The 113,106-nt window shown below is 42.0% G+C and overlaps 2 protein-coding genes across 2 annotated transcripts; one reads left to right on the top strand and one right to left on the bottom strand.

Annotated features, from left to right (window-relative positions):
- Positions 1-6,606: 6,606 nt before the first annotated feature.
- On the bottom strand, positions 6,607-7,611 carry TAS2R38 (taste 2 receptor member 38). The gene has a single exon (XM_025930000.2). It carries the CDS (start codon positions 7,609-7,611, stop codon positions 6,607-6,609), a length of 1,005 nt encoding a protein of 334 aa, XP_025785785.1.
- Positions 7,612-22,355: 14,744 nt separating this feature from the next.
- Positions 22,356-112,228, top strand: MGAM (maltase-glucoamylase). The gene is made up of 49 exons (XM_086688354.1): positions 22,356-22,509; positions 36,134-36,260; positions 36,960-36,976; positions 38,108-38,212; positions 45,617-45,737; positions 46,974-47,083; positions 47,631-47,782; positions 48,374-48,545; positions 50,767-50,866; positions 52,992-53,104; positions 53,634-53,759; positions 55,051-55,182; positions 55,346-55,462; positions 57,143-57,256; positions 58,356-58,440; positions 60,154-60,271; positions 61,393-61,564; positions 62,867-62,983; positions 63,536-63,690; positions 64,996-65,080; positions 65,821-65,877; positions 66,381-66,505; positions 69,773-69,861; positions 70,520-70,569; positions 71,816-71,983; positions 75,189-75,341; positions 75,680-75,880; positions 77,865-78,019; positions 79,000-79,168; positions 79,424-79,520; positions 81,130-81,242; positions 82,195-82,320; positions 83,283-83,411; positions 83,672-83,782; positions 84,100-84,162; positions 89,620-89,754; positions 90,184-90,271; positions 91,358-91,496; positions 92,336-92,469; positions 92,602-92,636; positions 92,731-92,847; positions 96,605-96,753; positions 97,366-97,450; positions 98,080-98,136; positions 105,741-105,865; positions 106,757-106,845; positions 108,564-108,613; positions 109,408-109,578; positions 111,311-112,228. Exons 2-49 carry the CDS (start codon positions 36,134-36,136, stop codon positions 111,392-111,394), a joined length of 5,502 nt encoding a protein of 1,833 aa, XP_086544480.1. The 5' UTR covers positions 22,356-22,509; the 3' UTR covers positions 111,395-112,228.
- The last annotated feature ends 878 nt before the right edge of the window (positions 112,229-113,106 follow it).

Genomic DNA, 113,106 nt, shown 5'->3' with positions numbered 1-113,106 from the left:
CACTTTTGAGTATGCATCTAAAAGAAATGAAAATAGGATATTGAAGAGATACCTATGCTTCCATTTTTATTGTAGCATTATTCACAATGACCAAGATATGGAAATCACCTAAGTATCTATTGGTGGAAGAATGGACAAAGAAAATGTAATATATATTACTCAGCCATAAAAAAAAGAAGGAAGCCTTGTGATTTGTGACAATATGGATGGATCTTGAGGATATTATACTAAGTGCAATAAGTCAAAGACAAATACTGTATGATCTCACTTACTTTTAAGATCTAAAATCATTGGACTTATAGAAACAGAGAAGAATGGTGGTTGCCAGGGCTTGGGGGTAAGGGAAATAGGGAAGGTATTGGTCAAAGGCTACAGACTCTCAATTATAAGATGAATAGGTTCTGGGGATCTAACATGAAACATGGTGACTAGAGTTAACAATATTGTGTTCTGTACTTGAAAGTTTCTATGAGAGTAAAGATTTAATACTTGTACCATGACCAGAGAAAACAACAAAATGGTAATTATGTGAGACAAAGGAGGTGTTAACAAATTTTATTGCGGTAGATATTTTGCAATATATGTGTATCAAATCATCACATTGTACACCTTAATGTTACAAATGTTATAGGTCAATTATATCAATAAACATAGGAGAGAATACAATATATTGAAAGTTGTGAGATATGGCAAAACATATTGAGCAGAAAACTTAAAGCCTTAAATGTTTATGTTAGAGCAGAAAAAAAAAGATTTAAAATCAGTAATATAATTCTCTGCCTTAAGAAGCTAAATCAGGCAGAGAAATTGAACCTACAAAAGTAGGAGGAAGAAAATAGTAAATAATAGGAAATAATGAGTAGAAGAAAATAAAAGTAGAGGTAATAAAATGAAACAAGAAGTTTATTCTTGGAAATATTATCAATAAATTGATAAATCTCTAACTAAAATGATGAATTCAAAAGAGAACAAAAGTTACCAAAATTGAGAATGAAAGAGAGGATCTCAAAACAAATGCTACAGACATTAAAATGATAATAAAGGGGTATTAATCACATTTATGGCAATAAATTTAAAAACTTATAAAATAGACAAATTATTTGAAAAATGTAACTTAAAATAGACACAGTAAGAAATTAAAAAATCTTGGTAATACTATGTAAATTAAGTAAATTATAATTATAATAATTTGGAAAACCTCCCTGAACAGAAAATTTCAATCCCATATGATTTCTCTGATTAATGCTACCAAATATTTAGGGAAAGAATAATACCAATTTTACACAAAGTCTTCAATAAAATTAAGATGGAGGAAACATTTCCCCACTTGTGTTATGAGGTCAGAATAACCCCAATACCAAACTTGGAAAAGGTATTAAGAATATATAGAAAGGTTAGTATTCTTCACGAACATAGATGCAAAAATTCTTAACAATATATTAGAAAGTCAAATAGAACAACACATAAAATAATAATACATATAATACGTTATGACTAAGTGAAGGCTTATCCCAGGAATATAAGATTGATTTAACATTTAAAAATTATTCAGTGTAAATCTTTGTTTTAACAAAGTAGAGGAGAGAAATTATACAATCATCTCAATAAATATAGAAAAAACTTTTGATAAATTCAACCCTCATTAATAATAAAAACTCTTAACACACTAGGAATAAAAATGGTCTTTCTTAATCTGATAAATGAGAATTTAAGAGATCTATAGCTAACATTGTACTTAATGACAAAAATACTGATGTTTCCCCCTTAAGATCAGTCATGAGGCAAGGATGTATACTCATGTTACTACTAATCAATATTGTACTAAAGATCCCAGCCAGTGGAATAAGGTAATAAATGAAGGGCATAAAGATTGGGAAGGAAGAAGTAAAACTGTCTCTATTTGCTAATGACATGATTATTTAAATATAAAATTTGAAAGAATCTACAACTACTCGAACTATAAATTAAGGAAAGTCTCAAGATACATGTTTAGTATACAAGAATCAATTATATTTTATATACTAGCAGCAAATAATTGAAAAAGGAAACTTTAAAAATTCCATACATGATAAGATTATAAAATATTAAGTACTTAGGGATAATTTTATCAACAGATATGTAAGACCTCTATACTAAAACCTATAAAATATTTCTGAGAGAAATTAAAGACTTAACTAAATGAAGAGATATATCATATTCATAGATTATCAGACAGTATTTTTAAGAAGTCACTCCCCCCAGATTGATATCTAGATTTAACACAATTACAATTCCAACAGGCTTTTTTTTTTCATTTTTACAAATAAATTAATAGTGAAAGTTAGACCTCCTCCTGACCGATTTGGATGCCTTTTATTTCTTTGTGTTGTCTGATTGCAGAGGCTAAGACTTCCCATACTATGTTGAATAACAGTGGTGAGAGTGGACATCCCTGTCTTGTTCCTGACCTTAGGGGGAAAGCTCTCAGTTTTTCCCCATTGAGGATGATATTAGTGTTGGGTCATTTATATATGGCTTTTATGATCTCGAGATATGCTCATTCAATCCCTACTTTCTTGAGGGTTTTTATCAAGAAAGGATGCTGTATTTTGTCAAATGCTTTCTCTGCATCTATTGAGAGGATCATATGGTTCTTGTCCTTTCTTTTATTGATGTGATGAATCACGTTAATTGTTTTGCAGATATTGAACCAGCCCTGCATCCCAGGTATAAATCCCGCTTGGTCATGGTGGATAATTTTTTTAATGTATTGTTGGATCCAGTTGGGTAATATCTTGTTGAGGAGTTTTGCATCCATGTTCATCAGGGAAATTGGTCTATATTTCTCCTTTTTAGTGGGGTGTCTGTCTGGTATTGGAATCAAGGTAATGCTGGCTTAATGGAAAGAGTTTGGAAGTTTTCCTTCCATTTCTACTTTTTGGAACAGTTTCAAGAGAATAGGTGTTACTCTTCTTTAAATGTTTGGTAGAATTCCCCTGGAAAGCCATCGGACCCTGGACTCTTGTTTTTTGGCAAATTTTTGATTACTAATTTGGAGGTCAAACTTTCACTCTTCGCAGATGACATGATACTCTATGGAAAACCTAAAAGATTCCACCAAAAAACTGGTAGAATTGATTCATGAATTCAGCAAAGTTGCAGGATATAAAGTCAATGCACAGAAATCGGTTGCATTCCTATACACCAACAATGAAGCAACAGAAAGAGAAATCAAGGAATTGATCCCATTTACAGTTGCACAAAAAACCATAAAATACCTAGGAATAAATCTAACCAAAGAGGTGAAAAATCTATGCACTGAAAACTATAGAAAGCTTATGAAAGAAATTGAAGAAGACACAAAAAAATGAAAAAAGATTCCATGCTCCTCGATAGGAAGAACAAATATTGTTAAAATGTCGATACTACCCAAAGCAATCTACATATTCAATGCAATCTCTATCAAAGTAACACCAGCATTCTTCACAGAGCTAGAACAAATAATCCTAAAATTTGTATGGAACCAGAAAAGTCCCCGAATAGCCAAAGCAATCTTGAAAAAGAAAACCAAAGCAGGAGGCATCACAATCCCAGACTTCAAGCTATACTACAAGACAGTATGGTACTGGCACAAGAACAGACAGATCAATGGAACAGAATAGAGAACCCAGAAATGGACCCACAAACGTATGGCCAACTAATCTTTGACAAAGCAGGAAAGAATATCCAATGGAATAAAGACAGTCTCTTCAGCAAGTGGTGCTGGGAAAACTGGACAGAGACATGCAGAAGAATGAACCTGGACCACTTTCTTATACCATACACAAAAATAAACTCAAAATGGATGAAAGACCTAAATGTAAGACAGGAAGCCATCAAAATCCTTGAGGAGAAAGCAGGCAAAAGCCTCTTTGATTTTGCCTGCAGCAGCTTCTTACTCAACACGTCTCCGGAGGCAAGGGAAACAAAAGCAAAAATGAACTACTGGGACCTCATCAAAATAAAAACCTTCTGCACAGCGAAGAAAAAATCAGCAAAACTAAAAGCAACTGACAGAATGGGAGAAGATATTTGCAAATGACATATCAGATAAAGGGTTAGTATCCAAAATCTGTAAAGAACTTATCAAACTCAACACCCAAAAAATAATCCAGTGAAGAAATGGGCAAAAGACATGAATAGACACTTCTCTAAAGAAGACATCCAGATGGCCAACCGACACATGAAAAAATGTTCAACATCACTCATCATCAGGGAAATACAAATCAAAACCACAATGCGATACCACCTTACACCTGTCATAATGGCTAACATTAACAACTCAGGCAACAACAGATGTTGGCAAGGATGCGGAGAAAGAGGATCTCTTTTGCACTGCTGGTGGGAATGCAAGCTGGTGCAGCCACTCTGGAAAACAGTATGGAGGTTCCTCAAAAAACTAAAAATAGAACTACCCTACAACCCAGCAATTGCACCACTAGGCATTTATCCACGGGATACAGGTGTGCTGTTTTGAAGGGACACATGCACCCCCATATTTATAGCAGCACTATCAACAATAGCCAAAGTATGGAAAGAGCCCAAATGTTCATTGATGGATGAATGGATAAAGATGTCGTGTGTGTGTGTGTACACACACACACACACACACACACACACACACACACACAATGGAGTCTTACTCCGCAATCAAAAAGAATGAAATCTTGCCAGTTGCAACTCCATGGATGGAACTGGAGGGTATTATGCTAAGTGAAATTAATCAGTCAGAGAAAGACAAAAATCATATGACTTCACTCATATGAGGACTTTAAGGGACAAAACAGATGAACATAAGGGAAGGGAAACAAAAATAATATAAAAACAGGGAGGGGGAGAAAACAGAAGACTCATAAATATGGAGAACAAACTGAGGGTTATGGGAGGGGTTGTGGAGGGGGCATGGGCTAAATGTGTGAGAGGCTTTAAGGAATCTATTCCTGAAATCATTGTTGCACTATATGCTAACTGATTTGGATGTAAATTGTAAAAAATAAAAAAATAAAATAAAAAAGAAAAGAAAATTTGGAAAAATCACCATATCTTGTTTTAAATTTTACTATTGATCTACAGTAATCAAGAAAGGTGAATGGAACATAATATAGAAACCAGAAAATCAGAAAGAGATCCGTGAATACACAATCATATGTTTTTCAAAATAGGCAGTAATTCAATGAAGAGAGGGAAGTCCTCAACACGAAGAAGGAAAGCAAAGTAAGAAGGGATGTCCTCTACTATTGTATGATTATACTTCTTCAAGTATGGAAACTGGAATGAAAAGGCCCACAATGTAGGTCCACAAGAGGGTCTGATATCATCCAGCTCAAGAAAAAGGGCATCGAGAACAGTGGTTCTCAACATTGGCTGCACCCTGGAATCATGTGGGGAGCTTTAAAGTGATCCCTGCGTTCTACCTCTCGAGATCTGATTGCATTGGCCTGGTATGGGGCCTGAATGCTGAGATTTTAAAAAGCTACTCAGGCAATTTTAATGTGCAGCCAAGAGTGGGACCCCTGCTTTTGAGGGAAACCAAGGAAAAGAGACCAGATGAAGTTATCAACCGTTTAGCCCAGTGGAGGTGACAAAAGGTTAGTTAGTTTGGGAGAGTAAGTAGGGGGAGGAATTAGGTGCCGGAGAGGAGGAAGCAGTTCCTCAGGGGTACCCACAGCCAGTAGAGCTACAAGCCTCTGTGGGTGACCTGCCATGCCTTTGAAGCCTGTCAAGGTTTATCTGTCTTGTTTATCTTTTTGTCTCCTGAGTCTTGTAGGATCTGATTTGAGGAGCTTTCCTGGCTAGGTTCCCATGCAGGCAGAGAACTCTGAATGTCCACAAACATGGCTTTTTTAGGCAGGCTGTTTTGGCAGGTTCTCATGCTTGGTGCTAGGCAAAGCATTATGTTCAAGGGCAAATAGAGAAGAGCCAGAAGGCATACACCAGGGCTGGTGTCCAGGGCACCCACCAAGCAAATATCTACCTCTCTTCCCCTCCCCACCCTCACTATAAAGCAGGTTGAGTGTGCATTTCTGCAGCAGTGTATTTTTAGACAAAGACCCCTGTTCTCTGATTCATGTAGGAGTTTTGCGTAGTACCTCTTGAAGCTGAAGCAACGACAATTGATCTTCCACGTCTGTCTTTTCGTATCTTCTGTTTCCAAACTTCCGAACTTGTGGAGTTTCAAGAGGGTTATGTAATTGCCACGGTAGTGAATATTTTCCAATATTAAGTGAGCACCTGCTTTAAGAAATAGGTTTATCAGTCATGTCAAAAGCCAACCATGCTATCTTGGGGTTTAGATATTATTTGGGAAGAGGTGATTTCTCATAGTTTGGTTCATACCAAACACTAATGAACTATAGTGTACAAAGCATTTACACTGAGTACCTCACCTCTCAATTTCACTCATTTTATCAAAACAAACTTGGGGAACTTGTGCCATTCTTGACTAGGCCATGGTTAGGGCTTTGATTCTTTTATTCCACTCTGGGTGAGTTCACTGATGTAAAGTTATGTTTACAGAAGAAACTGGAATAGCTTTCTGAACAATCAGAGGCATATTTATGAAGAGCTCGTTTTGTCTCGTGTCTGCTTTCAACATAGGTCTGGAGTCCTGGCATCTGCCTTGTGGTCTGCCCCTATCTTTAGGCTGTTCTGAACCCAGAGTAGAATGGTCTCCACAGCTCTCCTCAGCTTGGCATTGCCGGAGATCAGGATTGCTGCATGTATCGAGGGACAAGCTGCTAGGATCCCCACACAGATCATTACCCCGATCTTGTTGTGCCACAGCATCAGTAAAGGCACTGAAATGAGGGCAGCACAGAATGACACCACATAGAGGCAGAGAAAGGAGACAAGAGATCTGAGGGCTTTGATATGGGCTTCCAGGCTGGGGTCGCGGGAGTCTTTGGTTTTGGCCCTCATTGTCCTCATGTGCCTCCCCAGGGAGACAATCAGCACCCCAGAAGAAACCAGAAAAAATAACAACGACGGGATGGACACCAGTGTGCAGAAGATGAAGGAGTGATAGAAATTGAGTTTTGCAATTTGTAAATTGAATTCTGTATTATTCACGAATAGCATAGTTGTGAATGTGAAGCCAGATCTACTAAAAAAGTCCCCCAAACAGATGGCGGTGCAGATACAAGAGAAAAACATTGCACCCAGGAGCATCTGGGGGACCTTCCGGGAGACCCAGCTTGCCACAGAGTGCAGGAGGGTGTGAGAGAAACGGGCAATCTTGGAGCAGTAGAGAAGACTGAGGCAGGTGGTGAGCCAGAGCCCAACTTGGTTTGTGATCATCCAGAGCATGATGATGGTCTGGTAGCTGAGGCTCAGTGGATCTTTCATCCTCTGGAAGTATGTAAGCTGGATGGCATCCAGAAACAGCAGCCCGTGCAGGAAAAGCCGGGTGAGGCTGAGACTCAGAAGAATAAGATCACAGTTGCTCAGTGGTTGCTTCCTCACCACATTCCAAAAATTCACCAGGAAAATGAAGGCATTGGCCAGGACCCCCACTGTAAATTCCAGGATTGAAAGGAATAGAAATGCACTCTTGACTTCATAGGACACAGTTATGACAGGAGTCAGAGCCAACATGATGTCTCTTCTTACTTGGTTAATCTAAGTCTCACATACCCCCCAGCAGAGAAGGGTCAGTGTACATTACAAGCCAGGACTTCTCCTTCACAAAGCATCAGGCTTTTGCCCTAGATCGATGCCCAAGTGAGTGCACAAAAAATTCGGACAGCAAACTTAGAGGGATATTGTTGCTTTAGAATATCTCTTGGATACACACAAGAGCTCATTGTAAGAGTAGAAGGAGGATGGTTCTTTCTCTTGGGTGATGCAGAAGCTTTTAATAAACCTGGGTGTGTCTGTACAGCAGCCCTCCCAGAGGGCCCTAGCATAGCATCAGGGATGCAAACAAGACAGGGTCTCGGTTTCCCAAGTCCAGTTTTGCATGCCCATCTGGACCTGCATGGTAGGAGAAGGGAGTGGGATTTGCTTATGGGTTTGAAGGGGACTGGCAGCAGGCAAATCGTATCTTCTTGATGAACTAAGGTTTGAAATGGTGCCTCTTTCCATTTGCATGCCTTCTTCTATCATCTCGGAGGAAGGGCTCTTACCATAGACTCTGTTTTTAATGTGGACGAATGCACGGTTCCTCCCCAGGCATCCGCACAGGAGTTGTGGCTACCAATGCCAAAGATTTCATTCAAGCATCATCCTCATTCTAAGCCCTGGGCTGGCAACAGCACCATTTCCATGAACAAGGCCAGCAGCTGCCATGAAGGGAGAGGGTCAGGGGTGATCTGGCCTGGATTATTGCAGAAGCCTTTTAACAGCTTGCACTGTCTTTGTCCCCACTCCTTTACCCCGTGTTCCTCAAAGCAACGATAGTGATCCTGTTATAAATATAAGATCATGTCATTGCTCTGTCCAGGCCTTTCAGGATCCCTGATATCCCTCACCATAAAAGCAAAGTCCTTACAGTGTCCCATGGGTCCTGCTGTATACCTGTATACCCCTGATATCTAATCAGGGCCTCTGTCCCTTCTCAGATGTTATTTGGGGTACTTGCTTCCCCTTTTGCTCCACTCCAGCCATATGGGCCTCTTTCACGGTCTGTGAACTCACCATGCACGCTCCCACTCACCATGCACGCTGCACACTTGAACTTTCCATTGCCTGAATTTCTTTTCTTCTACTTACTCAGGTGTCTCAGATTCTTCTCAAAAGTTGCCTCATCAGAGGGACTTCCTTGATCATCTTAGAAGTGGCATTACTTAGCCACATCTTGAATGCTTGTTATCATCGTTACCCTATTCTATATTCCTGCATATACTCAGTTATTTATTGCCCTCTAAAACTACAAGCTTCATGAAGACACGTAGCAAGGACCCAGTACATATTTTTTGAATGAATGAAGTGTCCACAAATTAAGCATTTATTAGTCTTTAACATCCCTGTGGATTGTTAATCTAGTTTTAACATTACCAGGCATTATATTCTAACATACACCTAACATACTTGGCTGTAATTTCTGACATTGTATCTTTCTCCCCTTAAAATTTTTTTTAATGTTTATTTATTTTGGGGAGACATGGAGACAGAGTGCAAGCAGGGGAGGGGCGGAGAGAGAGGGAGACACAGAATCCGAAGCAGGCTCCAGGCTCCGAGCTGTCAGCACAGAGCCTGACGCGGGGCTTGAACCCACAAAGCGCAGGATCATGACCTGGGCTGAAGTCAGATGCTTAACCAACCGACTGAGCCACCCAGGCGCCCCAATCCCCTTTTAAACATTTCCACATATTTGGTGTGCTTGGGCCTTCTGGCATCGCTAATTGTCCTTGATCTCTAAAGGAATATGAACTGATTTTATGATTGCTTCTGCAAGCTCTGTAAAAGCTCAGGCCAGTTACTCAATGAAGATTTGGAGAACTGATCACTTAGAGACTGGATGTTGTTTTATAACACTTCTGCCTGATCTGGTGCTTCTTTTTCACTCTTACAAATATAACTTTTCCAGTTCTTTTATTATTGTCCTTCTTGCCTCATCCAGTCACTCCCCCATGTTGTGGAGTGGATGATGGGGAAAGGAAAGGAGAAGTTGAATGGTTGGTTTGCAACCTGTCATATTGTAACATTTCCTCTAAGAGGTGGACCCTTTCCACTTCTGCTCTACTGTGTACTCCCAGCCTCGTGCCTCATTGTCCCTTTTTGCTAACTTTTCACAGCCTCACTCTGGGAAGACTGCTCCTGTGAGTGGGCTCACAGTTGCATAAAGCACCCTTGAGGAGGGGTGCTCTGTGCTGAAACTGTGGAACCGGGCACCTGTGGAACCAGCCTCCCTAAGGTTGAGGACTGGCTCTGCCACTTACCCTCTGTGTGACCTTGGCAAGTGATGGAATCTTCTGTGTTTATCTCATATGAAACGGAGATGACAATCAAAATAACACCTGCCTCAGAGGGTTGAGAGGATTGCCTGAAGTGACACATACATCATGCTTGGCATCATGCTTGGCATAGGATGTTTGATCAGTAAATGTTAGTTATAGGACCACCATACTGCCTAGCAATCGCTCTTCTGAATATATCACTGAGGAAATGAAGTCAGTACCTTGAAGAGGTATCTATGCTGCCATGTCCATTGCATCATTGTTGCCAATAGCTGAGATATGGAAACAACCTAAGTGTCTGTCAGTGGACGGATGGATAAGGAAATTGTGGCATATGCATATTATGGAGTATTATCCGCCTTAAAAATGGGGATCCTACCATTTGCAACAACATGGATGAAACTGGAGAAAATTATGTTAAGTGAAAGCAAGAGAAACACTGCTTGATCTCACTTATATACCTCACTCTTATAAAAAGAGTTGAATTTATAGAAGCAGAGAGTAGATTAGTAGTTGCCAGGGGTGGAGGATGATGGGGAGATGTTGGTCAAATGATAACCTACTTTCAGGAAGTATGGAGTCTGAGGACGAGTCTCCATGTCTCCAATGTCTCCAGATAATTGGACAAAGAAATGGGTGCCAACAAACCAGAAGAGTCCTCCAATCACTGCCATTTTCCCAGAAGTTCAAACCAGCTTGAGATCCAGAATCCTTCTTGAGATCCAGAATCCAAAAGCAAGGAATATATATTATTCATGATTTAACAGCTCCCACCACGAGGGGGTGACAGACCACTGTGAGGCCTGGGAGTCCTGGCTTGCTTACTGTGCCAGCTCAGCCCAGGCATTTCATATTGCAAAAACGTGGCCCCATATTCTACAGAATTGAAATTGTCGACTCTACTCACTATTTTATAGCAGGATGAGTATAAGCTCACAGTTACCCTGTGAAGACCATAATGCCACTTCCATTTTATTTTATTTTATTTTATTTTATTTTATTTTATTTTATTTTATTTTATTTTATTTTATTTTATTTTATTTTATTCTATTCTATTCTATTCTATTCTATTCTATTCTATTCTATTCTATTCTATTTTTGAGGGAGAGAGAGTGCAAGTGGGGAGAGGGGCAGAGAGAGAGGGAGAGAGAATCTTAAGCAGGCTTCACACCCAGTGTGGAGCCCGACATGGGGGTTGATCTCACAATCCTGAGATCATGACCTGAACTGAAATCAAGAATTGGACGCTTAACTGACTGAGCCACCCAGGCACCCCACTACCTCCATTTTATTGACAAACCAAGTGGAGTTTCAGGAAGGTTAAATTCACTATATCTGCCAGGATAACTAAAGTGCTAAGTGAGGAGCTGGGTCTCCAAGTCTAGATATTCTGACTTCATGTTTGGTGTTCTTTCCGCTAAGTCCAGCTACCAATCTGTAGAGCAGGGAGCAATGGCTATCCTTATTTGAGTAAAGTGCCTGGTAACATTCTTTCCAACCTGAGCCCTATTTGAATGGGTTTATTTGGGGGGATGGCTGCTGAACCCTTGTGAAGTGCCTTGTGAAGGGTAGAGGGAAAGGAAGAGGGAGGGATGAACTATCATCTCATTCTAAAGAAAGATAGGACAGTTGAGCCTGGTGGGTTCATATCTCAGGAAACCACTATTCTGGGAGGGAAGGGGGTGGGGGAAATCTCTATAGGCTCAGTTAAGATCACTGAAAGAAAATGTCCTTCTGCCCAGGAGGTTAATAGTGCTATTAGCAACGTATAAGCATAAATGAAATTCCTCAGAATTTCGAGTAGAGCTGGGCTGAGGCTGTCCTTGATTCCCTCCTATTGACTTTCCTATATCGTCTTTGCTTCCATACCACCACTCTGTCCACAGCATTATTATATCACTTACCATATTTATTAAACTATGTGTTGCTTTACAAGTGTGTGTCCCCAATTACACGGAGTTATTCAAAAGCAGGGATTATATATTGTTCATTCTTTGCTCCTCATGGTACATGACACATGATTTTTGCTCATTTATTTGGCCATTCGCTTTAAGCCCAGGGCAGTGATGTGATCAATTGTGCTTTCTTATGAATATAGTATGTAGGCCTTGCTTGAATGTAGATGAATTCACTGAAGGAATTCAAACATGTTTCCTGCACTGAAGATTAAAGGCTGAAAGTCTCTCACAACCTGGTGTGTAGCCATTCAGGAGAGCACTCATCCTAAGGGAAGAAAAAATCAGGCGGTGGAACTTGACCCAGTGACAACTGGAGCCACCAGAGTGCAGGCAGGGTTCTGAGCGACATGGTGTTTGTCATTAGACCTTGTTCCCCATCTGGTCTTATGCACTCCTGTCTATCCAAAGGGTGTATCAAGCAGTTTCTTTTAGCCGCAAGAAGTCAAGATTCATTCCGGTGATCTCCAGTGATGTGAGTGTCCTATGAGTTATACCAGGCCAGGGAGATCAGCATCAGCAGAGAACTTGTTGCGAATGCAAATCCTTGGGCCTTACTTAGAACCACTGAACCCAAATCTCGAATGTAGAACCCAGAAATCTGTGATTTAACTAGATGTTCACCTGATCCTGATGCACACTCACATTTGAGAACCCCTGGGATAAAAGGGCAGAAGGGATTTCCCAGAACACCAGCAGTCGCCACACCCCAGAGTCTGGAACATGGCTCAGGCACTGGAACTCTATTCAGAACCCATGTTGTCTTAGCACCAAGAATTGCCACTGTCTTGACTGCTCCACCATAGATGAGATTCAGACTGTTGTTAGAAATTGAAGACAGGTGCTGACGCTTGTAGATGGCACATAGCTAAGAAAGAACCCCAGGAATTCCCAAACCCAGCTCTGCCAGTCACTCCTATTCCATGAGAACAGCAGTGAAATGGGATGGAGGGTGTGTATTATCTTATCAAAAGCTAGACCAGCACCCGAAGGCTCCCAAGGCAGAGCTGTGTGGTGCAGGTTGGACTGGAGCACAGAGTTGACTTAGGCAGGGTCCACATACTCGATTTGCCACCGTGTTCATGGTAGATATTGCTGATTACCTATGCTTTTCATTACCAGCAGGACCCCTGTGTTACGGGGTATGTCAATATTCCTAACTAAAAGTAAATGACACTTCCCCCCTTTCTTGTAGATAGGAGTGGCATTTGGGACTCATGAAGAAGTGATTGGGTGGGATATTTTAGAAAACTTCTGTTGCCGTTTCTTCTTTCTGTGCCAACATTTGAATGTTATGGTCAGAGTTCCAACAATGAGGGAAAAGCCAAGAGAATCGCAAAGCTGTCACCCTGAATTTTTTGAGTACTTGGAACCACACCAGCAACTACTCTGCTCCAGGCTTCTCATTCTGTGAGAAAGGTAGTCTCTTTATGGTTTTAAGTCATAGTGGTTGAGACAACTTTCCTGGAAGATGAGTGCCACGATTAGCCAATAAGCTGCCTGCAGGAAGGGCCCTGGGAATCTCTTTGCCCATCTAGGCACGGAATGGAGGGAAGGTCACCCTGCCTCTGTCTGGGTGCCCTAGTCATGAAGAGGCAGAAAACAGGAAGTTCAAGAGAGGAAGCAAAAGGAAGGATGTCTCTACTTCCTGCATTTTAAAACCTACTTTGTCTGCTCATAGTTGTCAAGAGGATGTGGGCAGAGTGGCACTGGTGTGGGGAGAGAAGGTTCAAGATGGTCTCACTATAGCTCTTATTTCTGAATCTCTGTCTTTACATTTTGCTCCTGCTACTAATTGATTCTGCTGCAAATCCTCTCTCTGCCTCATATTCAGAAAGGGAATCTAAGTTGTCTTGTGATCACAGAGCAAGCCACTTCACAAGAGGCCGGTTGAAATAAGGATTAGCTGTCTTTGGGTTATGTGCTCATGCTCGGAAGCTGGTACCGCCATGGGATCTGGTGATTCAGGACATATATAAGATGACTTTCCTCAGCAGGGACCTGGGGAAGGCACTCCTTTAGAGGGGTCTCTGGGCCCGTCTTCAACTTCACTTTTGCCCACTAAAATGAATTAAGTGTGGGCATGTTGCTTCCCGGAGAGCAGAGCAGAGCAGAGAGGGAAGCATGTGGAGATAGAGGCTGAGCCAGAGAGAGGGCAGCAGTGACAGAGAGAGCCTGTGCATGGCTCTAAGACATTGTCAGTGCCTTTAAGACATTTCCTGTGGCTTTCTTTTCACCTGTTTTCCCTTGGGGCGAGGGCCAAGGGGGAGGCATACTTACTAGGATCTCATCACAGGGGGACATTTCTGTAGACCTGAGTATTTTGTGTCAAAAAATATCATGCAAATTTGCATGCTATTACTTTATCCTGTCACTTTTTTCATAATTCAAAATACTGATCCGAATTATTTACTCTTCTCCAGTGCTCCTGGACTAAAATGGAATGTCCGAGAAAAGCATGTTATGTACCTCTCAGCACATCACCACATCAGCCTAGGTTGCATGTGTCCTGATCTAAAAATACAGTTCTATGGGGATGCCGAACAATTCAGAGACTTTGTGGAGATTTCAAGGTGATTATTACAAGTGGTTGTAAAAGCCAGAACCACATGGATAGTAGCAGGGTATGTTTTGACTGGAGTGGGTCGGGATTTTCGGTGCAGATATTTACACGGAACAAAGGGAGAAAGTAAGAGCCTGTCACAGCAGGCCCAACGCAGGCTGTGTGGTTGCCAGGCAAGGAAACGCCCAGAAACCGTCTGGAAGAAAGGACGACGACGACGGTGGTGGTGGTGGTGGTTGGTAGTCGAAGAGCAGAGCTGACATTTTGGCGAAGAAGCGGGAGCATCAGGTGAGATTCAGTTGTACCTTGGCTTTCACAGAAATAGGAAAAATTGTGGCACCGAGTCTCTGCCGTTCCTTCTTTGGATTTGAGTGGTCTCTTATTTCTGCCACTTTCTACATGTTATTCCATCCCCTTCTGGGTAAACAAGTGTTTTCAGTGAAGCTTTCGTTTCTCTTGATAACATGACACGGCCCCACCGACTTAGCGCCCAGTGCAACATGATTCAGACTCTGTGTCTAAAACCCTAATTTCGGAGAGAGGGACTCCACTGGACCGGGTTGGGTCAGCTGTCCAGTGCTGTGACCGGGGGGTCGGGGTGATGCTGGGCTCCCTTGCCGGTGTGGGCAGGTGTTCTCTGGGCCTGGGGCAGGGGAGCCGTGGTGGAGACCATGGGAATCTCTAGTACAATATTTGGGCTTAAGGAGAAGTGGCCATCTGCAAGGTGTGGATGGTAGAATTTGATAACTGATAGGGTCCGAGATGTTCCCCTTTGGGAGACGTGGTCGAGAATAAACTTGGAACTGGTTGAATGAACGAATACATATTTCGTCTGAAAAAGAAATTTCTGTATTTGCTGAAGTATTTACCGACTTCAGAGCCTGTGAACGTCAGACTCCTGTATTGTTTATTTATTATTTTATTTATTTTATTTTATATTATTTTTGAGAGAGAAAGAGATAGATGGGGAGGGGCAGAGACAGAGGGAGACACAGAATCCGAAGCAGGCTCCAGGCTGTGAGCTGTCAGCACAGAGCCGGATACGGGGCTTGAACTCACGAACTGTGAGATCATGACCTGAGCCGAAGTCAGACATTTAACCGACTGAGCCACCCAGGTGCCCCTGGACTCCTGTATTGAAATGAAATTACTGCAAGTTTGACTGTGCCATTCTTTGAGGGGCCTTTACCGAGTCATTTTTCTTCGTGTCTCTTTCCTCATTTTTTCCATGGGGATTAAAATACCTGCCCTATCACATGGGCTTGTTGTGATGAAAGAAATAACGCAGTTTAAAGTGCCCTGAGAACTACTCGGCGTGACGTAAATCGACGCTTTACGACGCACACGTGAATAATAGGTCACGTATTATTCCTAACAACGCCCTCCTTGGACCCACACCTGCGGGCACACGTGTGTCAAACTGCTGACTAATAGGTATTTCCCAAGGGGAGGAAATGCCGTAATGCTCAGCACTGGCCACTTGTACCGCCCCCACCTTTCCTCTGAACACTTCTGAGCAGAGAAATCACTCCTACTCCAACCAGGAGTTTCCCCACCCCCCGGGTAGCCTCTGCTGTGAAGAGCTTACACTTGGAACAAAAGAAGGAAGACCAAGGACAATACAACAAAAGAGGTACAACTTAAAGCTTGTGGGCTGTAGTGACCATGAGAGACGACTTGTGACAGGAAGGGTGTGGATGGCATGTGCTTGTGAGTGTGAGTGCCCTAGTGTGTGCGTGTGTGTGCAGGGGGGGCGGTGGTCCTGTAGAACAAAGTTCTGGGCTAGGCCTGGCTTTCCTCCACCCTCCTGGGCCCTGGGAATATGTGGGAGCCAGTGGTCCATGGAGGGAAGAGCCCACCTCTTCCAGCCCAACCCTCCCGTGGGGTTCTTCCTGGCGGCTGGTGGGCTGGAGGAAGAGGATTTTGTTTCTTGTTTTTTTAAGGGGGGGGAGGGGCACAGAGAGAGGGCGGGGAGTGTGTGTGTGTGTGTGTGTGTGTGTGTGAGAGAGAGAGAGAGGGAGAGAGGGAGAATCCTAAGCAGGTTCCACGCTCAGCCAGGAGCCCAATGCAGGGGATCCCACGACTCCGGGATCATGACCTGAGCCGAAATCAAGAGTCCAAAGCTCAACTGACAGGCCACCCAGGTGCCCTGAGGAGGAAGAATTCTAAACAGAATTGAAGCTAATGCCACTGCGTGTTGGATTTTCTTTGACTTTATTTTCAGAAAAGATCAGTTAGGGAGAGACTGGAAGTCAGTCAAACTATCTCAGGTTAGGCTCAAAATAATACCATGTCATGCATATTGTTCCCTCTAATTTACAGAGAATTAGGTAACTAGGCTTCAGAGGATTTACATGAGTATAGCAAGTAAGTAGAGACTCTGATAGCCAAGCCCAGGCTAGTTTGATTCCAAACACTATGCTCTTTCCAGGACGCCAGATGGGGGGAACCACTAAACCACCATCTGAAGATTTCACATGGAAACACTCCCCATGAGATGACTTATCTCTAGTCAAACACTGCATGCAACTGTTTCAGATTAACGACCTATCAGGGATATCTTACCCACCCAGTTTGTTGCTGGCAAAATACAAGCGGATGCATATCTTGTTTTCTATGGGATTTTCTTCCAGGAAGGGAGAATCTGATAATGCGTTCAGTGCTAGGAAGTTGGAGACACACACTACCAGTGCTCAGCTGTCTCTTCTTAGCTCCATCCCTACCAGGGGCTGGCTCTGATGGAGCCTTTGAGGGAACTCAGCCAGTAGGGGCTTGATGAGCGGCTAGCACTCTTCAGAGCTCTTAGGGGTATGCACGTCTATAAAATAGATCCATATACTTTTTTTTTTAAAGGAGGCATTTTCTTTAATTTTTTAATGTTTACGTATTTTTAAGAGATTGAGAGAGACAGAGCATGAGCATCAGAGGGGCAGAGAGAGAAGGAGACACAGAATGCGAAGCAGGCTCCAGGCTCTGAGCTGTCAGTACAAAGCCCGATGCGGGGCTCGAACTCATAAACCACGAGATCATGACCTGAGCCGAAGTGGGATGCTTAACCGACTGAGCCACCCAGGCGCCCCATGGATCCATATACTCTTGAACGTACTGTTACTTGAGTAGTTCAGAAAGGGGGAAACATACATCAACATGAATTGAGTGTTTAGAGAAATTTCGTGGGAAGTGAGTTTAAACTTGGCTTTGCGGTAAGAGCAGAGTTTACAGGAAAGAGCAGGAAAACAGGGGACAAGGATATTTCAGGTTGTACCACATATGCAGAAAGAGCCGTGAGCCAGGCTGATTGGTGAATGCTGAAAAAAATATCGGAATGGTAGAATCGAGAATGAACAAGTGACCTTAAGGAGAAAGAGGCGTTTGCAATCTATCCTGGGGAACAGACTCTGACTCTTTTAGGGTTTAGGAGAGAAGCCAGAAGCAAGTGTCGTTTCGGGAAGGTCAGCACGGGGAGAGACAGGTGTTCTCATCAGTACTGGCCAGGTGGTTGACCGCTCTCCTGATCTTTAGATCTCTGGGCGGTAGAGTTGCCCATTTCTGTGTCACGCCAATGGACAGGCAGCTTGTGCAGCTTCCAGAGTTCACTGCTGATACAAACTTGTCTGTTTGGAGGTGTGGGGGGACTAAATATTCTGACCAAATTTTGAAGCCTGGGCAGAGAGCTCAGAAATCTATTTCATGCTCTGACTGCTCTGGGCAGTTTCCTATCTGTGATGGTTCCCTGTGGCTCAAGGCTAGAATCTCCACAGTGTGACTCCAATGTGTTTTGCCAGTAGTGTCCCTGACTCTCCCGCAACCATCTTCGCTGGCCGTATCTTTTTGCTGTGGTTTCTAAAACAAGTCCTGTTCCTCCTAACCTCTGAGCCTCGCATATGCCGATCCCTCGGCTCAAAATGTCTTTCCTTCTTCCCTGCCCGCTCCCATCTGTCCATGCCTCCGCTTTCTTTCTCGTCTCTCCCAATGGTGTACTTAGTCAGTGCTGTCTTGTCTTTTGTACAGTAGCCACTTGACTTCTTACATTCTCCTGGCCATGAGGTTATGGGAACACCGCTCACATTCACGTGCTAGTGCGGGTTGGAGCAGACCGCCTGGGTTTGCATTGCGGTTTCACCTCTTGCTGGTTACATAAGTTAGGGCTCTCTGTGTGTCTCAGGTTTCTGGTCTGTGAAACTGGGATGACGGTTGCTCCTTCAGAGGGTAGTGAAGAGGAGGAAATAAAAACCATGCATGTGAACCCTTTAACATAACGCGTAGGATCCAGGAAGCATGCGTGTTGCTGCTATTCTGATAGTGTCTTGTTTATAGCACACATACACCTATCTGTCGAATTGGCCTGTGTTTTGGAAGTGGTCAGTGTTGTGTTTTCAGGGGGTGGAAGCAAGGACAGGAGGTGATGAAAGTCTAAATAAGGGTTCTGTCTAGGGAATGGGGGATGGGGAAGGAGGTTTTGGCATCACGTTATGGTCCCTGTATCTGCACGGCCTCCATGGCTCCTGAATAGACGTGTTTTCCTGACATCCTCAGGCCAGGTAAGGCTGTGTCGCTAGGGCAGCAAACGCCTCTATGCACCATGGTCCTCGTACCTCAGCCTGGCCTGAATCATCTCTTTTGTTTTCATCCAGGGGCTAAACTTTTATTTTTGATTTTTATAGTTTATTTATTTTGAGGGAGAGAGAGAGTGTGCACACACACATGCACATGAGTGGGGGAGGGACAGAGAGAGGGAGAGAGAGAATCCAAGGGAGGCTCTGCACTGTCAGCACAGAGCCCGATGTGGGACTCACGCTCATGGCCTATGAGATCAAGACCTGAGCTGAAGTCGGACGCTTAACCCGTTGAGCCACCCAGGTGCCCCAGGGATAAACTTTTAAACTGTTGCAGTCAGGCAACAACATAGATGTCAGTAGCCCAAGCCAAGTAGGTGCTTGATGAGTTTTCTTTTTTAAACATCAGTGAGTACCTACGGCATTCAGAAACCTGATTTGGGAGCAAAGGAGGTATTGGCATAGTTGAAGGTTGCCTTGGGTTGGGAGTGCAGGGTCTGGGCTCCAGTCATGGCTGTGAAGATGCAAAATAATCTTAATAAATGTGACTGGCTTAGTGAGTAGCTATTAGGTAACACCGAGTCTTCTACTTGTATTATAGCATTTGTCTATCTCCTTCTAATGTGACTGAATAGGATCGTTTCCGGCTTCCTGTAGGTTGAGGACATTGAGGCCTGTGCGGCTGTGCGTCCGCAGCCAGTATGCAGACCTGGGCTTGGAATTCAGGTTTGCCCGATGTCGTATCTGGACCTTCTGTCACTACGCTTATGCAAACCTCACAAAGTTCCTGGGCCCCAGGTTCTTCATCTGTATAATGCGGGGACGGTTGCTGGTGTTCCTTAGACATAACACCAGATGCCCCAATCCACCTGGTCTCTAACGCTGAGCAGACAAGCATTCGGATGGCACTTCAGGCCCTTGCTGCTGCGGGGCCGTTGTGAATCTCGGCCACATAATGTAGACAGAAGGCCTTGGTGCCCCGCAGGCCTCCTTGCTCCTTAGTTTCCCTTCCCTTCCTCTTTTAGCTCTAAATTCTCTGACTCGGTGATGCCAAAGGAATATGGTAGGTGTGTGTTTCCCAAAATCTGGTCTTCAGGCTTCGTTGGCTCCTGACATTTCACTGGTGGTCAGTGATGAAAAAAATAAGGACAAGTAAGTAAACTGTTCAAAAAGATAAATTGATTCCATTTTAGTAGTCTATGTCCCCTATAAACTGGCAATGATAATAAATCATGACTTTAGCTTTTCCAGGTGATAGGCACAATTTATAGATTTAGGTCTAATGGCCCAAATTTTCCTGAATTTTCACTGGTCCATAAAAGCAATTAACTGTCTAGGAATCTAGGAATAACAGTTGGGTGGGGTTTTTTACACTCTCTATGCTGAAGAGAATTTTTTTTTTTTATTTCCACCATGTCACAGACTGAGATTTTTGTAAACTTAAGATACAAATGAATTACAAGAGAAAGGAAATGAAAAACCAGGCATACACAAATACCCACTCCATTTTTTAATTATTAGGGTCAAAGACCATAAAATTATTCTGTCATATTGCAGCAAAGCCTTCTAATTTTAGTACTTATTTCCTTGGGACTAGCAAAAACAGGCTTATGGGTCACACTTGGAGGGGCACATTTGAGGGGAGATCTGCCAGGAAATTTTAGAGCAGCGCTCTAAAATCCTGGGATTCGTGGATATAATTCAGATATAATTCATGGATGTAATTCAGAAAGCAAGTGAACTTAGAAGGGGCAATATTTATGTATTTTTTCTTTGCTAAAATCCAGCTAAAATTTGTCTTTTAAGTATAAAGTGAGGTCACAAACATGAGTAGTGTTAGAGGTACCTAAGAATTTGGTTCCAAGAGAAGATGTAGTTACTTTTGTATCATATTTTGAAGATAATCTCAAGATACTATTTATACTTATCACTGTTAGTCCTCTTACTAGATTTGTTAGCTAATATATCATTAAAGAAACACATGCATTGTTATATTGCAATTAAAAAAATCCTCCGGGGGCACCTGGGTGGCGCAGTCGGCGTCCGACTTCAGCCAGGTCACGATCTCGCGGTCTGTGAGTTCGAGCCCCGCGTCAGGCTCTGGGCTGATGGCTCAGAGCCTGGAGCCTGTTTCCGATTCTGTGTCTCCCTCTCTCTCTGCCCCTCCCCCGTTCATGCTCTGTCTCTCTCTGTCCCCCCCCCCCCCAAAAAAAATAAATAAATAAACATTGAAACAAAAAATCCTTGGGGTGCCTGGGTGGCTCAGTCTGTTGAGTGTCTGACTTCGTCTCAGGTCATGATCTCATGGTTTGTGAGTTTGAGCCCCGCATCGGGCTCTGTGCTGACAGCTTGGAGCCTGCTTCAGATTCTGTGTCTCCCTCTCTCTCTCTGCCCTTCCCCTGCTCTCTCTCTCTGTGTGTCTCTCAAAAATAAACATTAAAAATTAAAAAAAAAATTTTAGTAACTAATTCAATCAAATCTGTTTTCTTTGTATCCTTATGTATTTTGTCTCATGCTTTTGAAAATATAATTTTAGGGGCGCCTGGGTGGCGCAGTCGGTTAAGCGTCCGACTTCAGCCAGGTCACGATCTCGCGGTCCGTGAGTTCGAGCCCCGCGTCAGGCTCTGGGCTGATGGCTCGGAGCCTGGAGCCTGTTTCCGATGCTGTGTCTCCCTCTCTCTCTGCCCCTCCCCCGTTCATGCTCTGTTTCTCTCTGTCCCAAAAATAAATAAAAAACGTTGAAAAAAAAAATTAAAAAAAAAAAAAAGAAAATATAATTTTAGGGATGCCTGAGTGCCTTAATCGGTTAAGCATCCAACTCTTGATTTCAGCTCAAGTCATGATCCCAGGGTTGTGGGATCGAGCCTCGAGTCAGGCTCTGCACTCACAGCATGGAGCCTGCTTGGGATCCTCTCTCTCCCTCTCTCTCTTCCCCTCCCCCCTTCAAAATACATAAATAAACATTTTAAAAAAATAAGAATATAATTTTAAGAGAGGTTCCCGGAGGCACCAGACTGCCAAAGGATGTCCATAGCACAAAAATGCTTGCGGACAACTCTTCTAGAGACCAGAGAAGACCATTCTAAAAACATTTTCAAAATTATTTCCTTCAAATCACAGATTAGAAGGTTGTGTTAGTAAATGTCAATGGGACACTGAGATGGTTTCTGTTTTGCTTTTTATCATCTACTGGTTGCGTCGGTCTGTGTTCCCTCGCGAGGCGCCTGAACGTGCTCTCCTCTGAATGTACATTCGGCACCTGGAGGGGTCAGAGAGGGTCAGGACGATCACGTCTTCCTCCAGGTTCTTAGGAAGTTCTCGGAGGAAGACCATGATTACTAATTAACTAGCAAATCTGATCTTGAGAATGAAAGCTGGGCAGTCATCTGCATTTGAAACCCATTGGCGTGGACACAGTAACCGCTCAGCAGGGCTGTGACTGCACTCTGTGGACTGTGCTCCTTGTTTCTCTTACTAGGCCGTCCTTCGGGAGAGTGGCGACAGTGGTAGGAAGTGATGAGGTATGTTTGTGAACGGTGTGTTTATTTATGGCTCTAGATGTGTGTGTGCAAGTGTGTGTGGACTGGTGCTGATCTCCTTTAGTCAGACCGTCCTTGCCACTGATGAAACACAGAACTACACAGCAAACATAATTACACAAACACACACTGAAAACAAGGTTCAACTCATTTAATTTTTTTTCTTGCTCTGTGTGTGTGTGTGTGTGTGTGTGTGTGTGCTTGCGTGCATGTGTGTGCCTTCTTCTGGACCAAGGCTGGGTCTACAAGCCCTACTGTAGGTAAGCCTTTGTGCATGTGTGTGTTGTGTGTGTGCATTTAGGGGAGGGTGATGAAAGAACAAATACTCGAGGTAGCAGTTCTTCCTGATTCAGGAGGTGAGGTGGGGGAAGGGAGGCAGAGGGGTTAGAATAGAGTCCGTCAGGACATTCCTTCTGGAAGGATGCTGAGTTGTGGTTGAGCGGTGGTAATTAGAGAGTCCATTGTGGTCAGGAAATTGAGAAATCTATTGCTACCTCCATGAGTTGGGTGCCTCAGTGATGGAATAAAGAATTATTCTAGGGAAGAGTCCAGGTAGTGTGTGAGTTACAGGGGCGTGGGCAGGTGTTGGTGTGCGGGGGGCTGTGGGGAGTGTGAGAGACTTCCTGTGGAGTCAGAGAGGAGGGCACGGAGGGGAAGACACAGGGCCTGCACTGGCAGCCTTGTGTGAAACAGAACGAAGTGCTGAGGGAAGGGGAAGGCGGCAACTTGTTGCTGATGGTCTCTCTCTGGTAAAGCCTGAAGAAAGCTGGGTCCTCACTGGTGCTAGACCCATGTGGGCATTTCCTGGTTACTGAGGTGGGAAGGAAGAGTTTCTGTTGGGGAAAGAGAAGGAGGCCAAGATCAGTTGCATGGGCTCACTAGAAAAGGCTACCAGTGGTCCCTGATATGGGGTCCGGACAGTGGCCTTCATGTGCCAAAGGGACCTCCTGCTGTCCACACTGGCTATTGCTCTGATGTCATGTTGCAGAACAGTGAGTGCACGTGTGCTGGGCCGGGTGGGAGTGAAAGGGGAGGGGTCTGTGGTTTGTTGTGCTGGGCAGGGCCAACGTGTATCAGTGACCACATGATGCACAAGGACATTCTGTCCTTTACCCCACTTTTAAGACAGCTCATCACTATTTCACTCATGCTTAGACACGCGATGTCAGTGATGTTTTTGTTGTCAACCATTCCCTTGTAAAATGAGCTTTGATGAGCTGATAAAGTTACTTTACAAACTGCTCCATAAGCGTGGAATACCCGTGAGCTGGTGGACTTGGAAGAAGACAGTTTCCATTTAAAGTGGGTTCAGGAGTTAGCTGCAGAAGGTGACGAGGCAGAAAAGCCTTTGCCCACCCTGGTGCTGGGGTCATGGTAGGCCATATCTATCTTCTAGAGATGATCCCTTTGTGGTTCAGATGGGGAAACTGAGGCCCGGAGGGGTTAGACAGTAGCTGGGAGACAATGAACCAACCCAGTAAGTTTTGCCCAGAAATTTTGAGGAATAGCCATGCCTGGCTGGGCTCCTCTTTGAAAATTCTCAGTCTCTATAAAACTAACCCTCTCTTTTCCACTCGACCTCTTGCCTTGTGTTATCAAAGGATTTTTAAAAGAAAGGCTTAGATCATCATATGCAAATACAGACACTGTATTTGGAAAATATGACAATAGATTATCCAGTTTTCTGAAATTACTTTTGATAGCTATTTCAATAGTTCAGGCCCCTACCTGGTTTAATCTACCTGCTTTGCGTAAATAGTTATAACAGTACCAGGAAAATGACCTTTGGCAATTATTCATATAACCAGTTTATTTTATTTTATTTTTGAAATGTTTATTTATTTTTGAGAAAGAGAGAGAGAGAGAGAGAGAGAGCAGAGGACGGACAGAGAGAGAGAGAGAGAGAGACAGTGGATCTGAAACAGGCACTTTGCTAAGAGCAGAGAGCCAGGTGCGGGGCTCAAACTCATGAGCCGTAATATCATGACCTGAGCCGAACTCAGATGCTTAACTGACTAAGCCACCCAGGCACCTAATATAACCATTTTAATTCAAGAGGAAAAAATGACTGTTGGAGTCTGCACAGTTTACGTACAGTAATCGTTTGGTCTTTGCAAGTGAGCTCCTCCATGAGCAGTCTAATTGAAAGTGCAACCCTCACCCCCACCTTCCTTATCTTCCCCCTTCTCCATTGCACTTACCACAGCCTGACCTAGATGACAGGTGCACTTGTTTTGTTTATTGCATCTTTTTCTAACCACAAGAGCATAAGTCCCGTGAGGACAAGAAGCTTTATCTGTTGTGTTTGTTGTTGTAGAACCAGCTCCTGGAAGAATGCTTGGCACATTGTGGGAGCTTAATAAATAATTGAGGAGTGAATAAATACACTGCAATCAGATCTACCCTCCCCCCAAAGACATAGCATTGATAACTCGATGATGAATAATTATGGAAAGTGTGCATCAGCCGCTCGTTCTTGGTCTCATGGAGAACCCAACAGAGTGCTGTGGGCCACACCCTTAAAGTGAATTGACTTCTATGGATGCTTACAAAAGCACTTTTGAAGCCCCCAGGTGCTGTGGGGACTGAAATGTTGCAGAATTTTTGTTTCCTTTTTTCTCCATAAAGCTTCCAACCCCATGATTATCTCGGGAAGGACACAGCTATCTCTCATGTACCTCCTCTTAATTTAGCAGCCTTAATTATTCAGAAATACAGAAGTTTCCTGCATTGCTTGACATTTGGATTCAGACTCCCTGGTTTGAAGCTGAGCTCTGAGTGCTGGACCTTGGGCACCGTAACTTCTATCAAGCTCAGTTAACTATTGGTAACCTGGAGATAATTACAGTCCCTCCTCGTAAAGTGGTTGTGAGGACTGATGGAAATAATGCATGGAAGTATTTAGCCTTGTACCGTGCACATTCTGAGTACTTAGTTAATGACCCAGATACTGTCTGATAAAACTGCAATCTCACAAAAAGCCTGAGCTGGTGTACAACATGGGGCATTATAACTTAGACTACAGAGTAATGGTTGAAAATTCTGGCCGTGGAGTCCAAAGGCCAGTGTTGAAATTGAGGCTTTGCTTGTTATCCGCTGTGTGACATCAGGCAAGTTATTCGACCTTGCTGAAATTTTAATTTCCTCATCTGAAAGTGGGGCTGTCACAATAATTAACTTGGAGTTGTCATGAGGATTTCATGCAAAAAATTATGTAACCTTTTAGCACATTCACTCAATCATCATTAGTTATTTTTATCATTATCAAATTGCACAATTTTTGTTATGTGGAATAAAATATTTAAAGATTGATGACAGACTGCCAAATAACAGGTTTTTTTTTAACATTTTTCTTTTAAAAGCAATTAAAAGCAATTTAAATTACTCTCTTACTGTATTTGCCTTTTGCCATTTGTCTCGATTTTGTTTTCCTAAGTTGCATTCCTAAATTCGATTGTAGATTTCACCATCAAGATCTCAAGATCCCTGTGATTCAGAAAGTAATGTCAGCTAGAAGATGCTGAAGGTTTTTTTTTCAATAAGGTTTAAGGAAATGTTTCTCTTCTACAGGGAGAAAATAATTATTGTTGTTCTAGGGGTGCCTGGGTGGCTCAGTTGCTTAAGTATCCGACTGTTGATTTCACCTAAGTTCGTGATCTCATGACTCATGGAATGGAGCCCTGCTTCAGGCTTTACACTGACAGAGTGGAGCCTGCTTGGGATTCTCTCCCTCCCTCTCTCTCTCTCTCTCTCTCTCTGTCCCTCACCTCCTCTCTCTCTCTCAAAATAAACAAATATTAAAAAAATTATTATCATTGTTCCATAGAACAGGTAACCATATTTAAATATATGACACAAAAAGACTTTTGATAAGAGGCAGAAAGATTTTTTTAAATGCAAATGATACATTATTCAAGAAATCTTATTATCCATGCCTATTAATTATCTATTGCTGCATAGTAAATTACTCCCAAATTTCACAGCTCAAAACAAGAAATATTTTTTATTTCACAGTTTCTATGGGTTAGAAATGCAGGAGCAGCTTAGCTAGGTGGTTCTGGGTCAAGATGTCTCATGAAATTGTGGCCAAGATGTTGCCAGGGGCTGTAGTCATTTGAAGGCTTGACTCGGCCTGGAGAACCCACTTCTGAGATGACACCCTCCCTTGGCTATTGGCTAATGGCCTCAGTTTCTCGCTGGTTGTTGGACCTTCTCATAGGCCTCCTTGAGTGTCACTATGACATGGAAGCTGGCTTCTCCAAGAAACGAACCAAGAAAAAGAGCAAGGAAATGATCCAAGAGAAATAGAAAGGAAGAAGCTATAGTGCCTTTTATAATCTAGCCTTGGGAGTCACACACCATTCCTTCCACCACATTCTGTTTGTTAGAAGTGAGTCACTGAGTCCAGCCTACTCTCAAAGAGTGAGGGACAGGGGATTTGACTCCCTGTCTGAAGGGATGAATATCAAAGAATATGTGGACTTTTTTTAAAAACCACCATATCAGGGGCACCTGGGTGGCTCAGTCAGTTAAGCACCTGACTGGCTCAGGTCATGATCTCGCGGTTCATGAGGTCAAGCTCCTCCATGATCTTGCGGTTCATGAGTTCAAGCTCCCCTTTGGGCTCTGTGCTGACAGCTCAGCCTGCTGCAGATTCTGTGTCTCCCCCTCTGCCCTCCCCCATTCACTCTCTGTCTGTCTCTCTCTCAGAAATAAACATTAAAAAAAATTTAAAAACCTACCATATCATAATTTTGAAAAATAATGATTTTTATTTTATTGCAACACTTTACTCACTCCTGTCTATGGATATTTACACTATTCTCAGTCTTTTGCTGTTATATATGTTTCGTATCAGCCGCAGTGAAAAACCTTGATCTTATCTCGATGTGCAAGTGTATGTGTGGGCTAAATGTGTACAAAGGAAATTCCAGATTGTATGTGGTTTTAATAGTTTTTGTCAAATCTTCATTGTGTTTACGGTTTGACTGTGGGTACAACGTGTGGGTACCTTTTACTTCATAGTGTCTCACATAGTGCGTTTATAAACATTGGAGAAACTTAACATAAGCAATCTCCTATCTCACAGCTACTAGCAACCATCAAAGGGAAGAAGACACAACCACTCAGATAGGCGTTCTGATAACTCCTGTCCTTGCCAGTGAACATGAGATCACTCTTTACCTCACTAGCCAACTTCATTATATCAGGCATGGAAGGTTATTAATTTTTATGGAATTTTATATGCAAAATTAATATTACGGGATACCTTATAAGGCCTTTGGGAGTGTGAGGTATTGGGGACAGAACAGGTAAGAAAGATTGGAGTTGGGTAATTTAGTTTAGAAGAACCAAAGTCATCCTCATAGGGAAAGGTACAGCCGCCACATTTCCTTTCACAAAGTAAGAGGGCATTATATTGACAAAGAGCAATTTCTTTTTATTTTTTTAACGTTTATTTTTGTTTTGAGAGAAAGAGAGAGAGAGAGACAGACCTTGAGTGAGGGAGGGGTAGAGAGAGAGGGAAACACAGAATCCAAAGTAGGCTCCAGGCTCCGTGCTGTCAGTACAGAGCCTGACTTGGGACCCAAACTTGCAAACCATGAAATCATGACCTGAGCTGAAGTCGGACGCTTAACCGACCAAGCCACCCAGTCGCCCCAATAAAGAGCAATTTCTCATCAGTGTATAGGAAGCGAATCCTCTTGTCATTTAACCCTTGGTGAAGGACCGTGGAGAATGTGGAGCTTGCATGGGGACGCACTGATTGGGTAGAGAACGAGGCTACAAGGCAGAATGAAACAGTAAGTTTCAGATTCCCAAGCTGGGAGCGTTAGATTGAGGCCTGAGGGAAGAAGAACCGGGCTGTGCTTTTTGAGTGAAGCTAGCATGATTTACAAGACAGCGTGGGAGAGGAGCTGTGGATGTGGGTGCAGAAAGTGGGTCTTGAACGGACAAGACTGACACTTTGCCTCCCATTGTTTCCTCCTGACTTCGTGCGCCTGTGTCTCAGGTAGTGAGTGATTCACCCAACACGTGAGGCTCTAAAGCGCTTAGCAGCTAGGAGGGTAGATCAGAAAGGGTTCATAAAGACAGGAGCCAGGAACACACATCTGCCATTTCGTGAAACACTGAGTGAGATGAGCTGCCACACTCACTGAAAGTGGGGTGAACATATGTCTTAGGAACATCCTGCTTCTTACCCAGCACCCACTATCTTCTCTAAGGCAAATAATAACATAATGACATGTAATGCTTTGAAATGTGAAGTGTTTTTATTTGATTTTCACAATAAGAAAGTGATGATAGGTAATAATTACAATAGGTATTGTTAGTTTCACTTTTTACAGATAAGAAAACCAAGACTCAAGGGGCACCTGGGTGGCTCAGTCACTTAAGCGTCCGACTTCAGCTCAGGTCATGATCTCACGGTTTGTGGGTTTGAGCCCCACATCGGATTCTGTGCTGACAGCTCAGAGCCTGGAGCCGGCTTCGGATTCCGTGTCTCCCTCTCTTTCTGCCCCTCCCCTACTCACACTCTGTCTCTCTCTCCTTCAAAAATAAATTAGCATCAAAAAAAATTTCAAAGAAAACCAAGACTCAGGAGTATTAGGGAAATTCTTTTGACTATGACAGCAAGAAATGGTAGGGCAGGAAGTCAAGCTCCAGTATTCTCATGCCCTATTTAGCATGTTCTTTGTTCTGAGAAGGAGAACTTGGGGATAAGATGAAGGAAAATACTAATGAAATATTTAGCAGAGTAATCAACCAGAGAGTAAAATATTATTGATCAATAAGTATTGATTACGCAGATTCTACCAGTAGATACTTAAGGAAATAAAGAGGAAGAAGCAGGCATAATTTTTATGCCCTGGGAGCTCACACTTTGAGGAAGAAAAGGAGAAGAAAAGGGTGTGCCTAAGGAAGTAGACACACCTTTGGGAAGAACACCTTCGGAAAACTTACGTGCTTGACCACAAATGAGCTGGGGGTAGAGAGAGTACATTGACATACTAGGGGTGTTTTGATGGGGTTGATAATTTCACAAGGGACCATCCATCCCCTAAGACTCCCTCCAAATGTGTTATTTGGTTTTTTGTTTTTACAGTCTCCAACTTAATATTTGCCCCATTTTTCACTGTCCTCAATTTATACCTGCCATTCCTCCTCCCACCCTATAAGATAGTGTCATATGATATTATTAAATACACTGATCAACTCAAAATTCCCAATGTGATTTTAAAACAGTAGTGGAGGGAACTGAATATCAAACTCATTTGGGGAACTTTTAAAACCTACCCAGAAAGGTTTAAGATGGTAGATGGATCATATGACTTTACCTGTTTTCCTTTCCAAACTTCCACTGATATTCTTATAAAGATGTACCAAATGAAATGAGTCTGTAACAAAATGGAAAAAGAAAAGCAGACATGACCGTTGTGCTGGGTATAGCAGAGCAGAGACTATCTCAGCTCATAATCAGCCTGAGGAAAGGGGTCTGTAGAGTTGGAGGCAGTTCTGCACAGAGAGATCACTGGGCCCTGAGCTAAGAGTAGGGAGGATAGAGCAGCAGAGGGGTATAACCAGTGTTCAGCTATGATTGGACTTAATAAACGGGCTGTGAAGAGCATTATCTTCCAGAAAGTGGATTTACTAATGTATGTTCTCCTTATAAAGAGATGGTTTCCAGCTATTTCTTTTTTATGTTTACAACTCATATGAAGGCTGTTATTCATATGAAAAATAGTTACAAAGGTCATATGGAGAGGGAATGGCTGTATATTCTGAAAAAAATCTCCCTAGAGATAATGATTACCTCTCCTTAATACTTCAAAAATCGTTGATTAAAAGAAACCTTGACTTGGATCCTTTTGTAAAATAAATAACTGCATTCCAATTTATATTATTTTTTATATCCATTTCTTTCTTTTTCTTTTTTTCATTTGGATTCCTGTGGTTACTGGCAAGATTCCTGGGATGAAGGCACATGGTTTCTCATTTTGTCCCTCCCTTATCCCTCAGGAAAGAGGAATGAGGTCCCTGAAGTGCACCTGTGATATAGAGCATCTTATAGTGTTGTTTCCACTCAGTCTTGCTCCTGAATCAGCAAATACTCATTTAGAGCACATGCCAGGGGCATCCCATGAGGCACTGTGGAATTCTTCCCAACATTTTCCCCATCATAGAGCACAGAGAAAATGATGGTGGCATCATTAGGCTAACTGAAAGGGCTCTGGATTCCCAAAAGAGGCAACTCTCAACAGGAGAATGGCCCAGTCCTGGACTCTCTACCAGTGCCCCGCCCCCCCCAACCTGTCAACAGAACCAGGGAGTCAGTATCTCTGACTGTCAGGCTGAGACAGATAACTCAGGGAGGGGTGAGATATTCTCACTCACTGGCCTCTAGCAGCTTAAAACTTAGGAGAGGAAGACAGATTGTCCTCAGAGTTATGAGTATAGATACAGATAGATTGCTTGGGAGCAAGAGAGGGAGGGAGGGTTAATTTTAAGTCCCAGAAGAGATGTTGTTTGAACTGAAGAAACACGATTCTTGTAAGTGTAGAAGATAGGGTTGGGGGAGGGTGTGGGTTTTGCTGTAGTCATGAAGAGAAGCATGCCTTTGGAGTATAGACTTAGAGTGAATTTCAGCTCTACTGTTTATCACTGCTGATAAGTTTTATACCTTTCTGACCTCTGTTTCATTGCTCATAAAATAGAGATGAATAATACCTGTATTTCAGGATTATAAAGATGACTAGTAATGTTTGGAAAATACCTGGAATACAGAAGCCCCAAAACCTTAGCTAGAGTGATTATTAAGAGTTAGACTATAGGGGCGCCTGGGGGGCTCAGTCAGTTAAGCATCCGACTTTGGTTCAGGTCAGGATCTCATGGTTTTTGGGTTCAGGCACTGTCAGTGCTTGGGATGCTCTCTCTTTCCCTCCCTCTCTGCCCCTCTCCTACTTACTCTCTCTCTCTCAAAATAAATACATAAACCTAAAAAAAAGATTTAGACTACAGATGATACCATTTCATCTTGTAAGTAACGGCAGCCATTACAAACTCATGAAGCATCAAAACCGCTGGCCTTGCACATGGAGCAATTCATTCCTATAACTTAAGGGGATACAAGAAACTAGTTAGATTAATGAAACTCATTTTAGAAATTATTCTGTCACACCATCGAATGTGACAATGGATTTGTTCCCTGCTTCTATGTAGGATCTTACAGGGAAATTTCTTTTTCCATTCTGCGTGATGTATTGATTGTAACTCATCAGCTGCACTGTCTGTTGAGTGACACATTTCTGGATTATAGTATGGCTCTACAGAGTTTCTCATGCTTTTGAAGCAGTGCTGTATCTGTGTCTATAGATGTACATTCTCACCCAAAATGTGAAAGACAGAGTGTGCCCTTTACCTAAGAGGCAGTGAGGTCATAAGGACAATCCTTAAGGTGGAAGTCAGGATCCCTAATTGTGCCGTGGACTTGTCCTGAACCTTGGGAGTGTGTCATTTAAACACATAGACCCCCAGTCCTTTCACTGGTAAAATAGAAAATTAGCCTGGTCATTCTCATGTGTCAGTATTGTTGCAAATATAGAATGCAACATCCTGAGTAGGATGTTGCTATCTTAGGTCAACAGTTAGAATATTGCTGTGGTTCTCAAAACTTAGCTCAGCTAATGGCATGAAATGTCAAGCTTTCCCTTTCAAAGACAGCAAACATTATCTAATAAAATGCCATTGGAATTTTACACAAGTGGCCAAAAGATACGACTTAGTTAATGTTCAAGAGAGAATAACAAGAGAATGGTAGTAGCGGGTCAGAAGAAGGAGGTGGTAAATGCAGTGGCATCTGGGGTAACCCTGGGAAGAACGTGGAGTGGGTGACCGGGGAGTTATGTTCCTTGCTACTGATGGAGGGTAGTGCCACAGCTCAAGCCAGAATGAAAATTGTCCTTCACAAGGGACAAAGCCTCACAATGGAGGCACCGAGGGAAATTTCTAGAAAGGACGGCCTGCAAGGCATAATCCTCATCTGAACATGCACATGGTGTTTAGCTCCATGTCAGGAAAAAACCTTAAACGTGGTCTGTGCGTTTCTGGTCTAAGGGAACCTGCTCAGAGACCCAGTGACAGTGCCAGTCACGGTGGTTCCTGCTTTAACAGCTGCGAGTTCTTCCTTCCTTTAGTTCCTGTTTCGTTGTCAACATACTCACTCTTAGGAATGTGGTATTTTATTTTTTATTTTTTATTTATTTTTATTTATTTTTATTATTATTTTTTAAATATATGAAATTTATTGTCAAATTGGTTTCCATACAACACCCAGTGCTCATCCCAAAAGATGCCCTCTTCAATACCCATCACCCAGCCTCCCCTCCCTCCCACCTCCCCATCAGCCCTCAGTTTTTTCTCATTTTTTAAGAGTCTCCTATGCTTTGGCTCTCTCCCACTCTAACCTCTCTCTTTTTTTTTTTCCTTCCCCTCCCCCATGGGTTCCTGTTAATTTTCTCAGGATCCACATAAGATGAACACATATGATATCTGTCTTTCTCTGTATGGCTTATTTCACTTAGCATAACACTCTCCAGTTCTGTCCACGTTGCTACAAAGGGCCATATTTCATTCTTTGTCATTGCCACATAGTACTCCATTGTGTATATAAACCACAATTTCTTTATCCATTCATCAGTTGATGGACATTTAGGCTCTTTCCATAATTTGGCTATTGTTGAGAGTGCTGCTATAAATACTGGGGTACAAGTGCCCCTATGTATCAGTACTCCTGTATCCCTTGGGTAAATTCCTAGCAGTGCTACTGCTGGGTCATAGGGTAGGTGGTATTTTATGTTTTATTAGGACATTTGCCATGTTGCTGGGCTCCATATCTGGACCGATGGCGTCAGTATCCATCCCGAGAGCAGTTCAGCTGCTCTCAGGGCACAGGTCTCCCTTTATCTTCCCCTGGTATGACAAGGTTGAATGAGTGAGGATGACTTTGCCTAGTCCTCCCTTATTAGTGAGAGGATATTTCAAAGCCTACTTTATGCTCGACCTCTGAAGATGAAGGATAATGGATTTAGAGTTTGAATTCTATGAATCTTTAAGACACAAATTCTGACTTAAAATACTGTCCATATTTAGCGCCCCAACAAGACCAGCTTCCTGGTTGTCTCCAGCATGTAGTTTGTTTGGTAGGAAGCACTGAACTGGGGATCACAAGCTGCTGCCTCAGACTCCACAGAGGGAGGGTACCATCTGTGCGGGAAGTTCTCTGGTAGGAAGTTCTGGAAGTTAGATGTATTGAGGAGAGGGACACTCAGTTCCAAGACAGCTTATAGTGGCCATCAGTTGATAGGTATCAAGTCCTTTACGGTCTGGAAGGCAGTACCTTGAATCGAATCTGATGGAGATCAAGAGTGGATTGGAAGAAGGGGACAGGAATAGGTTGAAGTGAGTTTTGAAGATCGAGGTTGTGGTAAGCTCAAGAGTATTCTATTCATGAGGGACCCACCAAGAGCTGCCATGATAGGTACAGTAGCCTCAGAGAACTACATTCAGCTGTTTGGAAAATTTGGTTCTAGTCCTTGACCATGTGACTCTGAACAAGGCGCTTTGCTTACTGTGCCTTCGTTTATTTATGCATAAAATGAAGGGGCTTGAGTAGCTATTGGCTCCACTTCTAGTTTTTAACTTCATGGACACCACTTCTTAATATAGTTTGCCTAATAAAATGTGTTTATTACAGTTTATAAGCCTATAATAAGGTCACTGTTTCTGAAACATACTTGCATATCAGAATTATCTGTGGAGTTTTGTTTTTTTTTTTTAATCAGGTATCTAGGCCTTAACCCCAGAGATTCCAAATGCTGAACATCTGCTTTAAACTGCTGGGCAAAATATTTTAATCCCTAGTGAGGATTTATAACAACTTTAGGCATAGGTAAATGTGTTCTTTCTGTATTTGTTTGAAATTGACCATTCTCCCTGGGAATTCAGAGATAGCCACCTGGTCAGGATGACCCATCAGTTATATTCAGTTGTAGAATTCAACAGCTCTCATCCAAACTGTGGTTTCTAAATATTGTTCCCACTGAAAAGAACAAAGCCTCTTCAGAGACATTTGATTTGAGACTGGGGGCAGGAAATGTGCAAAATGAGCCTAGGTCATCAGTCATAACAGAGACAAGGAAACTATTAAAGACTACCAGGGACCGACTTGAAGAGACTCCCACTGGGTAAAGATGAGGCGAAATGAGCATTAATGATAATAATATCAATGTGTTAGCATAGATGTGTTTCAATCCATGAGTTCATAAAAATATTGGACAAATATTCTCACTGGTCCTCTTTGGAGGTTGCTAGGGCAGCAACTCCTTCTGAAAGCCAGGAAATAGAGTCAAATGTTGATTCTACCTCTCCTATATGCACTGTACCTTTATGATCCAAGTAATAGATGAGGGGAAATTTCTCTCTACAGTAATATTTTATCCAGTACATAAAGAATGGTAGAATTATAGTATCATTGTCACAACTAATCGAATAATGGATCTAAGAAATGCTTGCCAATGGCTATTACTATGACAAAAGGAGAATCTGCTAGATTTTATGTGTCTCCTGCTGTGAGCCATTCTTGCCAGAAAATCAAACCTGTATCTGGTCAAAACTCTAAATCTGATCATTAATTTACAGGAAATATAAGAGTAGAGAAACATGTTAGTTTATGGATGCAATCTAAAAAATCCAGATTGTGGGGAAATCAACAGAACAAACCTGTTGATTAAAAAACGTTTAACAGACACAAACCAATTACAATATATAAATCTTGCTTGCATCCTGATGAAAGTAGAACAAATTATAAAATATCACACAAGGAAGGAAATTTCAACACTGACTAGATATTTGCTGATTAAGGAATTATTTTTAAAATATTTTTGGTATAACAACAGTAAGTTATTTGGCTTTCATGAAATTTATTTGTAATGCTTAAATATTAAAGAAAAAATTTTTAAGTAATCTCTACACCCATCATGGGGCTCAAACTCACAACGCCGAGATCAAGAGTCTCACGTGCCACCAACTGAGCCAGCCAGGTGCCCCAATACTTAGATATTTTCAGATTAAAAGCCATCTAAGTAAGATTTGCTTCAAAATAATCCTGAGTTAGGGAGAGAAGTAACTGGAAATAAAGACAAAATGAGATTGGCCATGATTTGATCATTTTTTTTAACATTTATTTTTGAGACAGAGAGAGACAGAGCATGAGTGGGGGAGGGTCAGAGAGAGAGAGGGAGACACAGAATCCGAAGTAGGTTCCAGGCTCAGAGCTGTCAGCACAGAGCCTGATGTGGGGCTTAAACTCCATGAACTGGGAGATCATGACCTGAGCCGAAGAAGTCAGACACTTAACCAACTGAGCCACCCAGGCGCCCCTGAATTGGTCATTTTTAATCCAGGTGATGGGTACATCCATAAGGGTTTGTGAGTTACTCATATTATTTATGTTAGATTTAGATTTGAGCTTTGCCATTAAAAAATTACCAGCTCTATATTAAATAAAACTCAAATCTTAAATTCCCCCCTCTCCTTATTTTTGTAGATGGCAAGAAAGAAGTTGAAATATTTCACGAGTTTGGAGCTTATGCTCAGTGTTCTTCTGCTTGTGGTGTTTATCATCACTATTCCTCTGTTCGTGCTTTCAGCCATGGATTCTTCAGAATCTAAAGGTAACAAGGAACTCTGGTGTTCTCCCTCCGTGCGTTCGTTGCACTTGTCAGAGCAGTAACCTCATAAATGGCAGGGAAGTGATGCTCTCCTATACACTGGTGTGAGTATGTGTGAGTGTGTGAGTTTGTGTGTGTGTAGGGGGAGGGGGATGTGATATGTGCCTTGGTGAGTCCCTGACTGAAACTGTGGCAGCCACTTAGGTATTCTCTGTAGGCCTAAGGTGATACTTTTATTTCCCAGTTAACGCAGTGTAGGATTCCACAGCTGACTCTTCAAATAAATTTACTGAATTGCATTGAATAATTCTAACTTTGTTAACAATATTAATTAACCCTTATTAACTAATTACCCCTTATGTGCAAGGCAATTGGGTAAGTATATAATCAATTAAAATATTTTAGGCCAAAGTTCTGTTCTTTGAAAAATAACAACTACCAGAGTTATTTAATTAAAAGTTTGTTGAGCTGTCTTACTCTGAAAGAGGGGCTGGAGTGTGCTGAGTGGTTCATCTAGGAACAGCTTCTATGAACCAAGTGATGAAAGGTTAGTCTGTGGCTAGAAGACTTCTCTGCCCCTCCTACCTCCATCCCAGCCCTGACAATTTCTACTTTTGTGGGGAGTTAGAGCAAATGATCTCAAAGGTTGCTCAACTCTTAAGATCCTATGATCTCGAAGATGGAACCAAAATCCTTATGCAGAAACTGGCACAATGGAGTTCTCTTAATCCACCACTTTTGAATTGGAAAAGAAATGAAAGCTAATGGAAAGCCTCACTGTTTTGTCTTAATGTCCTTATTAACATTGTAGTGACCTAAATAAATCTCACTTCCTTATTTTAGAATGCAATAAGTGTGTCTTTTTTTTAATTTGACTGAGTTTTAAATCTGAATCAAGGTGCTTGGGCAGATCCTAACTGCCAGGGTTTTTTTTGTTTTTTTTTTTTTTTTTTAATTTTTTTTTTCAACGTTTATTTATTTTTGGGACAGAGAGAGACAGAGCATGAACGGGGGAGGGGCAGAGAGAGAGGGAGACACAGAATCGGAAACAGGCTCCAGGCTCTGAGCCATCAGCCCAGAGCCCGACGCGGGGCTCGAACTCACGGACCGCGAGATCGTGACCTGGCTGAAGTCGGACGCTTAACCGACTGCACCACCCAGGCGCCCCCTAACTGCCAGTTTTTAGATTGGTGGCCTCCCTTTACATTTTTTGTCATAAGAGGCTTTTATATTTACAGAAGTATGTCACCACTCAGAAGTATTCTGTGTTGAGGGAATGAACGCCCATTGACTGAGCCACCAGAATTGAGGTTATGATGATTAGGGCAGTGACGTTCAAGACAACCACATACACTGGACATGTCCTGTGTGCAAACCTATTGTGAACCAGCCGCTGGGGGGTGAAAATAAAGGACCAGAGCAGTCTGCAGATGTTTCTGTTCAGGGGCAGGTACTTAATACTTTAGATTTTGCAGGCCCTACGGTCTCTGCCAAAACTACTTACTTTTGCCATGGTAGCACAAAAGCAGATAGAGATGATACAGTAAAAAGTGGGTATGGCTGTGTTCCAGCAATACTTTATTTAAAAATCAGGCTGTGACCTGATTTGGCCCACAAGCTATAGTCTCCTGACCCCCAGACTGCAGAAGGTGGATTTGGTTCTTAGTAAATACAGTCAGCTAGAACAAAAATGAAGCTTTCTAAAGTGAAAGTATACATTCCAAAGACATCGGCCTGAAGCCCAATCAGTAGCGGAGTTCATACCATTGGAGGCGTTGAGAACTGTGACGATACTGAATGCCTGTGATATTAGGTCTGTCTGATGGTCATTTTATATTTGTTTGTGGGATATCCCAGACCCTGGGACAACGAGTACCACCCCGGGTTCTGCTGAGTGTCCAGTGGTCAATGAAGTGGAACGGATAAACTGCATCCCTGACCAGCCACCAACAAAGGTTTGAATTATGGATCTTGTTTGCACTTAAGAGTTTATGCCAGTGGGTAGTTTCTGTTGTTTATTTTTGTTGTTTTGTTTGTTCGTTATCTGTGTGTCGCTCCCAGAGAATTGCTTACATTGTAGCTACTGGTACCTCAGGCAAATGAATCCTGTATCCATGCTTGTATGGCCGTACAGCTTTGGGAGAGGAAGAGCTAGAAAATTCCTTCATGTTGACAGATTAAGTTAAGTATGAATTTCAGATAAACCAGAATGCATTTTTAGTATAAGGATGTCCCATGCAAGATTTGGGGCTTATTTATACTAAAAATAGATTTGTCTTTTTTCTGGGCAGCACTACTTGGTCACTGGTTCTCTCTCTCTCTCACTGCCTCTGTTTCTCGCCTTTCCTCTGTCTTTCTCCTGTCATGATTCCGAAAGGTTATCTAGGATCTACAATAAAAAGTCATACACATGCGTAAAACATTATTTAAAATAAGGACCAAGTTTTAAGAGCCATGTTTGGGATGGATGAAAACAAATACCAGGGTAAGACAGTGCTGGCATCTCAGTATTTACCTTGGGGCAGTATTTCTTGATCATCTGCTGAAGTCCTGTTGAATATTATGATTATAAAATTCATTGTATACACTGCGTCAGTTGCTTTTCACATTGAGAATGAATGAAAGCCAAATGCAGCCATCTGAGTGAAGTCCACTGATGTCAAACGGCACATTTGTATTGGACACAGATAGGATGCCCCCTGCATGGGATGCCTGGGCATGAGGCACTCTCATGTGTGTCTGTCCAGCCATCCTGTTGTTTGTACACTGGGATAATCTGTGATGCTCTTGAGAATGGCTGTTTTGGTTTATCTGAAGGTCCTAGTACCAAAAGACATTTTTCTTTTCTATTTTTTTTCTCTCACACTTCTGGAGGCTAGAAGTCCCAAGTCAAGATGCTGGCAAGGTTGGTTCCTTTTGAGGGCTCTCAGGAAGAAGCTGTCCGTGCCTCTCTCCTAGCCTCTGGTGGTGGTGGTCAATCCTTAGCATTCCTTGCCTTGTAGCTACATCACTCCAATTCTGTCTCTGTCTTCACATGGCTTCTCCCTGTGTGTGTGTCTGTGCTCAAATTTCCCATTTCAAAAATACTTGGCATGTTGGATTAAGAGTTTAATCTACTCCAATATGATCTCACCTTAACTAATTACATCCGCAACAATCCTATTTCCAAATAAGATCACAAGATGAAGTAGTAAGGATCAGGACTCCAACGTGTCTTTTTTGACAACATAATTCAGCCTATAAAATGCAAAGTCACGTACATGGGAACTATGGAAAGTGGGAATTGTTACAACTTGAGCCTTTGGTGTTGACTGACTGGGCGTAGATGCTGAGTCAGTGAGAAGCAACACAGCATAGAAACCGACGAGATCAGCCATAAGATGTGATGGACTGGGGTTGAGGAGAGTGGGAAGTTAAGGCAGAGAAGGGAACCAGAGCCAGATAAGTAACTTGGCCTAGAGAAGATGTCTAAGATTGGAGCGGAGTGATGGGATAAAACTAATCAGGAAGTCCAGATGCTGTGTTGAAGGCAACAGAGAGATCCAATCCGGTAGATAGGTCAGGATCAGGAGATCCCCTGGACAGGACAATGCAATGTTCTGCCCAGCTGTCACAGCACTGAAGGACAGCAGCCTGGACAGCAAGCCTGGTAAGGTAGGAAATAATTCCAGTTAGGCCAACCTCCCTTACCAAGACGATCATAGTGTTCAGTCCCCTTCATCTGGCATCTTGTCCTGGCTGAAATGACCTTGACCTTCTCTTGGATTAGTGAAGAGAGTTGCCTGCTGGGAGTAGGAAGAAATGAAGCTGAACAGAAAAGGCTGATTTACATTTTAGAAGACCTTGGAACTCAGATAGAGGAAGTTGAGTTTTGACATGATACACAGCAGCTGGGAGCCATGAACCACTTCAGGCTGAATGGAATCATGTCATGAGAAACAATGAAAAAAATGTAAAATGCAGGAATAAAGGAAAAAGAAGATATCAGGGATAAAGAAGAACCAGAGCACTCTGGTAGAGGGCCATGTGTCATAAAGTTCAGCATTTGGGTGATAGGTTCAATTAAACTAAATATTTTTCTTCTCATACATTCTTGTCGAAGAGAGAAGCCATGTAAATAAATAACTGGAATATAAAACAACAGATCGTAAGATACAAAAGAAATATGATGAGGACCATGGAATAGAAGAGATTATTATAAAGGAGAAGGTGACAATATGGAATTAAAGATGAGTAAGATTTTGACACATGTGGGAGGAAGGCAAAGTGAATTTGAGATAGAAGAGGCATGTAAACAAAGTAATGGAAGAGGAAATTGTGGGGCACACATGTGGCATATCAAATGGTCCAGTATGGCCGAGATACGGGGTGGGTGCCAGGGAGAAGATAATGCCTGAGACTGGAAGGTAGAGTAGAGCTTGATGAGAGAGGACCATGAATGTGCTGCTTTGTTCATAGGAATGGGAAGTTGTGAGCTAGATAGGCTGCACCTAAGCAGGATGTTTGGCACACTAGGTTCGCAGAAAGTTGACCCACACCCATTCACTCGACCCCGTTACACTGTGCTAGGAGCCTCGTTGCTCGGAAGCCCACTAGAAGACGAAGGCCTCCTAAGTCCGTTCCCTCTCCTACAACACCCCAGCTTGTCATTGGTTCTTGAACTTTGGATGTCATTACTGCCTCAGGAATGTTTCTTTGGTGTTTTATTATAAAAACTTTTAATAAATTCTGGGGTATCAAGATTATAGCTCAATAAAATGAACTTTGCCTTTTCTATATATTGTGCTCAACCAAAATAATCCATGACCTTGGCATTCATTCCTTGGCCCACTCCTCTTTAGCTCAGCTGGAGAAAAATGCTCTGGGAGTATTTTCAATGGTCTGTTTTTTCATAGGAGGTATATCTTTGGTATTTTGTTGCATGTTTTAAGTATCCTCGTGACGATATGCTGCTCTGCACTGTTGTTGACAGGCCGAGTCTATGGATAATGATGTATTTGTATAATGTACAAATTAAAGGGAAGTATATGGCTGTATGGAGGAAAGAAATTATGAAATTATGAATATGACACCAGACTAGCAGAAGCTTCCAGTGTTGAGGCCATTGCTGTACCATTTTATCGCTCCTATCTCTTTCTCTCCCCCAGGGTTACTTATAAAGAACTAATAGTAGATTTCCCTTCAGATGATTCTTTGTTGTAGACCCCCTTGTTTCTCACTCCCAATAACAAGAGGGAATCCTATGAATCTATTTGTGAAACCACATGGAGTACTCTTAGGAGACATTTTGGGAGAGAATGAGCTCCAGGAGACCCATCCGTGAGTCTCAGAGGAAAAAAAATACTACCTAGTCAGTATTATGTCTGGAAATCATGATGATTTGGCTTTATTCTTTTTTTAAAAATTCTTTTATGTTTATTTTTGAGAGAGAGAGAGAGACAGAGACAGAGCATGAGCAGGGGATGGAGAAAGAGAGAGAAAGGGAGACACAGAATCCGAAGCAGGCCAGACTCTGAGCTGTCAGCACAGAGCCCAAGGTAGGGCTCGAACCCATGAACCATGAGATCATGACCTGAGCCAAAGTTGGGAGCTTAACTGACTGAGCCACCCAGGTGCCCCTTGGCTTTCTTCTTTTCCATCTTACAAAGTGTCTTTTTTTTCTTGGCCTATTGTGTTGTTGAGACCTTCAATATACTTTTAATTCTAGAAGTCACCTAATATATTTTTTTAACGGGAATGTTTCTGACATTTTCCCATTTAGTAACATGCTTATTGTAATTTTTTGATAGATACCCATTATCCAACTGAGGAAGTTACTTTTTACTCCAGTTTGCTAAGAATTTTATCATGAAGAGCTGGTGAATGTAAATGACTATAAGGTGTACTTTCTTTAATAAGTTATTGTGGTGAATTACAAAAGTGGATTTTCTAATATCAAAAGATCTGTGTATTTCTAGGAGGAACACTACTTGCTCATTACTTAATATATTGCTAAGTTCTGTTTTTAATGCTGTGTGTCCTTTTTCTTTTAGGCTTTGCACTTGTGTTTACGGATACAGCTGGGCCCTAGTTTTCCTTTTTCTTTCGTGTCTCATTTAGGTGTAAAATATCTCCTTCTTTGTTTCTTTTCTTGCTTTTTTTTAAAGACTACTTTTTTATGTTTATTTATTTTTGAGGAGGGGAGGGGTGGGGGGGGTGCAGAGGACCTGAAGTGCAAGCTCTGTGCTGATGTCTGAGAGCCCGATGTGGGGCTCAAACTCACAAACTGTGAGATCATGACCTGAGCCAAAGTCAGATGCTTAACTGACGGAGCCACCTGGGTGCTCCATTCGCTCACTCTTTTAATTGTTAAGAAACATGGAGGTTGGGGGAGACCTCAGTGAGGACTTGGGTAGAGCAGAGCTTGATCCGGTCTTAAACAGTCCTCAGCATCTGGTTTCTCACCATCTCTGAGTCAACCTCAGTTCTCTTTGTGTTGGTGCAGGAGCCTGTATATATCCATCATGTAAAAAGCAAACTAAGTGGAGACATCTTTACTTTTTTTGTGTACTTTGTCCATTAATTACTGAGGAGGCTCTTTAAAAATATTCCATTTTGTACTATCTTCTTCAGTTTTGCCTCGTTAGAGTCTTTAAAACCTTTCTGTAAATATGTTCTGTAAATATGTGAAAAAAACTTCAGCGCATATCAAGTTTGTGATGTCATATCTCCCTGGAGCCTTTTGTCATTATTTAGTGACTCTGTCTCCCTAATGGTGCAATTTTACTTGAGGCCTATTTGTCAGGTGTTGCTAAAGTGACACTAGCTTTTGGGTAGCATCCTACTCACATAACCTATTTCTGCCTCTTTTATGTACTTTTGTGAGCTTAAATTTTAGGTGTGGCATTTCAGCTGAATTGATTTCTAAGCAGTCATCGCTGAATTTATTTCTGTAAATTTAATCTGTTTTTGTCTTTTAAGTTAAGTTTTTAAAACACATGATATTTGACCTAACCCATTTTTTCCTAAGGTCTCATTTTGTGTTTTGCATTGGTTCTGTTTCTCTCTGTCCTGCTTCCTACCCGTTCCCCACCCCACCCCCCACCTGCATGTTTTCTTTCCTTAGTTTTTGCATCGAGGATTTTTTTCCCCTGAGCTTTTAATTCTGTATTGGAAGTTACACGTGTTTTATTATTTTGTCAGTGCCTCTTAAACTTAAATCCTCACATCCAAGTTAAAGGACGTTCGTGTCTTTGATCTAATTCTTCTTTTTAGGGTTCTTCAATCCTATTCACATCATCAGTTTTCATAGCTTCTCTTTACAACTATTTTCCTAGGTTTCACATCCTTTCTACTCTCTTATTTATGTGCATCAGGCTTCTCTTTCTGCTTCTCATGACTGCTTGGTTCCACTGCAGGAACTGCCGTTTTCAAGTTGGCCAACACAGACTGTTCACTTTTCTGGCTACTGCAGCCAATTCTTTGATCTTTACCCTTTCCAGTTCAATGAAGACATTAAGTGCTGGGAAGCATGCAAAAACCATTCTGTTTAACGCCCTTTCCAGCACCTTTCTCTTTTCCTGATGCACCGAGGCTTCATCTGAGTGGACTTGGAAAGGAAAAAACAAAAACTATTGATGGAAGTTGGGTTTGCAGTGAAACCCGATCCCATCGCATACTGTGTGCAGATAGACAGTTTTCCCTTCCTTAAATTGGTATCCACATAAAAATAAGCATGGGGGCTCCTGGGTGGCTCAGTTGGTTAAGCATCCAACTTCTGCTAAGGTTATGATCTCATGGTTCATGGGTTCAAGCCCTGAGTTGGGCTCTCTGTGGTCAGCGCAGAGCTCGCTTCGGACCCTCCGTCTCCCTCTCTCTGCCCCTCCCCCACACTCTGTCTTTCTCTCAAAAGTAAATAAATACACTTAAAAAATTAGCATGTGATTAGATCTAATTGTTCATATATCTAAGCAAGTCTTTTTGTCTTATCATTTACAAAGCATAGCCATGTCCTCCTGGCAACGTGCTTAACAGAAACTCAACCCGGAGTATAGGAAAAGGCAACGGATACCAGAGAACTAAATTTTGGTCCTTGCCTTCTCAATAGCTAACTAAGTAACCTTTGGCAGGTCAGTTCATCTCTGTGAACCTCTGTCTGTCTGAGGTTCTTCATCTGTAAAATCTGTGTAGCGGGATGTATTAGTTATTTATTGCTTTGTGACATTATCCCCAAATTTAATGGCTTAACACAAAAACAATCTTTTCTCACATTTTTTTTTTTTTTATGGTCACAAATCTGGCTTTGATGTAGCTGGGTGCTTTTGGCTCAAAGTCTTTTAGAAGACTGCAATCAAGGTGTCTGCTGGGGCTGTGGTGTAATACTTTTCAGGTTCATTCATGTGATTGTTGGCAGGATTGAGATCCTCCAGTGTTGCTGGATGAGAACTCAGTTCCTAGCAGGACATTGGCCAGAGACCTCCCTTAGTTCCTTCCCATGTGGTTCCATCCACAATACGTCTCGCCTCCCCAGAGTGAGGGCTCCAGTAGAGCAAGGGAAAGAGAACAAGCAAGACAGGAGACATCATTTTTCTGTAATCTAATATTAGAAGCAATATCCCATTATTTTTGTGTTATTCTATTAGTTACAAGTCACTAGGTCTAGTTCACACTCAAGAGGAAGAGGTTTCTTTGTACTTGTTTATAGTTAACTTGGTTGCTTCTCTCAAATAAATTAGTTGAAGTGAGAAAGGGATTGTATTCATTTTAGTCTCCACTGGATTCTGTCTTTAATTGTGGTATAAGGCAGGCACTTTTCTTAACTAAAAATTAGACTGTATTTGGGTTTCAAGGAACAATTACTTTCTACCTTTGGGGACGTTGAGAGATTATCTATCTATCTATCTATTATCTATCTTTCTATCCATATACATCACACACACACACACACACACACACACACACACACACACACTAGATGTGTTTAAAAGTCAGAGAAAACTGATTTGATTTCAAAGCTTCTGAATAAAGCAAGGTCCTTTTTCTGAAAAAACAAAACCAGTATAAATGAAGCTTAATTTGTAATTTTGGGTTACTGGTGATATACCTATGTTGTAGTTTAGGATATTTAAATAAATTTATCAGTTTTGTTGTGATGGCAGATATGGGACTGCATTGCATTCCCTATATCATTATATAATAACACTAGCAGGATAGGACATTGGCCATAAAAATTAGTCTTTGAGTACAAGGTGTGCATTGACTGAGATATGGCACAATGTCTCTAAATATCATTGTAAAACGAGGTTAATGATACCACAAGCTGAAATTTTATTTGTAAGTGATAATGTTCTATAAATTACTTGACAAATCTCTTATTTTAGGCCACATGTGATCAGCGTGGGTGCTGCTGGAGACCGCAGGGGACTATAAGTGTGCCCTGGTGCTACTATTCTAAAAGCCATGGTTATCAAATGGAGGGTGACCTTGTAAAAACAAATGCAGGTAAGCCAGACAATGAGGCAGGAGCTCCAGATCCTCTGGACGTTGGCTCTGTTTGCAGCAAAGGAAAGCCTTAGTGGCATGCAGAGTATCACCCTGCACAGCCACACGACTGCAGGTGACAGAAGGTGGGCACTGCTCTAAGGCAAGGGCGACGATCTCTTTCGGCATCAAGAAAAAAAAATCCAATCTGGAGAGTTAGAAGGCATGTTCTATTCCTGGCTCTACCTTTATGTCCCTTGGTAACCTTGTACAAACATTGTGAGCTCTTTGGCCCCCAAGTTTCTACTTTTAAAGTTTGTTTGTTTGTTTGTTTGTTTGTTTGTTTGTTTGTTTGTTTAGAGACAGAGACAGCACGAGTGGGAAGGGGCAGAGAGAGGGAGAGAGAATTCCAAGCAGGCTCCGCCCCGGTACAGAGACAGACATAGGGCTTGAAACCATGAACTGCGAGATCGTGACCTGAGCCAAAAATCAAGAGTCAGACGCTTAATGGACTAAGCCACCCAGGTGCCCCCAAGTTTCTAACTTTTAAAGAGAGGGGTTTGAACTTAGTAACCTCTGAGACTGCTTGCAACTCTAATATAATGTGATTTTGCTGATATGGAAACCATTCCAATTTCATACACATTTTATGTCAATGTCAGTATTTATGAACTAAACACCTTCTCTTCTTTCTCCCACCCTAAAATGTAGGGATACTAATGAACATTCTGGAGGTTAACAGAGGGTGACTACTTTGGGAAGGCTGTTAGCATAAAGGAAGGGGCACGTTGCCCCTCCAAGGCTCTTGGCCTGATGGCCTTTACTAATAAGGTCTCAGTTATCACCTGCCTTATCACAGAACCTGGGACATGGCATCAGTGTATATGATCACCTGTAATGTAACATGAGAATAACTGAGAATGAACAGAGTATATACATACAAATTGAAGGCCAAGTGTGCAAAGGGTATATGATTAACACAGAATGGCTGATGGACTGATTGAAAGAGAATTAGGCCTTTGCATGGGAGATTTCAAGCAGATTTTGTAAGAGAGGCATGAGTTTTAGAGGAAAGTGACAGTACCCAGATTCACAATCTGGCCCAAGGTAATATGTGTGTATGACAGGTGTATATCTTTTCCCTTTTTTAAGAAAAAAAGACCGACAGTCCGTTTTACATAAAGCTTAATTTATATTAGCTATTGTTTGCTACTTTACACAGACAGCTATGTAAACCTTTTCCCCTCTACATACTAGGATTCACAGCCCAGTTGGACAGGTTGCCTTCTCCATCCCTGTTTGGAAATGATGTCAACAGTGTCCTTCTCACAGCAGAATACCAGACAGCCAACCGTTTCCACTTTAAGGTTGTGATTTCTTTATTCTTTAAACATCTTTTTGAAATGTTCTTGTTCTCTACCTGATGGCCACAGTTACTACAAAATAGGCAATGCTGCTCTTGGAGGTTTTTTTCTCTACTGACATTATTCTTACCTAGTACCTATATGTTGAAGGCATCTGTTGCCTTCCTTCAGTGTGACTGCCTCCTGAATATATTTTATAGAGTCAACTGGTAAAACTTGGCTTTCATTTATGTGTCCTTGAGACCATGTGAAGTGTATTCAGGAGGGAAAAAGGAAAGAATTATCACAGCTGTGCAAACTCTAGAGATAGTCCTTCTCTGTAGACTTACAATGTGTATTTCTACCAAAAGACTAACTTCTGCCCAAGTGTTAACCATTTGACTTGGTAATATAATGTCTACCTCAGACATAATGCCATTTGGATCAGTGCCTGAGTTCAGTACTGTGAGCATAGACATTGGGGAGCACTGCTATTGGTAGGGAGGCTTCTATCTTGGAAATACTGAGAAGTTTCCATTTTGACTTTCTTTTCCTTCATGTCTCTGGCCAGTTGACCGACCAGAGCAAGGACAGGTATGAAGTGCCCCATGAACATGTGCAACCATTCAAAGGAAATGCTGCTTCTCCTTTGACCTATGAGGTTGTTGTCTCCAAACAGCCATTTAGCATCAAAGTGATCAGAAGAAGCAATAATCGTGTCCTGTAAGTTTTGAAAACCTTCTGGGGATCAGAGTAGGAAGGACAGGGGGAGGGAGGTTTGCAAGCCTGAGGAAGAAGGGTACATGCATTTCACATTCCTGAAGGTTGTGAGCCCACTGTTGGTGAACAGACTGTCTCCAAATGTATACTTTTGTCCGCCTTCCTCTCTCCTCCCCTTCCTCCACCTCTTCCTCCTCCTCCTCCCTTCTTTTCTTGTTGTTGTGGTTATTACTAAGCACTTCTTATAGGCCAGGCACTGGGCTGTGTCCTTTTTTCCATTTTTCCTGCTCTGTGCTCAGTTTTTCCTCTTTATTTCCCTCTTTCTTCCATCCATCTGACCATGTGTCCACCAGTAACTATTTACGGAACATCTATTATAATGTAAGAATAGTATTTTGGTCACGCAGTAGGGTGTCTAAGGGAAAAAGAAGTCCTGATCTCTTGGCATCTATGGGAAAACATCACAGAAGGGCAAATGGGGCCAGTTAAATAGGGGATATTGAGTCATCAAAACATAGAGGACACTTTTCTAAGAGGCTGTGTCCTTTCCACTCCACTTGCCCACCTGTCCCTGCATTTTGCATCGACGTCTAGGTTGGACTCAAGCATCGGACCCCTCCTGTTTGCCGATCAGTTCCTGCAGTTCTCCGCCCGACTGCCCAGTCCTAACGTGTATGGCCTGGGAGAACAGGTGCACCGACAGTACCGGCATGACATGAATTGGAAGACCTGGTCCATGTTTGCCAGGGACACAATCCCCAATGGGGTAAGCTCTCAGGATGGCCCCCTCTGCACTGAAGGTCGTAGCCTCATCCTTGACAGTCACTGCTAGCAGTGTAGGATGATAGTTGAGTGAGACTCTGGGGTGAGGCTGTTGAGGTTTGCATTTTGACACTGCCTGCCACTCACCAGTTATGTGGTTCCGGGCAAGTTACCTGTACGGGTCCTCAGTTTCTCATCTATAAAATGGGGGGAATATACTCCCCTCATAGGGTTGTGATAGGAATTAAAGGAATTTATAGATACAGAGTCTCTAGAACAGTCTGGATAAAGGAGATCATTGAAATGATTAAGTGATTCTTGCTATATAGCGTCTCTATTTACTGAAAGAACTCTAAAAACATACGTCTAATTTATTCCATTTAACAGGTGAGAAACTGAGGCTCAGAAATAGCCCAATGTTTAAAAAAAAGTTTGAAGTAAGAGAAATAGGATCTCATCCCTGGCCCGTCTAATGGAAAGCCCATGCCCTTGTTCTACCGCATGCCTATCAGGACAGAAAAGGTGATGAGTCAAAGCAGCTCATCCATCTGTGAATGACTGGTGATGGTTATCTGATGAAGACCCTCAGATCCTTGCTACTCAAATGGGCATCACCATGTGAGAAATGTGGGCTCTAAGCTCCCTCTTCCATCTATTGAATTAGAATCTGCATTTAGGCATAACTGGGTGGCTCAGTTGGTTGAGCATCTGACTCTTGATTTAGGCTCAGGTCATGACCCCAGAGTCATGGGATCGAGCCCTGTGTTGGTCTCTGTGCCGAGTGTGGAGCCTGCTTTGGATTCTCTTTCTTCCTCTCTCCCTCTTCCCCCTCACCCCCCCCCCCCCGCCGCTCCTGCATGTGCACTCTCTCTACCTCTCTCTAAAAAACAAAAAACAAGAAACAAAAAACTGCATTTAACATTCATATATAATTTCTTTCAATTTTTTTAATGTTTATTTTTGAGAGAGAGAGAAAGAGCACAAGCTGGGGAGGGGCAGAGAGAGAGAGAAAGAGAGAGACATAGAATCCAAAGCAGGCTCCAGGCTCTGAGCGTCAGCACAGAGCCCAATGCAGGGCTCAAACTCACAAACCACGAGATCATGACCTGAACCAAAGTTGGACACTTAACTGACTGAGCCGCCCAGGGGCCCCCAATGTAATTTCTATGCACACCAAATTTTGAGAACTGCTTTTCTAGAGCAGTGATTTCAAGCATGACTACACATTGGAATCACCTGGAGACATTTAACAAACTCTCCACCCACAGTAACTCTGTTTTCACTGGGCTAGGATGCAGCCCAGGTTGAGAACTACTGTTCTAAAGTCTTAAAAAATCAGCTTAAGTTCTCAAGTCTACTGTTCTGAAGACTGGAAGACCAGCTATCTTGAGTAGAGCTCGATCTAGTTGCACGTTAGAAAGATGTTTGATTCGTATTAAGGCTTGATGGAGCTTTTGCAGATGTGGTTAGGTTAAGCCTCTTTGAGAGAAGAGACCTTTTGAACTACAGCTTCCAAATTCTTGTTCTCCCACATTTTAACAGATATCACAGGCTTTCACATTTCTACTAGGTAAATGGTCATAGCTGGCTCATTCAATAAAAGAACTAGAATTCACTTGGCTGACATCAACTAAATGTAGACTTGATATTTTATTCTATTATTATTATTATTATTTTACTCTTTATTTATTTGTGTGCGAGAGAGAAACAGAGCATGAGTGGGGAGGGGCAGAGAGAGTGGGAGACACAGAATTGGAAGCAGGATCCAGGCTCTGAGATGTCAGCACAGAGCCTAATGTGGGACTCGAACTCGCGACTGTGCGATCATGACCTGAGTGGAAGTTGAATGCTCAACCGACTGAGCCACCCAGGCACCCCTAAACTTGGTATTTTAAAGATTTATTTGTTGGGGTGCCTGGGTGGTTGTGAGTTCGAGCCCCGCGACAGGCTCTGTGCTGACAGCTCAGAGCCTAGAGCCTACTTCAGATTCTGTGTCTCCCCCTGTCTCTACCCGTCCTCTGCTCACGCTCTGTGTCTCTCTGTCTCTCAATAATAAATAAACGTTAAAAAAACAAAATTAAAAAAAAAAGATTTGTCTCTTCTTTGACCTTGAGGTCCCTGTCAATTACTCACATGATTAACACTGATTTCTTAGGTCGTTTCCAGCCATTTGCGGTTTAGATTGTTAGATGGTAAATTTTTTATTTTTCATTTTCTTTCTGCAGGATGGAACTAACTTGTATGGTACACAGACATTCTTCCTGTGTCTTGAAGATGCCAGCGGATTGTCCTTTGGACTGTTTCTGATGAATAGCAATGCCATGGGTAAAAAACTAAGGGAATATTCATGAAAAAATGCGTAAGAGCAATTTTCAGGCCTGTGATAAGAGCAGTGGAGCCCTTTAGGAATGGCTGAACCACAGCTCAGGGGCTATGTTCTCTGATCGTCTCTTCCCTACTTCATTCCCGGTTGTTGTATGGTAGCCACGAATAAGGCTTTCTCTCCTAGCTTGTGATTTTCCTGAATCTAGTTGCCTCTTTTGGAATATTTTTCTATTATAGAGTTAGAACAACTAAGCCTATTATTCTATAATCTACTCAGAGGCAGTTTCTACCAATTTGTTCTTTTTCCTTCTTTAGACTTCCATCCAGTATAGTGGTTGATATAAACTCTGGTAGGAAACAGCCAATTGCCCTGGGCCTACGATGACAGTAGCAGGGCCTAACCAGGGAGCTACAACTGAGCAGTGAATATTTCATTTAGATAATACAAAGATAGCAAGGTGAAGTGGAGTGGCAAGGTCATCCACAGTAAGATCAGTTTGTTTAAGAAAAAACATTGTAACATCATAGGACTCCAAGAAGTCTGCTAGCTTCCCCATCTTTAAAGGTTTAGACTGGATCATTGGTTCCCAACTTTTTTTTCTGCTTGTACCAGTAACAGTGGATCTCAGGGGTCATGAATCAATCACTACATGGGAAGAGGAGATATGTTAGAATTTTCCAGGGTTGATGGTATTGATCCCTACCCTCTTCTCAACTGAGTCAATGGACCGGATAAGAGCTGCTCAAAGCATGGCCCACCGCTCATTCACAACCTGAGTCTAGAAATGGAAAGTAAACATTGCTGTAGCATCCAAGGGCATGCATGAACCCTTTCCTGTTAATTTTCACGCTATTTTACAAAAGCATCAGGTTGCAAAGAATTGCAAATAAAAAGTAAAGCTCTGATCCTTTACTACCGATAGTTTGAGACCCACTCTAGGTGACCTAACATGATTCTAAGATACCTAATAGTCTAAGAATAGACTGAGTTAGTGCAGGGATTGTACAATTATTTCAGGGTGTTGAAAGGCACTAGAAAACAAGTTGAGTGAGGCTTAAAGGGAAAGGTCCCAGGATCCTAGATATTCCATGTGAGTTATTCTTGTGACCGAAGAGTACATTTCAGTAGATCTTGAATGTTTTTATTCTTTTATTCCTAAATGCAAACCAAGGCTATGGGGAGACTTCACCTCTGAGAACAGTGACTGGGGCTTAGAGGGATTTTGAATTTATAACATAATCTCTGACTTTTTTTTTTAACTTGGCTTTTGCTTGATGTGAGATTAACTGAGGCTAGTACCTCAGTGTATCTAATTGGGTTCCATAGCTGCAGTGATGATGGGGCATGGGGTGGGAGCAATGTGTTTTGTAGCTGTGAATGTCAGAGAAGAAAAACTTGTCCTCTTGCCCTCATCAGTGTGGTATTTGGGGGCCTGTGAATCAAACTGACAAGAGATGGGCTAGCAAGAGAAAAGACAGTTTATTTACATGTGTAACATGGGAATACAGAAGAATGCTCAGCCAAGAGTAACTCAGAGGGGTGTTTAGAACTTGGGGCTTATATTCCACCCTGATACATAAATGGGAGGGGAAGAAAGGACACTTATGAAAAACCAAAGGACTTTTTGGAAAGATAATGAGCCCTTAGTGGGAAGATAGAATATTCTTGTGACGATGTCTGCTTGGGTGTGGTGCCGAAGTTTTGTCTCTCCAGGGGTGGGAATTTATGACAAGCGAGTTATTCTGGAAGCCCTGCTTTTTGGTTGATAAGGGATTTCGGAAACTCAAATGTTTTCAGCTTGAAATAACTTCTGTGCTATAGTGGCTTATCTGGACCCCTTCAAGAAATTGATTGCTTTTTCATGAAAGCCTGAATCCTGACATAGGGAGTGAAGACACTCTAATCACCAATTATTGAGATCTGTTCTCAGAACAAATGCGTTGCCTTTCCCGTGCTGTGAGGGCAGACTCGATCAGCAGAAATGTGCCTCTTTGTATACAAAATTTGAGGCACTGGATTCACTTTATTAATATTCAGATGATTGAGGATCCTGCAGTCTAAAACTTTGTAATTAAAACTAGAGTAAATTCTAATACTTATTTTTTTCGCTTTTAATCTTGCAAGAGGTTACCCTCCAGCCCGCCCCAGCTGTCACTTACCGCACCATCGGAGGCATCCTCGACTTCTATGTGTTTTTGGGAAATACTCCAGAGCAAGTTGTTCAAGAATATCTAGAGGTAAACTTATGATATCATGATTATGACTGAGGGAATAAATCCTAAATAGTACAAAGAAAAGTAAATTTAATAGGCAAGCACGAGTCACAAAAAATCTGCTATTATAAGTCGCTGTTGTAAATCTGCAACTACAAATTGACCCTACCTTCAATGATTTATAAAAGGGGCTAGGAAAATAGACTAATATTCTAACATTAGGAAATGGTATCTTGGGAAATGGAATATGTCTTATGCCACCCAATCAATGCTTACAAAGTTTTGTTTAAAATAGAGTATCTGTGGGGTGCCTGGGTGGCTCAGTCAGTTAAGCACCTGACTTTTGATCTTGGCTCAGGTCATGATCTCATGGTGGTGAGATTGAGCTGGGCATTGGGCTCCCCACTAGTCATGAAGACTACTTGGGATTCTCTCTCTCCCTCTCTTGCTGCCCCTCTCTTGTTCCTGTACTTGCTCTCTCTCTCTCTCAAAATAAATAAAACTTTAAAAAAATAGAGTATTTGCTAACTTTTATTTCACATACTTCTATCAGCTCATTGGACGGCCAGCCCTTCCCTCATACTGGGCACTTGGATTTCATCTCAGTCGGTATGATTATGGAACCCTACAGAACATGAGAGAAGTCGTGGAGAGAAACCGTGCCGCACAGCTCCCTTATGTAAGTAAGGCTTTAAACATCTTCCAGTAATAAAGGAATTCCCTTGGGGAATAAACAAAACTGTTTATACTGTCTCCCCCTGAATTTTTTTTTAATATACAATACAAAGATTTTTATATATTCAGAAGGCTAGACATTTTGTTGGGCTAGCCATTCCTTTAAGGAACTAGTTCTTTTTAGTAGGAAATAGTAGAGACCACAATTTTGGAGTTAGGAGGCAATATGTTTGTCTCTGTTTTTCTTTAAAAAAATTTGTTTGATGTTTATTTATATTTGAGAGAGAGAGAGAGTGCGAGCTGGGGAGGGGGAGAGAGAGAGGGAGACACAGAATCTGAAGCAGGCTCCAGGCTCCGAGCTGTCAGCACAGAGCCTGATGTGGGGGGGCCTGAACCCACAAACCATGAGATCGTGACCTGAGCCGAAGTCAGATGCTTAACCAACTGAGCCACCCAGGCACCCCAGTCTCTGTTTTTCTTATAACATTTTATTAGCAAAACTTTCTTATGCTTACTCTATTGACTACATTTATAGAATGTGTTTTTATTTGAATTCTCAAAGGATTTCTTTCCCTAGTTTAAGTGAACAAAAGTGCATAGTACATACACATGATAATAGCATATTTTTATATTTTGGGTGGTCACATCTGAATGTATCTGGTATATCATGGAGAGTGAGGTTTTTCAAGAGTGAGGTTTTGCAATGGGAAAAACCCAGTAGTGTCTGGAATAACACTCTTCTCTCCCCAACCCCAGATACATACGTCCTAGAGCAAGAGTCCATTTCATTCCGGGCTCCACTATTTTCATACAGGCCAAATTAGGAAAAAATAAGTGCCAAAGAAAACTTGAATTACGAGAGAAGCAATGAAACAAAATGTGGGGCAGTACAATGTGGGAGACATGGGACAGACAGCCCCTTCTTCCCCCTTGTCTTGTGGATGGCGTAGGATTTAGGTATGGATATGTTTTTGATAGCCTTAGTGATTTGTTGTAATTGTTGTGGCTTGTTTGTTAGAATGGCTTTTAAGGCCAGAGGGCCAGGCAGCAAGGTCATATGATGCAGTTAACCTGATTCCAGGGGTGGGAGTCAGGTCTTAGGGAAAACAATGTATCCTCTGTTTTTGAAATTACTATTGGAGGAAAAGCACCTAGATGCCAGGGACCGATCCAGAACCCTGTGCAGGGCACAGCACAGAGTGTGTATTGTGGATAATAACAATGATAATAGGACTGAGTCATTCGAACAGGGAAATTCCTGAGCACAAGGTTGTGGACTTTGTGTATTCTTTCAGGATGTTCAGCATGCTGATATTGATTATATGGACGAGAGGAAGGACTTCACTTATGACCCAGTAAATTTTAAAGGCTTCCCTGAGTTTGTTAAGGAGTTACACAATAACGGACAGAAATTGGTCATCATTGTGGTACGTGCCACCCTCTTTGTCCTCCAGGTCAGGTGCTTGCTCTTCCTTGTCGTTACATCCACCTCCCTCTCCACTGCCCCCCCCCCCCCGCCCCAATTCCCAACCTCCTTTCTGTGCCTCAAGCTTGAAGCTGGGTCCTTCACTGTATTTTTCCTCGTCTTAGGATCCAGCCATCTCCAACAACTCTTCCCCAAGCAACCCCTATGGCCCGTATGACAGGGGTTCAGATGCGAAGATATGGGTGAATGTTTCAGATGGGGTGACTCCGCTCATTGGGGAGGTAATTGAATGGGGGATATGGGGGCTGGTGCTGGCACAGGGGCTGTGGCAGTGTGTGTGTGTGTGTGTGTGTGTGTGTGTGTGTGTGTGTGTGTGTAGTTGTCTTGTTGGACACTTTCAGATGCCTTATACACATGGTGGGGATAAACTTGCCCCTGTCGTCTCATCCCCAGACACCTACCAGCCATCTCACTCATGCATTCCCCTCACAGCCAAGTCCCTTTAAACAATAGCCTGCACACTGAATACCCTGTCCTCACCCTCATGCCCCTTCCCTCTCCAGCTGACTGTAGGTGGCTGTCCTCCCCTCCATGTCACTGGTGCTGCCCTGATGGATACCACCACAAACCTCCTAACTGCCAGATCCAATGGAACCATTTCATTCCACTTTGTACTCTGTTTCTTTGTAGTATTTCACCAGTTTGACTACCTCTGCCTCAAACTTTTACTCATCCATGTTTTCACAAGGGTGTTATCTGTTGGTTCAATTCTTTTCTTTTTTTTTATTTTGGAGAGAGAATGTGAGTGAGAGCATGGGAGAGAGAGAATCTTTTTTTTTTTTTCAATTATTCTAAAGTTTACTTATTTTGAGAGAGAGAGAGAGAGAGCGCGCGCACATGAGCAAGGGAGAGGCAGAGACAGGGAGAGAAAGAATCCCAGGCAGGCTTCTTGCTGCCAGCATGGAGCCCAATACAGGGCTCGAACACACAAACTGTGAAATCATGACCTGAACCAAAATCAGGAGTCAGATGCTCAACTAACTAAGCCACCCAGGACCACCTCCCTCCCCCACCCCCCTCCCGAGAGAAAGAATCTTGAACAGGTGTCACACTCAGTGTGGAGCCCGATGCATAGATCATGACTCTGGGATCATGACCTGGGCCGAAATCAAGAGTTGGATGCTCAACCACTGAGCCACCCAGGTGCCCCTCTGCTGGGTCACTTTGTTTTTGTTTTTGTTTTTCCTGCTGGTTCTCTTCTACTGCTTCTGTTGACCCTGTGTCCGAGAGAAAGCAGATAGCAGGGAATACAGAAGAGGAACTGATGCTGCAAACCCACAACTTGTAACAGCTCAGTTGACATTTCAATGGAACTCTCCCACATTTACCATCCTGGGCCTGGGCCTAGACAAAGTAAGTGGGAACTGTGAAGCAGAGGTCAGAGGTGAAGATTAATGAGATAGGTGATGCTGGGTCCATGGATTCAGTCATTTAGGTTTTAACCATTTTTTTATTATTTATCTATTTATTTAATTATAATTTTTAAATTCTTTTTTATTTTTGAGAGAGACTGAGAGTGTGTGAGTGGGGGAGGGACAGAGAGAGACACACAAAATCCAAAGCAGGCTCCAGGCTCTGAGCTGTCAGCACAGAGCCCAATGTGGGGCTTGAGCCAAAAACTGCAAGATCATGACCTGAGCCAAAGTCAGACACTTAACCGACTGAGCCACCGAGGCGTCCCAAGGGCTTAACCATTTTTTAAAATGTGTTTTTCCACAAGTGACCAATCACATCCTCCTGATGTTTACTCTATCCAGAGTGCTTCACATTCCTAACTGGAAAGAATCTGTACCTGGACACCGTGATTGCCATGACCACATTAGGAATCTCTGCAAAGTGCTCTATTTTACTCTATATTCATTTAATTGACTCTGATCAATGTTTTTCTTTTTCTCCTCTAGGTCTGGCCTGGAAAAACTGTGTTTCCTGATTATACCAACCCCAACTGTGCTGTTTGGTGGGCAAAGGAATTTGAGCTTTTCTACAAGCAAGTGGAGTTTGACGGAATCTGGATTGTGAGTTCTTAATATTTTGAATATTTGGTGACTAATGTTCACACGGCATGTATCCATATCATTGAGTCAAGGAACATACTGGGAATAGGAAGAAAGGAAAGCACATATGGCAATAATTATAATATTCCCAATCCTAGTGTGTAAATAATCTTACCAAAACATGTAGCTTAGGACCTAAATCAGATCATTAGATCTGGAAGTAAACTCAGAAATTTGTTTTTTATTTTCTGAATCCAGCTCTTCTTTTAAAAAGGAATGAGCTGAATGAAGTAAAAATAGGTCATAGATGCCTTACGTTGTCACAAAGTACACAGATTGTTTGATTGCCAGTTCGGGGCTCTTTCATTTGGACACGTTGGACAAATTGGCCAGAACCAAGGTACCCAGGTGCATGACCAAACTATGGCTGTGGTAAGGACAAATGTCATGTATAATACCAAAGGAAACCAAACGCAAAGCAGCAGATGTTCAGCAAAACTGGGGAGCTCTAGAGCTAAACTTTTTTCTATTTAGAAAATTCTATTTAGAAAATTCTAACAATACAGAATGCTAAAAAGATGACAGCAAAAACCCTCTAAGATGTTGTCAGCCAAAGACATCTATCATCGACATTTTGGTGTGCGTCTTCCTGGACCGCTCACTTGCCCATCTGTTGGCACAGGCTCGCCCCCTCACTGTCTCCAAATAGGTATTTGTGTGTGTGTGTGTGTGTGTGTGTGTGTGTGTGTGTGTGTGTGTGTGTGTGTATTGATATGTGTGTGCATTTGTAACTATATTTGGATATATAGAGAATGTGTAAGTTGATATATATGGAATCATATAAATTGAAATCTTTTTTTGCCTAATGTTTTTGGAAATTTTTCATTTTTTTTGTAATTATAGACATACAGCATTTTGAAGGGATGTTGAGAACCTTCTCTGTGAAGCCTTCAATGGGTAGAGAAGACAGGATCATCTATTTCCCTCCATGTGCATAAGAACCTCTTCAAAGACAAAATATCTGGAATCATTTCTCTGAATCCTCAAAAAAAGGGGAAGGCAAACATCAGTACAACATAGTTACTTTTCCTTAGTGGTAGTTTTGTTCTTTGTTTTGTAGGATATGAATGAAGTTTCCAACTTCGTTGATGGTTCTGTTTCAGGATGTTCTACGAGCAACCTAAATTACCCCCCATTCACTCCCAGTAAGTCTTGGTGGTAGTGTGATTAAAGTGGCGATGCATAGTTGGCATTTTTAATTCATAACGATAGATATGAACAGCCTGGAAAGGGAGTTTGGACATAAATCTGCATAGGCAGGGGCTAATGTGGGTAATATATACAGGAAATTAGGAAAGAAAAATTGAAGCACTCCATGCTTTCCTGAATAAGGTATAAATTTGAAGGGGGCCATCTAGTCTTTCCACCTACAGTCTAAGCTGTTTCTAGGGGAAGGTCAAGAGAAGATACAGTGCAGAAGCCAGAGGCTAGTGGTTAGTTTGTGTTGCTCTCGAGTGCATACGCCCGAAGGTCATCAGGACTTAGCAGAGAGAGACCAGGTAACCGGGCTTGGTCTGTGGATGGCAGTGAAGCTTGGTGACTTCAAGAGTGTGAAGAACAGACATGAACCATAAGGATGAAAAAAAGCCAGAACCCATGGCCTTGAAGGTCAAAGTCAGAGTCAGTGAATATGATGCTGGTGAGCTCTGATGGAACTTTGAACAACACCATCGCTCAGGGTATGGCCCCAGAATTATGGCATTTATCATAGTTTGAAGAAAGCTAGAGGCTTACAGACACATTTCATCTTGATTAAGGGAAGAATGACTTAAAGGGAAGACACTAGCATTATTTAAATGACTTATTTTAATGACTTAAATATTTAATGACTTAAATGACTTATTTAGCATTATTTAAATGACTTATTTAAATGACTTAAATAAGAATGACTTAAAGGGAAGACACTAGCATTATAGTGTCTTAGGAATACTTCCAATCTGGTAAGAAAATGGGAAAATGGGGGTATCTGGGTGACTCAGTCGGTTGAGTGACTGACTCTTGATTTTGGCTTAGGTTGTGATCTCATTGTCATGAGATCAAGTTCTGAGCTGGGTGTAGAGTCTGCTTAAGATTCTCTCTCCCCCTCTCTCTTTGCCCCTCCCCAGCTCGCTCGCTCGCTCTCTCTCTCTTTCAAAAAAAGAAAAAAGAAAAAGAAAAGGAAAAAAATAGGAAATTGGGGCAGATGGGCCAGGAACTTGGGTGGGGGAGCTACAGAGTTAGCACTTCATTCTTTTGGTGACAGAAACTATTTATGTTTTAGTCTAAGGGAAATATGATAGTCAAATGGTTTTGGAAATATTAATCTGACATTAGTATGAGTATGAATTAGAAGATCAGTCGATCGGAAGTAAATAAGCTATTAAGAAACCATTGCAGTAGTTAAGATGAAAAGGTAATTCGGATCAGAGTCAGAATGGTACAATGGGAGCAGAAAAGAATGGGTGCATGAAAGAGATTGGGGAGTCAGCCTTTATACTATCGTGTCTGAAGACAAGGGGTGAACAATGAATTTACTCTTTCATCCAATATTTCTGTTCTCGAACCACATAATTTGGCTCGGTTTGAAGAATTCAGATTCAGTCTCAAATCTAATTGAATCCTCTGGCTTCCAGATGCCTGCCTGTAGTCACATGAGCACCCGGGGTGGAAGAATGTGCATGGGTCGGCACAATTTATTTACATATCAGAGAAACTACTGCAAATGTATAACCCTCTGGTAGCGAGGAAGCGGTGTGATCATTTACAGGATGGCCACAATAAGCCCCGCCCAGAGTGCCACTGTTTCAGGTTCTGCAGTAGTCAAGGAGCAGGGAATGTGCATCTCAGGCTCTCATTGACTGCTCCCTCTTTTGCCCCAGGAATCCTGGATGGGTACCTGTTCTGCAGGAGCCTCTGCATGGATGCAGTGCAGCACTGGGGCGAGCAGTACGATGTCCACAATCTGTACGGCTACTCCATGGCGATTGCCACCACACGGTAAGGCCCCTGTTGCTACGACTCGATACACCATGAAATTATTGATCTCGTTAGGTGCCAGCTACCAGGGTGTTGTTTTTAAAAACTCTGAAAGATAAATATGGTTATTAATACTGAATGAATGGAGAAGCCACCTGGCCCATAGGGAAGAAGAAATCTGATAAATATTTGTGGAATGTATAAAACGAGAGAATGGATGAATAAATAAATGAATGAATGGGTGGTTGGAAGAAATAAAGACAGGTAACTTGACCAAGGGCAAAGAGTTGATACATTGTAAAAGCAAAATTTAAACTCAGTTTTGCATGAGTCCAAGGTCCATCTACGTTCCTCTGTGCCACACTGTATAGACAGGAGGGGATGTGCCTCAGGGCTTTAGATACTGGCTTAGCATCCTTATACATTGCTGTGTCCACCTTTGTGTATAGACTCAAATTCTACAGTGAGGGAAACGTCCTGAGAATTGACTGCACTTACTGTAGCTATGGCAGCAGGAAGCCAGACTGAAACCACATTCAGTCATTAGCAAAGTCATAGCATAAGTTTAGCCTTCTTGAAAGATGTTTAAAATATTATAGAGTGAGTTTTTAATATATGCATGGACTTCTAAAATATAGATGATATATATTTATAGTTACTTATAAAAGTACACACATGCATCTATACATTTAAAATGTCTTTATACTACAAAATTACAAGTGAAGTGTTTCTACTTTAAAAGAATTTAAGTTCTAAAAGGCTGTTCATAAATTCATTTTTGTGTATGTTTAAAATCACACAGTGTGAAAGATCCATGGACATACATCTATGTAAAGTTAGATTTCACCTTTGTTCCATAAAAATTGTATACCTCTAGTTACTAGCCTTTTCAAGGCTGCTTTTAAAAGTCTTGGGCGTTATGGATTTAATAATGTACATAAAACACCTTAAGACAAAGCAAAACAAAATGTAAACATACGTAAAGGTGCAGCCTACTTCCACAGCAACTCTGACCCTACTAGGAAGGAGCTGAAAGAGAATGAGGTATGAACTTTTGAGATCTTCGGCATTATCACTGTATCTGCTAGGTTGAGACACGCTAAGGTCACACATTGACTACTTAAGCATTTCTCCCCTTCTAGAGCTGTCAAGACTGTGTTCCCTAATAAGAGAAGCTTCATTATAACCCGTTCGACCTTTGCGGGATCTGGCAAGTTTGCAGCCCATTGGTTAGGAGACAACGCAGCCACCTGGAATGATCTCCGGTGGTCTATCCCTGGCATGCTCGAGTTCAACCTTTTTGGTATCCCAATGGTGAGTCCACGTCCCAACCTCAATTCCCAGAAAGACTCATCCTAGAAAATTTTCAAAGTGTAAAGCTCACCTCTCCTACCCTTCCTGGCCCAGGGATTTAGTGTCTTGAGAACAATGGCTTCATCTACATCAGTATGACTCTGATACTACAACATTCTTTCCTGCACTATCTTATTAGGATAGAAAGTGCAACTTTGAAGTGATATCATTGGAATATTTTTCTATCAAAGTATAATATACACGAAAAAGTACACATATACTTAAGTATACAGTTGATGAATTTTACAAGCTGAACACATCTGTGTATCCAGTACCTAGACGAGAAAACATGACATTGCCAGGTCCCTAGAGATGGTTTTGACATCTTTTAGTTAAATTCAACATATATATTTATGGAGCTCTTACTGTGTGCAAGGTATTAAGGTAGGTATGCATGGTGAGGGGGAGAGAAAAGCATAAATGTAGTAACAGAAACACCTTCTATTTCCCCTGAAAGTTTACAAATTTTACATATATTTTATATATATATTAAATTATGAATGTTTGTATGTTTATATAAATTTATATGTATATAGGTAAGCTAGGGACATATAAATTAAATGTTGAGGGAGATCCTGAGAAAGAGACTTACTAATCCTGACAAAATTACAAGAAACAGGGAGTCAAGGAAGGGAGTCAGGAGAAGCTTCATGCAAATGGTTGCACTTGAGTTTTCCCTTGAAAAGTGGGTTTATGTTATCAGACTAATGGGAAGGTCATTTTCAGATTGAGAAAGAAACAGGAGGCAGAGCAGTAAGGGGGTGATTGATGTGGCTCTAAGGATTGGTTTGTAGGACTGGAGTGGTAAGTGATGCTAGAAAGGTACGTTAGAACCAGTTTTGAGGAGCCACCAGCTCAGCTGTATGGAGACCCTGGAAACTTTTGAATAGGTGAGTGATAGAACCCGATTTAGGCTTTGGAAAGTTAATTCTGATAGTGGTGTGGTCAAAATAATAATATCAACAGTATTTCTCATTCTGTTCATCAAAAAACTGTTGCATGTCAACTGTTTTACTTACAGTATCCACACTACAGAATCTCGTAAAACTCCGTGTAGCTAACTAACGGCCACTTTAACACAGGGAGGACGCTGAGGCACAGAAGGGTTGAGTAGCTTACAGTCATCTGACAGTAAAGAGTGGACATGGGATGTAACCCATTTCAGATCACGCTATATAAGCCTTCTCTGTAAAAGTTGGCAAAGTTCAGTGGGAAGCAGGATGATGGAAGTGAGGTGTACATTCTGTCTGTGTGTCCCTCCAGGTCGGTGCTGACATATGTGGCTTTGCATTGGATGCCCCTGAGGAGCTCTGCAGGCGTTGGATGCAGCTGGGAGCGTTTTATCCATTTTCCAGGAATCACAATGGCCAAGGCTACAAGGTGAGGCTCCCAGGAGACACGATAAGTTTGGCACACGTTAGAGCTGGGCCTGTCCGCATCCTCGCCAAGACATCTGTTGAGCCGACCTCCTACCTGGTGCTTCACTTAGCCTAATTTGCAATTAACCAGGACCTCCGAAGATGCGCCATTAAAATGCCCTGCTGTCACAGACTCTGCTATTTGCACTGCAGCAGTCTGGGAGATGGCAAGTCTATGAAGGTATTTATCAAACGTCTGTACGTTCGATCTACATTGCTCATTTTGTAATGAGAATCAAATGGGGGAACTACTTAAAAACTATTGAAAAGGCAGTCTGCTGCGAGAGCTGTCCTGAGCGTGATGGAGGTGGACAGGCTGCAAGGTGAAGAAGGGCACTTACTTAGTGAAGTGATCCCCCCTTGCCACCCGTACCGCTCAGAGGTGAAGCTTGTACCCTAGGCCCTGGGTCTTTCAGGAACGAAACTCTTGGTTCTGATGAATGGCGTCTGGAGTTCTCCAGTTGCTTCTGTCATTCTTAGCTGGATCATAATCGCAACCTTTCCTTTCTCCCAGGCCCAGGATCCTGCCTCCTTTGGAGCTACCTCCCTGCTGCTGAATTCCTCCAGGCACTACCTTACCATCCGCTACACCCTGTTACCCTACCTCTATACCCTCTTCTATTGGGCCCACAGCCGGGGGGACACGGTGGCCAGGCCCCTTCTGCATGAGTAAGTTACCCTAATCCGTAGGGATTTTGCTTTTTTAAATTTTTCTTAATATTTATTTTTGAGAGAGAGAGAGAGACAGAGTGCAAGCAGGGGAGGAGCAGAGAGAGAGAGAGAGAGAGAGAGAGAGAGAGAGAGAGAGACAGAATCTGAAGTAGGCTCCAGGCTCTGAGCTGGCAGCACAGAGCCCGATGCAGTGCTCAAACTCATGAACTGTGAGATCATGACCTGAGCCGAAGTTGGACGCTTACCTGACTGAGCCACTCAGGCGCCCCCAAAGGGACTTTGTTAATGCAACTGGTGACATGGACTGTTTCAAAATATTGGAGTGAACAGTGAAATACTTCTATTTTTAATAATAGATAGAATAGTCCATTGGTATTTGCAAGGCAGGTGCTGCCTACGTACTGTTCCCGAGGTATATTTAAGTGTTTTAGCCTATTCCCTTGGGGATAGAACTAGACCAACATCAGGGAACTTTGGGATCTTTTCTTTGTTCTGCCACCAGTGAACTCTTTATCTTAGACAAATCATTAAAGTTCTGTCATCCTTCATTTCTTGATTCTTAGTTTAAAGGATTTGAACACTTGAACAGGATGGTCTCTTCTGTAATGCATTATGTTCAGGCCCTGGGATGAACTTGTCATTTACACAAAAATAAGAATTTTACAGAGGATTTCTAGAATTCCAGAATTTTTACTGCCAGCCAATCCAATGAGCATCTCCAACTTAACTCTACAAAAGGGCACGGAACAGTCTTTCCTTGTCAAAATTCAGTGAACTCCCTTAAGTGTCTGATGTTCTAGACCCTCAGGCACGTATCTTCTATTATGATTATTATTCCTATTATTATACATTCATTATTTTGAATCAGTGTTTACCGTCTCCTGGAATTCCCTGTTAAAATAAGGCAGCTACCCTACAAGAGAATTGAGTAGGATTTTATTATTTGCTATTTGTTGTGATTACATCCAGTTCTTTCTTGATGGTCAGCTGAAGCTTTAAGATGTGTTGTTTCACTTTTATTGTATTTAAAGGGGCATATGGCGAATAGACTTCAGTCTGGACCCTGCCTAGCATATGTCCTGGAATAAACACCTGTGTCCAACTAGGGGGAAGAAAAGGAGGGTTCACAGATTGGGGGACGTGGGTCTGTCTGCCACAGTGGTGGAGGCAGGGGTCAAGTACATGTCCCAGAATAATTTAGGGGTTACCGCAGGCAGGCAGCCTGCATGTTTTGGACAGTTGTGGGGAGAGTTGTCAGGAAGCATTGACCCAGATCTCTGTGAACGTCTCTCTGATCTCCAGGTTCTACAGGGACAGCAACACGTGGGATGTACACCAACAGTTTTTATGGGGACCTGGCCTCCTTATCACTCCAGTTCTGGAAGAGGCAAGTGACCCACAGAGGCACACAGATGGCCTCCACTTCTTTTCCTGCTGCCCTCCAAACTCTTCTCTTCCTGGAACAATTTATCTTCTTTTTCTCCCAAGCCCATTTCCAGCCTCCATGGCTGAGTCGGCCCTGAAGACAGTGTGCTGAGGTTTGGGGAAATTGGGGATCTGTTACTTACATATTTTTTTCTATGAGTCTTTTTTCTTGACCAAGAGTCCAACCAGGGTAGAAGCATCTACTGGGACTCTGTGTTTAGGGACAGTCCTGTTCGTCATTACATTCTCACAGCTCCTTGAGGTAGAGGCAGAATGGAGCAGGGGCCCAACACCCTCTCTAAGGTTGGATGGAATTGGGGTGTGATCTCTGCCTCTTCCTCTTAGCACCTTGTGGTCTGGGATGGTTCCTCGGCTGGAAAGGTGAGATCATGAGAGTACCCGCCACTGGGGACAGTTGGGAGGATTTCATGAGTTAATGTAAAGCTGGAATTTTTGCCACAATGTGTATTTCAATATTATTATTATTCCTGATGGGATTCCACTGGGATTTTTCTTTGGGTTTCCAAGTTATTGCTCCTATTATTCCTATTAGAAGAAAGGCACAGTTTGATAACAGAGAAAAGAAAGGCTGTTTTTGCTCTCTCAGTATATGGTTCAGAAGCTCCCTTGGGAATGCTAAGAAATCCATCTTTACCCTTCAGAGACTGGGCCATGAAGAACAACAGTTTGTTTCAATTTCAGGGTGCAGAGAAAGTGATGGCTTATATGCCCGATGCCATCTGGTATGATTACGAGACTGTAAGTAGCTTTGACTTTTCTTAAACTCCTCATGACCACAGCTGCATAGACAGGGTCCCTCCCTGGAGACAGGAACATCTATCCATGCACCTAGGAGTGTTTTTTCCATGTTTTCTGTAATTTCATAGCATAAGTCACTTAACGTCAGTCATGATGAGATCCGGAAAAAACCCACTTTCATATACTTTATTCAACAGTAGGATAAGGGCAAATGGCAGAGGGTCCAATAGGGAATTTCAGCCTGGTCAGGAGTCAGCTGACTTGTATAAAACTGTCAGTTCATCTGCTGTAGGTGAACTGGTGTAAATGCTCCCCCAAATTCCTAAGTGATGGCGAAACCTGTTGCTCTTAATTGTTTTTCCTTCCTCTCGTTCGATTGCCTGACTAAACAGTAACTCAGCTGGGTGGAGAAAGAGGGAGCTGTAGATAACTCGGCGCCTGGAGAAGAGGTGGGGCATGGATGTGCTGTCGTAACAGGTGCTTGATTTGTGTGCTTGCCTCAGGGGGCCCGAACGAGATGGAGGAAGCAAAGAGTGGAGATGGAACTTCCTGGAGACAAAATCGGACTCCACCTTCGCGGAGGCCATGTATTCCCCACACAACAGCCCGCCACCACCACTGTGGTCAGGTACAATGCGGCGGGAGTTTCCTCTAAGGGGGGTGCTGCTGATAAAGTTGGTCATTGCTGTTCCCATCTGTTGCCCAGGCAGAAGATGCTGAAGCTTTATGTGGCGCGTGGGGAGGAAGGGGATGGGGGTGGGGGGTGTGGTCATCAGACACTGTGATTTACAAGAAGTTGTGGAAGTTGTGGTTTACAAGATGGATGTTGAAAGAATTTAATCCCTGTTCTTTAACTTTTTTTAATGTTTATTTATTTTTGTGAGAGAGAGAGAGAGAGAGAGAGAGAGAGAGAGAATGTGAGTGGGGGAAGCGCAGAGAGAGAGGGAGACACAGAATCTGAAGCAGGCTCCAGGCTCTGAGCTGTCAGCACAGAGCCCAATGCGGGCTCGATCTCATGAACCTTGAGATCATGACCTGACCCAAAGTCAGAGACTTAAACGACTGAGCCACCCAGGCGCCCCAGTCCCTGTTCTTTCTTAAACCGCTGCATTTCTCCTCAAAACACACTGACTGCTGGGGTGGTCATCCTTCCTGGTTTTCCCAGGACCACTTCAATTCTAGCCCTGAAAGTTTCATGTCTTGGGAAGCCTCTCATTCTAGCAATAGCGGTCTGTTGATCACCCTACCTGGTTGGCCAGATCACCCATCCATCGTGCTGTGCTCTTGACTCACTCATCCTCATTTCTAGGGACAGCGAGTCCATGTTTTATTCCCCTATAATCTCAATTCCCCATTCCTTTCCTCCCATGAGCCATTTCTTTCTTATGATGCAAAACAAGGTCCAAAAATTACTTATTCAATTCAAATCACCCTCATACCCCTGTTTTCTCCTTTACAACTCTGTGATTCTGAAATTATAGACTCCATCTGTACTAAAGAGGTACACAGTTCTATCTGTCTCTAAAAGTATTAGCTTATTTATTTTTAACAGACTGGGCGTTCTTTGGAAGTTAGAAATCTTTCTTTTCCTTTGAACTTTCCTTACTACCTTAATTTTTCAAATTGCAGGCTTTTTTTTTTTTTTTTTTAATGATACTTCTACATCTAATACCAAATGGTTTCCTTTCCTCTAGCTGTTCAGCTTCAGGCTATTCTGCATGCTGATACTAAAATTATCTTTCCAAGATGAAGATTTTTGACTTGTTGCTCCCCTGCATGAAATCCAGACTCTTTCATGAGTAGGGGTGTTCAAGGCCAATCACAATCTGGTTCCAAGTTAACTACTGTGCCTCCTGATGCATCGGAATACACGCCTATGGACCAGCCACGCCCCAAACCTCTGGTCCTCAGATATACCCATCTATCCAACTGTGTTTGGGCTTCTGCACTTATTACCCTCTCCAACATCCTTCCCCCGTGCCTTCTTAACGACTCTCCAAAGATTTCATCTGCAAGATATCTTCCTCAATTCTTCCAGCAGAGAGAGTGCTGCCACTCCAAACTTTTTAAATACTCTTTTGTATACTTCTAATTATTTTTTGCTCTTTAGCTGACTTTTTTTCTTTCCTTAATTTTTTTAATGTTTATTTATTTTTGACAGAGAAAGAGAGACAGAGCTTGAGTGGAAGAGGGGCAGAGAGAGAGAGGGAGACACAGAATCTGAAGCAGGCTTCAGGCTCCAAGCTGTCAGCACAGAGCCCGACGTGGGGCTCGAACCCACAGACCGTGAGATCATGACCTGAGCCAAAGCCAGATGCCCAACCAACTGAACCACCCAGGCGCCCCTAAGTTTATTTATTTTTGACAGAGAGAGAGATTGAGAGAGAGAGAGAGAGAGAGAGAGAGAGAGAGAGAGAGCTTGAGTGGAAGAGGGGCAGAGAGAGAGAGAGACACAGAATCTGAAGCAGGCTCCAAGCTCTGAGCTGTCAGCACAGAGCCCGACGTGGGGCTCACAATCTGTGAGACAGTATGATGTGAGCTGAAGTCGGACACTTAACTGACTGAGCCACCCAGGCGCCACATTCTTCTTAATATTTTAAGCATTTCGATCATAGTTACTTTATACCTTGTATTTGGAAATTCTGTTGTCTAAAATCCTTTGGAGAAACCAAATTATTTTTCATTGCTTTTGCCAACTTTCTTTCATGCTGGCTTATCACCTTGTGTGTTCAGTAATTTTTTTTGTGTTTCAAATGTAGTGATCTTAAGGATCCAAAAAAAGTCCCTCCAGAGGGGATTTGCCCATTTCTTCAGTTGTGAGTCAGGACTTCTTCACCTGAGGTCATCTTGAGCTCCCTTCAAAGACCATGTGTTGGGTGGGTCTTTTAGGGTGTCTGGTGTCCTTCAGATTATCTAATCCACCACTCCTAGAAGTCTTCCAACTTTTGTGTCTCTCTTTACTTTCTGCCTGGATTATTTAGTGAATATGTTTAATCTTCCTTATAATATTTAAGGTCATCCATCAATAGAGTTGTGATCTATTTATCTTTGTGTCTCTTGGACTTGCTAACAAATGAAAGCTACTTCATACATGTGTGTTGAGTGAAAGCAGGTGATTTGGTTGATAACAGAACCTGACTTGCTCAGGGCACAGTGGAGGGCTGACATGTGAAAGAAGAGAAAACGTGAGGTCAGTGATGGGCCAATGGTATCAGGAAACGGGGAGGTAGTCCAGGAGAGTCATGAAATAAGGAGGGATTCCACATGAAATGGCCCTTTCCCCCTCCTTCTCTATGCCCACCTACTTCACCACCTTTCTGAGTCATGTTTTGTGCTTCATACTCTAAATTATGAAGCAGAGAACTATAGGGTTTGATTTCGCTCTCAAAATGAAATAATAATGAATAATCAAATTAGGAAAGTTGCCATTAAACTTTATTGTATTTTGTTGTTTTCTGAGTCAAAACGGTTCTTAGGCAGAGAAAACAAATATATCCCCCAACCATAATTAATACTTCCCCTTCACGAGTCATCTCTAACATGAGGCTGAACCAATTATTGTCTAAGATCTCTTTCTCTTCTAATAGTCTGTTTTCTAAGGAATAGTTGCACCAGCAACTTTTATAGTAGCTATGCAGGGATTTTGGCACTTAAATTCTGGCCTCCTACATAGATGTGTATTGCTAACGTTTGCAGTATTTCTGCCTCCTGTGACGTTATTGATTCTAGAGAAAGATGCGCCCGTTGATTTTGCTTTTGTGCCTGAAGAAAAGCCAAGCCATCTGCTGCTAGTAACCTTTCCCATGTGAAATCTCATGGAAACATTCCCATCTCTTTTGGCCAAGTTCTCTGTGTCTTTAGTCTTTATCTCCCACCTAAACGTTGTTTCCCACAGTCGACGGAACCCTCTTGGTCTCATCATCGCCCTAGATGAGAACAAAGAAGCCAAAGGCGAACTTTTCTGGGACGATGGGGAAACTAAAGGTAGGTACTGTTAGGACAACCTGCATCTGTGAGTTACATCCTCTGGCCATTCAGCCGTGGGAGAAATCTCACCAGGCACAGCAGCGTTAATCACTCAAGAGGAGGATTTTGGTTTCAGTTGCACTGTTCACAGCTAGTGGTAGGTGGACCGCAGATGGAAGGAAAACACATTTCTACCTTTTAGAATGCTTCCATCAGACAAGCAGTATATACAGGCTCTCATTTTATTGTCAACAGGCATCTGAAAGAGATGTTTTCAAGACTGTTCCTGCCATTCACTGTAGATCTCTTCCCCAAAAACGCTTCTGTACAAATATCGATGATATGAAACATACCCATGCCGGTGAGTCAGAGTGAGACTATATATGTGCCTGACTCTGGCCATGCTTCTTAGCACATTTTTCTGACTCCAGTATACTAACAACTCTTGTGGCTCAAGCTTAGGAAACAGATTCACTTGGGGCATATGCCTTAGAAGCACTTGGAAGGGAATCTTTTCAAGGCTAAGGTAGGAAGGAAAAGGGAAAACAGTGGCCTGGCCTTGGAGACTGTTTATAATCTTGCCATTCTCAGGATGTAGCTTTCAGTACAACGAGGGTGAAATCTGTTCTTCTGGGTGGGCAGGCCAGAGGTTGACTCATCTTTCTCTCACTTGCAGATACTGTGGCCAGTAAAATCTATCTCTTATGTGAGTTTTCTGTCACCCAAGTAAGTAGCATATTTTTATGAATCTTAGGTGTGAGCTTTGTCTGACCGTTAGCTCATGTATGTTTGTGTTTGTGTGTAATTGTATTTGTAGCTTCATATGCCTTTATGACTGTAGAGCACATTTCCTTTTTTTTTTGAAAATAAAAGAAATTTATTTTTTGAATTATTTTTTAAGGTTTTTTTTTTTAATGTTTATTTATTTATGAGAGAGAAAGGGCACAAGCAGGGGAGGGACAGACAGAGAGAAAGAGAGACATGATCTGAAGCGGCCTCTACTCTGACAGCAGAGAATCCGATGTGGGGCTCAAACTCACAAACCGTGAGGTTATGACCTGAGCCAAAATCAAGAGTCAGACACTTAAACGACCGAGCCATCCAGGTGCCCCTATTTTTTAAGTTTTTATTTTATTATTCTTTAAATATTTTTAATGTTTATTTATTTTTGAGAGAGAGATAGAGAGACAGAGAGAGAGACAGAGACAGAGCATGAGTGTGGGAGGGGCAGAGAGAGAGGGAGACACAGAACCTGAAGCATGGTCCAGGCTCCAAGATAGCAGCACAGAGCCTGATGCGGGGCTTGAACCCATGAACTGTGAGATCATGACTTGAGCCAAAGTTGGATACTTAACCAACTGAGCCACCCAGGCACCCCTTAAGTTTTATTTTAATTCCAGTTAGTTCACATACAGTGTTGTATTAATTTTAGGTGTACGATATAATGATTCAAAAATTCCATACATCAACCAGTGCTTAGATGAGTGCATTTCAACTTATGCCTTAACTCCCAACGTTGAATTATCCATGTTAGTAAAAAGAGCAATCATATGGATAAATCAAAGCCATCAGCCTTTTAAAATACAGTTTAAAAAAATTTCTTAGGGCACATGGGTGACTCAGTGGGTTAAGCATTTGACTTCTACTCAGTTCATGATCTCGCAGTTCTTGAGTTCAGACTCCGCATTAGGTTCTGTGCTGACAACTTGGAGCCTGGAACCCCCTGTCTCTCTCTGTCTCTCAAAAATGAATAAGTTTTTAAAAAATTAAAAAAAATTCTCTGTGCATATGTGTGTTTCTCTCTCTCTCTTTTTACTCAGGGAAGTATTAAAGTAAGTTTGTACTCCTCAAGCACATGTGAGTAGAGACAGCTAAGAGGTACTCAAAGCAGTTTTGGGTATTTGGTCTAGGACAGTATATTTGAGTGCCTTGACAATCTATCAGTGGATCTTTGTGCTTAATTGTTTTGCAGAACCGCTTGGATGTGAAGATTTTGCAGTCAACCTACAAAGACCCCAATAATTTAGTATTTAAAGAGATTAAAATTCTTGGGATCCAGGAGCCTAACAATGTTATAGTGAAACACAATGGTGTCCCAAGTCAGATTTCTCCTAATGTCACTTATGATTCTAACCTACAGGTAAAAATTCATTTTGTTGAGATAGTTTATCAAGAATTTATAGCTTATGGTGGTCCTTCTTGCCAAGGTCGCCTGGGTCCTGAAGGACCAGGGCACATTCTGAGGTCTGGAGTGGGGAAGAAGAGGGTTAGGAGAGAAAAAAAAGGAGGCAGTAGACCTGAGCTAGAATAGATCAGGGAGGTGCTGAGGTACTGGAATCAGATAAAATGGCCTTTCCATCCCTATTCTTGTATTTGCCCCTCAGTCTTCTGTTCTCTCTGACTGGGACAGAAGAGCAAAGTGAGGAGTGTGGGGGACAGGGTTAGAGGCAATGTGGGTCTGGCCACTGCTGGCTGAAGCAAGAAAGGCAAAGTGGGAGGTGGGATTCCCATTAATTAAAAATTTGAAGTGCATTTTTTTTTTTTTTACTGTGTTCAGATATAAAAACTTTCTCCAACACATACATTTTAAAGAAATATTTCAAGTCAAAGAATCTGATAAGCCTAGCTAATGCTGCTTATTTGGTTAGAGAATATTAAATAATAATAATAATAATAATAATAAAAACCCCACCACTTTTCATCAGTTATAATGAGACCTGATGCTTTTGAGCAGATTGTAATCAGTTCCTCTGGTATCTCATGCTATGAGGAATCCTTCCCCATCCTCCTTTACTCCAGGCCCTGTAGGTAATCTGGGACTGGGGGCTGCTGGGTCAGCATGTTTGTGAGAGATCTTCCAAATTTGGAGTAAATGCGTAAATCTGGTATTCTCCTTTAATGTTGTATCGATGATGTTGGCCATTTTGCCTTACAACATATATTGAGGATGCCTACATTATGAAGTTAGAAATAAAGTACAGTTGACCCTTGAATATCATGGGGAGACACTGACCCTCCCACACTGTCAAAAATCTGTGAATAACATTTGACTCCCCAAATCCTTACTAATAGCCTACTATTGACCAGAAGCCTTACAGATAAGTTATCAATTAACACATATTCTGTGTGTCATATGAATTATAAACTATATTTTTACAATACAGCAAGCTAGAGGAAAAATGTTATTAAGAGAAGCACTCAGAAGAGAAAATACATTTACAGTTCTGTACTGTATTTATTGAAAAAAGTGCACATGTAAGTGGACACGTGCAGCTCAAACCCATATTGTTCAAAGGACAACTGTATCATATGGTTAGTTATGTGGACGGCACCAGGCAAACCATTTGAAGAGTGCATATATGAAAACAAACTCAGTAAATATTTGTTAAATAAGTTAATTAATGCAAGAGCAAAGGAATTCTTATTGCTTGAATTTGGGTGGTGGGGAGACACAATTTGTACACATGAAACTACTGGGCAGGGGACAGGCAGTCCAAAGCAATACAAAGGAAATGTTCAGTTACAGTATACCTAATTTCTTTTTTTTTTTTTTTCAACGTTTATTTATTTTTGGGACAGAGAGAGACAGAGCATGAACGGGGGAGGGGCAGAGAGAGAGGGAGACACAGAATCGGAAACAGGCTCCAGGCTCTGAGCCATCAGCCCAGAGCCCGACGTGGGGCTCGAACTCACGGACCGCGAGATCATGACCTGGCTGAAGTCGGACGCTTAACCGACTGCGCCACCCAGGCGCCCCAAGTATACCTAATTTCAATGTCAAAGCCTAATGGAGTAGCTGAGCAAAGCCATTGGGGAAGTCAGGGTTTGAGCTGGACTTTGAACGATGATGTATCAGGTAGGATTCGTTCATCTACAAGTGATAGGCAACTGAGCTAAATGGGACTTTAAACAAATTGGAATTTTCTTCCTCACACAATAACAAGTCTAGAAAGTGGTCAGCTGCTGGCGTTGGTTCAGTGGCTCAAGGCTGTCAGGGTTGATTGGCCGGTAGCAGAATAAAAGAAGAGGCAGGAAAGAAAAGGTGGAGGGAAGGAGCAGGCCCTTAAATCCAGAAGGAAACTCTGGGCCAGCAACTCCCAGTGGACTTGGACTTACCTATGAATGGCCACAGCTATGTTACATGGATTAAAAGGAACTTAATTAGGAATTTAAGTTCCTTAATCAGGAACTTTAATATTCCAAACTGAAATAGTGAGTAAGAAAGGAACTTTTATATAAAGCAAGCAATTAGCCGTGCATTCCACAAAAGGGCACCATTTTCCTAGAAAGAGTATTTGCCTAGATAACATATTCAAAGTTGAGATGCCAGAATAAGCCAATCTAAGGATTGAGAATAGCCTTACATTATTTAGTCTGTGAGTATTGTATGACTAGAATGGGGAAGAGATCAGCTTGGACAAATAGTGTGTGGTTAGATTTGGGAGGGTCTTAGGCATCAAAGTGAGAAGGATCTGATCCTCAAAGTGTGTCATATGGATCCTTGAATCAAGGCTCTGGAAAATGGGATTTGTAGAACAGGGAAGTTTAAGGTGAATTTAGTCTGAGAAGAGCCTGGAAGAAGGGTGATTATCCTTAAAATGTGATTTTACAGTTCTGGACAAATGAGAGCCTTCACTATGGAAATTGCTAATTAAAGAAGAGATAAAAATATGTAGAAAAGTTAAATATTTGAATTAGTGGGACTCAAAGAAGCAGGTTTTAGGCTTTGAGGCTTTGCTCTTGGAGAAATGAAAAGGTTGGGATGTTAGAAACAGAAGGAACTGTAATGATGTTGCCAACTCCCCAGTTTTGCCTTTGATGAAACTGAGGCCCAACGAATTAGAATAATTTGGCTAAGTTTCCACAGCAGAATGGAGATGAGAACCCAAGCCACATGTTCTTACTCCTGTGTTCTTGCCACCACTCCAGACCAAGGCGGGACACTGGTCTGAAAAATGGAGGGCAAGAATATAAGCTCGATTTGGTATGACCCCGTGAGCTTGTGTGTGTTATGCTTCAAAGGGAAATGCTTGTAGGGAAATACTTCTTGACCAAGTAAGGATGAGGAAGGGGAGTCAGGGAAGGAAAGAAAATGGGTGATCACAGAAGATTTTATTTTCCCTAATTCCCTTCTGAACATGATGTACAAGATTCGGATAGAGTTGGTACCTTTGCTCTCTTCCCCCCTCCCTCCATATAGCCCTCTTTATAGCAGCTCCAGTGCTGTGTTACTTGGATGTTGAGAGTCCGGTCTGGTTTCTATCTCCTCTCCTAAGAGAGGTTTCGGATCTTGCGAGGGTTTTGTCCTGAGCATTAATTTCCTTGTCACTTACCCATCCCTGCAGGTCGCCCTTATCACGGAAATTGATCTTGTCCTGGGAGAAGCATACACAGTGGAATGGGGCCTGAAGATAAGGGATGCAGAAAAAATAGACTGTTATCCCGATGAGAGTGGTGCTTCTGCAGAAAACTGTACTGCCCGTGGCTGTGCCTGGGAGGTAACCCTGCTGATGACGCTGACACACGCCAAAATCCATGGCACTCCATCTCCAGCTTCATGAGCGTAGCGCCAATCCCCACGTCACTACTTAAAACCCATAGAAAGGAAAGATTTCCAAAAGAACCCGAGTTTTTATCTGACTGTAAAGAATAGGTAGGGACAGGAGTAGGACCTTTCTTTTTTTTATAACTACTTTGCAAGGAGACCAGGAATTTAAATGTAGGTCACTACCAAAGAGTATCTGGCTTTGTCTCCCTGCAGATTGCCTTTTCTAGCCCCCTTATATTTGATCATTCTAGGAACACATACTGAGCTGACGTTAGCTTTCCTTTTCAGGCACCTAGTTCTCCTGGGGTCCCATTTTGTTATTTTGTCAATGACCTGTACTCTGTCGGCGACATTCAGTATGACTCACGTGGCGCCACTGCTACCGTCTCATTAAAGTCTTCTTTATATGCCTCTGCTCTGCCCTCGGTACCCGTGACCTCCCTCCGTGTGCAAGTGACCTACCATAAGAACGACATGGTGCAGTTTAAGGTGTGTGTTCACAGTGCGTCTATGTATCAAGTACTGCCTGGGAGGTTGGCAGTTCCATTACTTTTGCTAGTGGAGGTTGCAGAGCACTGAAGTAAGTGTGCCCTTCTAAGCTAACCCTGCCCCAATATACTAGATCATTATCCTAGAGCACCGAGAAACCGTTGACGGAACAGTGCTCTCTGTTCTATTTTGAAGAGATCGCGGTGTCTACTGTAAGGAAAGTGGTTGGGAGAATAAGAGTGAAAAAGGAGGCTGCCAGTTAGGTCATCCACGGGGGGGACCAAGTGTAGAGCAGGAATAGGAAAGGAGAAGAATGGCGGGCATCTGGGAGAACTGAAAAGGTAGGATCACAGGATCGGGTGATGCCTTCAAGTACGTGATGAGGGAGAGGGAGGCATCAAGAATGATTACCACGTTTCCGGCATGTGTCTCTATATGGATGGTGGTGCTATTAACTGGATGGGAAAATGGGAAAGGCTTGGGCTTGGGCAAAATAAGAGATGAGTTCAGTTTGGGATGCTGAATTCAGGGTGTCTATGGAATAGCCACACAAGTGTAGTGATCTTTTTTTCCTATGATTTAATCACAACTAAGGATTAGTGATAGGCTGTTCTTATGTCTTTCTCTACTGAATCGTCAGTTTCTCAAAGACAGGAATTTCTCTGTTCATCTCTGTGTTTCTAAAATCTGACATAGAGCTTGTATGTAGTTAGTACTCAGATGTTTATTGAGAGAGTAAATGAAAGACATCAGGCGTTGCCCAAAACATTCTTCACCACCTGCTATCAACCTGCACTCTGAGTCCCCTTACAACTTCTAATACAGGGAAAATGCTCTATTATCTTTCTGTCCTCACCAAAGCACTGGCCTGTGGTAGGCACCTAATGAGTTTGAAGAAAATGAACTTGCTTGCATTTCCTGCATTAACCCTTTCTTACTCTACCTCCTGATCATACCATAGCTCTCTCTCCAGGATTTGACTTTTTTTTTTTAAGTTTATCTTGAGAGAGACAGAGACAGTGGGAGCAGGGGAGGCTCAGAGAGAGAGGGGGAAAGAAAGAGAATCCCAAGCAGGCTTCACGCTGCTGGCTGGAGAGCCTGACGTGGGGCTCGAACCCACAAACTGTGAGATCATGACCCGAGCCAAAACCAAGAGTTGGATGCTTAACCAATTAAGCCACCCAGGGGACCCAGGATTTGTCTCTTTTTGACCCTGCTTCAATACTCTGTGCCTTTGCACTTATTTCTCTACCAGAAATGACTTTATCTCCTTGCTGTGTTTGGTTAATAATAGCTGCCAAGTTTTTAACACTCAGCCTGCATTTTTCTCGTGAAACCTTCTCAGTCTTCCAGTAACTGTGTTAGGCATTTTCTTCTCTACAATCTCACAACACTCCTACATCGCTCCACATTAGCACATATCATCACCCGGGTATTGCGGGTACTTCTTTCACCTCCCAGGAGCATGTGAATTTCTTAAAAACAACAGTCGTGTCTTATTTGATTTAGTGTGTCTGGTGTCCAGTACTGCATCAGGCAGGAGTAGAGTAGGTATTCAGTGAGTCAATCTAGACCCCATTTTTAGCAAGAACACCTATGATTATTTTAATCAAATAGTGTTTTTGATGGATTTTTTTTCAATCACAGTAGCTTTCAGATATTCACATACACCCACATGCAAAGTAATAAATAATATATTCATACATACCAAACTGATTTCTAGACTGATTTTTCCAAGATGTCACCAATGTCAAAGGGAATGTGTTACTGTGATAGGAGCCTTAAAAATGAGATATGACAGACTCAGATCAGAATGTGAAGTCTATTGTTCTTTGATATTATAACTAAATCCCTGGTATCATGAGCTTCCAGAGACAAAGAAATATTAGCATTCAGACTCTGTGTCAAAGATACCAAGTTTCTGTTAAGGATACGGTTTTCTAGAGTACTATATTTTCCTAACTTTTTTCCCCACTCACCCTAGATTTATGATCCTAACAACAATCGGTATGAAGTCCCGGTGCCTCTCAACATACCCAGGGTTCCATCCGGCACCACAGAGGGTCAGCTGTATGATGTCCTCATCAAGAAGAATCCGTTTGGGATTGAAATTCGCCGGAAGAGTACGGGCTCTGTAATGTAGGTAGCTCCTAGTCGGATTTGGAATTGATGGTTACCTATACACGCACTGCCAGGTCCATTGTCCTTGGAGATACCCTGGCTCAAAGCATCGCACCATCCATTTCCAGATTTATGAATATGTTACTCCTTTTGGGTCTGTTCTTATGAGAAATCTTTACTTCCCTGGCAATAATTACTGAGGCACTTACATGTATTAGGGATTCATTCAACCAATGTTTATGGGGTGGTTAGTATCTATTATCTCTATATTAGGTGGTTATAGAAGATGAGGTCTCTCTTCTCATGCCAAAGATTCATGGTAAATAACAAAGATAATTTAAGTTAAAATATACATAAGGAAGTTTAGATAGTGACAACTGCTATGTAGGAAAAAGAACAGGGTAATCAGGAGTTATGGGGGGTTGACTGCTTTTGATACTGTGGTCAGAGGAGGGCTCTCAGAGAAGGTGACATTTGAAATAGGACTCAGATGAGAAGGATCCACCCATGTGGATCTGGGGGAAGGGGAAGAACACTTCAGACAGATGGAAAAATAGGTGCACACGGCCGTGAAGCAGGAGCAAGCTCGCCATATTAAGGGAGGAGATGTCCATTGTGGCTGGAGCATATTGTGGTCGGATCGCTCCAGATGTTATATAGCAAGTGGACCGTAGAAGAGAAGGAATAGGACCCCGGGCTGGTGTGGAGTGGTAGCAACGGAGGTGGTGACATGTGATGGGATGTGGCATCCTGGGGACAGAACTGAAGGAAGGCAGCGGGAGAGGAAAATAGGAGAATGAAGGCTGGCTCCAGGGCTGGTAGCAAGTGCATCTAAGATCATTTTAATGAAATAGACTTTGTGTTTGTGTGGAAGATTAACAGGGCTCTTGGGGGGAGAGGGGACCAAGAGTTCTGTTGTCCTGGCAAACAGGGTGTTGACTGTTTGAAGCCAATAGGATAACCCATTTCTTTTCCAAATACACCCTTTTGTGTTGCAGTTGGGACTCTCAGCTCCTTGGCTTTACCTTCAATGACATGTTCATCCGCATCTCCACTCGCCTTCCCTCCCAATACGTCTATGGCTTTGGGGAAACTGAGCACACAGCCTTTCGGAGAGACTTGAACTGGCACACGTGGGGGATGTTCTCCCGAGACCAACCCCCGGGGGTAAGGAGAAAGCATTGGGGGATCTGTGTCTGCCTCTCTCTGCTCCTACTGTGTGCACTTCATGCTTCATCTTCCCTGGCTAACCTTAGATGGTCACATTCTGCATTTGGACAGAGGGCCAATTTGTTGTCAGGCTACTTTGTTCTTATGTATTTAGTTCACTGCATGGACCTTATCAGTCATTTTTTGTTGAGTTTCTTTCTCAGCCATGATGTCTTTTCACCTCTTACCACTTCTCCCCCACAACTCTCCCAGTACAAGAAGAATTCCTATGGCGTCCACCCCTACTACATGGCACTGGAGCAGGATGGCAGTGCCCATGGAGTGCTCCTGCTAAACAGCAACGCCATGGGTAAGATGACACCAACATCTCCTCTTATTTCTGTGAACCAGTCATTCTTCTTTTTTTTTTTTTTAATTTTATCTAAATCCAAGTTAGTCAACATATAGTATTGGTTTCAGGAGTAGAATTTAGTGATTCATCACTTACATATAATACCCAGTGCTCATCCCAACAGGTGCCCTCCTTAATGCCCATCACCCATTTAGCCCACCCCTTCACCTAACACCCCTCCTGCAACCCTTAGTTTGTTCTCTGTATTTAAGAGTCTCTCATGGTTTGCCTCCCTCTCTGTTTTTATCTTATTTTTCCTTCCTTTTCCCTATAGTCATCTGTTTTGTTTCTTAAATTCCACATATGAGTGAAATCATGTGGTATTTGTCTTTCTCTGATTGACTTTTTTCACTTAGTATAATATATTCTAGTTCCATCCACATCATTGCAAATGGCAAGTTTTCATTCTTTTTGATAGCTGAGTAATATTTCATTGTGTATAAATACCACATCTTCTTTATACATTCTTCAGTTGATGGACATTTGGGTCCTTTCCATAATTTGGGTATTGTTGATAGTGAACCAGTCATTCTTGAGTAATGTTAGAATGTGTTTGACTGAGGGGTGCCTGGCTGGCTTAGTTGGTTAAGCATCTGACTTTGGCTCACGTCATGATCTCACAGTTAATGGGCTGAAGCCCCACATTGGGTTCTGTGCTGACAGTTCAGAGCCTAGAGCCTGGTTCAGATTCTGTGTCTCCCGCTCTCTCTCTGCCCCTCCCCTGCTCTCTCTCTCTCTCTCTTTCAAAAATAAATAAACATTAAAAAAAAAACCAGAATGTGTTTGACCTAGCTGCTCCCTAAAGTCAAAATTATTACCCTGGGGACAGTGTTTTTGTTTTTTGTTTTTATTTTCTATCTAGGCTTTCTGTTTGTTTCAGTTCAGTAACATGTGGTAACAAGAGTTAACTCTTATTTGGCAAAAATGTAAGAAGGGATAGCAAGACCAAGGAAGTCCCAAAAATCCTGTAGGTCAGCCAGTGGGAACCATCTTTTTATTTTGAATTAGTGGTGAAGCTCTGGGTAAGAGTGTCACCCTGGGGGTATGGGAGTGTGAAGAAAATTTGTATGGTCTCTTGGAAAGAGGGTGGGAAATCAGGAGGTGGAGGGGAAAGTATGCATGTAAAAACTGGTGGAATCAGAGTAAGGTCTGTTCCTGACTTCAGAGTTTTATATGGATGTCAACTCCTGGTTTCGACAATGTACAATGGTTACATAAGATGTTGTCATTGGGGAAATTGGGTGAACTGTACAAAGGACTCTAGTACTATTTTTGGAAATTCTCATAAGTCTTAAACTATTCTAAAGTAAGAGTAATAATTTGAAAAGAGCAGAATGGCAAAACATGTTATAAAATAATAATAAACCCAATGGCAAAAAAAATCCAGGGGTAGCACCCTGTAGACTTTCACTTCTTTAAAGTGCCTAGTATGTAGGCATAGTAAAAATACTTTTTCTTCATATTCTATAATAAAGAGGCATTGGGAGAAGGAAAAGGTAAGAATTTCAGGGGTAATTCCTCCCCCTTGGAAGTTTCCAGCTTGATTGATATTTTCCCATATCTTCAGATGTGACATTCCAGCCCCTGCCCGCCTTGACGTACCGCACCATAGGGGGAATTCTGGACTTTTATGTGTTCTTGGGGCCAACTCCCGAGCTTGTCACTCAGCAGTATACTGAGGTAGGAGGGAATTAAATTGATAATCAAGTATTCACATAGTGTCTTCTGAGTTCCCAAATCTACCTTTCTTAGTATAGCTCTCAGATGATAACTGGAATTGTTGGTCTTTCTGGAAGATAGATATAGACTATAAAATGAGGAGACAAAAGACATCCCAAGAACTATTAAATTTGCAGCCTCTCAAAGCATTGCAGAGTAGCAGAAGTACTAGTGGTGCTACTGGTGGGGGTGGGGGTGGCGGTAACAGTGATGGCGGGGGTGGCGGTGGCGGTGGGGGTGGCGGTAACAGTGATGGCGGGGGTGGCGGCGGTAATGGTACGTTAACGGTGATGTGTTGGAGGTGGTGGTGGTAGTGATGGAGGTGGTGGACGTGGTGGTACAGTAATGGTGATGGTGATGTGGTAACGGTGATGGTGCTTGTAGTAATGGTGGTCATAGGGGCCACGACAGTTACTTTGGCAGCAGCAACGAGCATGCATATAACATACTGCGTGTCATGGATCATTTTACATATATTAACTCATCCAGTCCTCACGGAAGCACCATACCAGTATTAGCAAATACCAGTATTATCCCCAATTTACAGCTGCAGGAAGTGATGAACAAGAGGTTTTTACCTTCTGCATAGGGCCACCTAGCCAGCAGGGATCGGAGCCTGGATGGTAAGCCAGGCATTTTGCTTCTAGATGCTGAGTTTTTAACCAGTAAGCTACAATGCCTCTAGGATTCAGAGTAAAATCAGATTTTCCAAACCTCTTAGGGAAGAAGGTAAGATCCAGCAGAAAGCTTTCTCCAAGGTGTCCCTGTGGCTTTTCATCCTCTTAGTTTCTCTCCGTATTTGAATTTGCTGCTTATCTAGCTTGGGGCACTGGAAAGATGTTCTTATTAATTTATTGACAATGTCAATCCAGATTCTCCTTTTGAAGGATGAAGTTTTCTGTCTATTTTCTAGTTGATCGGTCGGCCAGTGATGGTTCCTTACTGGGCCTTGGGATTTCAGCTGTGTCGCTATGGATACCAGAATGACTCTGAGATTGCCAGCTTGTATGATGAGATGGTGGCTGCCCAGATTCCTTATGTACGTTCTCCATATGTGGTGTACTGGCTCTGGGATCTTATGGCCAACACTAGCTGTCTCTGTATGGGGATTAGCTTGACTTGGGGGGGGCAGGGCTTCTATAACTACACAATTTTAAAACATTTAGTCAAAAACATTATTGGTATCATAAAAATGAAAGGTTACTCAAACAGCAGTTTTTCTTAAAACAATAAAATGGCCCAAATTCAGCCATACCACCACGTGTGTAGATATAACCTCAATTCCAACACTCTGCTGGTACAGCACAGTCTTCCCTCAGCTTTGAGCTAAGCTTGTAGATAGGGATCTGGTTTCCGGATGAAATACATATGGAAACAAATTCTGTCCTTCACTTGAGGACAAGAGGGGTCCAATAATCAGAGAAATTGATCCCATGAACTTCTTACATTTTTAATTTTCTTCTATTTTCTTGTTGTTTACAATGGTTGCTATTAATGATAAGTATAGCATGCAATATTTCATTTTTAAGAAAGCTTGTCTGGTAACCCCCAGGATTGGATATTCTAAAGCAATTACAGGGGATTTTTTTTTTTTTAAAGTAGATTTGCCGTCCATCCAGTTGTATTAGTACTGGGTAGGTTACATTATATTATTTTCTCTGAAAGTGAACCACTGATCCCAGGGCCAGCCTCCTGGGGCAGGTAACCACAATCATTCATACCAGCCATTCACAAGGCACTTTCTCATCTGCCCTTTTCATTGATCCTCATTGTAGCCTTGATAGATATGCATTATCGTCTTTTTTTTTTTTTTCTATTTTACAACTGAAAATTTGAAAATTTCCCAGAACATAATACCTGATACCTGGAATTAGAAAAAGTAAAAAAAAAAAAAAAAAAAAAACCATCTGAAATCCACCATCAGTTAGTAGAGGCGTGTTCTCACCTGGAACCTGGCCTTTATAACGGGGAGCCTCTCACTTTCCTTGTGTGCTCCCCCAGGACGTTCAGTACTCAGACATCGACTACATGGAGCGGCAGCTGGACTTCACCCTCAGCCCCAAGTTTGCAGGATTTCCAGCTCTGATCACTCGCATGAAGGCCGACGGGATGCGGGTCATCCTTATTCTGGTTGGTCCCTCTGTGAATGGGTGAAGTTCGTTGAGGACAGCGAATGGGCTTAGTGAGGGGGGGAGCTTCATATTGTGTTTCCCTCCATGTTATGAGCAGAGAAGTTGAGGTTCAGTGAGAAAGTGTATTTCCCAGAATGCACAGAAGCCCTACAGTTCAGGAGGAAGTTTGTGCCCTTCTGTTTGAAGAGTTCTCCTTTTTTCTGTCCTGAGATGTTCTCTGGCTTTGGTCTTCTCACCTGATCTGAGCTTCGATTTCAGGACCCAGCCATTTCTGGGAACGAGACACAGCCCTATCCTGCATTCACCCGGGGTGTGGAGGATGATGTCTTCATCAAAGCTCCAAATGGTGGCGGCATTGTCTGGGGAAAGGTATGACCAAAGTGGTGATCCGCTAATCCCCAGCCTGGGGTTGGGTAACTGTTGGTGTGTTTGTGCATGTTGTTTCTGGGCCTTTTCCGTTTGGGTCCTGAGATCAGAAGGTCTCATCTTCTCAGTCAATATTTGTCAACACGATTGACATTTTTAGAGAATGTACATGTGTATGTGCGTTATGGGATCTACTTTTCTCTAGAACAAAATCATAGTATTACCATCCCTAGGACCTATGGTATATAATTTCTCAGGAAATACTATATAACATAAATAATAATTTAGTGCATTGCTTTTGAACAGTTTTCTCTCCACAGGTGTGGCCTGATTTCCCTAATGTCGTTGTAAACGGGTCTCTAGACTGGGAGAGTCAAGTGGAGGTAAAGGGCCCTTTGTGGATGTGGGTGAAGTCATGATTTCCAGGAGGGTGCAGCTGTACCCGGGATAGCGGACATCCCCATGCCATGGGTGGGGGTGTGGCCAGGAATACACTGAGGGATTTTGTCCTGTGTGCCCATCTGTGTGCCAGTCACTTTACATGTAATATTTTACTCCCCGTTGGGATGTAGGTATTATCATCCTCAGCATAACTAGGATTCAATGAGCTTAAATTACTGGTCCATGGTTTTAGGTGACTCAGTGATGACTTCAAATCCAAGGCTGTCAGATTCCAAAAGCCCATGAAATTTCCACCTCCAAGAAATACTGTTTGCCTAGAAATAGTATATTTGTTGTTGTTCTTGTTTTTGAGTATCCCTTTTAAACATAGTCTCCAAATCCTGTCTTTAGCAATGGGATCTTTTTCTCTGTAAATTTGTTTTCCATGGACAAGCTTCTCCATCTTCGCTCTTATACATCCCTTATCTTTCTTTGGGTTTCTCAATTGTGCTCTTACCTTCCAGTTCCCAGCCTTGCGTTAAAACTTGCTTTCTCCAGGGTACAAGTGTTTACTTGTAATCGCTCTTAGATAGGGATTCAAGGCAGAGGACCTAGCTTCCTCTTCTCTCTGTTGCTTCTCAGAGGAAGCCACTTGAAGTTTATTGGTCCAGGCAGACCACATGGACACAGGAATCTGCCAGGCCAGAGAAGGTCAGGGTCTCCTTGGCAGACAGACATTCATTCATTCATTTGTTTATTAATTAATTAATTCATTCATTCTTTTTTTTTTTTTTTTAGTATTTTTCCCCTAGCACAACTGAAGTATAACTGACAAAATTGTATATTTATTTAAAGTGTACAGTGTGGTGATTTAATACATATATATCATGAAATGATTATCACAGTCTGGTTAATTAACATGTCCATCACCTCACATATTTATCATTTATCTACGTGGGGTGAGAATACTTAAGATCTACAGTCACAGCAATCTTTAAGTGTATAATACAGTGTTTTTAACTATAGTCACCAGGCTATACATTAGATCCCCAGAACTTATTCATCTTAACAATGAAAGTTTATACCCTTTGACCAGTATCTGCTCATTTCCCCCACCCATTCCCCCCGGTAACCACCATGCTACTGTTTATTTCTATGAATTCAACTTTTTTTTTTTAGATTCCACATATAAGTGAGATCATATAGTATTTGTTTCTCTCTCTGTGTAACTTTTTCGTTTAGCATAATATCCTCTAAGTTCATGTATGCTGTTGCAAATGGCAGGATTTCCTTCTTTCTCATGGCTAAATAATATTTCATCATATATATATATATACACACACACACACACACACACACATATATATATATATATATATATATATATATATATATATATATGAATGCATACATATGCACACCACATCAATTGATGGATGCTTAAGTTATTTCCACATCTTGGCTATTGTGAATAATGCTGCAATGAACATGACAGTACATATATATCTCTTTAAGATACTGATTTCATTTTATTCAGGATACATATCCAGAAGTGGGATTGCTAGATCACATGGTAATTCTATTTTTAAGTTCTTGAGGAACTTCCATATTATTTTCCATAATGGCCATGCAAATTTATATTCCCACCAACAGTATGCAATGGTTCCCATGTCCTTGCCAACAGTTGTTATCTCTTGTCTTTTTGGTAAGAGCTATCTTAACAGGTATAAGAGGATATCTCATTGTGGTTTTGATTTGCATTTCCCTGATGATTACTGATGTTGTGTACCTTTCCGTGTACCTGTTGGCCATTTGTATGATTTCTTTAGAAATATACCTATTCAGGTCTTCTATCTAATTTTTAATCTGTGTATTTGTTTTTTTAATTTTTTTAAGTGTTTTTAATCATTTTTGAGAGAGCAAGAGATGGAGCGTGAGGAGGGAAAAGGCAGAGAGAGAGGGAGACACAGAATCTGAAGCAGGCTCCAGGCTCTGAGTTGTCAGCACAGAGCCCAACGCGAGGCTCAAACTCGTGAACCAACCACAAGATCATGACCTGAGCCAAAGTCAGGTGCTCAACTGACTGAGCCACCCAGGTGCCCCATAATCTGTTTATTTGTTTTGCTTTATGTTTTGCTATTGAGTTGTGTAAATTCCTTATATATTTTGGAAGTTAATTTCTTATCAGATATATGGTTTGCAAATATTTTCTCTTATTCCCTGGGTTGCCTTTTCCTTTTGTTGACTGTTTCCTCTGCTGTGCAGAAGGTTTTCAGTTCTATATAGTCCCACCTGTTTTTTATTTTTGTTTTTGTTGCTGATGCACGTGGTGTCAGACCCCATCTCCCCACATCATTGCCGAGACCAACGTCAAGGAGCTTTCCCCCTGTTTTCTTCTGGAAGTTTTATGGTTTCAGGTCTTATATTTAAGTCTTTAAAAAAAATTTTTAAGGTTTTATTTATTTTTGAGAGAGAGAGAGAGAGCGAAAGAGAGCGCAAGCAGGGGAGAGGCAGAGAGGGAGACACAGAATCTGAAGCAGGCTCAGCACAGAGCCTGACACAGGGCTCAAACTCATAAACTGCGAGATCATGACCTGAGCCAAAGTCGGACACTTAACAGACTGAGCCACTCAGGCGCCCCTATGTAAGTCTTTAAAACAGGTTGAAAATTTTTTGTGAGTAGTGTAAGATAAAGGTTTTGTTTCATTCATTTGCATGTGGACATCCAGTTTTCCTAACACTGTTTATTGAAGAGACTGTTTTTTCCCATTGTGTGTTCTTAGCATGCTTGTCAAAGATTAACGGATGGTATATGTATAGACTTCTTTCTGGGCTTTCTATTCTGTGTCATTGGTCTACGTATCTGTTTTTATACCAGTACCATGACTTTTAAATCGTTATACTAGGAAAGGGCCCGCTTCAACAATGAAGAGGTTGCCTATCACCATACAAGCTCCACATTTCATCAGCCATCACAAGCATTTGGAAATCTGTGGGGCAGTTTGGATTATTACAAGGGGAGCACCAAATTGCATTTATTTAGTGGGACGTGACTAGGGATGCTCATAGCTCTGATGGCGGGGGATGTTCCACCAAGAAGTCTCCTGCCCCAAATGCCAGTTGTGTCTCTCATAAGAAGCACTCCATTAGGGGGCCATGATATGTATTTGATAGCACATAAGAGATTCTCAGTAGATAGAATAATTATGAGTATTTATATTAATGAAACCCATTTCATGAGGCCACTGGGGGCGAAGCTCCTGATATCCAGGTCAGGCTCTGCTGAGGGTAGTATAAAACAAACATGCAAATAGCAGGAAGCCTGTGGAAAGCAGATTTATGAATCTGACGCTTAGATTTAATTCAGTAAGGCTAGGATTAGGCCTTAGAATTGTATTTTGGTAGCAGACACACAGTGGGCTCGAAAAGTGATCTTATGGCCAGGCGTGCAGGTGAGTGCATCCCGAGTTGAGACCAAGGAAGGTGAGGGTGGAAGTAAGAAGGAGGGAGACAGAGCCACAGCTTTGGGGAATGGCAAAACATTTATTTCATGGGTCAGAATCATCAGAGCACCTTTTAGTGAAGTTAATGAATTTGAGTTGGTCAAATTTCTCCCTTGGATCCCATATGGGATTCAGTTATGACTCTGGCATGGTGGGTATTGACTCTGTTTACCCTAGTCCTCTATCCCCCACCCCTACTCCATGTTTCTAACCCCACCTGAGCTGGACCTCTGTTTCTGGTGAAAAGTTCTCTTCTTCTGGTTCCACATTTCTACCTCTATTTTCTAACAAGAAGCCATCTCTGGGGTGCCTCCCTTTCAAAGCATTCTCGGTGATGTGGTTCACTACCTCTTACTACTTTGTGAGCTGGACCCCTGCATTCTGTTCCATTTCTGTTACCTGCTTTGCGTTCCCTTTTTGTCTTTTATCTAGAGATAGGGGATCCTACTTGCCTTTTGTCTGTTGTGTGCAAGAACTGGAGGTTTCCTAAACTAAGTCCTCTTTCTGTGGTCCCCCCTCAGGACCTACCCCCTCTGCCACCAGCATTACTTAGCTCTTTAACTCTTAAAATGCACTGAGAAGCACAGAGGAACCTATTTACTGGGACATACAAAAGACCATACACTTCCATCACAAGCAACATGGGCTGTATAGAAATTTATGAATATTTGCTGCTGCTCAATGGTGTGAATTCACAATTATGCACCAAGCATTTATTTTATGTCAGGTTCTAAGCTAAGCACTGTGGAGGGTGCAAAGACCAGCCAGATGAGTATAAAAATAAAATGAGTTTTGAGATGCTCTCAAAAACCTTAGAATATAGTTAAGCTTTCGATCCACTCTCCAGGTTAAAATAAAGACAGATTTTAGGGGCGCCTGGGTGGCTCAGTTGGTTAAGCATCTGACTTCACCTTAGGTCGTGATCTCAGAGTTTGTGGGTTGAGCCCCACATTGGGCTCTGTGCTGACAGCTCGGAGCCTTCTTCAGATTCTGTGTCTCCCTCTCTCTGTCCCCCTCCCCTGCTCACACTCTGTCTCTGTCTTGTCTCTCTGTCTCTCTCTTTCCCTCAGAAATAAATAAAAAAAGACATAAAAATAATTTTAAAAAAAGACAAAAAGGAAGCTTTTATTATTTGAGGAAGACAAAGAGAAGGGATGGCAGTGTTAAACTTCCCCTTTAGCTCCTCCTAAATTACTTGACACTGTAATTCTCAAGTGATTCTGCAACTGTAGTAAACAGTTGCCCACTAGTTAGAGATCTTTTCCCTCATCTCCTTTTTCCAGTGAGAATGAGACAGGAGAGCACCTGGATGTTTCTTTCTAGCCTGTTGACTGTTTCAAGCTGTAGTCTCTCCCTGGATCCTGTTTTGTCTGTCTGTCTGTCTATCTATCTATCTATCTATCTATCCATCTATCCATCTTTCTATCTATTTAAATTCAGGTTAGTTATCATATATGTAGTATTGGTTTCAGGAGTAGAATTTAGTGATTCCTTACTTACATATAACACCCAGTGCTCATCCAACAAGTGCCCTTCTTAATACCCATCACCCGTTTAGTCCATCCCCCCAACCACCTCCCCTCCAGCAACCCTCAGCTTACTCTCTGTGTTTCCTGCGAAAAGTGATCCTATGGCCAGGCGTGCTTAGAAGGCAGGACAGAAGTTGAAAGTTAACCATCTAACACGTGAGACAGTGACTGCTACCATTCATGTTGATACAAAGAGGAAGACAGTCCATGGATGCTTTCCAAATGCTGAGAAGGTGTCTAACTTATGCTAATGTCTCTTCTGTGCACTCATTATATTTCAAAGAAGCCGAGAAGGTTATTTAGGCTCTGTTTGGATTATCTCTCACCATGTGGTACAGGGATGTGTATGAGTTATGCTCTCAGGAAGTGCCTTTAGGCTATCTAATATCATTTTGGTGGACAAACCCACTATGTTTAATGTCTACAGCAATACCGAGCTTACGTGGCCTTCCCAGACTTTTTCCGTAATTCAACTGCCACATGGTGGAAGAGGGAGATGCGAGAACTATATACCAATCCACGGGATCCAGAGAAGAGCTTGAAGTTTGATGGCATGTGGATTGTAAGTGTGTGGGTTTATGTCTGTGCCCATGTGGACAGGTGAGTTTCTGTCTTTGTGTGTCTAATCTTATGTGACCATGACCTTTAATTAAGAGGGATAATAATCATCCAAGAAAGACCTTGGAAATATCTGATTGGAGCTTCTCCAGTAAAACACCAAGGTGATTACTAAGGAATTTCTTGGAATTGAGCCTTGCCTCATACCCTGAGGGAGGATTTTTTTTTTTTTTTTTAAATCTTCTAGCCAGTTATTCTGGAGAGCTTAATTGATCATTCTAGTCAATTCTCAGCTGGATTTGATGAGTCTCTCTGGGCTGGTATCTACAGGATTGCTGGAAGGTTAATGATTTGTTCACTGCTTCCTTGTCTCTGAGTTGACGGGATGTGATGATTTTAAAAAGTAAGATATATCTGTGTTTGACATTTCTAGGATATGAATGAGCCGGCGAGTTTTGTGAATGGAGCAGTGCCCCCAGGCTGCAGGGATGCCACTCTGAACCACCCTCCCTATATGCCACGTAAGAGCCCTCGGCCTCCTCTGTTGGCAGAGTCTGGGCTGCAAGGAGTGACCTCTGCAAGGGCCCGGCAGTCAGGGTTTATCCTGACTGTTCAGGGCACACCTTAATTGGTGTTGTGTGTGGTTTTTGTTTTTTTTTTTTTTTGTTTTTGTTTTTAATATTTATTTATTTTTGAGAGAGAGAGAGAGAGACAGAGTGTAAGTGGGGGAGGGGCAGACAGAGAGGGAGACACAGAATCCAAAGCAGGCTCCAGGCTCTGAGCTGTCAACACAGAGCCCAGCACAGGTCTTGAACTCACGGACTGCGAGATTATGACCTGAGCCGAAGTCGGACACTTAACCGACTGAGCCACCCAGGCGCCCATGGTGCTGTGGTTTTTAGGGGGCCAAAGATTAGCACACATCAAGCACTTTACCCAGTTGAGTGTGTGTACAAGTTACTGACCCTATTGGCTGAATTTCTCAAATTTGTTCGAAAAAAACTTAACAGTGGTGATGTCCCCAAAGGATTCTAGAACTAAGTTTCTTAATTCTTCAGACTTGTGTGAATCCCTCCATGGGAGTTTGTTGTGCCACCAGTGGGGGGAAAGTAGCAGCTTCCCCTTATCGTGAAGTCTTTGGACTTTGGCGCTAACACTTGTGTTCATATCTTGGCTCCAGAAATTAGATTCACTATGAATTGTATGACCTTCAACAGACTACTCGATATTTCCAAATCTCAGTTGTTTGAATTGTAAAGGGAGATAGTGATATCTCTCTTTTTATAGAGTTACGATAAGAATTACCTGAAATGATTTACAAGAAAAAAGCTTAGACTACATCCTGTCACATGGCCAGGTGTTTGGCAGCTTTGTCTTCTCCCCCTTGCCCCTGCTTGCTCCTGGAGAAATTTGCTCCTGTGAAAACACCCGTGGGCTCCATTGCAGCTCAGAACCGTGCACATTCCCCTGCCCCTGGGGAGGAAGGAGGAGAGGGACCCATGTAGGGGTGAGATTAGTCTTAAGCTCCAGTGTCCAATCCCTTAAAGGGAGGTCAGGGGTAAAGAGGATTGAGCATGACATTTATATCACTAGCTCCTTCTCCTCAGATTTGGAGTCCAGGGACATGGGCCTTAGCAGCAAGACCCTGTGCATGGAGAGTCAGCAGATCCTGCCAGACGGCTCACGGGTGCGACACTATGACGTGCACAGCCTGTACGGATGGGCCCAGACCAGACCCACTTACGAGTGAGTGGCCCTCTCCCTTCTCTGGTCCACACGACCCGCAGGGCCAGCCAGTGGCTGATAGAGTTGCTCTGCTTTTCCTTTCATGCACCCTCTCAAGGGTTAAGAAGATTTTAATTATGACTGGGTCACAATTCTTATTTATTAAGTGAACACGAACATGGAGCCAGGCATTGTTAGAAGGACAGGTTTAAGCAAGACATGGTTCTGCCGGTGGGAGACTCGATAGTCCTCGTGCAGGAGGCACATATGGAGACCCAGGCAATGATCACACAGAGCAGCTGATGCCGTGATTAATTACAAGAGGTGAAGGGAACACAGAGGACTGGCTATCTCTTTCCTCTATTTCATAAATGACTCATCTCTGTTGGGTTTGTTTGTTCGTTTCTATTTCTTGTTGGAGAGCCACCTGATGGTCTACTGAACTAGCACTATCCCATTTTGTGAGCTCAGTCAATGAATAAGAAGAATTATTCTAAAGAAGCCTTCTAAAGGAATTCGCCTTCTTCCTCCCCAAATATCAAACCTTAGTACTTAGTAAATACGTAGTTATTTCTTACTACTTGTTATTTTTAAGGTTACTTGTTATTTTTAGGTGATCCAGTAAGTTTACTATAAAGTTATTTGTAAAACACTATGTAAAGGCACAACTTATTATTCTCTCTATCATCTAGGGTCAGTCAGTGAGGATGCCATTATGGCTCAGATTTCTGTATTTCTTCCAGTAATGCAGGAGACATTTTGTCACCATGCCTCACGCTCAGAAACCCCGGGAGGAGAAGCTCTGTGGCCTTTCCTCCCCTAATCTCCCCTATATCACCTCCTTGCTCCCCTCCATCCAGAGCTGTGCAGGAGGTGACGGGACAGAGAGGGATTGTCATCACCCGCTCCACATTCCCCTCTTCTGGACGCTGGGGAGGTCACTGGCTGGGAGACAACACAGCTGCCTGGGACCAGCTGAAGAAGTCTATCATTGGTGTGTGGGCTTATCCCAAGGGGCTTCTGCTGGTGGGAAAGGGGGTTAGGAATCTTGGTAAAGGATTCTCGAGTGGGGAGAAAAAGGCAGATCATGAGTACTGCCTCTGACACAGCTGTGGTCTCATTGCAGGCATGTTGGAGTTCAGCCTCTTTGGCATATCTTATGTAAGTGTCTTTGGGGGTCACTTCTAATCCCAAAGCAGGTTGTCACGTCTTTCAGAAATCACCAACAGGCTTGTTTTATTCTACCTTGCTTCAGACAGGAGCAGATATTTGTGGATTCTTTCAAGATGCTGAGTATGAGATGTGTGCTCGCTGGATGCAACTGGGGGCCTTTTACCCCTTCTCGAGGAACCACAACACCATTGGGACCAGGGTATGATGCTAGCTCATAGCTCAAAAGTTTTATATCACTAGGAATACGGCCTCCAAATCTGAGCTACAATTAATGCATTCTGTATTCCCCGTGACATCTTCAAAACCATTAAACCCTCGTCTTTCTTGCTTGTTTTATTTGATACATTTAAGTGTTGTGAAATGACTACCACAGCAGGATTAGTTAACACCTCCATCACCTCACATAATTACCATTTCTTTTTTGTGGTGAGAACATTTAGTATTTGCTCTTTTGGCAACTTTCAAGTATACGATATAGTATTGTTAACTATAGTCACCATGCTGTGCATTAGAGTACCAGGATATATGCATCTTGTATCTGGAAGTTTGTATCCTTTGACTGACACGTCTCCATTTCTCCCATCCTCCAGCCCCTTGATAACCACTGTTCTTCTCTTTAATAGATGTGAGGTGATACTTCATTGTGGTTTTGATGTGCATTTCCCCGATGACACATGATGTTGAACAGCTTCTCATGTATCTGTTGGCCATCTGTATGTCTTCTTTGGAATCTGGAAACCAATAATAGGAGGAAAACTGGGAAACCCACAAATATGTGGAAATTAAACAACCAATGGGTCAAAGATGAAATTGAAAGAAAAAATTTAAAATATCTTGAAACAGATGAAAATGGAAACATAACATATCAAAACCTGCAGGAGGCAGTGAATGCATTTCACCTACATTAGAAAAGAAGAAGCCGAATCTCAAACAAACAACCTGACTGTATGCCTCAAGGAACTAGCAAAAGAACTAAGTCCAGAGTTACCAAAAGATCAGAAGAGGAATAAGTGAACCAGAGGCCAGAGAAACAACAGAAAAGATCAACCAAACTAAGAGCTGGTTCTTTGAATAGATAAACAAAATGACTTGCTAAGGAAAAAGACAGAAGCCTCAAATAAATAAAATTATAAATGATAAAGGAGACATTAGGACTGATACTACAGAAATACAAAGGATCACAGGAGACTACAATTATAAACCAACAAATTGGACAACCTAGAAGAAATGAATAAGTTCCTATGAACATACAGCTTACCAAGACTGAATCATGAGGAAACAGAAAAGCTGAACAGATAAATAATGAATAGGAGATTGAATTAGTAATAAAAAAATCATCCCTCCCGCTCCAAGGAAGCTCAGGACCATATGTTTTCCCTGGTGAATTGTATTGAAAATTTAAAGAAGAATCAACGCCAAGACCTCCTCAAACACTTCCAAAACATTGAAGAGGAGGGAGCACTCCCAAGCTCATTTTATAAGACCAGCATTACCCTGACACGAAGACCAGATAAGAACCCTACAAGAAAACTATAGGTCGATTTCCCTCATGAATATAGATCCAAAAATTTGCAACAAAATACTAGCACACCAAATTCAACACATTGGGAGAATCATACACCATGATCAAGTGGGATTTAACCATGGGATGTGAAGATGATTCAACATACACAAATAAATAAATGTAATACATCATATTAATAGAATGGAAGATAAAATTCATATGATCATCTCAATACATGCAGAAAAAAATTTTTTTGACAAAATATAACCTCCTTCCATGATGAAAGCTCTCAACAAATTGAGTGTAGAAGGAATGTACCTCAACATTATAAAGCCATGTGTGACAAGCCTACACCTAATATTATGCTTAATGGTAGAAGCTTGAAAGCTTTTTCTCTAAGATCAGGAATAAGACGTGTGCCCACTCTCACTAGTCCTATTTAACATAGTACTGGGAAGTCCTAGTCAGAACAGTCAGGCAAGAAAAAGAAATGCAAAATATTTAAATCAGGAGGGAAGTAAAATTGTCTCTGTTTACAGTTTATATGATTTTATATGTAGAAAAACCTAAAGGTATCATTGAAAAACTATTAGAATGAACCAATTCAGTGAAGTTGCAGAATGCAAAATCAACATACAGAAATCAGTTGTGTTTCTATCCATGAACAGCAAATATCTAAAAAAGAAATAAAGCAATCCCATTCACAGTAGTAGCATCAAAACTCAATAAAATGCTTAGGAATAAATTTAACCAGGGAGGTGAAACATCTAGACATTGAAAACTCTAAGACATTCCTGAAAGGAGTTGAAGAATACACAAATAAATGGAAAGATATTCCATGTTCATGGATTAGAATTAACATTATCAGTGTCCATACTACCCAAAACCATTTATAGATTCAATGCAATGTCAAAATCCCAATAGCACTTTTCACAGAAATAGAAAAAACAATTCTAAAGTTCACATGGAATTACAAACAACCCCAAATAGCTAAAACAATCCTGAGAATGAAGAACAAAGCTGAAGGTATCACGTGTCCTGGTTTCAAACTATATCACAAAGCTATAGTAACCAAACAGTATGCTATTGACATAAAAATAGATAAACGGGGGGTGCCTGGGTGGCGCAGTCGGTTAAGCGTCCGACTTCAGCCAGGTCACGATCTCGCGGTCCGTGAGTTCGAGCCCCGCGTCAGGCTCTGGGCTGATGGCTCGGAGCCTGGAGCCTGTTTCCAATTCTGTGTCTCCCTCTCTCTCTGCCCCTCCCCCGTTCATGCTCTGTCTCTCTCTGTCCCAAAATAAATAAAAAAATAAATAAAAAATAAAAAAAAATAAATAAACGGAATAGAATCAAACATACAGAAATAAACCTTGCACTTACTATGGTTTGACAAGAGAGGCAAGAATACTCAGTGGAGAAAAGACAGTCTCTTCAATAAATGCTGTTGGGAAAACTGGATAATGACATTCAAAAGAATGAAACTGGACCCCTATCTTATACCACTCACAAAAATTAACTCAAAATGTAGTAGTAATTTAAATGTATGACCCAAAACAGTAAAACTTCTAAAAGAAAACATAGGGGAAAAGGTACTTGACATTGTCCTTGGCAATGATTTCTTTGGACATGACACTGGGAGCACAGACAACAGCAATAAAAATAAGTAAGTAGAACTATATCAAATTCAAAAGCTTCTGCACAGCAAAAGAAATAATCAAAAACTGAAAAGGCAGCCTATGAAATGGGAGAAAATATATGTTGTTTTTTAATTTTTAAAAAAATGTTTTATTTTAATTTTGAGAGTGAGTGGGCAAGGGGAAAAGAGAGAGGGAGACATAGAATCCGAAGCAGGGTCCAGACTCTGAGCTGTCAGCACAGGGCTCAGACCCATGAACTGTGGGATCATGACCTGAAGCACAGTCAGACACTTAACTGACTGAGCCACCGAGGCACCCCAAATATTTGTAAACCATCTATCTGAAAAGGAATTAATATCCAAAATATGTAAGGCACTCATTCAAATCAGTAGCAAAAAGCCACAAACAACATGATTTAAAAATGACCCACACAGACATTTTTCCAAGAAGACATACAAATGGCTAACAGGTACTTGGAAAGAGCGTCATGTTTTAGTGAACCAGATTCCTCAGTGTTCTTTACATTATTTTGTTTGTTTGGTTAGGCTGTGTTGTACCAAATATATACCCAAAAGAATGTCTTATAGAGAAATTTCATCAGCTGTATTGGGAAAGCGTCAGTGACTTCTTTAAGTATATTAAGAATATTCTTTGCCTCAAAAAAAAGTCTAAAAAAAAAAGAATATTCTCAGCCTCATCTGTAATCAATTTTGGTTTAGCTATATATGATCTTCATTTGTAATAAGCGTTCAGGGACTTCTTTAGGTCCCCAGGTTCCCTTAGTGAGCTCTAAACATTCTTCTTTTCTCCTTTAGAGGCAAGACCCTGTGTCCTGGGATGCAACCTTTGTGAATATTTCCAGAAGTGTCCTGAAGACCAGATATACCCTGTTGCCATATCTCTACACCCTGATGCACATGGCCCACACGGAGGGCAGCACTGTCGTCCGGCCTCTTCTCCATGAGTGAGTGTCAGACGGAATCCCAATGACTAACGAATAATGTCATTCTATGTAGTGGCTCCTGAAGAAAAAATTTCCTCCAAATTAAGTTAAAGACACAGTTGCCCTTTGCCATAAGCTTTCTGGGACAGACCATACATTATAATTCCTTTTAGCACAGTGTCAGTCATGCACTAGGTCCTTGACAAAAGGCTACTGAATGAAAAAAATTCAAAGTGATACAGTACAACACAGAATAATTTCTTTCTAAGTTGGGCCTATGAAAACCTACCTATCTTTTGTAGCCGCTCAGGTCACAAGACAAGGCCAGATGTGAGGGCTGAAGATGTGAGGGCTGAAGGCCGTTCTTGCATTTAAAACATGCCATGGTTAAGAAACATGGAGGTATTGATAGGTGAGAACATGTCTAAGTTCATCCATTTCTGGGGTTTGAAGAACATGATAGAGAGAAAGTAAGTATACAGCTGGTTAAGGGAGACATAGGGAAAGAGTAAAGGAAGACGAAGAACGCAGCTGGATTTCTGACTTGGGTCTGAACTTGAGGAGTTTTCTTCAGGGTCTTGGCCTGAAGCCCTGTTGGGTTCCTGATTGTGGTACCTTGGTTTCTCTTTCCAGGTTCGTGTCAGACCGGGTGACCTGGGATGTGGACCGTCAGTTTCTGCTGGGCCCAGCCTTCCTGGTCAGCCCTGTCCTGGAGGCTGTGAGTACGGAGGCGTCTGATGACTAGAGAATTACAGCTCTGAGACCCAGTGACTAGAGGCAACAAAAGAGGACTGGTCTGCTGGGGCTCTTGAGATGTGGTCTCTTACTCCATTAAAACAAATTTTGCACGATTGTTCGTACCATGTGCATAACCTTGTTGCCAGCTAGCCCTTCGCTTCCTTCTGTAAGACATCCTCAGGAAGCAAAAGCCATATTTCACTTTTTCTATCGATGTATGTAGGCTTCTGGTTAAAATACCAGCCAATTGCATTCTCCCCAAAACTTACTGCACTAATCAGAATCCCTGAAGTACTGGTACCATAAAATCTACAAACATTTTTTTCTGCCCAAGACCCAACCTCAATTTATCTCTTTAGAGAGAATATGGGGTGACTGTATAAGCAGATGATTTTTCCCCACAGTCCTGATCCCAAAGGGCTTTATGGAAACTGCCAGTCTGAGGCAGGCAAATCTCCCATTTGGGAAGAAGGGAGGGAAGAAAGGTTTCCCCAACATTGCTGGTCTCTAAAAAGATGAGCACGTTGGTCCAAGGCCACCACTATTGTTTTGATCCTTTTACTGTACAAATTGGTACCTTGCCCAAGCCTTGTTTGTGTTTAATTTTAGAATGCCCGAAACGTCACTGCATATTTCCCCAGAGCCCGCTGGTATGATTACTACACGGTAAGTTTTTCTGATGATTTATACAATTTGGGGAAAATGGTAGAGTGCACAGGCTTTAGAATCTGATAGCCCACTGGTCGAATTCTGGTGCTATAACTCATTTGATGTATGATCTTGGACAAGTCACTTTTAACCTTGCAGCCTCAATTTTTTTTCACCTCCAAATTGGATAAGAGCAGTCTCCTCACAGAATTGCTATAAAATAATTTATTTTGTGAGTGTTCTTTATGTGTGAGTTTTTATCTTCCTCTATACCACAATGGAGTGTACAATGAAGACACTAGAAGACACTTGAAATTGTTCTGTAAACTGTAGTTTTTGTTCATATCATTCCTTACGGGACTGTCAGTTCATATGTATGGGGCTTTTCCTCTCTGTCTTTTTATTAAATGTCTCCGTCTATAGCACAGATGCTCAAGGAGTTGTTAAATATAATCTCCCGCGGTAAGCATAGTCTTAGGCAGTGTGTAAAATGCACGTGGAGGTACGGGACCCAACCGTTGTGTGTGGAAGCAACACAAGTGCATTCTGAAATGCAAGATGAACACGTCATTCTCTGTCCTAGAACATCTGCAGGCTAGTCTGAGCCCAGGAGACTCAGCTGGGAAAATGGGGCCTTTCAAAGCAACCTCAGGGCCGTTTACTCCCATGGGAACACAAGTCAGGCTTCGATTCTTGAGGAAAATCAAAAGAGGCGTTTCCTCTCCTTGTAACCGGCTCTACCTTCTGACTTTTCTGCAGAGAGCAAAGCAGAGGGCTCGAAATACAGCAAAAGGGGAACAGCAGGAGGGCAAGAGGTGGAACACACTCTGGTTCTTTCAGTCAGGGCTTTGCAGTGGGATTAGGTGAAAACCGTACAAGGACAATGGAAGTCGTCCTCCTCCTCTCTGTTTCATGGAGCCCCGAGTCCTGACACTCACCCCACCACACACACATTTTTTTTTTCTGGGCTGGATCTGTCCTCTTCTGAATGGCCCTACATTAGGACTCTGCTATGTGCTTCCCAACCAGGGCTTTCTAGGAGGGAACAGCCAACTGTTTTTAAGTGACCTAGCCCTTGTCCTGAATTTGCATGTTGACTGCCCCATTCACTGACAGTCCGTGATTCTGAGTACAGTGAGGTTCCCTGGTGCAGCAAGTGAGGTGCCTGGGCATGAAGTTTAAAAAGGTACTCCTTCTTAAGGCTGAGCCGGCATTTGCATGACCCTGAGAGTGAGCACTGCCTTAAATCATGCACCTTAGGCACCTCGCTTATTTCATTCTAGTCCCAGCCTGGCCCAGGTGCAAGCCACCCTACTGAGCTCCAGGTATCGGAATACTGGAACAGTTTCCCCACGGAGTTCACCACCTAACCTGGAGCTGATATTTGTGTGTCTTGAACAATAGTGCTTATGTACATAATCGTATGTACTATATGAAAGAAACTGATGTGTGAGACCTAACAGAGGATGGTGTCCTGGGATTGTTGATTTTATACGTGGCTTTTAAATAAAAGAGCTTTGGTTGAGGAAAGAAAGGAAAAAAAAAAACCACTTAGGAAGCCACAGATTGATGGGGCAAGCCATTTGGAAAAAAAAAGTAAGTTTTGATGTTAAATTCAAATGAAGATTCCATGGTTGGGATTAATGGAGAAATGTCTTCTTAGTTAATCTCCACACATTTCGGTGACTACTTTTGTAAAAGAGCAGAGGTTGGCAAACTACCACCCACAGCCAAATCAGATTCATACCTGTTTTTATAAATCATTTTATTAGAACATAGTCATGAACATTTGTTCACTTATTGTCCACAATAACTGTGCTCACAATACAACAGCAGAGTCCAGTGGTTTCACTGGAGACCTTCTGGCCTGTAAAGCCTAAAACACTTACTATCTGGTCCTTCATAGACAAAGTTTGCTGATTCCAGTTCTAGAGGACATACGTACACTATGAGACCTAGTCTACCATCTGATCATTTCCTTTCCTGTGAAAAGGAACAAATTAATTATTCAGTATAAGGAGCAGTGTGGAATGTTAAAACATGGCATCAGAATTTAGAAGAAGAGGTGTAGATGTACTGGTTAAAGAATGAAAGTCCCCTGGGGGAATATAAGATTGAAAAGGTACCTTGAAAGATATATAAGGTGCCAAAAATACATTAGGAAAGTAGAAACACCTCTACTGGTAAAAAGCCAAACACTGGAGAAGGTCAAGCACTGGAATATGGAAAGTGAAATTCACCATTCTCCCTATCTTCCAACCCTTGGCCCCCCTTCTAAAGCTAACCCCCATTAACAATCTGTTATATATCTTTGCTGATAAAAATTTGTACATAGACTAGCATTGCGTATTCTTTTTGTATTTACACAAGTAGTGTCTTACTGTACATGCTGTTCGGCTCCTTGATTAGTTCACTGAATAATATTTTGTAAAGATCTTTGTATATCAAAGGACTTTGAACTTGAACTCTTTGAATGTGAAGCTCTCCCCCCCACCTCCTTTTTTAAGCAACTTTATTATATTCCACTTACGGAATCATTTAGCAAACCCCTTGTGTTCTTGTTTTCTTTTTCTAAATAATGGTGCAAGGCTGCAGGAAACACCATTGTATCTGTATCTCTAAGTTTTTGTCAGTAGGATTTCTGGCATTTAAAAATTTGACAGATATTGGCAGATTGCTTTCCAGAAAGGTTTTATCAGCACCCAGTCCCACTGACAGTTTACTGAAGTGCCAGGTAAAGATATTTAATATTTTAAAAGATGAAGAGGAAGGATGTTTTTACAGATGCTAGCAAAAGCATGGAAGAGGCTTGCACTTGGCAAATAAGAATGGGGACTTGGGGCACCTGGGTGGCTCAGTCGGTTAAGCATCAGACTCTTGATCTCGGCTCAGGTCACGATCTCACAGTTTGTGAGTTTGAGCCCCGCATCGCGCTCTGAGCTGATGGCGCAGAGCCTGCTTAGGATTCTGTCTCTCCTCTCTGCCCCTCCCCTGCTTGTGCTCTCTTTCTCTCTCTCAAAATAAATAAATAAACTTAAAAGAAATTAAAAAAAAAAAAAGAATGGAGATTCAGGTCCCCCACTTGGAGCAGATGATTCAAGCACATCCTATTTCTGAACTAGGCTCCTTTGTTGTCACACAGGTTATTGTATGCTTAAATGAGGCAGGAGTTCAAGTGTAATTCATGCGATTCCAGTTTCTGGAGTTAGCCTAAGGCTCTGTCTCTTTCATTCAACAGAACTCTTCGTTAGCCTGAATTTCCATCTTGTGTATCCAAGGGTTCCATCTTACCTACCCTAGCATGGGCTCCACCTGGTAGTCATCTGAATTTCCAGATGGAGAAGATGCTTAATACAAGAATCCTCAAAGTAAACTGGCAACTTTCAGAAACAATTTACATTCCTACCAGCACTTAATGAGAGTGTTCATCTCCCTACATCTTTGTTGGGTTTGACTATTAGGTGTTTGGTTTTTTTTTAATCTTCATATTCATCTTTGTATCACTCTTGGAGGCAATGTGGTTCCTAATGCTCATCATTGATTTGATTTGTGATTATCCTTGACAGGCTATTTATATTTCTGGGACCATTACTATTCTTTTACCAGTTTCTTATTAAGATATTTAAACTATTCACACTGATTTGAAAAGATCTTTAGATATTTAAGTCAATAACACTTTGCTATATTCATTGGAAATATTTTTCCACTTTGTCATTTGCTTTTTTAAAAATTTTTTTTTCAACGTTTATTTATTTTTGGGATAGAGAGAGACAGAGCATGAACAGGGGAGGGGCAGAGAGAGAGGGAGACACAGAATGGGAAACAGGCTCCAGGCTCTGAGCCATCAGCCCAGAGCCTGACGCGGGGCTCGAACTCACGGACCGCGAGATCGTGACCTGGCTGAAGTCGGACGCTTAACCGACTGCGCCACCCAGGCGCCCCTGTCATTTGCTTTTTAATTGTTTCTAACTTTAGATAGAAATTTTAACGTTTACATCATCAAATTAATGTTTTCAGTCACTGGAAAGAATTTATCAATAAAGGTCAGGATATAACTTTTTTCCCTTCCAAATTGCCAAATTTACCAATATTTTTGCTTTGCTAGACTCATGTTGTCATGCACTGCTCTTTTTTTTTTTTACACATCTCCAAATATGTATCCTCTTTAATGCTAATGAGATTATACACAGAGATATAATGAACACATCGGTTTGCGTTTACACATTACATTTTTAGAGTTTAAGATTTCCCTTTACTATCTTTGATATGTTCATTTATGAATTGTTTATTCTGTCAGTCCTGAGCATTGTTAAGGACTGCATATTTAGACTACAGTTTGATATTTGTTAGACTAACATGCCATCCTTTTTCAGAAATGTTTTTGATTGCTATTTTTATATATTCTGCCAGATAACACTAAAACTATTTTATCAATCCAGAAAATAGAAATAAACTTGCACTACATGATATGATATGTGATATCATACATATCATCATACATATTATATAGTATATTAATATTTTATGTATGGGAAGAAATGAAAAAGTTACAGATTTATTCCTAGAGTGTATATATTGTTACCAAAAAAACATGTCCAAGAATGTTTCATAGCATTATTTGTAAACTAGCAAACAACTGGAAATAAACCAAATGATTAATAGTAAAGTAGATAAATAGATTATATTCTATTTTTAAAAGGAATACTATAGGTCAGTATAAGTAATGAACTATTGCCACACAAGTGAAAATGATGAATATCACAAACATAAGATTGAGCACAAAGAGCCAGATACAGGAAAGTTAAAGCATATATGAAATATAAGTGCAAAAACAGGCAAAAGTGACAGAAATCAGAGTAGTAGCTGCCTTTGGTGTGATTATGAGAGGGAATGAGAAAGCCTCTGGGGTGCTGGTATATTCACCTCTTGATCTAGTTGGTGGCTTAAGGGGTGTATTCACTGGTAAAATTGTACTGAGCTATATATACTTATGTTATTTCAAAGCTTAATGAGAAAATTTACATCCTCAGAGAGATAAGAAGATATACTGAAAACAAGAAAGCATGCTATAAGAAAAGGCATACTAACAACAGCTTGGAAATTAAAGGCATGATGCAGACATTTTAAATTTTGTTTAAAAACAAATTATAATAGCACCTACCCAGAAAATAGGACAAAAAAGCAAAGAGAAGAAAAGCAGGAGAGAAAACATAAGGAAGTTCCACTTAGCTTATAACTACCACTTTTTGCACGATTTTTTTGTTCTGTCCAATGGAACTTGGGAATTAGCAAATGCCTTGAATGAAAGATAGGTGAAGAATGTAAGACTCCTGGGGGGCCTGGGGACATCAGTCAGTTAAGCATCTGACTTTGGCTCAGGTCATGATCTCATAGGTTATGATCTCGTGGTTTCTAACTTTGAGCCCCACATCAGGCTCTCTGTTGTCAGTACAAAGTCTGTTTCAGATCCTCTGCCTCCCTCTCTCTCTGCTCCTCCCCTGCTTTCCCTCTCTCTCTCTCTCTCAAAAAATAAATAAATATTTTTTTTTAATATGAGACTCCTATCTTGGGGGATGGTTCCCATTTCTCCAGGAACATGACTCCTATCATAGCAGCCTTGGTAGCTATGAATTCCCGTCCCTGCACTGTCCCATCTGTATTCATCTGACTAGCAGAAGCAACAGGCACCCCTTACTGCTTGGCCTTTAGGCCTGGCTTGTTTTGTGAAGTGGCAGGTGCCTTGAGGCAGGAAAGGTTGATGTGCTTCAGTAAGGCTGGGCCTTCATCTGCACTGACTCTTAGGTTCTCCAAATAAGCTACAAAAACCGGCACTTTCCACCTCCTTCTAGAGTTCTTTCCCTGACTCAGGCATGCCTATGTGATTGAGCATGCCGTGAGGTGTCTTCTATCCATTCCCCCTCCTTTCTGTCATACTGGACACTGTAGTTTGTAGACTTGATTCAGGAGAGGGGGAGGCATGGGACTATTCTGCCTTGTCTTCTTGATTACCTGGTCACCTATTTTTATGAAGCTTAAGACCAGGCAGTGTGTACGAATTAAAGTTTTTATCTACTTGTGGCCATTGTCTTTGTTTACAGCGTAGAACATATGTTGGGTTTTTAACACCGTGCTTCTCCAGCATAATCAATGACTATGCAGTTGATGTAGATTCCCCTGTGCAAAGGCATTTGGGTTGTCTGTTCTTATTTTAATAGGGCTGCTTTTAAATTTTATCTTACAGCGGTTATCTTAATGGATATTTAAACAGGAATTCCTTACACTAGCCTGGTCAGAAGCCATCTACAGGAAAGTAGACAAGCTGGTGACACACTGGGTCTTAGGAATGTAATCATGAGATTAAAATCACATCATATTTACATCATGTGTGGTAGAAGGGAAATACCGTGGAGAGAAGTAAAGCTCGGACAGCTTTACATATGTCGAGTTTCACTTGACGGTGGGATAATCAATGGAGGAAATGTCCAGTGTTCATAAGATATCAGAGTGAAATGTCGTTAGAGATCATATAATCGAATTTTCTCACGTTACCAGTGAGAAACCTAAAGAAGCCCAGAGACGTGGGGCTGGAATTTTATTAAATCCTGTGGACTTTGGAGTCCTGAGGCAGGCCCGTGAAGCAGAGTCCGCCCCAGGGAGCATGGCACCCGTCACCGTGCGTCCTCTTGACCACCTACCTCTAGAGTTCCTACAGGCTGAATATGTCCAAAATGAACATAGGGGACCAGATGGAGGAGTGTTATGGTAGCTTTCCTCCTTACCTTTAAAATAGCAGTTATCAAATGGGGGTGTTTTGTCATGGGGACATTTGGCAATGTCTGGAGACCTTTAGATTGTCACGTGTGGTGGTGGGGCAGGGGGCATCTAGTGGATAGTCAGAGGTAAGCGTCTGAAAAGCATAGGACAGCCCCCACAGCAAAGAATTATCTGGCCCCAAATGTCCACAGTGCTGGAGCTGGGAAGCCCTGCCTGAGGTGGAAGAAATGTGGAAGGCTGGCTTCTTAGAAACCGAGCCTGGCTCAGAGTAAGAGAGCCCTGCCACACAGGAGGCAGGATGAAAACGTTAAACATAAAGGAAGTTGTAGCGAGTTAAAGATAAGGATTTGTAAAGTGAGTCAGCTCCATTTAATACTATGTGTCAAGTAGGGGTCAAGGTGTCAGTTAGGTTGGTGGGGTGGGGAGTGGAGGCAGTGAAAGGAGACAGAGCGGGGACAAAGTGAAAGGGAAGGTCTAGAAATGCCATTGCAAGGTGTGTGTCGGGAGCCAACCAGAAATAAGTAGGAGGATCGCTCAGCCGCTCCTGGCAGTGCTCTCTGGCACAGAAACAGGATGTGGGGGACGTAGGCAGAGATCCACGCTAGGATCTCTTGTCCTAAGTACAGTAGAAACCCCGAAAGACATGGGGTCCTGCGGCGATGTTGTAGCAGCCGTGCAAGAGTCCACTCAGTAGCTGAGTGAATGTCAAAAAGTGTAATAGCAGCTGTGTGCTGAAGGGTCACGGACAGACAGCAAGTTCGGGAAAGCGGGCAAGACGTCGGGTAAATGCATCGTTGAGGGAGATCTGTTCACTCCCTCATCCTGTCTTACCTTCCTCTGGCCCTCAGGGTGTGGACATCAAAGCAAGGGGAGAATGGAAGGCCTTGCTGGCCCCTCTTGACCACATTAATCTACACGTCCGTGGGGGCTTCATCCTGCCCTGGCAAGAGCCTGCACAGAACACCCACTTAAGGTAAATGACACGACAAGGTTTCTCCTTTACCGCCAGTCAGCTCAGGTCCGGGTGAAGCCTGACAATTTGTCTGTAAGCAGTGCCTGATTCATGCTAGTTTTAGAAGACTTTCTGGATCTTAATTGACTCTGCTAAGAAACCTGTTGCTGGAAAATTGTGTAAGCCACATCGCCATTGATGCTTGAGGCATCATATATAGGATTTTAAAATTTTAAATCTAAGTCTATATAATAATTAATAATAGCTAACATCAAATGAATGCTTGCTCTGTGCCTAAAACTCTACTAGTATGGAGGTTTCTGTTTGGAAATTATTTTTCTTAACAAAAGGAGAAAATAAACTCTGTGACGTGAGTACTCTTATCCCCATTTTACAGATGAGCAAAGAGAGGCTTCAGGTGGCTAAGAGATTTACTCAGAGTCACACACTTAATAACTAGTTGAGCAGGAACTAAAATCCATGTCTGCCTGATGTCAAACAAATTCTTAGGTCCATACTCATTTAATTCAAGAAATTCAGTTAAAAACTGAAGAACTTAGGACATTTGTGAGTGGAGCTCACCTTACATGTGCTTAGGAAATTAGGTCATGAAAAGAGAAAGATCACTTCAGGATTTTTCTCACAGATCCAGTGAGTTGGCTTGCAGTTTCTGGCCGTACTTTTAGAGCACTTCTAAAGGAAAATTCCATTCATTCATTCATTCATTCATTCATTCATTCATTCCTGACATAAAGTAAGATAGCCACTGGAGACAGAACTAGAACCAGATGACAAGTCTCTTGAATCCTACTACCCAGTATTTATACCATGAAGCACTTCTGTTAGGCTTCTATGAAAACCCTTGGTTTATGGTTTTGTTTTTAGCTAATGGCTCTTCCTACCCCATTGCAGCCGTCAGAAATTCATTGGCTTCAAGGTTGCCTTGGATGATGAGGGGACTGCTAAAGGTTGGCTCTTCTGGGATGATGGGCAAAGCATTGGTGAGTAAGGGTTGCCTTGGATTCATGTCAATACCACTGACTAGGGGGGCAGGCCTGCTTTTTTTTCTTGTCCATGTTAAAACAATGTTGCATTCTGAAACATGGCCATTTGTTACTTTAAGTGCATAATACACATTGTATATGATCTTTATGCCTCATGTAGAGGAAGCAGAGCTCTGAATGTCTCACCATTACCCAACTGTCCTTATTCACTGTGGGAGATAGCAGTGTAGAAGCCATAGGAAAAGTTTCTTTGTAGCCAACTGAGATAGACTTCCCTATGGTTTATGTTCAAGGCCACATTCCCTAATTACAAGGCTTACTATCCCAATAAGAAAGGCAGTGCCTCTATCAGCTGTGCTATTTATCTGGTGGGATTTTCCATTAGGAGTTTATAGGAATTGGTAAACTCTCGGGAGGAAGGCTCAAGTACCATTAGCTATGTCTAAGCCAATGCTGTCCAGTGCAGTGATGGAAGTAAGTCAGTATCTGTGTTGCCCAATATAGTAGCCATTAGGCACAGGTGACTATTAAGCACTTGAAATGTGACAAGTGCTTCTGAGGAACTGAATTTTTTAATTTTGTTTAATTATAATTCATTTTATTTTAAATAGATATGTATTGTGCGTGGTTACTATCTAGGACAACACAGCTCTAGAGGGTAGCCAGTGCCCCTGGTTGAGTGGTAAGCAAATTAGAAAGAGTCCCGAATATGTGGAAGAGTGAGAAAGCCCCAAAGGTAGGAGGTAGGGTGGGGATACCGATACTAGATATACCGAGCTCATAGTTTCCCAGGACAAAGAAGTCTTTTTTTTTTTTTTTTTTTTTGGTATTCTTTGTTCTCTGGAGATTGCATTGAAAAAATTACCTAATACTCCTCAAGATAAGCTGACCAAGACACCAGTGTTGATGTTTGTGATGGGAGTGTATGTGCATGTATGTACACATATGTGTGCCTCTAGCAGGGGGAATCTGGAAATTCTGAGGTGACCAGGAAGATGTTGGGAATGGTAGACCATGAGTAAGAAACGTGGATTAAGAGTGGTATCAGGGGGCGCCTGGGTGGTGCAGTCGGTTAAGCGTCCGACTTCAGCCAGGTCACGATCTCGCGGTCCGTGAGTTCGAGCCCTGCGTCAGGCTCTGGGCTGATGGCTCAGAGCCTGGAGCCTGTTTCCGATTCTGTGTCTCCCTCTCTCTCTGCCCCTCCCCCGTTCATGCTCTGTCTCTCTCTGTCCCAAAAATAAATAAACATTGAAAAAAAAATTAAAAAAAAAAAAGAGTGGTATCAGGAAAATGCATTATGTGAGGTTACTCTGTTAGATATATTGATATTCATTTCAAACATTTTGGGTATGGGGCACCTGGATGGTTCAGTCAGTTAAGTGTCTGACTATTTCAGCTCAGGTTATGGTCTCATGGTTTGTTGGTTTGAGCCCCAAGTCGGGCTCCGTGCTGACGGTGCAGATTCTCTCTCTCTGTCTCTTTCTGCCCCTCCCTTGCTTGCACACGTGTGCTCTCTCTTTCTCAAAAACCCTTAAAAAAACACATTTTGTGTAAACAGAGTTTGGGGCAAAGTCTGACTAATCTCACAAAATGGAACCCTATAAAGAAGAAAAACAAAATGAAAAACAAAAATCGTCCCTACTTTCTCAACAAGCAAGCAATTAGAATTCAAGAACGTAGCTCCAGATCATGCTTACCTTGTTGCTTATTTGCAGATACCTATGGAAAAGGACTCTATTACCTGGCCAACTTTTCCGCCAGCCAAGTGAGTGCAACTGATACTATGGGGGGTGAACAGAGTTCTGCTGGGTTAGCTGGATGCTGGATATCATAAGGGTACATAGAGTGCCTCCTTGAATCCCTTCACAGCTCATCTCATTAATTTGCGTCTTTTCCTTCCTCTAGACTTCAGATGGACATTTGATATACTCTCAGGAAGTTTTCTGTGATTAAACCATTCATGCTTCATCAGTAATTTATTCCAGTTCACCGAGGCACAGATGGACAGATTGTTTCTGTGTTATCTAGCCCTTCCTTGTTCCTATCTTTCCTTGGAATGGCCTGTATATTTTGTGACTTCTCTACATGTACAATATAGAATGTTCCAGATATATATATATATACACACACACACACATATACACATGTTTATATACATACATCCATATTTATATATGGATATATATACATATATATACATCCATATATACATATATATAAATCCGTATATGTGTATGTGTGTGTGTGTGTGTGTGTGTGTATATATATATATATAAACATACATATCCTGATATATAAAGTTCCTGATAGCTAAGACTCTTTGTCTTCTTAGAGTTCAGGGTGAGTCTAGAGATCCTGCAGGTGCTTAGCCAATGAAAAGTTGAATGGTAGTTGGAAGCAGGAGATAGAGGGCTGAAATCATGGTCTGCTTTATCCAAGGGCACAAGATGGTGACCCTCACAGTGTCTTACTTCGTGGTTTACATTTGTGCCTAAAAAAGAGGTTGAGAAAAATTTAAATGGATTTTTGCCTCTGGTTTCTTTTATTCCCAATTGACAGAATACGATGCAGAGTCATATAATTTTCAACAAATATATCACCGATACAAACCCTTTGAAACTGGGCTACGTGGAGATCTGGGGAGTGGGCAGCGTCTCCATTTCCAGTGTCAGCATCTCTGCGAGCGGCATGGTGATCAGACCCACCTTCACTTATAACCCTGCATCACAGGTTTGTGACCCGTATTTCCCAATCCTGAGACAGCCAGAGCAGTTCCTGCCTACCTCCCTTCCAAACGACCCCCTCTCCTGTAGAGCCGTTTGGGAAGCCCTCCATGTTGAGCGCATCAGCAGTAGACAGCCTGGAGGTGAAGGGAAACTTCCTGACTCATCATCATTGGGAACTGAGAGTCTGGAGCCTTACTTGCCATGTGTGTTTTCTTGTCTGCAAATTTATATAAAGCTTTGTCTTGACTCCTTCACTCCGCCTCAGAGATCTATTTCCCAAACAGCCCAAACTACCATATTTCATCAAATATATGACACCTTCAAAGTTGCCCCATTATTTCATGTACCACGATGAAAAAAAGAGGATTACAGAAGTATGGTGCAATGCTTTAGTATCACTTAAAATTTCTACTTTAAACACATAGAGAGTTTTGCAAACTTTGTTTAAACCAAGATTCCTATCCTTTTAATGTTAGTGATAAGACAGAGGAAAATATTGGGTAGAGACACACGGACATTGATAAATCTGCATCCAGGTAATTTAGATAAGGTAAACTCTGAACGTGAAGAAATATTAGAAATGCCTTAACCAATTTGTATCCCATGTTTTATTATGAAAATTTTATGTAAATATTTTAAATTATCATTTTATTTATTATTATGTAAAATAAAAGTATGCAGCATGAATGGGTTAAGGTATTTCCTCTGTGCTATCAGAGGCACTGGTGATACATCATTTCATAAAACTTCTTCCACTAATATCTATGGAATTTTCTCCAAAGCTAGCAACATATTTTATACAAGTTTTCATCCTAGCACTTTCTTGATCTCACTGTCAGCTGGGATTCATATTCTTTCCTAAAATAATCTTTAAGTGGTCTGTACCATCCATTCATAATACTGGTAATAGCAATGAAATTCATGCTTGCACAGATAATAACAACTGTCACAAGTGCTGCTTAGCTCACAGTAATTCCAAGGCTGTTGATTGCAAGACACATTCTGAGCTCATGAATGTTGTATACATGGAAAATGTGCACCTAAGGATCAATGGAGTGTGGCATTTCCAACACCTAGCCTCACTGGAAATGGGTCTTTCTTCGTGTGCTTGCTTCTCGCCTTTTCCTAGACTTTTTTTCTTTCATAATCCTTCCTAATTAAAAGGCCTGAAACAAAATTTTCCTTCTGTTTTGTATTCTTCATTCATTTCCTCATATTTGCGGCTTTCTTGTTAACCAATTGCCCCAACCTTACCAAGAGCTCATAAAGGACTTTGCCCAACTTTGTTGCTGACCAATGGACTGTTATACAAGCTAACACCTGCACCTGCAGTGACATTTATGGAAAACATTTGCCTAGAAAAAAGCTGAACCATTGGACTTTCACTGGGCAATCTCCAAGTCACTATTGGGGAACAGGAAAAGGAAGATCAAAGGAGCACTGTGTAGAATGGAAATAAGGGCTTCTTCTCCCATTTGTCTATGCCGTTGTGTCTCTGCAGTCATTTGTATTGCGTTATTTAGGGCCTGTTGTCTTTTCCCTATCCCTGAACTAGTTTTGTACTCTAAGGAATCAAGAAACACCCTCCTCACCTGAACATTCGAGGGCTCCCTGACAGCAATGCATTGTGAAAGTAGCAGAGTAGCATGTGGACCATAGCCTTGTACCTGATTTGCTTGAGTGCAGGAAATTTCAATCACCAGATACCCTCTACTTTTCCTTTTGGTTCCCAACAGGTGTTAAGCATTGATATGACCAGCACAGACATCAGCCTCCATAAGTTCGTTTCACTGACGTGGAGAAGCACTCTGAATTTTTAGAGCAAGATACTGATGAACAGCTTTGAAACTACTTATACTTCATGCTCATAAAATTATTGTGTGGTGTTAATTGGCTCATGCCCAGTACGGGTAAAGTATTTTATTAATTTTGTTACGTATTTTGTCTGTGTCTTAGCTCTGTGGGATAGGCCATAGGGAAGTATTGGAAATCTGTGAGTTGTCTGACTGTCCCTGTGTGATTAACATGGTAATGATGGCCCATCACACAATAGCCCCTGAAGAGGCACTGGGTCCATGGTGAAGTTGCACGTATGTGTGTATGTATGTGTGTAATCAGGGAATGGGCCCCACTCTTGCTAAATACGTAAGAAAAAGCTTGCCAGGTCAGTTCCAGGCCCTAGGGTTGACTAAGGCCTCAAGAAAGTATCAAGAAAGAACATCCGTTTGTTGGTTATAGGGAGAAGGGAGCAATAGCATGACATAGGGAAAGGAAAGGTCAGCAGGAAAGGTGAGAGGAAACAGAAGATGGTGATAAAAACAATCCTCACATGTAAGAAGAAAACGCAAAAATCTCAGGAATAGTTAGCCTCATGGGGAGGAGGAAGGAAGGAGCCTACTCACGTGAAAGCGGGGAGATGGGGTGGGGTGGGGGGACACTTAGCATATGGGAAGTGGGGTGAGGATGAGATTTAAGCAGGCAAAGCTGAGGGAGGGTGTTTGAACGTAAAAAATGTAACTTATCTTTGCAGTGGTGTGCTTTGAAATGTGTAAAATTATTTCCTTGCTCTGTGCCTAACATACATAACCACAGTTCACACAAACGCATGCAACTTAAATGCCAGAGAAAAATAAAACAAGCAAATTTACAAGAAATTTTGAACTTTGTGACATTTTTACCTTGGGTAACCTCCCTTTGGGGTTAAGTCTTCTTGTTTGGCAAGCCCTCGTAAGTTGGTCTTGTTCTCCTTGGCATCAGAGTTCCTGGAGTCTAACCGACCAATGGGATGATCAGATCTGTGATTATCCACACTCTGCCTCACACCTCCAGCATTGGGTGTTCATGAGATTGAGGTGTGTGGTAGCATGTACATGAGTGGTTGTTGCTGTTTTACTCATCACAGCAGTTGCTATATCTGGTAAAATGTCAACCGGGAAAAACAGAATTTGCAACACTATGGGTTATAACATGAGATGATTAAAATTTGGGATAAAATAATTACATATTAATGTTCAACAGAGATGTTTACTTTTGGTATTCCTTGAAAATGAGTGTGTTGGAAACGAGTATGTTTACTTCCCTAAGTCTTTCTTTCTCTTTTGTGTTTTAAAACACCAGGAGGCCAGAGTCTGCTTCTGCACTCATGTATCAGTGCCTGTCTAAGGTTAGAGAAAATGGTATTGTTAAATTGGCTTAATGTTCTAATTAGCCAAATAAGGGGCTCTTGGGTGAGGACTTGAGCTAATTATGCAGCTAGAGGAACATGGAAAGATACAATGGGACTTCTTTGATCAGAAATATGGGATGCTCAGGGCACCTGGGTGGCTCACTTGGTTGAGCCTCTGACTCTGATTTCAGCTTTGGTTGTGATCTCATGGTCATGGGATCAAGCCCCCCTCCAGTTCCATGCTGGAGTCTGATTTGGATTCTCTTTATCCCTCTCTCGCTGCTCCTTCTGCCATAAAATATATATATATATATGCCTGGGTGGCTCAGTCAATTGAGTATCCGACCTCAGCTCAGGTCATGATCT

Source organism: Puma concolor, chromosome A2 (assembly GCF_028749965.1).
Source record: "Puma concolor isolate L17-30 chromosome A2, mPumCon1.1.hap2, whole genome shotgun sequence".
In the NCBI taxonomy this organism is placed as follows: domain Eukaryota; kingdom Metazoa; phylum Chordata; class Mammalia; order Carnivora; family Felidae; genus Puma; species Puma concolor.
This window is presented reverse-complemented; position numbering and strand designations above follow the sequence as displayed.

Bases quoted from the DNA above. Each gene is read 5' to 3' on its own strand.
- TAS2R38 (XM_025930000.2), bottom strand. From the start codon at position 7,611: ATGTTGGCTCTGACTCCTGTCATAACTGTGTCCTATGAAGTCAAGAGT.
- MGAM (XM_086688354.1), top strand. From the start codon at position 36,134: ATGGCAAGAAAGAAGTTGAAATATTTCACGAGTTTGGAGCTTATGCTC. The intron at 50,867-52,991 runs GTAAAAAACTAA...TAATCTTGCAAG, and splicing joins GATGAATAGCAATGCCATGG to AGGTTACCCTCCAGCCCGCC. The intron at 92,470-92,601 runs GTGTGTGGGCTT...GTCTCATTGCAG, and splicing joins GCTGAAGAAGTCTATCATTG to GCATGTTGGAGTTCAGCCTC.